A 119,387-nucleotide genomic window follows, 5' to 3' on the forward strand; every position below is an offset into this window, starting at 1 on the left:
TCCATGGTCATGTGGCCGGCATGACTAAACGCCAAAGGCACATGGAACGCTGTTATCTTCCCATCAAAGGTGGTCCCTATTTTTTCTACTTGCATTTTTTACGTGCTTTCGAACTGCTAGGTTGGGAGAAGCTGGGACAAGTAACGGGAGCTCACCCCGTTACACCGGACTAGGGATTCGAACCGTTGAACTGCCGACCTTTTGATCGACAAGCTCAGTGTCTTAGCCACTGAGACATCGTGTCCCTTTACCAAGTTATATTGAGGCAAAACACAGTTGGTTTGTTAATTGATTAATTGAAATGTTGACTAAACAGTGGGTTTATGGAGTCATCTTTGTCCTCAGGTTTATAGTCTAAATTTATTTATTTTATTTATTTATTTAGTATATGGCTGGTCACACACTAAAGTTGCAACACAACTGCATAGTCATTGGGATCAGGTGCCATAAACTGTACATTTCATAAACAATATTAACATACACAAAAAAAGAGTTAGAAAACCCAGATACCATTTATTTCTTAGGCTTCTCTCAAAGGTCAGCTATGAGGGGGTAAAGGGGAATTCCATATGACATTGCATCCCACTCAGAACCAGGAGGGAGAAAAAAGATAGCCAAAAAGGCAAATTTTTCATTGTGGGCTGCTGCTTCTCTTTCTCCTTGGGCAACTCACCAACTAACCACATCTGAATTGATTCTAATGGTTCTGAGGGTCTAACATAATGAATAGGGGAGGCACTGTTGCCATGAAGCAAAAATACCAAGTGTTCTTTTTGGTACTTCCAAATCCCTTTGGGTATATCAGCCACCCTTCCTTGACTCCACTCCCTTAGCAACTGCCTTCTTGCAGGCATGCATTGGAGAAGAGCTACCAATTTTGTTAAAGGCCACCAGCTAAGGGCATCTAAAGACCCTTGAAGTGGTAGTTCTGCAGGGCCACCATTTATGTTTTTGAGATTGTGCAAAGGTCTTACATGAGTTGCAATTGTGGTCAAAAATTCTGAGTGACACCATCCACTGCAGTGTTTGTTCTTCCTCCCTTCCTTCCTCCCTCCCTCCCTTCCTTCCTCATTCTCTCCCTCTCTTTCTTTCTTTCTTTCTTTCTTTCTTTCTTTCTTTCTTTCTTTCTTTCTTTCTTTCTTTCTTCTTCCTTCCTTCCTTTCTTTCTCTCTCTCTCTTTCCTTCTTTCCTTCCTTCCTTCCTTCCTTCCATCCTTCTTTTTCTTTCTTTCTCTTTTTTGTTCCTTACAATCAGAATGTTATTTTCAAATGTGCATTATTTGGGGATAAAATTGTTTTCCTTTCAGATGAATTCATTATTTTTCCAATTGTATTCTGCAAAAGGCAGAACAAAATCATATTCAACACTACATTGCTTAACCCAGGATTGCGATTGCATAGCGGCTTAAAAGGAGAGCTGAACAACCGCAATTAACATGTTAAAAAAGGAACAATAAACACAATATGAGGTTTTTGTTTTAAAAAAGCAAACTTCAGAAACATGTGTTTGAAAAAATTATAACACTATGTCCAAGAATTCCCAGCATTTGAAAAATGCTGTTTTAAAAGTGTTTTAAAGAAATGTCTTCATTCTTCATGAGTTCATAAATAGAATTTTGTCTTACATGCCTTTTCTGGAAACAATTACATGATTAAAGTTGTAAACAATGCAGAAAAAAATATGAGTCTCTGTAAAGACAACTACCACGAAAACTAAGATTCTTTTGATAAACTGGCCAAGGTGAATACTGCTATGAATTCTTGGAGCATAATTTTCTAGATAGCCATTCAGAACTAAATGGAAGTGTAATTAGTCCCTCTGCAGATTCAGCAACAATGTCCATACCAGTCAAGATGATGATGGTGATGATGATAATGATGATGAATATGGTGGTGACAATGATGATTGTTGGTGTTAAAGGAAAGTTCCACCTTGTTGGAATCCATATGCAGATGAATTCCTGAGTGGAGCAATAATGACTGGATGAGAAATATTGAGAGTACCAGAAATGCTACTTGTTAGCAGCTTCTTATGAGTTATGATTCAAGGCCATCAGGATACCTGATCCATCAGGATACCTGCTCCACAGGCATCTTGACCAGCTAAACAGATATTCATACACAAAGATTATGTTGTGAATAACTGACTTCAGTGCCCAGATTATGGTTTTGCAAAGCCTTCAAAAATCATGCTTGAAAGGAAAAAAAGAACTAAGTAAGTGGTTTGTGTGCCTACAGGTATGAAGACCATTTGGAGTAGATCATGGAAAATTCTTGACTGGAAAAAGACACTGCTGCTTTTTGAAGAAAGATGTTTCATACCTGTGGGCATGCTTTGTAAAGTTCTTGTTTCAAAATATTTGCATAACCCTAGTACAAACTTCAGAAAAGGAAGGTGGCCCAAGGATTTAACTTCAAGTGTGATGCCAGGAAAATGTTTTTGTTTTGCTTTGTTTCAATAAGCAGTATATGAATTAGTCATGATTCAGATATATATATATATATATGCTATTTAATAGTCTAATCTTCCATGAATCTGTCCAATTTCCTTGAGCAAATTCCAGTTTAACTATGAACTATGGGGAAAGGATATCCTTCTCTTGATCTTGAATCTTTCTGTATTCAGCTTCAGTTGATGACTTCAGGTTCTAACATTGTTGAGAGATAGAGAAAAACTTCCCTTTGTTGACTTTATCTATGCCATATGTGATCTTGCAACCTCTGATTGATGTCAGAATGGGACAACTTGCCATGGCCAATTTGCTGTGGTTAACTCATCCCTCACTATTCGACAACTCGCCGTGGCCAACTTGCCACAGGCCAACTTGCTAAGGGACAATTCTACAACTCTATTTAATTATTTAAAATAATTAAACAGCATTTTAATTTTTGTCATTCACATTTCACCTTGTAGCTCCTTTTGCCTCCTTTCTTTAATGATTCCATTCGTATATTTCTTCGATATCAATATAACTCTTGTTCCTTGACAGGTTGTCCTGCAGCGAGTTGGCCGTGGCAAACTGTCCTGTGGCGAGTTAACCATGGTGAGTTGCCATGGCAAGTTGGCAACTGTTAGCTGGCTGTGGCGATGTAGTCTTTCTTCAGAAGACAGCTGCTCTACTCAGCTAATAATGTTGATGTAACTTTTCTAACTGTATAATATCATTCTTAGATATTTAGAGATTGCCCTTGACTGAAAAGCAGATAGACATTGTGGCCAGGTTATTTTTTGTCCATCTTCAGCTGGTGTGCTAACTGTGGCCCTCCTTTGAACAGGGGGCAATGAAGATGGTTACTGCTGTGACCTAGGCTTACTGAGTCATTACAAGACACAATTAGTCCCAAATAAACCTATTTTATTGTAACAGCTGAGAATTACATTCATTCCCAGCTGAGTCCCAATTAGTTGCAAAACAAGTCCTTTGGAAGAAGTCCTTCGGGATAATCAACCTTTATCTTCTTTGATACCCTGCCAAAAGCCTTACTTGGCAAAGCCCCACAAAGTTCAGAAACAAACAAGTGACGCCGACTGGAAACAGAGTTAGCAATGTTGCTTTCCTGCAAAAAGGCCCAAGTGGCTTTGTTTCTCTTTAAAGCCTTATGGGAGGGGCCAATCATCTCCTGGCCTTACTCCCGAGTCATCCCTTTTGTTTTAGCTGCTCTTGCCTTCTGGCAGCTCTGCGCATGTGTGCACTAGGAACAGGCTCCTCCTGTTCCTCTGCCTCTCTGCTGTCCGACTCTGGGGGCTCTGGAGTCCGCGCATCACTCCCAGATGGTCCTGGCCCCATCTCTGCCTCCGATGCAGAGCCCTCATCCAGGCCTTCCCCAGACTTCAGGACTGGGCCATGTTCCTCCCCAGCCTCCTCACTGTCTGACTCCGCTGCCAGCTCCGCAGGCTGCTGGTGGACCACAACAGTTACTCACTTATTTAAAATATTCTATATGAATTACTGTACTGTATTTTGTTTTACATATGACTGCCTATTCAGAAGCTTCAAATGGCACAAAATGCATAAGCACACAGGCTTATAAGATAATCTTGTTATACATGTAACAACTATACAGCCGGAACTGCACTGGTCCTCAATTTGTTTCTGAATGCAATTTGAGGTGCTGGTTATTACCTATACCAGTGATGCCTTTTTGCCATTGCATGCCAAAAGTGGGGGGCGTGGGGGGGGGGGTTGTGCATGCATGTGCCCACACCCATAATTCAATGTGTCCCTGCCCCCGCGCATTCGCACGTGACCCCCTGCGCTCCCCCCACTTTTGGCACGCGATGGCATGGTGGGCCTGGTAGGCCCATTTTTCAGCCTCCCCAGGCTCCAGAGGCTTTCTAGGAGCCTGGGGAGGTCGAAAACGGCCTCCCCCCCCCCGGAGGCCTCCAGAGGCCAGAAGCAGCCTATTTCCCGACTTCTGATGGCCCAGAAGACCCGAAAATCAGCTGGGCAGTGTGCGCATGTGCACTGGAGCTGAGCTAGGGCAACACTCATGTGCCCACAGATATGGCTCCAAGTGCCACCTGTGGCACGCATGCCATAGGTTCGCCATCACTGACCTATACAGTCCTATGTGGTTCAGGGCCTGGGTGCAGGTAGTGCTTGATTTACAACCAATCATTTGGTCACCTTTCAAAGTTACAACAGCACTGAAAAAAATTGATTTATGACCGTCTTTTACATGTTCGATGTTGCAGCATTCCCCATGGTCACGTGATCAAAATTCAGATGATTCATGATTGCAGTCATGAATGATGTGATATGGTTAGCTCTATAAATTATTTAAATTTTAAAAAATGACCTGTAAGTTGTTTAAAACCATGGCTGTTCTGCATGTAGTATGATGGGGAATCATCAATCATCTATGTAGAAGTATAATGGCTGATTGTATTACTTAATGTAATTTATATATATATAATTTTTTTATCTCATCTTTATTATTTTTTATAAATAACTCGTGATGATGAACATACTTAATACTCCTTCCTCCTCCTATAGCTATAACAATCCTTTGAGGTGAGTTGGGCTAAGAGACAATGACTGACACAAAGTTATCCAATCAGCTTTCATGCCTAACATGGGACTAGAATTCAGTCTTCCAGTTTCTATTTATCTTCTACATTGGCTTCACACTATTGCTCTTTGCACCTTGTTTAGAATCTTTTTTCGAGGGGGTTTAGTACATAAATAAATAACTATGTCAAATTATTATATCAGCAATTATTTTTTCAGTTTCCTTCTTAATGACTCTAATTATGAAACCTGCCTCTTTTTTTTTTACAACAACGGCACACACGGTTTACACTTTACATTGTTTTCAGTCTTTCCACCTAGACTTCAAGATCCTTTTCTTGGGTAGTTACTGCCAGCAAAAATCCAATTAACATAGAGAAGAAGTTTGAATGATGATAATGATAGTGATAGTGGTGATAATTTTGTATCAATATGCATCACTGTACACTTATTTCTACTCAACTGCATTTATCTTTTGGATCCTTTTACAATCCTTTTTTTCTGATATCACCACTCTAATAGTTTGGTATCATAAGTAATATGGCTACATTGGTTAACCCTGTCAGAAATATTCAACCTGCAGCTCAGACGTACATACCCTCCCCTTTTTTTTTAAATGTAGCACAGTGACTCTCAAACCGACACTGTCTAGATTTCTTTACAGTATTCGTTCTGAATCCCACAGATATTCTAATCGTTTCTATTTGGAATAGCTCCAGTTAGCACTGACAAATGCAATTTTTGACTACAAGCATGCATTTAACAAAGAACATCAGTTGGGTTCAGAAAAGCGATGCATAATTTTGTTTTAGGTTGCAAAAAGCTTATACAAAACCACTTTGCAAGACCTCCTGAAACTTTTTAGCAAGTTCTTATTTGAAATAAGCACTATTAATTACTAGTTCCAAATCCTGCACACTTAAGCACATTCATGAAATAGCTCACAGAGATGTTTACTCTGCTGTTATCTGTTGTAACTATGGACTCTGTGGTACACAGGATTTCTAAGATTAATGTTTAGTGTGCAGGTTGGGAGATAATAAAATACAATTTAAGCGTCTTGGGTATAGCTGGTAGTTATTTTGATGCAGAGCTACCAGCTAGTTCTTCCCTTCTGAAAGAAAAGGTTAATAATGTGGGTTCCTGTAACATCAGCCCAAAAAGCAACTGAAGCTATTTGTCAAAGGACTGAGACAAGACTTGGGTCTAACGGTCTGGCCTAATTTCAAACCCACTCAAATGGCAGAGATGTGAAAGTTTGACTCAAAACTGGTAACGCTTTTGAGTTTGCATTGAGTGAGATTTTGAGGTCAGAAGAAGAATGTACAAAAACTACCATACCCAGGCCAGGTTGCTGAGAGGCATAATCTAGATAGATGATTAAAGGGGGAAAAGTCACAAGGGGAGGGAGGGTAGATAGATTATGAAAGACACGTTCACATTCCAGTTTAGATACTGGATCATCAGATCTGAGGTACCATTGCTCCTTTCTCTTCTCTCTTATGAGTCTTATTCATCCACTAGATTTGGTACTGACAAAGATGAACTAAAGTAAAATAAGAACTGTATTGTGTATCTGTGTAAAGTCGGAAATCCCCAGTTCAGATAATTTATATTCACTAGATCCTCTGACCAGAACAATGAAGCATACAAGATGAGTGGTGTAGCTTTTTATAAGCAAAACAGGCAAAGATAAAGTCCACTTTGAGTCAAGCTCCACTCTTCATGGACATACGGTAAATATATAGTTTTCTTGGCAACATTATAGAAGTGGATAGATACTGTCTTTTTTCTCAGGATTTTTTTTAACTTCCCGGTTTAAGCCTTAGGACTGCTATTTTCCAAGTGATTTCCTAATGAAGTACTAACATACATTTAATTTTTTGAGATAGGTGCTGTTAGATGTATCAGCAATATTAAAAGCTTTCATCAAAATGACAGAAGCAGATTGTGTCACCACAGCCCAAGCCCTGCCCTTTTGTAACAACATGCAATGTCACAATGCACATATAAAAGAGGCAGAGCTTGCATCACAACAGGGGTAGAGTTTGCGTTGTAATAGTGAAGTATTGTTTATCATTTACCTCCCTTGACCTTACCCTACCCCCCATGGATACTGCAAAATGGATAAACCTGAATCACATAAGCTCTCTTCAGCTTTCACTAGATTCCCTGGAGTCAGGAAGTGGATTGGAGCTAATGAGATGGTTCTCAGATTATTCAGATTAACAGAGTTGGAAGGGACCTTATAGGTCATCTAGTCCACACACCCCCACCGCTCAAGCAGGAGACCCTACACCATTTCTGACAAATGGCAGCCCAATCTTTTCTTGAAAGTCTCAAGTGATGAAGCTCCCACAACTTCCGAAGGCAATCTGTTCCATAGGTTGATTGTTCAGGATGATTCTTGAAAGCTCAACTTTGACTGGGTTTCTAAACAGAAGTCAAACTATAACCTGCATCAAGTTATTTAGAAGAGATGTGAGAATTCAGAAAGAAAATGAAGAGAAGGTGAAGGAGAGGGGGATGCAATTTTACAATTAACACTTTATCTCAAATCCTAGTTCTAACTTCTGGACATACCGTTTATAGTATGTTTCAATATCTTTGTGCGCATATCTTTTGCTGTAAATTTAAGAGAGAGAAAAAGAAATCCCAATAGTAACGTTCTATGGTAATTTAATCAGGAGATTAAAAAAATATCCTTTGCTGAGGCTAAAAAGCTTCAACATCTGAACATTCTGATATATTTTTATTGTCCTGCCCATTGCAGTCTGGCAAAATTTAAATGAGGACAGATATATATTTGCATCTTACTATTCTTTTCCAAACTACCTTATTTTACTTTAATACATGAAAATATCAAGGAAAGCTGAAACCCTGAGAACCCTTCAGATCTTTGGTAATTCTTCTTCTTTCCACCCTTCCTCAGTTACATCATATTCCCTTTGAAGGTTTACAGACTGGTTTTGGGTGCTGATTCTTGGAAGAGGGGAAGGAGAAGAAAAAAAAGCAAAGACAGTACCAACAGTAATAGGCTCCTTGAGTGCCATCCCAAAACAAGTGGACCACTTGAATACCATCAGCCTTGACAAAAATACCATCAATTAATTGCAAAAGGCAGTTTTACCTGGATTAGCTTACATACAGTATGACAATACCTTTAATGCCATCAAGCAACACTATCTCTCTATTCCAAGTCCTTGTAAAGGATTTGATAGGAGGATAAAAATCACAAATGCAGTCTAAACATCTGGCTGACAGTGCAACCAACTATAATAATTCAGAGTTCTGGTTAATAATTCAAAGTTCATAATTCAGAGGCACCAGAAGCCAGCCTGACCCCTCATCCCTCTCAAGTATCATCCTGGGATCAATGCTATTTATTATTAGTAATAATATTTATTATTTTTATTATTATTATATTATTATTATATTATTATTAATAATTATTATTATTATTATTATTATTCCTGGAAAAAAACTATGTGGTCACTAGGAGTAAAAATGATTTCATGGCACATAATCAATAAATCATTTATTATTATAGCTTATTTTGGTAGCTTTCATTGGATAACTTTTCTTTGGAGAAAGCAATCTAAGATAGATCAGAACTATAATTTTATCCTTCTTTTTCCCCCTGCTTTTGGTTTTAGGAATAATCCATTGAAAGTTACAAAGTAAAGTATAAGACCAGAGCCCAAAGTTGATACTTCTGGCACCTCCTTTCTTCTCTTTCCCTTTCATTTTCTGGTCTGTCACCCATTTTCTTTTACCTACATCTCAAGTTATACAATGCTAGGGAAAGGACAAAGTGGTCTGAATAATATTTGAAGGCCACATACATGGGACATAAAACCATTTTCTCTAGAAAGTTCTTAATCATTACAGTGGATTGTCATGGAAATGCAGTGGTTAGAATGTAGTATTGCATGCTGACTGCCAGCAATTCAATTCTCACTGGTTCAAGGTTGACTCAGCCTTCCATCTTCTAAGGTCGGTAAAATGAGGACCCAGATTGTTGGGGGCAGTATGCTGACTCTGTAAAACTGCTTTCAGAGGCCTGTAAAGTACTATGAAGCAGTATATAAGTCTAAGTGCTATTGCTTTTGCTATTGCATTTCTGGACCAAAGCTAAATGCTATCTGTTCTGTTACACAGTCACCAACATTGGTCAGCCATTTGCATCTGGGAAGGTGACACGCAGAACATTCACAGATTGTGACTACCTTTATTTGCCTCAGGCAGTGACTAATGAGAAGTACCGTATATTGTTTACGGCGTGGAGTTCGAACTTTTGCACATAAACATTATATGGTGTAAACAAACTAGCTATGTGCTTTAATTATTTTGGAAGAAACGTTTTCACCCATGGAACTAACCTATGAGCATACTTCTGTCTTTAGAGTCTACTGTAGGAAGTTGCTCACCTTAATTTCAATGGAATGTTAATAACCACACAGAGAATATTGACACAATGCCACAACAACTGCTTTGGAAAGACTTTTCTTTCATTAAACCAGTGTCTACCTTAAACTAATCAAGCTGAACTTTAATTAAGTGAGTGTTTAATTAAGCATTTCCTTATGCTGATAGGCAAGACACTTTCTATTCCACCTTTTTTTAAAAAAAACTGTTGGTGAGGCAGTTTTATTGACTCTGTCAGTGATAATTAAAACAACAACCTTAGAGAGGTTAAGGACATCTGATGATACAGTTGACCTGTGGACAAAGAAAAAATGATCCTCCTCAACTTCCTTTGTACTGTAGTTTATTCACATTTTTCTTTCCAATACATCTTTGAAAATATGTTCTTCATTCAGTTTTATTTTATTGGGAAAAATTGCCCAATTTCAATATTCTTAGCTGAATAATTCATTCGTACTGTTATTTTACAATACCATAAGGCAAGGCAAGGCATGGAACTGGATCTGATCCTGGAATTCTCATCTACCCAACATTACAGGTACTTGAAGGAGGCAAGCCACAGCTTTCAAGTAGTTAAAGGAGGCAAGCCACAGCTTTCAGGCAAAGCTCCACTCTGTAACATCCTGGATATTATCCCTACTTCCAGTCTCTTTCTATATTGGTTTATTCCTTGTGATGCCATGTGCATCTGCAGCAGCATAGGGGAAGGATTAGGCCAACTCAAGAGTTTTCCCAGAAAGAGACCCAGAACAAGAGATTGCCCACTCCCAAATTGGATAAAAGGGAGGGGAAGAGATTCAGTGTACTCAAACCCAAGAATTTCTCAGGATATATTTAGTAGCTTAGAAAGTTATAGCTTTAGTTTGGCAAGATTTTGTCTACTGGGTGAAAGCAAATAAAGAATTGGACCTGATTCCTCACTGCCTCATCTCTGGCCTTAGGCCTGATATTCTATGCAGGATAAGTTAAGTCATCCTGTAATTTAATCAGAAATTTGTGCAAGGCATTAGTAGCATTTTAATGTTCTGTTATTCGTATTTTGTATCTTTCATTTGTCATAAATATCACAAAGCGGTAAAACAGAAATTGTGCTCCTAATTGGTTTGAATGTTTTGTTACTACATTCCTACTACTCAGTAATCATTATCCTGTTGGCAAGTGTTCAAAAAACAAAAATATTCACAATAGCCTGATAAACTGCCTCCTGAACAATTTTGTTCAATTGTCAATACCCTCTCAAACATACACAAAGATATTGCACATATCTGCAAGGCAATTGGATATTTGTTTGTTTGTTTGTTTGTTTTTGTTTGTTTGTTTATTGAGGTAAACGTACCTAATATTCGTTCTGCCTTCTATTTGTTCCAGCTTTCTTGGCTAAGATGAGACTAGAACTCATAGTCAACCTCTAGACCAAATTTCTTGCTTATGGGAAGCCAGTGGTTTTCAACCTTTTCCCCTGTATATAACTATGCTGTACATGACATCACCCTCACATCTTGTGACATGTAAGCTAGGTGGTGGTATGCCTCTTTTATGAATTTGTGACTGAAAACCAGCAATTGGCAGTTCAAATATAACATGCAATGTGTGCTTCTCTAACCAAAGAGCTCTAAGTAAGCAGTGATTTTGATACAGACAGTCCTTGAATTACAGTAGCAACAGAGACTCTTCCCATCCTGCTTACAATCTTTTTGGACTGTTGCCTTCTGGCAGAAGATACAGAACAATTAAAACTCTGACCACACATTTTCTGAATAGTTTTTAATCCCAGAGCTATTAATTGCACTCAACAATGAACTAAAGGGCCACCATCAGCATTACTTGTCTGTTGTGTGGATGTTTGGGTGGTTTAGGGGTGAAGAATTGTGGTGGGTGAGAGTGTGTTTGGGGATTGTTATGTGTGTTGGACCTGGTCTTTGGGTGTTAAGTGAATTTCATTGTATGGGTATACTGTGTATACACGTACAATGACAATAAAGTTATTTATTTATTTATTTTACTGGGACCGAAATTGCTATCACTAAACAACACAGTCATAAAGTGTGATGTCATGTGACTCTATTGCTTAGCAATGGCAATTCTGGCAGTCCTGTTAAGCAAGAACTGTGCAGGAAATTAAGCGAGGACCTCACTTGACTGAGACTTCTGACTTCCTGCCAGCTTCCCCACTGACCTTGCAAGGAATGTCAAAGATTGTGATTACATTACCATGGCTCACTGTAACATAATTGTGAGCTGGGCACCAAGTGACCATGGGAACTTTGTGATAGACAGGATTGCAGGGACTGATCATAAGTCCCCCTCGTTTAGCATCTTCACAAGTTTGAATGGTTGCTGAATGAGTGGTCATAATATTCTTACTATTATTCTGAGAAAAGAGTTGAAAAACCCCAAAGTGACATGGCTGAGCAGCTGTTATCCTGGAACATCTACAGGATAAATTAATATCAGGAAGTATAGTTACAAAATGTAAATAGTAACAAAAAACAAAGCAACAAAAAACGAGGCACTGAGGAAGAAAAAGAATGGGGGAAAATATGCAGATATGTTAATCAAATACCTCCAAAGATTTTTTATTTTTTTATTATTCTGTTCTATTCTATTCTATTCTATTCTATTCTATTCTATTCTATTCTATTCTATTTTGCCTTCACGTCAGCATTGACTCTTGGCAACTGCCTAGAATAGTGCCTGCAGCTTTCTTGGCAATGTATTCAGAAGTAATTTGCCTTTACCTCCTTCCCAGGACTGAGGGAGAGTGACTGATCCAAGGTCATCCAGCTGGCTACGTGCTTAAGGCAGGACTAGAACTCACAGTGTCCTGGTTTCTAGCCTGGTGGTTTAACCACTATATCATATTTGTTTTCAAAGAAATGGTCTAAGGCAAATTTTGACTGTGCTTCTGGCATTTTCCATGCTAGTGACGCAAATTTCATGGTGAAGAAAAAGGCATATTGGACTCTGTTCTCAGGAAAGACTGAAATAATAGAATATGCAGCAGATATATATGAACGTAGGCTTAATTCTATGTCCCTGTCTATATAATAATGAGAGTTCCAAGCATTGATTCTTACTCATTTCGGAAGTATCAGACTTAAGGGGTTTATATCTCCTGGATTCTGTATGTGCTGATCTAAGAGCTATTTTGAAAACATCTGCAGCAAGCAAAAATGAATGTACCTTAGAGACACTTTACATCAAATGTAATGCTTTGCTAAAGAGCTGTTCATCTAGCACTGATAGTGTCCTGAGTAGTTTGCAATCAATTAAGTGTAGATGAAGCAAAGATAAATGCTTCCTGTTGAGAAATGTCACAGCATTCTTTCTGCTTCACTTCCTTGAGGCCTGGTGCATAAAGAACCTTAATCAGATTACATGGCAGCAATGAAACTTGTGAAACATGTGACCACTTGACTTTGGCATCATCAAAATAACAAACAAGGGTGTTTTTTTTCCTTCACCTCTGCAAATAATTGTCTAACAGGGCTTGTCACGTATTTGCTTTTGGGCCCAGTAGCACTTAGTACAGTGGACAGCTTGATAAGTTATGTCCTCCCTTTCCTAAAAGCAGAAGGAAATCTAAACAATGGCATGGAGGCCTATGCAATTTAACACTAAATGGTACCTGCCACTTGCTCTCCTGACCATCTCTTTTCTTGTATACAGATACAAATGTGAGCAAACTCTGCAGCTGAACTATAAGTAATCTATCACTCCCATTGTTCCCAGGGAGACTGGGGGCTTAATGGAGCTGTGAAAAGCTTAAAATGTTTATGTTGAATCCAATGCTTACAATGTCCTAGTGGATAAACAACCCCTGATAATCCAAGTATGGCAAGTTATAATTACAGCAAAGTCTTTCATTATAGTAGTGGTGTTAAATCCCTCCCAAGGAAAATCCAGAGCAGTCTGTTGCATATAACTTCCAAAGGTATGTTTATCTGTATATGGCATTCCAACTCTATAGCCTGTGATATTAAACACAGAGGGATGTTTAACATTTGATTAGAAAGATGGGAAGCTGAATTAGGGCAAGTCAGACTGGCAACAACTCTCTAGGAATTAAGTTAAGTATCTGACAGCATTACTAGGGAAAACAAAGTGCATGCACTTCAAATGCACTTATGGCCTTCTCTAAGACTGTCATCACTACACATATCACTGGAAATGAAAGCACTTTCTCATTCAAGTCTTGCTGTGTGAAGACTGCATAGCTGTATCTTTTATAGTTAAAAAGAAAACACTGAGCTATTTTCATTTCATTTCATTTTAATTTAGACTTGCAATCATTTACAAGGCAGTCCAATATGTTGGATCCAGAACAATGTTGGATTCATGGACCTGACCATATGTGTTGCTAAAAATAGCCAAACAGCAATTTTAGGGTACTTGTTTCTTAAAAACACACATACTGTATCAAGGCCCATCCTATTTAGGATTTTTTTGGCAAAAGCTCTCTGCAGTATTTAGAATTAATCTGAGTGTCTTTAAACAGAATCATAAATTCTGTTTGGCAAGGATAGCCTGGTGGAGTCAGCTAGCCTTTCTCAAATGCAGCCTTTAGATGCGGAAGGGAACTGTTTTAACTCAACATCAGGCATGTAACATCTTAGCTGGACCTGTTACGCTCCTTGCTTGATAGAAATCATGCAAGCATCTGCTAATTAAATGCATGGTGCTGAAGTCTGCATGTTATCCAGACTTCCTTTCTTCATCATAAGCCACACTGAAGTCAGTGAAAGTGGTTTATGTGTCTCTGGTATTCTAAGTAGAAGAAATCAAAAGGTAGATCTGGATCTGCTGGTAGATATCTGGATGTTTTGTCAAGGGTTATGCCAGCAACCAATAGTCTACCGGAAAATTACAAAGCTGAAAAAGTATGCTTGAGAGGGTGGGGGAAACCAAGAATAATAAGAATTATGTGAGGAAAGGAATTTGGTTTTAGTAAACTGAGTACTGAAACAGCATGGGTCACATATCTGGTAAGACTGGGATGGGAACGTGCAATTTTCCTAGTCCAATTTGATCTTTCAGCACTATTCAGTGCTGGATCATATTTCCTGCTGGACTGTCTTAAGGGTTAGAATGGGATCACTGTGTTACAATCATTCTCCCCTTTGTGGGTTAGATTCCAATTAGTGCTGGTAGACAGGGAGCGATTGAGTCCCAAAGATCTTGCTACACAAGTTTTCACTCAAATCTAATGTCTCTTTGAGACTGTGGGATGAATATCTGCTGGTGCACATTGAGGTGTCATTAAAATGAAGATGTTCCCCAGTGATACATCTTGATCCCCGTCAATTAGATGATGATGTTGAGGTTCCATCCCAGTTCCTGTAGGATATTACAGTATGTATAGGGAAAGAGTAGGGTTAGGTTAGTAATAATAACTTTATAACTTTATTGTCATTGTACGTGTATACACAGTATACCCATACAACGAAATTCACTTAACACCCAAAGACCAGGTCCAACACACATAACAATCCCCAAACACACCCTCACCCACCACAAATTCCCCACCCCTAAACCACCCAAACATCCACATAACAGACCAAGTAATGCTACCATAGTAGGACTAAGTGGCTGCAGATTCAAAGATATTCTGTTTCCTTGGATTTGCCATCTTTAGTTTTCAATAGCTGCACTTCCTAGGCAGGATGGGTGAGTAATTTTGAAGTTCTATATTCGTAGCCCTTGCTGAAGGAGCAAATGGCAGCCATGGGCAGATACAGAATCTATGCACAGATTCATCTGGCATACCAATTATGCTCCTTCAGGGATCAGGAGGGTCTTCTCTCTATCACTCATGCCTTAGCCCCCTTTAGTCTGGATTATGTCAGATTATGCCAGACTTGGAGTGACTAGTTTTATATGGGGCTATCCTTGAAACTTTCCTATGGTCAGCAATGTCCGATGGAGTAAAACAGAGACTCCTTTACCTCCTTGAAAATGACTTGGTCCAGCTGATCCAGAATATCGTAGCATAAAGAGATATGGGTACACCCCCATTTTGTGATGTGCAGCTTGCAAGTGCAGTTGAAGGTGCTGGTTCAGGGTCCAGGTTCTGGTCCAGTTCAGACCAGATGCCCGATCCGGTAGCGATGGAGGCGGGTGGTTTGGAGAACTGATAGCAAAAATTCCTGGCCCCGCCTCTCCATTGCCTCTCTCATGCCCCGCCTCTGAGCCGCGCAATCATCAGAGGCTTTTTCTTTTTTAAAGCATTATTTCTACAACCTCTTTGGCCGAAAAAATGCTTTTAAAAGTTAAAAAAAAGCTTCTGATGATCACAAAGTTCAGCTGGGATCATCAGAGGCTTTTAAAAGCATTTTTTCTACAACCTCTTCGACTGAAGAGGTTATAGAAAAAATGTTTTTAAAAGGAAAAAAAGCCTCTGCCGATCAGGCAAGTCAGCTGGGATCGTCAGAGGCTTTAAAAGCATTTTTTTTACAACCTCTTCAGCCGAAGAGGTTGTAGAAAAAATGGATTTAAAAGTAAAAAAAAAAAAAAAAAGTTGGCCACACCCACTCAGTCATATTACCACCACCAAACCACGCCCACAGAACCGGTAGTAACAAATTTTACATTTCACCACTGTGCTGGTTGAAATCTGTAAAGCCATGTATGGCTCAGGGCCTGTTACTTATGGAGCTCCGTTTCTCTTACTGTCTCTCCCCATTCTGTAAAATCTGGCAGATAAACATAACTGAGTATCCTCATCTACCGTCTTATTGCTTTCTTACAGGAAAGATTAGAAGGATATGGGCTTACATGAAATATTACAAACCATGATTGGAGAGAGAGTATTTTTGAATACTCAGTGCCTCATTTATCCATGAACTCATTCGTTGACTTTGGCCTTTGAGATTCTGTCTTACTAAATCCATTACACAGGACAGTTGTAAAGATAAGAGAAGGGGGCGGGGGAGAAAAAGATGAATATTGTTCACTGACTTGAACTTTTTGAAGGTCAGGATATTTTATTTTATATGTAAATTTTAAAAATATACTGTATTTCCTGTGGCCTTTTTATGAATTTCTTTCTATTCCTGTTATCAAATGAGTTTGTTGCATTTTTGATGCCACAATGAAGGACTATATCAGAATGGTAAAGTAATTACATGTCTTCACATCAATTTCATTAATAATATAATATCCAACCAGAGAAGAAGCTTTTACATTGCAATGAAAAATCAGTTTGTGCAGTTGGAAATAAATATTTGAAAGGTCAGAAGTGCACCAAAACTGAACATAGTAATATTCTATTTTAATATCTGCCTTGGCAGGCAAGTATAATAGTCTTTGTTACACAATATGCTTCCAAATTAGAAGGAAGTGGGTCATAAATAGATTATCCAGGAAGTTCACGAAGTGAGGAAGGGTTATGAGAATTGGAATCAGTTGGTTTATAAGATAATGATGTTTATTATTTTGTAGGTGATTAAAGCCAGATTATGATAGATATTTGTGATTTTGTGAAATATTCAATCTCTCTGATGGATGAATGGTCAATCTCCTTACTTTGTTTTCCACTATTCTGAATTTTTTTGTAAGCACAAGCACATTCTGCCTCATTTCTGAATTGGCCTGCATGCTTTCTGTTTTGTTTTGCTTTATATGCATTTCTCTTAATGTACTCATTCTATTCAAGTTTCACTAATGAAGATACATTCTACAAACAATTTCCTTGAATTTTTCCTAATGTGTGCATTTTTCTATGTATTTTTTTCTGATGAAAAATTGTTGACCAAAATTTAGAAGGCTGTAAAACTCAAAAGGTAAGTTTTTATTGTATTGCTTTGTATTGAAGTTGCTTTGTGGTGATCTGTGACATAAGCATCTTCTCTATCCTGAACATATTCAAATCAAATCACAGTTTATGACCATTGCTAATATCATCATAGCTGAACATACTTCTTTAGGTACTTACAAGTAAAAATAGATGGGGTTGCTCTGATAATTACTGAAAAGGGATTTTCTTCCTATTTTCACAGGATCATTTCATCGACAATTTCCTCTGAAAATAGGGCTGGCCTTTGAGTGTGGTTCGTTTTGTCCATATCCCCAGAGTGGATGGGGAAAGAGATACTGGAGTCTTTCTGGTGATGGCAGGAAAAGCAAAGAAAAAGAGAAAGAAAGACGATGAAGGATATGCACCAGAGACAGAATGGAGCAAAAGACAGGATGGGGAGACCAGCCTAAAGAGATGAAGGAACCTGAAAATGACAGAGATGGGTCTGATAGGCATAGAAGAGGCCACAAGATTGACCTTTAGCCCTACTCATTTTACATCAACTGTCAATCCAAAACAACTTCTTCCACCAAGGGACTGATTTGTAAAATGCATCTGATATGTTATTACCAATCAAATTTGGAGCTAAAAAAACAAATTGAAAAATGTTTCCCATGCCACATGCTTACACCATTCTGTCCTTATTGGTGTCCTGAGGCTCTCTGCTATCTGAGGCCTGCATTTCAAAGCCAATATTTGACACCATTTGTGTCAAATGGAGGAAATAATTTCCTACAGGAGCCCCAGTCTAAATAGAGAGATGTGGGGAAATCACCAAAGAATTATTGCTGCCTATATTTTCACACTTTACCCAGCTTGGTTGGGCAAAAGGAAAGTGTTTTCCTTTTTTTTTTTCATTTTTAGTAGGAAAATGGAAAATTTGTCCTGCAGGGACATCCATCACCGCTACCCTATAAAAACTCCTCATATGTCTAACATGAGGTCACTGAGCCTTGCTAAGGTCACATAAAATGCAGTAATTCAGAAAAACAAAAAACATAACCTAAATTGAAACATCACATTTATCAGCTGTTAAAATTATGAAAATAAGTTGTTATATTTCTAAGTGGAAATTCATCAATATTAAGATCTATACGCAGGAGTGTGAAGGGGTGTGTCTCATTGGTAGGCACAAGCTTGAGATGTACTTTCAGTATTATTTTTTGGGTGGGGTAGAAGGGGGAACCGTGAAAAAGTTTAAAAAGTAGTGCTTTGCTTTAGCAGAAGTGGAAATGAGAGAAGTAAGACTATTTCTATGCCTTTAATACCTTTATTGTAAAAAGAAATCCAGCAAGAAATAATCCCTGAAAAAAATATTGCATGCTAGATTTCTGCTTGTTATGAGGCTATAAAGACAGGATAAGTCTCAATAGTGAAAAACAAGTTAAGAGCATTTTCCAGAAAATTCTTTCCTTAATGCCAGTAACAGAGACTTGTGTCAAACTAGGTGCACTGCAGTCCTCCAGGTTCATTAAAGAATTGGCCTAAATTCCAGCTTACAAAACAACCAACTTTTCTGCAGTTTGTTTTTCTTGTAACTCCCCTTAGCTGGGGATGCAGATTTAGAAGTGCACCATTGGGCATTCCTGACATAGGGACAATTTTTCCGATATGATTTCTAACCTATTCTTTGGTGGAATTGGATGTTCAAGTTATGAGGTTCTATTTAGAGTTAAAGCCCTATGAGATCTGTAACATTCTGGTAGACAGTCTCTTCCAGTATCCAATTATCATAATTTATGTTATGTTATTCTGAAGCCATCTACTGTACTGTAGAAGATGATCTATCAAGGAAATATTAAGATTAAACAACCTTACACAATTGTTGCTGTAGTCTGCTTCAAACCTCTCTCTCTCTCTGTCCTTCCTCCCTTGCTCCCTCCTTCTCTCTCTCTCTCTCTCTCTCTCTCTCTCTCTCTCTCTCTCTCTCTCTCTCCCTCCCTCTCTCTGTAAAAGACTACGGACTGCTACTGAAAGATCTGAGCTGGATTCATTTACACTGGCCTCATTCCAAGCACTATAATTCAACTAATTTCTGGATCAAAGCCAATGAGAGAAAGTGGGTCACTTTTAATAGTAGCTGTAGAATTGTCACTGGAGGAGAAAAAAGTACATAATGATGTAGGAAGATAATGATTTATTATCATACATTATGTGCATAAGATAACATTTTCAAAAGGCAGTGAAACTTTTCTAGGCAGTAAAGCTAACAATTCTCCTCAGCATGGAACTGAATGATGGTTATAAGATGGTAATGTAAACTTTTCAGAAGCCTTTTAAAATATTTGATCTCGTTCACTGCAGTTCCTCTATTATGTTTACAATGGGTCCCCTTTCCCCATTACTGAAGGAATATATATAGTTTCCACTTCATTTCTTGACTGCATAGTTTTCACCAATATACATCTGACCATTTTAATTGTTAGCATTCTGACAACAGTATTTTGTCCTTGTGCACAATACTGTTTTGCAAAAATAGCTGCTAAATATGAACATGCCGTCACAAGGCATTAAAAAATGGGTGGCTTTTGGAAGTGTGTGTTGGGGTCAGTTGTCTTGCTAGCTACCTAACCTGCAATTACTAGTTTCAGAAAAATTGTTGTTTGGATCTTAAGCGGAAAAGGTGGAAACTCTGCTTTGTGGGTCCCGTATTTCAAAAATAGTTGGAGCTTAGTATGACTTTCTGTGGCTTGTGGGAAAACTATGAGCATTGACAGTTGTGCTTTGTGCACCAGTAGTTATGCTTTGACAACTTATGTGAATCATTTTATGACACTGCAAGTGTAGGAAAGTACAGTTAAGGAAGTATTGTGGAAAGATTTTTTTTTTAAGAAAGTGTTTCAGTATATTGTTAAACCCGCAAGCAGAGCCTGGTTCATGTAATGTATGAAGATGTAAGCAAGAAAACAAAATTGTATAGATTGGATCAGGAAGTTGTTAATTTTATCTGAGTTGAATACAGTTATAAATGCAACTCCGTATTTATGGTGAATATAAACATAAGGCCCTTTCATGTTAATCTTATGTTGCTGAAAAAGGAGCACATTGATTCATTAAAAATATTAGCTATTTCATTACATGGCAAAGTCAGTATCACTGTTTATATTAATTTATCTGCATTGAAATAGATAATTCAGATACATTAATTTTTTAAAAAAAGAAGTTATACCTTTAATATCATTTTTCCTCCACCACCACCCTTTCAGAAGTATGAAGAGAAGTCAATTCCTGTTGCCATGCATTGATTTTTTTTTATTGATGAATACACCCTCATATACTGACTAAAATTCTGTGAAAGGAATCCCAATATGTTAAATACAGATGTGCCTTCTGTTTGTTTGAGGGCACTTTGATCAACCTCCTGCATCGGAACTGTCTTCTGAGCTACCTGATAAGGTATAGACTCCCGGTCACTCTGTTTTGTGAGAGTAAGACAGGTTAATTGGGCCTGATGATACTGATGACCCTTTCAAGTCAGGTAAAATGAGACCGTAAGGCTTATCACAGGTAGCTAACCATTAATATTCCTTGTACAGTCCTACGGGAAGAGAAAGGGAGTTGTTTGTTTTAAGTGTTCCCAAAGGTATCCAACAAAGGACACAATGAGGAAACCATCTGCACTTAGAGGACAGAGCAGCCATACAAATAGTTTACATGGAATGAAAAGACAGCTTCCTCCTCTTCTAACTGATCATTTGGATGAAAGATTGGGAATTGGCACCTTGCTTTACAATAGGATGCAACTGTTCCACTGATGCACAATGGGAAGTTTTTTTTTAAAAAAAAATAGAGAACTTTGTAGTCCATTTCCTGCAAGAGGGTCTCCTTGGGGAAAAAGAAAAGATAAAAGTTCCTTTCTGCTGACTCACAGGCTTTATTTAGTCAAGGACTCCAAACTGGAACTGATGTGATATATTACCATTATATTAAGATTTTTTTCTTCAGTTAATCCCAAGTATGAAGGGAAAAAAATGGCAACTAAAACTATTTAGGATATTCCTATTATTATATTGCATTTCTTTTTTATATAAATCCAAAGAAATATTCTTGTCTAAGTATAGAAGACAAGTAGGGGATATCAACACTTTCAAACCAAAATTGCCAATATCATTTTAACAGAGCAAACAGAATGCGAATCTGTAATGCAAATATGCTGCGTTAGCAATCTGCCCTTGCTAATTCTCGATTCTTGAATAGCTTCCCTGTTACACTATTAGGTAATCCGCAACCTTCCAGATATTTTAGAAAACAACTCTCACAATCCCTTCATGTGTATTGTGATACTTGAGCACTCATCAGAATTGGGCACTAAACCATCTAGGGCAGCGGTTACAACTTGGCGGCCCAGCGGGGGAGAGAGAGGGGAACCATGTGTGCATACTTGTTCATCACTCGCGCAAGTCAAGTTGCACACACGTGCACTGGCCACTCATGTGTCCCGGTTCCAACAGGCCACGGCCCGATAGTGGGCCACGGCCCGGGAGTTGGGGACCCCCGATCTAGGGTATGTCAGTTTGCCCAGTCCTGTACTTTTATGTGATAAATATTTTCTTATTACTTTATTTATAAGATTAGTATGGCTGCTCGTATTAACATAAAGCAACTCTGAGCAGCTATCAACATATAAACAAATCAAAATACCAAAAAATTAAAAACTGCCATGCTACCAAATGTCATAACAGCCCAATCCCAAAACTACAACTGCAGGCCTCACCCTTTTGCTTGAGCCAATGCCTGGTGGAAAAGACAGGTTTTAACAGACTTCTTCAAAGCAAGGAAGATAAGAGCAACAAAGATGATTAGAGGACTGGAGGCTAAAACATATGAAGAATGGCTGCAGGAACTGGGTATATCTAGTTTAATGAAAAGAAGGACATGGGGAGACATGATAGTAGTGTTCCAATATCTCAGAGGCTGCCACAAAGAAGAGGGAGTCAAGCTATTCTCCAAAGCATCTGAAGGCAGGATAAGAAGAAATGGATGGAAACTAATCAAGGAGAGAAGCAACTTAGAACTAAGGAGAAATTTCCTGACAGTTAGAACAATTAATCCGTGGAACAACTTACCAACAGAAGTTGTGAATGCTCCAACACTGGAAGTTTTAAAGAAGATGTTGGATAACCATTTGTCTGAAGTGGTGTAGGGTTTCCTGCTTAAGCAGGGGGTTGGACTAGAAGACTTCCAAGGTCCCTTCCAACTCTGTTATTCTATTCTATTCTATAGTTGGATAAGTGCCTTCCAATGTCATAATGGGTGTTTTGAAATACACAGATAGATTGTGAAAATAGAACAAGAAAAGAAAAAAAAATCAAATGTGAGAAAATATTTTGCATGCTCTAGAAGAAAAGCTTTTGCACAGCCGATCCAGTGATCCCATTCACTAGAAAAAGTTTTAGACAGTTAAATTGATACATAAATTACAGCAGGCTGATTTATGAGAATCCTAACCACATATTTAACAAGAAAGGCAAATTTGCTATGTTCTGGTCAACAAATTATACCCAATGTATTCTCCGATACCCTATCACACAAGATAATTTCTTCCATGAATATCACTTATGGGTAAGAAAACCACATATATATCGTAACATGACAAATGTGCATTGTCTTCTTACTTAACACATTTGTGGTTGGAAGCCACAATTAGCGGTGGGTTTGGTTGCTGTAATTCTCCCGCTATCTGTTCCATCCCTTAATGCTCAACTTCTCGGCAATTTTTTTTAACATATTATTTCCTACTGAAGAATTAGAAAGTGTATACAGGTAGTGCTCAACTTACAACCGTTCATTTAATGATCATTGAAAGTTACAACAGCACTGAAAAAAAGTGGCTTATGACCAGTTCTCACACTTACAAATGCTGCAGCATCAGACAGTCATATGATCAAACTTCTAATGCTTGGCAACCAATATGTATTTATGATGGTTGCAGCATTATGATGGTTGTCATTTGCAAACTTCCTAGGGAGCTTCTGACAAGCAAAGTCAATGGAATAAGCCAAATTCGCTTAACGACTGCATGATTCACTTAATAACTGTAGCAATTCACTTTTTAACAACCATGACAAAAAAGGTTGTAAAATGGGAACAACTGACTTAATAACTGCCTTGCTTAGCTACAGAAATGTTGGGCTTAGCTGTTGTTGTAAACTACAATATACAAATAGTCGATGACTATTTGTATATTGTAAATGTTTTTTTTTTTAATAAGAGAGAGAATTGTTCCAGGGCTAATTCTGTACTTTTAAACCAACATGTAAACTGAAATGATAGTTGTCTTTCAAAACCTGTACTTCTCTGGGTGTTTATTGAACATGCACAAAGATATTACATTAGGAGAAATCTGCCTGAAATAAAAAAAAAAACATTAAAAATATTGTACACCACCCTTAGTCAAGGTGGTATACAAAATAAATAATGTTGGAGGAAAACATTCAAGTCAGTATGAAGGGGTTTGGGGCAGTGGTGAAATCCAATTTTTTTTGTACTACCGGTTCTGTGGGCATGGCTTGGTGGCCATAGCAGGGGAAGGATACTGCAAAATCTCCATTCCCACCCCCACTCCAGGGGGAAGGATATCGCAAAATCTCCATTCCCACCCCACTCTGGAGCCAGCCAGAGGTAGTATTTGCCAGTTCTCTGAACTATTCAAAATTTCCGCTACCGGTTCTCCAGAACCTGTCAGAACCTGCTGGATTTCACCTCTGGTTTGGGGTGAACTTTTAAAAGTGATTAAACTGATGCATACTGAATATTAATACAGGATATTGGAAAATTAAAAGCAGAGAAATCAGAATTGGTGCATTCATCTCTATTTTACAATGTAGGCCTGTGCAAAGCATCTCAGCTTCACTTTGATGAGGCATTTTGCTCTAAGGAGGCATAATAATGACATGATTTACCTCCCCAAGCCTTCTCTGGCTTATACTAGTTCTGAGCAGAAATTTCTTCTGGTTAATGCACATATTGGAAAATAAAAACTTCAGATGCAATATGAACCATAGCAATCAGAAATGTAGGATGAAAATAGATTGTTTCATGAAATGGTTTCAAAAGGCCATTCCAAAGCATCGGCAAAACAAAGCATACCTTTGAACTTTGCATATCTCTATGTATGCTCTTCTTTAGCAGAATATAAAACATTCAGTAGAAGTGTTATATTTTAACAACATGTAAACATGTAAGGTTTAATATTTGGAATGTTTAATGCTATCTTAATTTGATATTATTGGAAGGCCCCTGAGTGCCATGAGCTGGGTGAAGAGGGTCCAGATTTAAATTCAAGCAATTAGAGAATATATGGGATGAAAGAGGTATAAACTAGTAACTTTCCCTTCAGCCCCCTTTTGAACCAGAAAGAAAATAGCTGCAATGTATTCTGCTTTGATTGTCGAAAATAAGGATAAGCAATAGCATAATCCAAGTATCTAATGGGAATTGGGGAGAGTGGGATGAACAAGCCATCTTTAAAAGTTTCCTAAAGTCTTATTTCCTAAACTTCTTATTCTTTCAAACTTTAAACTTTTTAAGACTGTTATAGGTTGCATCTTACCATATTTAATACTCTACTCTGTTATGATTGTGGGCATATTGCTGCATCCTGGCGAATATCCAACTTTGACATTCTTGGGAGATAGACTTGCAAATTACAATCCATTGCAAGCATTATAAAACAGCACTTGACACGTGCTTGACTGCTACCATGCTACCTGGGTGAATATTTGAGTCACACAAATCAAGGTTTGGGCTTTTTTTAGCCTTTGTAGTCATAAAGGGCAAAGGTTTAAGAGATAGATGATCAGGTGCCTTTCAGGCTGCCTGTCTCATCTGATTTTTAAAATTCATTTTAAAGCTTACAACAGGAAGCTGAGACCTCTTTATTTACTGGAAAGCTTCTGAGATCACATGCATCTTGGTGACATTTTTCGAAAATGAAAAGCTGTAGCCCAATGTTTTATTAAGAGGCTGATGAGCCAGAGAAGTACAGAGCAACCTGCTATGCAAAAGGAAAGTACAGGAAGTGAATTGTTTAGTATTGCGTATGGACATTCCTTATCTAATTTGGGCCACCAGATGTAGCAACATTTAGTCTTTCTTGTGATCAGTGGGCAGCCATTTTGTTTAAGAACAAAAGTACTTATAATGGCTCTCAAAAAACCTACAGTGTTCCCTCTTTCAAAAACAAGGCATGATTCTGGTTTAGGAGTATCTATAGTGAAATAAATTTCTCCTCCAACACTGCTGAAGATATGGAAAATTCTCTTGGATAACACTCTCCTGAAGAAAAGGATATTAATATAAGGCGAGTGTCTCTTAAGCAAAAGCTGGATGTGGTGGTGAACAGACTCAGAATCAACAATGAGCAGTAAATACAGGTGGTCCTCGACTTACAACAGTTCATTTAGTGACCGAAGTTACAATAGTATTGAAAAAAGTGACATACGATGATTTTTCACACTTATGACCATGGCAGCATTCCCATGGTCACATGATTTACATTCGGATGCTTGACAACTGGTTCATATTTATGACGGTTGCAGCGTCCTGGAGTCATTTGATCACCTTTTGCGACCATCTGACAAACAAAGTCAATGGGGAAGCCAGATTCACTTAACCGTGTTACTAATATAACAACTGCGGTGATTCAGTTAACAAATGTTGCAAGAAAAGTCGTAAAAAGGAACAAAACTCACTTAACAAATTTCTCATTTAGCAACATAAATTCTGTGCTCAGATGTGGTCATAAGTTGAGGACTACCTGTAATATAGAACAAATGTCCAAAAAACTGGGACAGCTGCATAGGAAATAATTTGCTATTATGTCTGCATGGATACTATGTGATAGAAGATTTGTAGATTAGTGGGGAAAAAGTAGAAGAGAGCAAGCAGTGTCAATTAGAATGTTTCCACTGTTTGCAAAAAGATAAGAAGTCTGTGGTCAGAGTCAAATGCTCTTGATTTCAACAGATTTTTCTTTTTTCTTAGTTTTTGTAATATCAGGTTGTGAACTCTTGATGGGGAAAGAATGTCCCATTTTCTCCCTAATCTTTCAAGGCATCCAAGGAGGTGTAAAATGATCTAGACGAAGCGCTCAAGACTGAAGCAACAGGAAGAAATTTCAAAATCTAATTGCTTCTTTTATCTCTGGATTTCTGCCAGGCCTTTACTCGTGTGGATCTTACTGCTGCTAATATTAGGCCTGTGAAACCATTGTAGGTTTTGTAAGGCTCGCACAGCTGCTTTGAGGGTTTCAAGGTTTTTCATATGCCTGATCCAAAGGTTTGGTTTTCCTTGCCTGTTTCCAGAGCTGCCAGATTTCTAGAAGTTCAACTGTGTACACAGTAAAAATTACTTTGTTGCTGTTGTTTTTGCTCCTGGCTTCTGGTTATCAAGGAGCAGGAATTTGACATATATTCTTCTTGATCCCACTAAAAAATTTCCCTGGCTGCAGAGGTGGGTTTCAGCAGGTTCTGACCAGTTCTGGAGAACCGGTAGCGGAAATTTTGAGTAGTTCGGAGAACCAGTAAATAACACCTCTGACTAGCCCTGCCCCCATCTATTGTCTGCCTCCTGAGTACCAGCTGATCGGGAGGAAATGGGGATTTTGCAGTAACCTTCCCCTGGAGTGGGGAGGGAATGGGGATTTTGCAGTAACTTTCCCCTGGAGTGGGGAGGGAATGGAGATTTTACAGTATCCTTCCCCTGCCATGCCCACCAAGCCATGCCACATCCACTAAGCCACACCTGGTAGTAAAAGAACTGGTAGTAAAAAATTTTGAAACCCACCACTGCCTGGCTGCATTTCTTTTCAAGGTAGTTGTCAATCACACATCATTTCTGGTGGCAGAGATAGATATGAGTGACACCTCATTAGGAAGCAATGAATGCTGGGACAAGAACAAGAAACAACAACCCTCAAACTACCAATCAAAATGGAGGACATTTCTGTGGCTTCCATTTAGTCACTCCTCCCACAGGGTGGCCAACATAACTACCATATTAGGTTCATTACACAGTTGTAACTCAGTCACCGTGCCGTATTCTTCTTCTGACTGCTTTGTTAGACTGCTAATGCAACCAATCTGACCACACACTTCCCTTGACTTAGCTTGCCATGTTTTATCAAGTGTGATTTAAGGCTTAATATAATGTGTGAACCAACATATTAGGACTTATTCAACAATCTAAGGTTAAAACAAAATGCATCCTGGCATTTTGTGTAAGTTTAGCCATGTTTGCCATAGCAGAATAAACCAGATAGCTCAATGAAAGCAGAAAAGGAGCCTGTATGTGGTTAAAAAAAAAAATACCCTGTGAATTGTACAGGATGTCAGATTGCTAAAATTAAGGGAGAGGAAGATTGTCCATATGGGATTTTTTTTTTCTGAAATGGAAAAACACTGGAGAGATGTTTATCAAATGTAAAAGATAAAAATACTCTTGTTTACTTTGAAGTAAATCTCATGGCAATAGCCAGGGCCACTTTAAATTAAAATGAGTTCAAGATACATACTCTCACTACGTATTCTTACTAGGGCTACCAGATGCAGGCTGAACAAATATAGATGACTGGCAACAAAGAAATAGGACTCACCTGCAAGTCTTTGCTGCAGTCTAGTGGTTGTCCAGTTTTGGCATCTCACATCTAATTGAACCATACTTTTTTTTTTTTGAAGTGGCAAAGCTTTATCAGTTAAAATGAACAACACAGCCTCTACAACGGTCGTGTCGGTCATGTCACACAGTCCACAAAAATGTAAAATGATTCAAATTAAAACTGGCTAATGACACATATTGCAACCAGAGTTGGGGGCAAGGATTATCCCTTTTGAATAGCTTCCATTTATATAGCACTTCTCAGTGTAATTCATTGTTATCAGTGATGTTAAGAATGAGTAATAACCAGAAACCTAGGCTGTAGTTGAAAACATGTTCACACTTGTTTGTTCTATTGTATAGTATTTGCATCTGCTCCAATACCAACCCAAAGCTGCGTACTTATACAAAAATTCCCATATAACGAAATAAAATTCTTTTCTTTATGTAGTTTATGTCTGACAAGATTGTAATTTATCTTTAGCTAAACTAGACTTTTTGACAGATCACCTGATACAATAAACAACCATTAGGCTGCTTAAATAAAATTTTGAAAACTTTGCAAGAGGTAAAAACAGGTAAAAATAAGACTAAAAAACAAAGTAATCATCAAGATGTTCTGATCTTGATCAAAACCCTACAAACCAACATTTACACAAGCACAGAAGTCCCCTTGACTACTGAGAGACTGATTCACAATCAGAAAGCAAACTATGTATGAATACTTAATATTTATTGCCAAAATAGGGAAATGAAAAGATTATTATCCACTGGATCATGTTGCTGTATAAAAGTGTCTGCGTCTATCCTTGAGCTTCCCTGAATAGGACTTCAGTCCTGGAAATAAATGACTACCTTTCCCTTTCCCTTTTGGGTGTGGAGCTCATAACCCTGTGGTTGTGAAAAGCAAAAAGATAGCTCTTTGCACAGCAGGTATTAACATACAATATTGTGTTTTATTAAAAGTGCTCTGATGGTTTTACATCCTAATAAAATAAAAATTATATTATATTAGGTAATCCAGGCATTCTACACTATCATAAAGTGAGAATACGAATTTTTAAAAAAAATAGATGGGAAAAGCCCATGCAATGAAAATGCTTTGATTGCCTTTGGTGAAATGAAACATGAATGTGATTTTGCTGCCATCTATTGATACATTTGAGCAGCACAGATTTCAATCTTTTAAAATAATAAAGCAGCATAAGATGAAGAAATGAGAAAATGGTTAAAAGAACATTTCTACCTGGTGCCATATTAAAAAAAAAAAATCAGATGAAAGAGAAATATTGCCTTCATGTGTTATGCTAAGCTATGGTTTCCTTTATCTTGGTCGAAGATGCTAAGATACAAATCAAAACAATATTATGAATTGCCATTTTAGATTATTATACCAATGACAGCTCTCTTTTAGTACTTCTGTAATGAAACATGTAACATTAATTCTATGATTATATTTTTACAGGATACAAACATTTTTCCTCCTGGTCCCCATATATATTTAATTTAAAAGGTTACAAGAAGCATGATAATAGAATTACTATGACTATGCATTGTATCCCAATATGAAGAGGAAAAGTTCTTCTTTTGTTGAGTTGCACATCATGCCTATTGGAATCTTCTAAAATTCAATAAGCAACTGTGGCGCAGTGGTTAGAGTGCAGTACGTCAGGCTACTTCTGCTGACTGCTGGCTGACTGCAATTTGACAATTCAAATCTCACCAGCTCAAGGTTGACTTAGCCTTCCATCCTTCCAAGTTGGGTAAAATGAGGACCCAAATTGTTGGGGGCAAAATTACAACTCTGTAAACCGCTTAGAGAGGGCTGTAAAGCACTGTGAAGCAATATATAAGTCTAAGTGCTATTGCTATTCAACCCAACTTTCTTCTTCCTGATATCTTGTAGCAGCAACTGTTTAAATAAAAAGCACATCTATATGCTTCAAATCATTCTTTCCCTTTAAAGTTGGATTGCTGCACAATCATATTGATGCAAAACATCTTTGCAGGATTTTTTTTAAAAAATAAGAGTATGCTATGGGATAAAACAAAGCAACCTAATTCTAGATCTGGCTATTATTAAACAAGTAAGGGGGGGAAGTGAGAGTTACTTCTAAACTTTTAAATAGAGTAGGCAAGAAAAGGGACCCCAAGAACACTGAATGTAGCATAAATATAACTTGTATTTCATATATTAGCTAGAATTCTTTTGTAATGGCTTCCCAACTCCTTTACAACAAAGGAAATTTTTGTATTCCAGTGGGTGCCTGTTTAGAAGTTCCACTCCAGTTTGGTAGAGAAAAGCCTGATAGGTTGAGAAAAGCAATGCTAATGCATCAGCCTAAGGCAGAAGTTGACTGTATACCAACCATACACTATCTAATACAGAGCTAGTCCTACCATTAGGCACGGTGAAGCAATCAACTTAGGCAGCTCACCCACAAGTCTCCAATGAAGATAGTGGCCCATGACCAATGTTAAAATTAGATTCAACTGTCAATCTCGGTTGCCTTTTTTGGGTGGGATTTCAGGAAGGGACAATCTTATCCTTCATCTGAGGCAGCAAATATCTTGGGCTGGCCCTGGTCCAAGTGAAATAACTAAACTGTGGTTAAAAGATAAAAGTGGTTGTTTCCTTTCCCCTCCTTCCAAATGTAAATTGGTATAATCTTTTGCTAGGTACTGAAAAGGAAGTAAATAACAATTTGCTTAATTTGACCCAAGGTTCAACAATGCCTCCCAGGAAACTGCTGTCATTATAATTATTTTTATTACCAACCCCAGGAATACAATACTATTGTTTTTCTGCTATGAAGAAATTGTATGGGTATGGGTATTATTCCACATGCTGTTTACATCTGCATTTAACTCTAATTTCAGTCTATTGTACACCTAGGAAAGATTTAAAAAAACCTATAACTGAAAGAATCAAAACCTCTTCTTCCATATGTTTCAGCAATAACAAAACAGACCTCTGCTTTGTGCATACGCAAAAAAAAAATCCATTTAGTACCCACCCATCCATCCTGCTTCCCTACCAAACAATGCCATTTCACTATTGTTGTATTTACTGTCAGCTTTATTTAAAAAGGAAAAATAAGTTACAGGCAGGTCAAAATAAAATTTATTTGTTCGTACATACAGACACAGCCCTACACAGTTATGGAAAATTAAAAATATTTCTGTAGCATAATGAATGTAAGTTTATTTATGGCATGAGCTCTCTTGGGCATCATCAAATGAATAGGTTGGTGAAAGAAAAATAAATTACATAAGCAGTTGTTGGTTGACTCAGTTACACTCATAATTCTACAAAGAAAAAATTTGCGTCATTTTGACCACATAGACCAGAGGTAGGTAATCTGATAATGTTCTGGATTTTACTTCCATATTTTCCACTGCCATGCTGTAACTCATGCAAGTTGATGTTGAAAAAAAAATATTGATGGCATCACGTCAACATTCTCAGTTATAAACCTTTGGAGGTTTAATTAATTTATTAGTAAGGTTTATAGACTGCTGCAATCATTGTGGACACAGCACATCAGATATTGATGGATAACAGTAATCATATTAGAAACTACCATTTGAAAATACTGCAGGCATGTCAGGTCTTCTACAAAGTTAAAAAAAAATCATACATGTGAGGGGCAACCTATTCTCAGGGAGGTTGGGAACGGATTCTACAGGTCCATAAAAGAAAGGACACTGCAAGACTTCTCTTCCTGATCTTAACTGATAGACCAAAATCACTTGGAGAAGGAAGTTCTGAAGATCCCTACCTCCTAAACAGGGTTATCTTAACACATGGGCCTGATGGGCTCCACGAGCATAGAGGCCCCATACTAATCTGTGTATATTAACCCTTCAATGCACCTTGTATCATATAAATACAGCAAAATATTTATTACACTTTACTGCATTTTTTAATTAATACTAACATGCAAATATATGTTTAATTTTACCGACCATTTACATTTTTATTCCTGTGAGTAGTTGTCATAGGGGCCCCAGTACACTGCTTTGCCCAGGGTCCATAATACTGTTAAAACAGCCCTGCTCCTAAACCATGACCAGCTTTGAAAGACAATCAGCTTCTTGAATTAAACTTGGAAACCAGCGGCCAACAAGTACAACAGTTTTAGCAGTGGTAAACTGACTGGTACCCATACCTGTCCAAATCCCAGCATTCTGGGTTAGGTGATGTTTATGTGTGATCTTCATCAGCAGAAAGCATAGTTCTAATTGAAATGAAAGATAGGCTCATACTAATCCAAGGCATGAGTGACATTAGGCAGTGCTTCCCAAATCCAGGAAAGGTAGCCTCTGGTGCAAGATGGACCTGGGCCGAGGATCTCCTTAGCTATACCTGCAAAGGCTCAACAAGGAGGACATAAAACAGTGTTTCTCAACTTTAAGATTTGTGCACTTCAATTTCATGCTGGCTGGGCAATTCTGGGAATCAAAATCTTAAATTTGCTAAAGTTGAGAAACACTGCTCTAGGAGGACCCCTAGCTTATAAACTGATTCTTCCTGAGGAAGCAGATTCTGTCCAGAATTAAAGCTAGAATAGTGTATCTTTATGTTGATGTTAAATGGGAAGGAAAAAAGAAGTGAAACTTATTCTCTAATCTCTTCTCCTCTCTGACTGGAATCACCTATTCAGGAAGCGGGAAAATCAATGAAGTGGGAATCTACCAATAACTGATTGCTGCTGGCCACAAGACCTCGCAACACAGTAGAGTTTACACAGTATAGCTGAATGTTGAATTGCACTGGAACATCTATTATTTTCCCCTATGAGAAGTACGGTCAAACAACCTCCCAAATGATTTACAATGCACCCTTTAAAAGGGTGTCGCCTGACCACAATAAAAAATTTAATAAAAAACAAAACAGAATTAAAATTATCCCCAAACTGGTATAAAATCAATATACATTATACCATACTACATAGTAAAAAAATGACACTTTATACAATTATGACATCCTGAACCAGGCCAACCTCCTGTTTAAGAAGGAATATTTGAGGCTGACATAGCCTAACACCATTTGATCTATTCTAGCACCAGATTAGACACTAGGAGACTGTGAATTCCAGTTCTGCCTTGGGCATGAAAGGCGATTGGGTGACTTTGGGCCAGTCGCTCTGTCAGTCCATGAAGCAGTCGGTCAATTCTTGAGCCAAACACTAAATCAACACTTGGTTGATGGTTGAAAAATGAATGACCCTGTCTGCCCTTGTGACTGAAGTGGCCAAAAAACCCCACAACAACAATAATTTGGGGTTGAAGCAGCATTTCCCTGCAAGTGTGGAAACCAAGCCCGACTTCAAGGTTAATGACAGTTTATTTTGCTAACCCAATTTTCTGGCATTGCTAGTCACACCAAAGCTTAAACCACAAGGGCTGGCTTGTGTAACACGCTCAGCTAACCTGTGGCAAAGTACTAGGTAGGTGGATCAGGTATGGTGCGAACCCAGCCTCGATGCAAACCACGCATACGGCGAAGCGTCACCCGGCGCAACCGGTCCAAACAGCTTCCTTCGCTTTTGGGCCGGTTGCGGAGCTCTCAATTCGCCCTTGGCTGGGCAAATCCTTCCCCGGCCGGGGCGGAGACAAGAGGCCAGCCTGGCTCCGGTGGCTTACTGTAGGGGGAGCCATGCGGCGGCTTGAGTCGCCTCGCCTCGATTCTCTTGCCTTTTGCCGGAGGTGGAAACTCCTCGTTGGGGATGGGAGGGTCTAGCCGCTTGTGGAGAGCTTGCACGCCCGTCTCCGGCTGAAGAAGGGCGGCGCTTTCCTCTGCCCTGATCTGCCTGGGTCCACCTCTTCCTTCTTCCCGCCCCTTTGCTATCCGCACCGCCGAGGTACTTGTCGGCTTCTCCTGCTTTTCCCTCACCAGCATGCAGGTTTTCCAGTACCCCGAGGTGTTTCGCGACGAGACCTCCGTGAGTATCGGCGTCTCTGCCCCGCCGCTGTCTTTCTTTTTACTCCCATGCGAGCCTCTCTCCAGCTCCCGGCTTCCTGCTCTTAACGCCTTAGCGTGGCTCTCTCTCTGTCTCTCAAGATACATTACTATTGTACAGGTAGTCCTCAATTTACGACCACAATTGAGCCCAAAATATATGTTGCTAAGTGAGACATTTATTAAGTGAATATTGCCCCATTTTACGACTTTTGTTAAGCGAATCGCTTACCATTTGTTAAGTGAATGAGTGTAGTTGTTAAATTATTAAGGCAGTTGTCAAGTGAATCTGTTTCCCCCTTTGATCCTGCTTTCTCAGAAGGTTGCAAAGAGGGATCACATGACCCTGGGGACACCGCAAGCATCATAAATGTGAATCAGTTGTCAGGTGTCCGAATGTAAATCACGTGAGCATTGGGGATGCTGCAATGGTCATAAGTGTGAAGAAGGATCATAAGTCACTTTTTTTCAGTGCCATTGTAACTTCGAATGATCACTAAGTGAACTGTTGTAAGTTGAGGACTACCTGTTGTTCAAAACCATCTTCCCCTCCGTATTTGGATACTTGAGATCTTAAAAGAACAATTGCATTTGACAAACACCTGAACTAGTTGTGCACTTCAACAAGCACCTAGATCAGTTGTGCATTTGAATGAATACCTACAGCAGTGGTGCAATCCTCTGAGGGTTTCTAACACTGAATTTTGGGGGACAGGAAGAGATCCAGCTGGTGGGTCCCTGTATTCTCTGGCCACACCAATTACTGAAAGCAGAGACATTCCCATTAGTACTTACTTTGATCTGGTTGCTCATTCATGGTACCTTGGAGGCCGCTTATATGGGGGGAGGGGAATTCTGTGCCTGATCTTGGAAGTTTAGTGTTGCCACATCTTCACCATACCCAAGCCTAAAATTAACACAAAACCTGTTGTTCAAGAAGAGAAACATTTGTCTGCCAAATCAGATGGCAACTATAACCATGGGCTTGTTAATAGTAGGTAGGTTGATATGCTTGAGGCTGTTCCTCAGGTACTTTTTCTGCAACATGTTAATTCTCTACATCATGACGTACCAAGTGACAGTGAAGATGGATGACATTGTTTTCCAGCAGAGAGACAAATCTACACTATCTTTTATTTCCTCCTCACAACAGGTGTATTCAAGGTTGATCCCTGTGGGCACTTCTGTGTAGATTTCATGGGCGAATTCTTAATTGTAGAAGCTGAAAAAATTATATTTGAGAATGGGGAAAAATAGGCAGCATTTCACACCTTAGCAGCTCTACTGCTCTGCTGTCTGTATTTCTGAGCAGATCCCTAACATCTGTAATGTGTCAAAAGAAATTCTGCATGAGTACATACCCCAGACATTAAATAAACTCTATTCTGATAAAGTAATTGAAATGCATTTGGAGCTTCCTCTTTCTGCTATGTTGTGAAACTGTAATTTTTTTCTTCTGCTTTTTATACCCTCTGACACTGAAGTAAATCTATTCATACTGTAAAAATCAATCTTACATCTTCATTTTATTAACTAATAATTGGCAAAACTTCAACTATTGGTCTTGGTTGACTCTCTCATTCATTCATTCATCCATACATCCATCCTATGTGTCAGCACCTGAATTCAAATCCATACAATATTCAGATCTATGTAATATCAGGCCTATAATCAGGCCTTCCTTTAGCATTTACAAATGATTTGAAATAGCTGTTGATACCCCAATGATTTTAGAGATATGCAAGTTTGACATCATAAGGAAAGTCACCAGTTTCTTGAATGTATCCTCATCAGCACTTCCCTTTTCCAATTTATCTAATTTGCTTTGCTTATTTTCTGGGAGAAAGTTCTGACTCTTTTATATGTTTAATATCTTCTCTGGTGCCAATTGTATTTTTGAAGAGGGGGATGATTGTGCTAAATGTAGAATGGGATGGCATATTAAGTGCCATGTAAGGTAAGTTTGAAGAAGTCTGTTAGAACCAGAACTTGGCTTAGCATTTACATCTGGTTTCCGACAAAAAAAAAAAAAAACCTTGCCCCTTGTGGACAATGAGTTCATTTAATTACTGCGGATGTGCCTAGTGACCATGGTGATTTGCTTGTTGTTTTCTGCAAAAAATGTTGTAAAAAGAGGTCAGTCATGTGATGACCTACTTAATGACCAACATGACTTACAACCCTAATTCTGGACTTAATTACAGTCGTAAGTCAATGCTACCTGTATGATCATAGGTTCTCAAGATGAGAGCAGAAATCTTGATAGGCTTTTTTGTTAATACGTTAGTATTAACCTCACAAATCAATTAATAAACAACGTTGGATCTCTGTTAATGCTTTTCTTCCTGTGTATATGTGAGTGTGTGTCTGTGTATAGATATACTCTGTGTCTGCAATTCAGTGTTGACTAATGTAACTGTATTTTCCATGGAACTTACATATGCTTCCTTTCTGAATAAAATTGCTCTAAATTGAGTAGAAAGACTGCAGTTTTGTGTACCCATTGCCAGGAGACCAGCAGGTTATCTTTGATAAAGAAATAATAAGCAGAGAAAGGATAGCAATCTGAAGCATGTTATCAGTGGTTCTACTGATGTCATGGAAATGAATTCCAAGTCTTTGTAATCATTCTCTGGTCAAACAATTACTTTCGCTGAGAGATTATCTTGATAAAGATATCTGAGTTCTATTGCTGAATATGCGCTAATCCTGTTTTTCTTCTTTTGGGATTACTATGAAGGATGGCAGATTCAGTCCTTCAGAAGGATATAAGTGACTGACATAGGGTAACTGTAAATGCAAGCCAGCTAACCTGCCAGCCAGCGATCTACTATATTAAACTGGACTTTAGAGTACCTATTTATTGAGTGCATATGTATTCATTGTACCATTTTCTTTTGAAGGAAATAATGTGATGGGGAAACACAAAAAAGGAGTTAAAATTGTAAGCTCTTCAAAAAAAAAAAAATAGGGATAAAATAAAGGGATAAAAAAGAAAACCAAAGAAGCAAAGCTAAAACTACATCATCTCCTTTCATGTTACCACTTCAGGTCTTTCAATGGTTGCAAGCAATCCTTACGTACACTGTGTTCATGCACTGCTTCATACATTACTTCTCACCAGTCTCTTTTTTAGAATCTCATCAAAGCAGCCAACCATGATATTCTTTGATGTCTTCTTGATCCAGTCACTCTTTCTTCATATGTTTGTTTCTCAATTTGGTATTTATTCGCTGTATATGACCAGGCCATTCAATATACAGTGCATTCAGAAAGTATCCAGACCCCTTTTACTATTGTCAATTTTGTTATGTTGCAGCCTGATTCTAATATCACTCAGTATCGCATAATGACAGTGAAAACAGAGTTTTAGAAATGTTTGTAAATTTATTAAAAAGAAAAAACTGAAATAACTTTGTTATGGGGTACTGAGTGTAGATTAATGAGAAAAAAATGAATTTCAATAACTTAGAAACAGGCTGCAGTATAACAAAATTTATAAAAGTGAAGGGGTCTGAATACTGTCTAAATGCACTGTACTTCCTTCATTTTGGTGATTCATTTTGTATTCAGTTCATATTTGTTTAGCACTGATTCATTCTTGAATCTATCTCTTTTTGATTTCCAATTTCAAACTGTTTTACTATGCTTGTCTTTATTTATTCATTTATTTATTTTTATTATGGCTGCCTACTCCAAGAGATTTTACTTATTTTGTTTCCCTCAGCCAAACACTTCTCACTTCCATATAAGGAAGCATGCATTTTTCGACATGCAGATTTACTTTTTTGACAAACATTAGCTGCAGAAAACTACATACAACTCATATTACTTTTGTCACTTATTTTACCATTTAAAATTTATCTGACCATTTTTCAGCAATATACTGGTAATCTTGTTTTAGTCTTTTGCCATTTTCCCTATGAAATACAGCTATCTGCATTAGTGTATTAGGTTCCAGTTCATAATCCTTGTTGCATTATACAGTTTATCTAGCTCTTGGTGCAAATGATTTGGGTTTTCATCCAATACAGTACCATAAAATAAAAGTAAATTCATATCTCCAAGCAACATACTTCTAATAACATTGCAAGCATTCCTTATTCATTCATCCATAAATAGACCAAGCAATAAAGGGAAAATCACACATCCTTGATTTTCTTCCTGTTCAATATTGAATCATTAGTTAAGGATTCTATTTTTTGTTATGCGTGCTTTGCTTCCATCATATAATATTCTTGCCACTTTCAGCAACCAACCTTGGACTCGGAATTTGTATAAAATATATATATTTCAAAATGACTGAATTTATTATACACTTTTTCTAAATCAACAAATGTATAATAAACTACTTTCTTGCATTTGTCTGGTTCTTATGACTTGCTGAAGAGCAAAAATCAAGTCCAGACACTCTCTGACTAGCATTAACCTGCAGCAAATTTTGTTCGTTGTCATATTTCATTCCCTTCTGATTCAAATTCTGTCAATAATTTCCCAGATATATCTAACACCTTGTAGTTTTTGCACACTCCCTTGTTACTTTTCCACTTGAAAGAATGTTGTCGTAAGTTGTCTGTATAGTATGGCACAGTTGATGTCTTCAGACATATCTAAGGCCTTCCATCACTTCCTAGATGAACCACATCTATATTTTAATATATCCATAGCTGAGTAAAAATATGTTGCCATATTCCAACATTGTCATAGCGTTTATGACTTCCTTTTCATTTTTTTCTGGGTCACTTACATTGTGAACAGTTTCAATTCAATGTAAGTTGATTAGTTGAATAGATAGGATTGCAATCTAAATGTCATATCTGTGTGGAACCAGTGTTTTATCTGGTGATGGATTTCTTTAATTCTTCGTTGTAGAAAACATGAGGTCTATCTGGTCTCAGCGACTTGCCAGCTTCAGCACTGTTACATACCTTGATTAAATCATACCTTTAATCATACCTTGATTAAAAAGGGAATGCGAATGGGAAACATGCATTTACTCTCCATTTTTTTAGAAATATGCAATTTTGTGACACTACAGATCCATTATAAAAAATACCTTACAGTAAAAATGCTTTATTGTGAAAATTGGGGTGAGAGATTATTTCTACTAAAAGAAACTATCCACTCTACACTAGTATATGAGTCTGTAGTTACTCTCTTGTAATGAAGTTGTAGCTTTTTATTGAAAAGTCTGTCTTGAAATATTACATAGAATAAGTTATATAAATGGAATTCCTGCTACAATTTATGCAACATTATTAGAACATTAGTAGCTTTTTGGTTTCTATGTGTGTAAACTGATGTTGATCCTGTGAAAAATTGATTATTTTCCTGACCATAGAAATCAGTAAAATAATTTAAGAAACTTAAATTATAGAATCATCCAATTAAAATAATAAATAAAACAATTCTCTCTTTTGATAATATGTATGTTGGCATGTCCCAAAGTCAATGTGTCATATGGAGAACATCGTGGCTGATAGGCGGGGGAGAAAGAAGTCCTCTACATGTAGCCATGTTACTGAATGTAGGAATTGTAAAAGACATATCTTCGGTAACAAAATATAGTGATCTGTATTTTTGGATTATTTTAGTCCACTCTCCATCCTGTATGTCTTTTTTTCCTATCAGTGTTCAGTTGAGACAAATGGCATTATATCCACAGACTTCTGTGATAGGATCACAAATGGCTACATTCAATGCTTACTATTGGAGCTCAAGTTATAAACAATTAATTAAACAATTATTTGGAAGAATTTGCTCTGCAATCAGACAGATGGATAAAATTATTTACCTTCTCTACCTGCATTATCTACTTTCCAAAAAAAATAACTTTTTAAATTCCATATAACAAATTCTAATATTAGAGAACTGTAGAGTATTTTTTTACCCATCTCTGTTTCTTTTTTTCCCCTAAAGGTAGATGACTATCATGGCTGCAAAATATGTGACCCTTATAATTGGCTTGAAGATCCTGACAGTGAACAAACAAAAGTAAGCATGAACAATAACTTTGGACATCTGGAACTTCTATATAAACCTTTGTGAATTTTCTATATCAAAAGCCATTTAAAAAGGTACATGAGAAGGATTTGAGGTTCAACCCTGGCATTTCTAGGCAGGACTAAATAGAAAAATTGTGGAAAGTCATTGCAAATCACCATACACAATTATGAACATAAATGGGCCAGTAGTTTAGTCCTTTTGATTTCAGGTATAAAAAACTAAAAAAAAAATAAAAATTGAAGGATTGCTGCTAGTTAAATGATAAACCAGTACTTGGTTTCCATAATTATTGGACTGAGGAATTCTATACTTTCATTAGAGTTGTACAGCAATTGCTGTATTGCCTTGGATTTATGGAATAAGAAAAGCAGTAGCATAGTAAAAGGCACTGGGCCCCAAATTCGATTCAATTCAATTCTGAATAGAGCTAGAAGGGACCATGGAGGTCTTCAACTCCAACCACCTGCTCAAGAAGGAGACCCTATACCATTTCAGACAAGTGGCTATCCAGTCTCTTCTTAAAAACCTCCAGTGATGAAGTATCAACAACTTCTGAAGGCAATCTTTTCCACTGATTAATTGTTCTCACTGTTAGGAAGTTTCTCCTTAATTCCAGATTGCTTCTCTCCTGGATTAAATCTCCAATTTATTATATGAAGGACTTCCCCTGTCAGGAATTGAAGACTAATAAGAAAATGAGAAGAACAAGCGAAATAGTATATTGTTTTGAGAGATTCCTACAAAGCCCAACCAATATGATCAGTGGAAGGAATGGTAGAAATAGAATCCAAAATATATGGAAGTCACTGAATTGCCTAATTGTTGGTTTTGGTTCCTTTTCTCTTTCTAGTATTTGGTGAAATAACAAAAGAAGGAAGATTTCAATTTTACACTTGCCTTTTCTTCCCCAGTTGGCTGCTTTTCATTAAAGAAGCACCAAGCAGTGTCTCTTTTCCCATATACGTGTCTATTTTCACCTTTAAACTAGCATCCAGCACAAATTCATTTGTTACTAGGCCCTTTTAAACTCAGTGAGTCTTCTCAGTAAATATTCATAGGGCTCTGCTGGAAACTCCATTGAATGCAACAAAACTTACTTTGAAATGAATTAGGCTGTCCAAAATTAATACATGGTTTTGTTCTCATCGTCTTCTGTTTTTTCTCTCTATAAAGAACACCTGGGTGAGATGATGCATGAAGCTGTATAAATTATACACCTTTTCACCAAAGCAGTAATTAATTTTTGCATTCTACTTTGCAATTAAAGTGGATTAAATTTATCTTCTTACACAAATATGCTTAACATAGGTTAAGTACGTTGTAGCTGTTACAGTTCAATTTTTTTAAAAAATTACAATAAAGCTACTTGAACTCATATTTGTATTATCTCCTGTTCCAGGTTAGACATAACGTATGCAGAGAGAAAAGTAGTTTGCAAAAAGCTTTACATAAGATTAAACAAATACAAACAGCAGTAAGCAGTGGGTGTGTACAAGTGCACACATGATACAGATACCTGGAGAGTTTGCATGCAGTTCCTTTCAAGTGGCCAGAATCAAATGCAGTGGGTGAAAGTATAATCAGGTTATACTCCTAAGGTCTAAGTGCCATAGGTAGATTGGCAGCTGGTCCACAATCGGAACTGCAGAGTTTCAGGATACCAAAGGATTATAGTTTCAAGTGCATAGAGTCAAGATACAAGTGAGACTTGTGATGGCTCTTTATGTACACATAATCCTCACTTCATTATTGTAATCAGGGCTGGAATTTCCACTGCTAAGTGATGCATTCACTATCGCTCCAACAACAACAAGACAGGTAGCATATAGATTTAATAAATAAATAAAAATGAAGTGTGACATCATGTGACATCACCCTACTCCGCAACAGAAATTCCAGGCTTCCCGTTGCTTTTATTAAGTGAAATAGTCACAAATTCTTAAGTGAGGATATCACATAGACACCATTTGTGACCTCGTACTGGCTTCCCATAAAGTTAATTTGTTAGAACCAGCAAAGATCACAACTGTGGGATGCTGCAGTGTTATAATTGCAAATGGGGCACTGGTGCGCATTGCAACTGATGTAAATATGAAGATTATAGCAATAGCAATACTTAGATTTATATATTGCTTCACAGTGCTTTATAGGTTTACAGAGTCAGCATATTGCCCCCAACAACCTGGGTCCTCATTTTACCGATCTCAGAAGGATGGAAGGCTGAATCAACCTTGAGCCTGGTGAGATTTGAACTGCCAAATTGCAGGCAGCCAGCAGGCAGCAGAAGTAGCATTCTAACCACTGAGCCACCACAGCTCTTATCACTACTTATTGGAAGTTCAAAAGATTGCCAAAGAGTAATTGTTAAGTGGGGACCACCTCTAGAGACAACCCAGTGAAGGCTAAGAATGCTCTTGCATTGTTGTTCATTGCAGCACATGGCACATTCACACCTGGGTGGATACTCAGCTCCTGTTCTTCATCCTCTGATTGCAGGTGCGGCTGCTACTGATGGCTGCTAGTCATATAATCAGATGCTTGAATGCTCACAACTTCCTTAGCTAAACCTGTCTGGCACTCCCAAAGCAGGCTCTTTGGTGTCAGAATTTTCTGAGTCAGGGCTGACTTCAGTGTATTAAGTTAATAATACCACTTTACACTAGTTTGCTCATTCTGGGCGTGTTGATCAGCACACCCAGAAAATATAAAGTAAATATATAAATGTAAAAAGATAGTTTCAAAAAATATGCTTGGAGTCCTTTCATTGAGTTCCTTGATGTTTAAGAAAGTTGTATGGTGTGGCACTTGAAAAAAGCCAAAATATAGAGTTGTCAGTGAAAAATGATGGCCTATTTTTTTGGAAAAGTCTATTCATCTTACAGCAAAAAACCGTGCCACCTTATTTTTGCACTGAAAAAAAGCATGATAGATAATTAGAAAACTGGATAGGTTGTTCCGGTGTCCAGAAAATTAGGTGACCAATTTAGCTGGATTTTTTTAAAAAAAATATTAAGTTTACAATTCAGTTTAGTTTGGATACTATTAGGCTTTATGCCTAGTGGAAAATTTTTGCTTTTTGATAATGTGAAATACAATCTTCCTCAAATAATGGATGAGTTGCATTTTATTCTAATTTTGAGGTGAAATTATACACAATCAGCACATAACTTTTCTTTCACTATTCAAATCAACATATATGTTTGTCTAATTGGATATATTGTGTTATTTTTTCCTTAGGCATTTGTAGAAGCCCAAAATAAAATAACCGTGCCCTTCCTTGAACAATGCAGTGTTCGGGGACTATTTAAAGAGCGAATGACTGAACTATATGACTATCCCAAGTATAGTTGCCATTTCAAGAAAGGGAAAAGGTATGTCAAGGCTTTGCACATGTCAGCAAACAATTGATTTGATTCATAGACAGAATTGTTGCTGGTAATGCTCAGGATTGTTATTGATGTGCCATATGTTCACTGAGTCTCAATACAGTAATAGTTACTATATGTCTATGGTGTGTTTGCCTTTATGATTATTTACTGGGGTAATGTTGGTATCTAGATTTGGCTTTACTTAAAATTAATAACAGCATCACACATGTCTTCTAGGTATTTTCACTTTTATAATTCTGGACTTCAGAACCAACGAGTATTATATGTGCAAGATTCATTGGATACTGATGGCAGAGTATTTCTTGATCCTAATAAGCTTTCAGATGATGGCACTGTGGCTTTACGAGGTCAGTATAACAGGTTTCCTTTGAGTTATGAATAAAGATGTCACAAATCACAACACATGCATATGTGCACATTCTAAAAAATTTAACTCCTGTGCATCTAAAGAACATCCAGGTTTGAGAAGTTTTATCTTTTGCTTATGTAGTAAAGAAATAGTGTAGCTTTTAACTATGATTGTTAAGAATTCTGAGACTTGTATTACCAACACATCTGGAGAGACACCAACTTCAAAAAATTGAAACAGAACAATGATCTAAAAGAAAATATCACTAATATGATTTGTAAATAACCTGCAGGTTTTGCATTCAGTGAAGATGGTGAATATTTTGCATATGGCTTGAGTTCCAGTGGATCAGATTGGGTAACGATTAAATTTATGAAGGTGGACGGTGCTGAAGACCTTCCAGACACATTGGAAATGGTAAAATTCAGTTGTATGGCTTGGACGCATGATGGCAGAGGCATGTTCTACAATTCCTACCCCAAAAGCGATGGCAAAAGTGATGGTGAGTGGCAGGCAATAGGAATCTAACTTAACCTATCAACAACTTTTTATTAACAATCTTAACAATCCTATATTAATATTATATTATAATATTAATATTATATTAATATTAATAATATTAACAATCCTGGACATAAATTGTTTCAAGTTCTATCCTCAAAATGATGCTATAGAGCATTGCACACCAGAACAACTAGACACAAGGACAGTTTTTCCCCGAATGTCATCACTCTACTTAACAATTAATTCCCATAACACTGTCAAATAATTTACTAAGTCTGTATTACTATTCTTCTCTTCCTTACTAGTATCTATCTCTTTCCACTTATTACTATAACCATGTTTCTTGTATCTTTAAATTTATATTGTTTTTATCTTTTTATTCTTGATGAATGTATTTTATTCTTCTTATGTACACTGAGAGCATATACACCAAAGACAAATTCTTGTGTGCCGAATCACACTTGGCCAATATAGAATTCTATTCTATTTTAACCTTCAGCATCTGGGTCCTGTATCTCAGGGCTCCCCAGACCCTGGGCCTGGACTGGTTAGGAACCGGGCCTCACAGCTGGAGGTGAGCGATGGGCAAACAAGTGAAGCTTCATATGTACCTGCAATTGCTCCCCAGTGCTACAATCACTGCCTCAGCTCCACCTCAGATCATCAGGCATTAGATTCTCAGAGGAGCATGAATACTTCTGTAAACTGCACATGTATGGATCTAGGTTGTACACTCATCCTCCCTCTCACACACAGTCTCTGAAAAAATAGTCTTCCATGAAACCGGTTTGGGGACCTCTACTGTATCTAGTTCAAGACAGGTTTCTGAACTTCAAGGGTAACTCAGAAAGTCTGCTTGCCTGCTGCCTCCCTCCCTCCCTGGGCTGTCTTCTCTTCCAGTGCTTTAGCTTCCTTGATTCCTATAGTTTTTCATTCTACCTGACCATCTTTAGTAACGCATCTTGATTTCCTGAAATCACTGAGGTTTTAAGTTACAGCCAAAATGATGTTTCACTTCCCTAACAAATAAATAAGTAAGTAAAAGAAATATGGCAGCTTACTTTTAAATAAAAGCAATAATGTAGAGATACTATACTTAAGTAGTGATGTAATTATCCCTGTAGACAAGAGAAAACCTTTTGGCAAGTAGGGCTGGTATTTCTATGAATTACATAATTTGCTACCTTTCAAGTTGAACAACTTTTACTCTGTAGGAGCTGCAAATTCTTATCATTGATGTTTTTGAACTACAACTTGCATACATGTAATCAAATATGCTGTTTCTCCCACAGGCACTGAAACAGCAACCAATTTGCACCAGAAACTCTACTATCATGTCTTGGGAACTGACCAGTCAAAAGATGTTTTATGTGCCGAATTTCCTCATGAGCCAAAATGGATGGGTGGAGTTGAGGTATGACGTAGTCTTTGAACAATCAACTTAGAATATTGGTAGATGATAAAGTAAAATAAACTGTGTTTAGAGACCCAGCTGTTGTTTGGCAAATACATTGGCTCTGTTTCTTGTTTCCTTTGCATTAGTCAAATATGATGTGAATAATTCTTTGTTCTTCCCAAAATTGTACATGTTAACCTTTTATTCTTGCTATACACCAATGATGCAAGAATTCCTGGTGGCCTTAACTGACTCCTCCGATGTTTAGTGCAATATAGGACAGTAGTGGCGAACCTATGGCACATGTGCCAGAGGTGGCACGCAGAGTCCTCTCTGTGGGCACACGAGCTGTTGGCCCAGCTCAGCTCCACCACACATGTGCACATGCCTCCCTCCAGCCAGCTGGTCTTCGGCTCTCTGTCGCACAAGCACAGTGGACAGGACAGGGGTAAAATGCTCCCCGTTCGGACCGGATCGCCCGATCCAGTAGCAATGGAGGTGAGTGGTTCGGAGAACTGGTAGCAAAAAATCCCTGCCCCCCCCCCATGCCCAGCTGAGCCGCGCGATCATCAGAGGCTTTTTTTCTTTTAAATGGTTCTGACGATCCAAGCTGAGTTGCCTGATCAGCAGAGGGTTTTTTAAAAACCCTCTGACGATCAGGCAACTCAGCTGGGATCCTCAGAGCCTTTTGAAAGCATTTTTTTTACAACCTCTTCACTGAAGAAGTTGTAGAAAAAATATTTTTAAAAGTAAAAAAAAAATTGGCCATGCCCACCCAGTCACATTACACCCCCCCACCAAGCCACGCCCACAGAACCGGTAGTAACAAATTTTAGATTTCACCACTGGGGCAGGGCGCATGTGGGAGTGTGTGTGCATGCACGGAGGCTCATGTTCAGGGGCCACACGCACATTGCATTTTTTGGGGTTCACACACACACGCTTTGGGCACTCGGTCTGGAAAAGGTTAACCATCACTGTTATGGGATAAATGAGTGGTTAGTTTCAAAAGACTAAAGTGATGGCTTGGCCAAAAAAAAAAAACCTAGTAAGATGAGTAGAGTGAGAGGCACAGGAGACTGAATATATGAGGAGTTTTAAGTATCTTGGTGTAATATTCCAGGTTATATGCTCATCAATAGAACACATAGTTCTACATGATTTTAGAAGTTCTTGACAGATTTAAAAACTCTTCTGTGTAATTCTGCCATGTTGAAATTTGTCAGAGCTCTACTTCAGGTAATCTGTGATTGATAAATGGACTACCCCAATTACATATAACTGTTAGCCTATGGTCCTTGAAAATCTCTAAACCATAACCAAAATTATGTTTGGGGGCCTACACAGAGGTTTATTGCTTTTAGAGCAATTTTGTTGGCTGAGAAATGTGTACTTACAAGTATAGTTTTAATATAGTTTTAAGCATTTTTAAGTCAAATGTAAATTCAGTGGGATTTACTGTCTGAGAGAATGGGAATATCTTTAGTGTCTTCTGGTTAGATCTTCAGTTCCAAAATATTATCCTGTTTCCCCCAAAATAAGACATCCCCTGATAATAAACCCAATCGGGTTTTTGAGCACATGACAATAAGGCCAAGCACTTATTTCAGGGTTCAAAAAAATATAACACAGGGTCTTATTTTCGGGGAAACATGGTATCAATGAAAAAATTATTGAAGAATGATGTCTCATTTTGCTAAATTTATTAAATTTGATGTAATAACAGGAGCTTGCACAGCAAAGGTATATATTTATGTGAAGGAATTAATAACTTTTGATTATATAGCTGCAGGTGGTTCCTACGCTTGCAGCCTTAGCTGTTAATTAAAGACACTTGCTTTGTCGTTCTGTCAAACCTGATTATTTGTTCTCTTCCTGACACATTTTGACTATTAATATTGCAAAAATGGTTGCTAATTCCACATAAGGTGTGTGATGTTAAGTACACTCTTAGGATGTTTGAAAACCTTTGCATACTGTGAACCAGATGAGAATAAAAATTGAAATGGATGCCCATATTAATTGAAGTAAAAAAAAAAAATTGTCCCAAGAGCTCCTATTTTATTGGTTAAGTTGAATAACATACTAGATGTAAAAGGGTAAATAAACAAAACTATGGATAAATGTTATGAATTTAATAAACTTCGGAAAGAGTTAAGAAAATGAATCACCTACAATTACTTTCAAAGCCAGTTTGATATAATTTTTAATGCATCAGGCCAGAAACCTGGAATCTGTAAATTTTACTCCCATCTTGATCTAGACATTTTGTCTTAGCCTTAGTGAGTAGATAGTGGCAAACCATTTCTGAAAAACCCAGCCAAGAAAACTGTAGGGACTTGCCCAGATAGTCTTGAAATCAGGCTCATGTGAAAAGAGGAGGAAAAAATACATTGCATTTCAGTAATCTCTCCTTCCTTCCAATCTGTGCCTTTTTAGATTTCCATGAAATGTAATGTTTTCATATGTAAAATGAAAGTTTTAAAGCCATTGTCATTATTGAATGACCCTGTGACTTTCATTGGCTTATGTATCAGCCAGGGCCACATTTTGGCTTAGCATGCTTTAACTTTAACTTTTATTAGACTTCTATACCGCCCTTCTCCCGAAAGACTCAGGGCGGTGTACAGCCATATTAAAACACATAAAATTTACAAAATTTAAAAACCATTAAAATCAAATATACAAAAATTTGGCCCACAAATTAAAAAACTAAAATACACCCATTAAAATTCATATTCACGTTTGTTTCAACAAGCCAGCCCGGGCGCGGCGAAAGGTGCTCAGGTCGAGGATCATATGCACATCAAGGGGCAGCTCGTTCCAGAGGGTGCCCCCACAGAGAAGGCTCTTCCCCTGGGCGCCGCCAGTCAACATTGTTTGGCCGATGGCACTCTGAGGAGCCCCTCTCTGTGGGAGAGTATTGGCCGGTGGGAGGCTGTCGGCGGCAGAAAGCGGTCTCGTATATACCCCGGTCCTAAGTCATGGAGCGCTTTAAAGGTGGTGAGCAACACCTTGAATCGCACCCGGAAGACCACTGGGAGCCAGTGCAGGTCGCGCAGGAGAGGTATTACGTGGGTGCAACGAGTCGCCCCCATAATCACCCACGCAGCCACATTCTGGACCAGTTGGAGCCTCCGAGTGCTCTTCAAGGGGAGCCCCATGTAGAGAGCATTACAGTAGTCCAGACGGGATGTGATGAGGGCATGAGTGACCGTGTGCAGAGCATCCCGGTCCAGAAAGGGACGCAACTGGCATATCAGGCGAACCTGATAAAAAGCTCCCCTGGCCACGGCCGTCATATGATCTTCCAAAGACAGCCGTGTATTCAGGAGAACACCCAAGTTGCGCGCCCTCTCCATGATGCTAACCATCATCTCTGAGTTTAGTCTAATTCACAGGATTGTTATAGGAGAAAAATAAATTATGGTTAAGAAATAGCTACATTCACTGTCTTGATTTCCTTGTAGGAAAGAATAAAATAGCCTAACAATTACCTTTTGTAATAATGCCTTTCTCTTTTTAAAAGTTTACAAATAAGGGCAAAGGTTCCTAAACAGCTGTTGCTCAGCAGCTGGCAACACCAGAACACCAGAGCCAGTCAGAACTTGAATGGAGGACTACCATATTGGGATTCCAAAAGACTGATTAGATTGGAAAGTTGAAAAGAACATCCTGGAACAAAACTTTGTCAAAATATTTATGGTGCAGTCAGCAACACTAAGATTATATGTTCATGAAGATCAGCCCAGCTCAACTTGGTTTTACACTTTTAACTGATCTCTGCTCCTCCGTATCTTTTCCTCAACTGTATCAGTTCTAGCTGGAAGCAAGTATATTTGATTGGAAATAGAAATGAGTTTGAAATACGTCCCAGAAGGTGGCGCTAGTAAATGGTATGATTCAGGTGAAGCAAAAAGCCATGGTGATTTTAAATGGACTTGTCTTATACTTGCTATTGTTATAGAGAAGTTCAACTTATTGGACAAATATAATATATAAAATTGGAGTGATTAGATTACTCTATAAATATTTCTTCTTCTATCCTGGTCCCTCTTCAAGTAACTCAAGAAAAGCATCCAACTTTCAATGAGTGTGCTTTTCTTAAATGTTTTTATTATAAAAGCCTTATTTCTGTATCTAGAAGCATTTGTCGTAAAGGACAAAGGAATAGTTTAGGTGAAACTTTTCAATAAAATAGTGCAGATAGAGCTAATGTAATGAGATTATAAAGCACTTAAGAACAGTAGTGGTTGAAATCTCAGGGATGGGATTGTACAGTAACAGGAGACGTGATGCATTAGATTTTCATTAATGTTTTGAATTCTGGAGAGTTAAAAACAGACAGACTGGTTATCTCTTCAGGCAATCTTCCAGAAGAGGAAATAGAACAGTTGTGCTGGAACGTAAAATCTCACACATGCGTTCTTGGACCAATTGAATTGTAGCACTGTTGAGATAACAGGATGGATGAGAAATCAGCCTAAAGAAGGCATGGAAGCTAGACAGGGTAACAGCAGATAAAGGAAGCAGTCAGGATCAGTGAACTAAAATCCTTGGAAAGAAACCAAGTATTGGGAAAATTAAGACTTGAGGAAAACAAGATATGGAACATGTATTTATAGGCTAACCCTTGAGTCTCTAGGTAGAGAGATTGAAACCAACATAATATTACATTAAAAAAAACTAAATAGCAGATCAAAATCCTCATTCTGGACTTAAGGTCCACTAAAGAAGAATGGTCTTAAGCCCCTTCCAAAATGCCAGAAGATCAGGTGCCATGTATATTTTTGAGGGGAAGATGTTTCATGGAACAATGGCTATGACAAAAAAAATCCTGATCTACATTTTGGGCTGGAATCTTTAACAAGCCCTCTTTAGATGATTGAGTAAACAGAATCATATTTAGTAGGACTCCACACACAGGGCTAGAAAACTTATAAAAATTTTGTTTTGGATCTTATTGTGGAATAGGCTCAAAGAAAATGGGACAGTACTAATCTGACTTTGGTTGATCTCAAAACAATGCTAAGCAGGATTAGTCGTAGTTAGGATTTTGATGGAAAATCAATAGAAAAACCCCAGTGTCCTATTTTTTCCCCTCAGTGTTTTTAATTTAAAAAAATCTTATTTTCTAGAATAGGCTTAGTTTTTTCCTTCCAAATGGAAGACCAGTTTGAAAACTTGAATCTGTCCTGGAAGGGTGGGGGGAGGCATTTTAATGAAAATAACCTGCATATCAACAGAATAATTTTGCCTTTTGATAGTTCCTGTTCATTTAAACCCAGAGGCTTTTATGTACAGAACACTCAGCTGCTATCCTCTCTACCTGCAGTTCAGAATATTTATGGGGCTGTACTTGGATGATGGAATATACCTTGAGGTTCATTTTTGAGCCTGTACCTTATCATCACAGATTTTGCAAAACTATTTGCTAATTATCTTTGCTTCCTATTGGCATTCAGTGGCGCTTAAAAGTTTTGAAAATTAATTTTAAATAATTCTGTATAAATATGATCTAAAGCATAATCTCCTCTCTCAAATCCTAAAAGATAAACCCATTAGAGTCATTCTATGAGGGAGATGGGCCAGGGGTGAAATCCAGCAGGTTCTGACAGGTTCTGGAGAACTGATAGCAGAAATTTTGAGCAGTTTGGGGAACTGGCAGTGGAAAGTTTGAGAAGTTCTGAAAACCAGCAAATACCACCTCTGACTGGCCCCAGAGTGGGGTGGGAATGGAGATTGTGCAATATCCTTCTCCCAGGAGTGGGGAGGGAATGGAGATTTTGCAGTATCCTTCCCCTGCCTCGCCCACCAAGCCACGCTCACCAAGCCACGCCCACAGAACCGGTAGTAAAAAAAATTGGATTTCACCACTGAGATGGGCCACTTCTAAATATGATATGTTAAATAAATAAATAGAACCAAAGGAGTTACAAATATTACACAATAAATAAATAAAACCCATTAAACAAATGAGTCATAAATATTACATATATTTATTTATTTGCTGGTGGATATGATCTAAATTCAAAGGGGTTCACAAACTTTTAAGTAACACTAGAGGTACATTGATGACAATAAAAATGAACTTCATTAAAAATGTATCTGGTTATAAATTTTATAACTTTGGCAGAATATATGTACCAAGTTAGAAATAGGGAGCCTTTTATTTTCCATTTAAAATTTGGCTCTGAAGACTGAATGTCCTGATTATGTCCTGACTAAATAATGACCTGATATTACTGGTGAGGCAGGCTGAAAATTTCAGTCCATTTTTATTGCATCTCTTTTTTCTTTAATAAAAGAAAAAAAAACCCTGTGCGGCTGGAAATTGATACAGGTAGTCCTCAATTTATGATCACAATTGAGCCCTAAATTTCTGTTGCTAAGCGAGATAGTTGTTAAGTGAGTTTTGCCCCATTTTACAATCTGTCTTGCCACAATCCTTAAGCGAATCGCTGCAGCTGTTAAATTAGAAACACGGTTGTAATGTGAATCTGGCTTTCTCATTGACCTTGCTTGTCAGAAGGTCGCAAAAGGTGATCACATGATCCCAGGATGCTACAATTGTCATAAATATGACCCCAGTTGCCAAGCGTCTGAATGGCTCATGTGACCAAGGGAATGCTGCAGTGGTTATATGTGTGAAAAATGGTCATAACTCACTTTTTTCAGTGCCTTTGTAACTTCGAATGGTCACTAAATGAAAGATTGTAAGTCAAGGACTACTTGTAATGTGCAGGCAAGTTTTGGCAATGCATCCTTGGGAGGACCTCAAAAATTCATCCCATGTGAAAGTTTTCCCAACCCATAGTAAGGCAATGCAAAAATGTGGGACAAATGCCATTGCTTCTCACTATTCAAACAAGTGAGGTGGAGGGAAGTGTCTGCGAAAGCATATATGCATAAGGGCCAATAATGCCCATTCTTTGTTTATCTTGCATAAAAATATCTGCAGATGGGTTTTTCCACATAGAGTCAACAATGTTTTCTCTTGATACTCTTAAATTCCTTCGTGCTCTCAAATGAATTGATGAAAAGATGTAGCAATAAAGAGACTTAATTGTCATTCCGCCTGAATTTCTACATTGTAGAATTACATTAAGAGTGTGTTTTGGGAATCTCACTAAGCAAAGTGTTATCCACTCTTCCCCAGTTTAGCAGGGAACAGTGAGGAATGCGCAATGGGGATTCTTGAACAAAAGTGAAATGTTTTCAAAGACCAATTTTGCTTTGATAAACTGAAAGCATTGTGAGCTTAGAATTAATATTCAGTATGAACTTTACCTTGGGGATATTAGATGCTTTCAGCACTTTTAAAACTACTTGCAGAAGGTTCCAAATTCAGATAAGAAATTCTGGAGAGCCCAAGACCACACAGGGACTGGGATGACATACTGTATTACACATGATTAAGTTGCTGAAGAAATAGCAATTGAGCACACCAACACAAATTCAGATAAACCACGTTATGGCTTAATGTCACATGTGGACCCAGCCAGTCGATTATGCTAGATTAGCTGAAATAATGGTCTTAGTATATTTCTTCTAGCTCTCAGTAGAATCTATTTGCTACTTTGAGTCATGATTTTATTCAGAGAGATAGAGTCTTATGTGGCACTGACTTCTTCTGCAAATTAAATTGGATGTTGCCAGTTCTAATATCCCATTGCAAGTGACATTTGTTTGTCCCAGGGCTTCAGTAAATGTTGTAACCTTCTGACACAATGTTACCAAAGACAAGTATCGTGTTTTGACTTTTTCTGTGTCTGAAACAAGCTAGTGCTCCCAGACCTTTTTCTTGTTGTTAATATAGCTATCATCTATCTATCTATCTATCTATCTATGATTATTATATATATATATGATGATTATTATCTCTTTTATTCATTAAACATGAAACTCAGTTTGACTGGTGCTAATGACTAGTGCTAATGGTTGATGCAAGTTGCTGCAAATCCTAGGTATCAACCAAGTACCTTCTTAAAATATATGATGTTCCGAGTAACAGTTTTTTGCAGTTCCACTGGTGTTATTGCAGGAAGCTGCAATTTGTTGAAGTGTTTTGTAAAATTCTTGGACATGGTACCAAGTGTCCCGATGACAATGGGTATCACTGTTACATGTTTCATCCATAGCCGGTAAGTTTTGATGGCCAGGTTGCAATATTGTTGTTTTTGTTGTTGTTGTTATTATTTGCTGGTGGTATTTTTTTTTCTCTTATTGACATTGCTTTAATTTTGGTGATGCTTAGGTATCTGATGACGGGCAATATGCTTTGCTTTCTATACGGGAGGGATGTGATCCAGTGAACAGATTGTGGTACTGTAAACTACAGAAGGAATCAAGTAATATAACAGGTAAGATCACTCCTTTTTAGATTTGCCAAACCTTTGCTTAGTTGCTTGCAGGGTGGATTTGATTTAAATCGTGTCAATTTAAATCATGATTTAAATCACTAGTAAAAAGACGATTTAAATCAATTCGATTTAAATCATAATTTTTAAAGAGCAACTGTCATCTCTGCTACTCCTTTGACCCGCTGTTGACTCACCGATAGTCCCAGTGTTGCAGAATATACAGCCTTGTGCTACATAACTAAGCTCCATTTCATGCTGAATAAACTAAATTATTTATGTATCTTAAATAGAAAATTATCTTACGATAGATTTTTACCCCAAAAGTTTTTTATTAAAATAAATTCAATAAAAAAAAAAATCTGATTTAAATAAAAAAAATCCGATTTAAATCAAATAAGATTTGATTTGGATAGCTCTGCAGACAAGGCATTGTAATTTAACACCAGCTGTCTGCAATTAAGGTAAATTCAAATCTCACCAGGCTCAAGGTTGACTCAGCCTTCCATCCTTTCTAAGGTAGGTAAAATGAGGACCCAGTTTGTGGGGGCAATAAGCTGACTTTGTATAAAATATACAAAAGTATGAAGGCTATTGCTTAACGCACTGTAAGCCACCCTGAGTCTCCGGAGAAGGGCGGCATATAAATCAAATTTAAAAAAAATCGATTTTTTTGATTTTTTTAAAAAAAATCATTGATTTTTATCCACCCTAGTTGCTTGCTTGATTTCAATGCTTGAATCAGTACAAATGTAACTGACCTATAGCAACCATTTATTATATTGCAAATCGGCATTCAAAACATATAAATAACTGGAAAAATATCTTAATAACATAATTATATCTTCATCTTTGATGTAGTAGAAATTGGAAGTAATAGACGAAGTCCATTTACTGTTTAACTCATACATAATGCAATGTTATATACTGTATGCAAAAGATCCTATTCATGTTGAATGGACATTCAGATCTAATCTCTTCCTCCCTAGTCTATTAAATTGGATTTCCTGTATAGGTCCACAACTGAGCCCCAAATTTATGGTTGCTAAGTGAGAAATTTGTTAAGTGAGTTTTGCCCCATTTTATGACTTTTCTTGCCACATTTGTTAAGTGAACTACTGTAGTTCTTAAATTTGTAACCTGGTTGTTAAATGAATCTGATTTCCCAAGATCCTCCTTTCCTTCCAAAGGAGATCACATGACTCCAGGACACTGCAATGGTCATAAATGTGAGTCAGTTGTCAAGCATCCTAATGTAAATCACGTGACTGTGGGGATGCTGCAATGGTCATAAGTGTGAAAAATGGTCATAAGTCACTTTTTTTCAGTGCCGTTGTAATATTGAACAATCACTAAATGAACTGTTGAGGACTGCCTGAATAGCCTTTATGCTCAAAATTTAAGAAACAGTATATCTCTTATTTCTTTTTCTATCAGAAATAAGCTATGTTCTTGAAAATGGGCTAGCAGTGGAGAATTTCCTTTGTTATACATGTCCCGCAAAATCAAGACTGATGTGATGCCTGGGAATATGAAAGGGGAAAAAACTTTCTTAATGGACTACAACTGTACAGGATTCACACATCTATAGTCATATTACTTTCATTGAACTACAGCACTGCGATTGTTATATAAATGAGTTATGATTCCAAAATTGAATTTTAATCTGGATTTAAAATATAAATATATTTACTTTCTCTTCATAGAAATTACCTGTGCTCTGTTCATGGTGGTAACATATAGAATAGCTTTTCCCATGATGACCTTCAAATATCTGTTGGAATACAGCTTCCTTTTTCAGGCAGCATGTGGCTAGAGATAATGGAAGAATGGCATCATAATTATTATTGCATTGTACTCTGCTATTTCATCTTGTGAACTTAGTTACATTCCTTATTGAACTGATAAAACCACATGGCGAAAAGTGCACTTGCAGACTAAATTGAAAAGACACTCACAGTCTGTTGGTGCATGATGTGTGATATATAACCACCGAGCCTTAATTACATACTAGCGGTTCTGGAAGATTAATTTGCTTTCATTCCGAGTACAGTTCCAACCTTAACAAATGGACTTCATAAGGGAAACATGCGGGAAGAGGATGTAGCCTAATATTCTTGTCATTTCTCAAGCTGTCTGTTTTTGAAATAGGGCTTCAAAACTCAGAATAAAATAAGGTTCATTTCTATATGTCATGCACTTGACTGCTTGCTAGGAAAACTGGCTCTCAAGTTTTAATGTATTTGTCCTCTTTACAGTTTCCCTCTCTGGTGCGATAAGCTTTTATTCTCAAGATTCTGAAAATCTTAGTCTTGCCTGTTGTGCATGCAAGCTGTTGTAGGGTGCCTCTTTTTTTCTTGTGGGTTTTTCAAATTAAAAGTATAATCTTAATAGGAAGTCACATGGCTTGGTGGACTGTGGCATAGTCATCTTTTTGTAATAGTTGAATAAAGAATCAAATTAACTTATTATGTCTGATTTAAAAAGTTAGAAATAGGTCCCCTTAAGGTTACAGTTTAGATGAACTTCTATTAGCTCTTTACAGCAGTCACTCAAAATGTTTATTACAGTCAAAGACCAGTGCAATTAAAAATATTCAAAGAGTTGAGAGTTTTGAATATTCAAAAATATTCAAATATACAACTCAAGTTAAAAGTAAAGTTCTAGAATAGAGTAATAACAAATAACAAAAAAAAAACTATGTTAAAATCATAATTTGGTAGCCTATCTGTCAGTTGCATGTACACAAGAATATAGCCTAAGCTAGGAGTGTCAAACTGGCGGCCCGCAGGCCATGCCAACCCTACCTTCACAAATGGGGAAAACATCGTGAAATGTCACGTGACAGCAACATGACGCCGCGAGTTTGACACCTGTGGTCTAAGCTATATAATATATTAGTCCTGAAATTGTGAATGCCTATAGTCATTAGGTACTAAAATGCAACCAAATGATATCAAAATATTTGGTGAATTAATTATGTAAAATAGCTATAATGGTTTATTCATCAGGTTCCAACTAATTCTTGGTGCTGCTGTACAGAATCTAGTTACCTGCGCTATGACTATGATCCATTCGTCTTTAAGCAGCCACTGAAGATAAATGGTGTCGGAATGGCCAGGATACCTATTAATTACTAGGAAAGCTCTTAAAGCAAAATTAATAACTTACAGCATATAACCTATGTTTTATATTTATATAACTTAATAACTTAAATTTTACAAATGCAATTACATGCAAGTAATTGCATGTTACTAAGACTGTCTTCCATGGCAATAAATACCTGTCAAAAACCTAACTTTAAGAAAATTTTAAGATTTTCTTAAATTAGGTTTTAAGAAACCTAATTTTAAGAAAAGAGACTTTTCTTAGAGCATTATTTCAAAAAATTATATCAGCTGAAGTGAAAAGCCTGACAGGTAAATACAAGGAATGTTTGGGGGCATATTGGTGCCCATATTGCTGCCTGTAAAGTATATCAAACAGCATCTGCTCAAGTTTTTAAAAAATGGATATCAAGGAGAAAGGATTGTATCAGCGGCAGCTTGGAATAATATAGCTGCACAAACAGTTGAACTAATTTTAGGCATTCTGTAAATGCCCTTTTCTACTTCCTCTGAACAAATCTGATAGCTGTATCTTTACTGTTTTTATGATATATTTTTAGCAATAGTTGCTATTCCTAGATGGGCAATTTCTACACCTTGGTGTTCATGTTGTATGTTGGGTAATACAATACAAGCTGTTTTCCCTCTTGTTATCCTTCCAGTGAATGCTCATTCTGTTTGATTACTGACAGTCTCTTGGATTTCTATTCAGTTTCTATTGACACATTGATAGTGTCTTGGTTTCTTTATCACTACATTGAAACAGTATTTTGGCAAATTTTGATGTTACCTGGGAAACCATTTCTGCTGTTTAATAATGCGCTCTCTCTGCTTAATTCTGTGAAAGATTGTCCTTCTCTTTCTCCAAGATTCCCCACTGTGTTCCTTTTTGCTTAGCAGAAGCAGAAATGTGTAATGCTGATACATTCTAGTACACAGTCGAAGTAGCAGCACTTATGGCTACCTACTTAACTCAAATAGAGAAGCAACTTACAGCTAAGGAGAAATTTCCTGACAGTGAGAACAATTAACCAGTGGAATAGCTTGCCTTCAGAAGTTCTGGGTGCTCCATCACTGTGTCAGTGTATAAGAAATTATGAGCTGGGATAGCCATAACAACAAGTCAACCAATGGGAACTGTTTGGTGACTAAGAAACAGGATCTGTTGTGAGCCATGGGAGAATATTGCTTCTGTGATTTCTGGTTCTGGATTCTGCTTCTTGTCCTTGTATTTGCTACCACGTTACAAGAGCTGCATGGGCTGTATTGTATACATGCATCATGTTTTATATTTTGTATACAGGTATAAACAGGTTTCTTCTATAAATGAATCCTGCTGAATTATTTTCTTGTATGCTGGTTGGATTGCCGCAAACTCAAACACACTGGAAGTTTTTAAGAAGAGATTGGTCAGCCAATTGTCTGAAATGGTATAAGTTCTCTTGCTTGGATGGCAGATTGGATTGGAGGACCTCCGGAGTCCTTCCAACTCTATTCTGTTCTGTTATTCTTTTATTCTTTCTGTGATCACGTATATCCATCCCATCAAGCCCAATGAAAGTCCCAAATGGTATAGGATCTTCTGCCATGGTCAATAGAAGATCTCTGAAGTCCCTTCTAACCTATTATTCTATGTTCTATATTCTATGGATAGCCTTGGAAAAGGTACAGTTTCATTAAGGAACATTGAAAAGATGGAAATCCTATAGATCTCATTTGCTGACCCGTTTGAGGAAGCTTCACCACTAGGCCACCATTTGCTCAATATACATTCAATATATAGGTTGAATAAATAAGGAAAGCCTATACAGCTTTGTCTTACTGCTTTGCCAGCCTGGAGCCAGGCTGTTTCTCCATTTTCTGCATATACTATGGTTTCCTCACTTGCATATAGGCTTCTCATGAGCACAGTTAGATGTTCCATTTTTTAAAACAGATGCCACAATTTGTTGTGATCACAATCACAAGCCTTTCCGTAATCAGAGAAACTTTTTTCATACTCTGTGATTTTCTGAATTAGCAGCGCGTATCAGAAATAATGTCTCATGTTCCTCAGTTTTTCTAAAGCCAACTTGAACATCTCACATCTTTTTTTCCATGTAGGGCTCCAATCTGTGTTGGATGATCTTAAGCATTATTTTTCTGGCATATGAAATTAAGGTTATTGGACAATAATTTGCGCACTCTCTTAAATCTCCTTTTTTTTTATATTGGAATGTAGATTGACCTCTTCCAATCTGTTTGCCACTGTGTTGTTTTCCAGATTTGCTGGCATAGCTTAGTTAGACTTTTTACTGATTCTTTTTCTGTAGCTTCCAATACTTCTGTAGGTTTTCCATCAGTTCCTATAGGCTTCCTGTAATGACCAGAGCACCAATCTAATTTCATCTTCTAGAACTAAGTACAAACTTCTTGAAAGTAAGGATCTAAGATATTGGATGTTGACATTTCTACTATACAGTGTTTCAGTATATTCCTTCTTTCTGTGATTGGTCACTAACACTCATGGCATCTTTTAGCATACCAGTTCAAAGTTGGAATTTCTATCTGAGTTCAGATATACAATATGATAAACAGGGAGAAGAATATAAAGATTTCCTTAATCTTCCCAAATACAAACAATTTTAAAGATATTTAACTCTGTAGATCTATTCTGATAAACTTTGAAATTGAAACACAAGATTTTAACATAGCTGGGATTGGACCAAGAGTCTGCAATGAATGCTTTTGAAATAGCTCTACCATCATAGTGCAATCCATTATTTCCATATTGCTGTTGTTGTAATTGAATGTCCTGATCATTACAATATACTGTAGTTCACTTCAACTATTTCAGGTTATTAACATAAGGACATTCTACTTCATCAGTCTAGTAATTTATTTAGGCTAGGGTTTTATTTCTATAGAGGGCAGCTAGTCAAAAGCCAATATAGAAAACCTTACTAGATCAGATGATTGTCCCATCTAGTTCATTATTTTAAGTTATACAGAGGTTAATCTCTTCAGGTAAGAAAAGATGTGTAAAATATGGATAGGAGAGTGATGATATCCTATAAAATATGTTCCTTAACAATTGGCATATTGCTATATTCTTCATGACTTGTCCTCTGTAAAGACTGTCCAAGTCATGGCAACTTGTGTGATTGACTTCCCTAGTTTAGCAGTATGCTATGTGAGGAAATACTTTTAAATGTTCTGAATCTTACATTGTTCAGTTACATTAAATTATGTTGGATTTAACACTGGAAGAGACAATAGAAATGGTGACATCTGAAGCCATTGCTTGAGACAATGAATTATTTCAATTAGCAAAATTTAGTAAGATTTTAAAGAAGCAAATAAAATGTACTGATATTAGACATGTTGGAAATCTATCTACAGCCGAATAACTGCATATTGTCTTGGTGTAAATTGAAATTGTATTATGGGCTGCGCTGGAAGAGTTTGGTAATGTACATAAATGTGAAAATAATGATTCTTGAGTGTAGAAGAATGAAAGAGATAATAAACAAGCATATACTCATTTCTGCTTCACAACATCATTTTTTGGATGATCATCTGAGTGGAATCATAATTCTCCAGTTTAAACATTGGCTTTCTTATCCAAGCAGTTTGAAATAATTAAGGAATTTGCTGTCATGCATGTCTTGATGAGTTTTGTAAAAGGCTGATTGACAGTTTTAAACTGATGATTGCTTTGACATATTTGCATGTATTTGTACTAATTTACATGTTCCATATTTATTAATTTGCAGTGGAATATTGGGTGATGGATGGTTTAGCTTTGCTGGGCTTATTCTATCTTTCATACATGTTTAGGCTTGCATATGTCTGGCTGAGGGGATGTGGTGGCTCAGTGACTAAGATGCTTAGCTTGTCAATCAGAAAGGTCGGCAGTTTGGTGGTTCAAATCCCTAGCGCCGCGTAACAGTGTGAGCTCCCGTTATTTGCCCCAGCTTCTGCCAACCTAGCAGTTCAAAAGCATGTAAAAATGCAAGTATAAAAATAGGGACCACCTTGGTGGGAAGGTAACAGCATTCCGTGCACCTTCGGTGTTTAGTCATGCCGGCCACATGACCACGGAATTGTCATCAGACAGTGCTGGCTCTTCGGTTTAGAAATGGAGATGAGCACCGTCCCCTAGAGTCGGGAACGACTAGCACGTATGTGCGAGGGGAACCTTTACCTTTACCTTCTATCCGGCTGATTGTAACATTTGCCACACAAGTGAACGATGCAATATAATTTTATAGATATCTGAGCAAATGTAAATAAATTTTACAGTATGAGAACTTGTGTTAATTAGAATGTTCAGAGATTTCAATACTTTGCTCAACATTACAGTTCAAGGAATTAGAGAAGTTTTAAGTAGGATTGAAGAAATAAAATTCATCAAGAATATTTGAAGCCTCAGATGGACCCAAAACAGTTCTTCAAACTGTGATTTGATATTCATTTTGGGAATAACAAGTATTGATCATAATGTGGCTTACCCTATTTAAATCTAGGTGTAAGACTTAAGACTTGCTATAATCATCTTAAAAAATTGAATTGAAAAGAAAACCTGCCTATCCAAAGTGACGTCATTTGAAACAATGAGATGTTTTTCTCTTGACCTTGCTCTGATATTAATACTGTACATTTAACCATTCTGCTATGAATATGGAATCCTGATTTCATAATCAATAAAATCTTCATAATTCAATTGTACCTTTCCTCAGGAATAACTTGCAGTTATGGCACTTGTAAATAACTTCATATGGGGTGTAAAAGACATTTTATATGGTAATTTACCAACTTTGCATATATCTCTTAGAGTAAATTTCTTCATTATCTTAATGTAGGTCTTTTGCAATGGGTGAAACTGATAGACAACTTTGATGCAGAATATGAGTATGTCACCAATGAGGGAACAATATTCACCTTCAAGACAAACCGACATGCTCCAAACTATCGATTAATTAACATTGATTTTACTGAACCTGAGGAATCCAAATGGAAAGTGCTGATTCCTGAGCATGGAAAAGATGTTCTAGGTAAGATTATTTAAGTTATATATTTCAACAACAACAACAACAGAATATAATCCATGATAGAAGAAGATAGCACTATTATAATTGTGGAGAGCTGTACATTATTCATATTAGTTAAAGCAAAGCTCTGAACTTAAGAAACTTTTGAGAGGCAAATATCATAATTGTACATTTACATTTTTATGAAGCTGTGATTGCTGTATGACTCACAAATGAGTAATACACAATGATAGTATTCTCCCCCGTTGTTGTTTTTTTAAATAATAGCTGAGTCTGTTTGAAGGATGTGATGGTTTTAAAATGTATCCTTGCAATGAAATAGTTCAGGAAGATCTATTTGAATAAGTATATTCTAAACATGGTGATAGGTGTTTATCATGATACCTATTGATATTTTTAAACGTAGAAGTTAACTCTTCTAAATACAATGGGACAATGTCCATTCAGTTATTTTTAAACATACGTTAAACATGTACTGTAGCCATGTACTAGCCCCATTAAAAATATGATATAACTTCAAAATTAATCATTGTAATAATAAAACATTTCATCATGTTTGAGAAATCTTCTTACTTAATAAGGAAATTGTCTTGATACTGAAAGGCCAACCTGCTACTGTGTTACAATACTTTAACCCATTTAGTCACTTACAAAATTTGATTTGAGAATATATAATTATAGCTGAAAGCAGTTAATAATGTATTGCTGTAAAATCTTCGCAGTTAAGTGAATTTTTGATTCTGCCTGATATAACAATGACATAGTAATGAAATGCTTTATACAAAAACAAGTTATGTGACAGAAAGGTTAAATGATCACTTAGCATAAGTGACTCATTGCTCTGGTAACAAAAATGGGCTTACACTCAAATTTCTGATAATATTATAATTCACATTTACTATTCTTAATCCATCATAAACTTTAGAAGTGATTTACTCATAAAGGATTGTACTAAACCCCCTACATTACATCCTAAGTTGTTCCAAAAGGTTCCAAAGCAGGATAGATAGGAGGGTTTCACCTTGAATCCAAAGTCACAGCTATTAAATATGGGACTTTCTTACTGAAAACAAAGTGCTCTGACACTGATGGATGTTGTATTTTGCTACAGTCACGTGTCCACTTTTCCATTACAAGTATTGGTATATGTATGATTGGGTTTTTGGTGTTTTGTGGGCTTTTTTTCTTTTTTCTCTTCCTGCAAAATGTTGCTGCCAGGCTATATAACAAAATATGCACAATAATGATGCTGTTTAGCCTGGCAATAAAAGACTGCTGGGAGACCGCCAACAATACCCAACAATTCAACCCTGAATTACATAAGTTCTCTATTATTAGCATCTATGATTTCCTGGATTTTAAGAGATACAGTCCCAATCTCATCCTCTATCTCTGTGTACATAAGGATATTTTGGAAGTGCCTTCCAAATGACTTCTGTGGATCAATCCAGTATAAAAGTTGATTTGATGTTAAGTCCACCTCCCTTCTTTGTATACTATTACTTGGCTGCTCAGCAGGTATCATATCAGAAATCAAGAGTGATCCTTGAGTTGAGTTATAAAGACTTAGTGCTGAGATATGTTTGTGACTCAGTTCTGTGACTTTCAGTAACAGTAAACCAAAAATCTATAGCAATGGTGTCAAACTCGCGGTGTCACATCGTCATGTGACGTATCACAACTTTTTTTCCCTTTGCTAAACCGGGGGTGGGGGTGGCCAGCACGTGATACATCCAGCCCGCTGGCCGCAAGTTTGACATCCCTAGTCTATAGGGCAAAAATCCCAAGACAATAACAGTTAGCAAGGGTCAAAATGTCATTTCTTTTAAAGATGGCTTGTTGATTTTTTACTTTTTTTAAAAAAAAGAAGTCAAGGTAGAGCAATTTGTCCCTTTGAGAGCTATAATGGTTTCTGCTACTTGGGGGTATTGAGTGCCTTATAAGCAAAAAGGCAGTTTTTACTCATAGAAATAAAAGAAATAACTCCTGTTGCCTAATTCCCTGTTTAATAGACATTTGGGGCTCTTTAAAGCATGCCCCCTTTTCATCACCTCAGTAGAGTTTGCCAGATAAAAATCAAAGTGTATAAAAGTAATATAAGAATCAGGCCATAGAAATTTGAAATACTTAAAATGGAAAGTATTGGGGAGGGGGAGTAAGGCAGAAGGATAGCAAATAGAATTGAATAAGAAATAACATAGGGAAGCCATTAAATTGCAAAGAATGGGTCCATCAGATAGAGAGAGAGAGAGAGAGAGAGAGAGAGAGAGAGAGAGAGAGAGAGAGAGAGAAATTGACATAAGACTTTTCTTTTCTTCCTTGAATTCCCAACTACCAATTCCAATTGTCACAAGAATATCGTCCCTCCCATGCCTTCTCTGATTTAATCAAGGAGGGGGGCTTCCCTCCTGGCAGTTGTCATTTTTGAGATGATCTTGTTATAGAAGGAAAGAAGGGCATATATACTAACCTGCTCACTTGTTGCAATAAGTGTAAGAATGCAGTAGAAGCAGCATTTCCTTCTCTAATTTCCCTTCCCAGCTATTTTCTTTAATTCTGTCCATTAAAACAGCTACCGGTAGGAAGAATTCATCTGTGGTTAACATCGAGAAGCAGGTTGGAGGCCCATGATGGGCCTTGATTGGATAGTTTTGTTAAGAACAACATAGAGGTCCAATTTTCCATATATTGGCTTGAAAGCAAACACTAAGCAAATTCTTAAATGTGCTTGCTGGCATAAAGCTGAAATATATTTAGGAATCTGATAATCTTTTAGGCTCCTAATGACATACAGAGGAAACTTAAGTTCTTTCTATGAAAGATATTAAACTCAGATTTTTCTTTAAAAATTAAACATTTTCTTGTAATCACATACTGAAAATACAGTAGCTGTTTTTCCTTCATATTTACAGAATGGGTGGCATGTGTTAGATCCAACTTCCTAGTCTTGTGTTATCTGCATGATGTGAAGAATGTCCTGCAACTTCATGACCTGGCAACTGGTGCCCATCTCAAGACACTTCCATTAGATGTTGGCAGCATTGTTGGATATAGTGGACAAAAGAAGGATAGCGAAATATTTTATCAATTTACTTCCTTCTTATCACCAGGTAAGTGTGGCTTCTTTTGCATATTGCTTGTTTTCTTTGCACAGGTATGAATGACTATAAAGTAATAGTACACCTATAAACTACTGTGATTAGTGTTTTTATATTTTGCAACATTACATTGTTTGGAAAGAATTTTCAAAAATAGATTTTTCATAGTGTATATCCACACACACACACTACACACACACACATATATATTATTGTATACATACTGCGTGTGTGTGTGTGTGTGTGTGTGTGTGTGTGTGTGTGTGTAAAAAGTTAAAATCTCGGGGTTTTTCCCGTGTCATAAGTTTGTTAGTTAAAATGTTTAAAATCTTGACTAAGATCCTAGCTCAGAATCCTTTAAATTCCCAAACAAAAACCCTTTGTAAGGTCTTTCAAAAACTCTGGCTGAATTATACTAGCTGCAGCCTGAATGCGTGTTAACGGTCCAGTTTTCTCTGGTTCCCTATTACCAACAGTCAACTGCAAAGAGGTAAGGGTTCTTGCATGCATTACAACACCACTGGTTGCCTGTTGAAATCTCTGCCTATCCTCTGATGTTAAAATTCGAGTTTCCCTTAGTGCAGGTTTCCAAATACTTGATAACCTAGAGGCGTCATCTCATCTATTCATATTTAAGAAGACATATATATATATAAAATCTGTAGCATGTCATGGAGAAGCATTTCCCCTGATTTACTAATCAAATGTGCTGTAGAAATAAGTGAATTAGTATTTCCTCACTGTCTTCTACATGAGAAGCAAGTGTAAATTTGCATAGGATGGCAATTACCATGTTCTTAGCTACATAATAAGCAGAAAGATAATATGGATCGAGCTTTTATGACAGTTTTTTTTTGAAAGCCCAGTAGTTACCGATTACTACAACTACAGCAGGATTACTGAGTTTACTTTATTCCTTTACTTTATAATTTGCAGATTAATTATTATGTTGAACAAGTTATGATGAACTCACAGCATGAAAATTACATCCCTGCCTGTTTTTGTGTAGCAGTTGGACAATAAATTTGTTTCCTGTTGATAGCCTTCAGCTCTACCTTCCTTCTTGTCTGCATAAATGACAGAAAAGGATGGCAGAAAACTGTATTTAGCTGAATATGGTAGGGCTGGCAATATTTTAAATGTAGAATTTCCTTCCTTCCCCACGGCTAAGTATTGCACTGTTCCATTTCAGCACTTGAAGAAGGAAGTTATTACAGAATATTTTCTGTTAGGGAATTAAGGTTTATGCTTCTATTCCTGCATTTTAAAAAACTGAGTTATATTTATGAAGGATTTTACTCGAGAGATCCTTCTTTTTACAGTCTGGTTTTCTTGATAGAAAGGGAGGATTATTAACTTCATTGACTGCTTGATTATGTGCCATCAAGTCGTTTTCAAATCCTAGCAATACCACAGATAGTCTCTGTGTCTAACCTGTTTTTCCATTTCTTCCAATGGTGCACTCATCACCTCTGTAACAGAGTTTATTCGCCTTACTTCTGGTCATCCTTTTCCTTTCTTTCCCTCTATTTTTCCCAGCATTGGTCTTTTCCAGAGAACTGGGTCTTTGCATAATGTGTCCAAAGCATGTTAATTTAAGCCTGGTCTGAGACTGACTGAGCTGAGAAAGAATGACTGGCCGAAAATCATCCAGCTGGCTTTCCTGGCTAAGTGAGACTTAAACGCACAGTCGCCTGCCTTTTAGCCTGGTGCCTTAACCATTAGACCAGATTGGTTTTCCCAGACGGGAACAAAGGAAGAACTTGAAGTTGTGACCTCCATTGTGTATAATTCAATAATGAGAAACACATCCTCAATAAGAATGGATTCTCCTACAAGTAAGGTTAAAAATCAAAAAGAAGCTGGTAGCACCTTTTCTAATTAACAATTTTATTAAGACCTAAGCCAGGTGTTGGCAATCTTAAACACTCAAAGAGCCACAAAGGTCCTAACCGGAAGCCCCCGTTCAATTCTGGAGCCAATAGGAAGTCCAGTTCCCCCATCATAGTCTCCTCCTAGGGCTCTTTTTCCTCTGCTGACCGGAAGTCCGGTTCCCCCACCATAGAGTCTCCTCCTAGCGCGGCATCCTTTTTCCTCCACCTATCCTAACCGAAAGCCCTATCACTTGTGGAGCCTACCAGCAACAGGGAGCCGCAGCAGAGGGATGAAAGACCCACATGCGGCTCCAGAGCCATGGGTTGCTGACCCCTGACCTAAGCTTTTGTTAGCTGAAAAACATTTCCTCATATTCATAGAAATCTTCATATTCATCAACAGCCACAAAATTAATCTGTCTTTACCTCCCAATTTAAATCTTACCTTAGACTAGGTCTAGGAATTCTATGCAGCTACATTGGAAAAGGTATTACTAGCCTCCTCCTAATTTTTTGCTATCATAAACTAACATGGTTCCGCTCTTAGAATATCTGGTATAGTTATTGTTCTTGTTTTTATAATTCACAGTCACCCTTCTTCTTTGCTCATTCCTTCTTGCCAATTCTTTTACATTGCTATTTGCCCTCGTGGTTAAAGATCAATGTGAAGCTATAATTAACAAAATCTACTTTCCTTAAGTGTAGACTTAGATTCTCCTAAAATGTCATAGACTCTTTTTTTTTAAAATCTGCATTTTGTGGCCTCCATCATGTAACATTATTCATTGGAGGGGATCTTTTTTTTCTGTAATAATGTCTAAAAGAACAAGCTTTACAGAAACTACTATTTTATAAATTATGAGAAAAAAAGAGTAATGTATTTCTTCTTGCAGAAAAAATATCTGAAGTCCTATATAATATGGAGGCAGCCCAAGTTCAAATCTGAGTAAGGGTATGGCTAGCTGATGAGAGCTAAATAGCTTGAAACAGATCTATACTAGTCTCCCTTTATTTCTTTATCAGCAAATATACATTTGATATATATATCAAATTGTTTGTTTTATATATATATATATATATATATATATATATATATATATATATATATATATATATATACTTTATGAATATGCTTTATCTTGGTCCAATTATTTTATACAGAATTAGCTTTGTACTGAAAGAAAATAAAGAAGTTTCCCTGAGCCCTGGAAAGCTCTATGCTGTTCTTTAGTCTGACTTTATTATATCCTGAAAAACAACATACCAATTTTTGCTAATTGTGGCAATTAAGCTAACCAATCTGAAGCCTTGTTAAGTCGCAGTGATTATCAGAGGGGAAATTAACATATATCTACATTGCTGAATCGGAATTAAAATTGTTTTTGTTTGGACGGTATAAACTATAATAAAACTGTATAATTTATGTCAGCATTTCAATAATAACTGAAAGGAAGTACTGTTAGAATAATTCTGTTTCTTCTTTCTGACCTAGAAAGTAGATTTTTTTTATTGTACTATAGGAACATAGCATGTGACTGTCTTCTTAAATTTTGTACCCTCCCTTCTGTTCTCAGCTAGGTAGGTGTCCAACTGCAGGCCTGAAATTACATTTCAAAACAGGACAAACCATAAAACATATTTATCAAGTTTTCCTATTTTGCTTTTTCAAGTTCATAGCAGCAAAGGGGAAGAAACTAAGTTAAGAGGGCAAGATAATCCACATTTTTCAGGTTTAGCCTACAGATCTAGGACAACTTGCCATGCCAACTTGCTATGGCCAGCTCACCATGGGACAACTCGATGCAGGACAAGAGTTACACTTGTTGTTCTACAAGTTACTCTTGTTGAAGAAATGGTGGAATAGAATCATTTTTAAAAAGGATGAAAAAGGACGGATAAAATGAAATATGAATAACAAAAATTAAAATATTTTTAAAAATGATTTTAAATAATTAAATTGAATTGTCCCGTGGGAAGTTGTCTTGCAGCAAGGTGGCCGTGGCAAGTTGGTCCTAGCAAGTTGGCAGCGGTAAATTGGCCATTCTGTCTCATACCAATCATATTCCAGTGTAGTTTTAAAATAACTAAATACAGCAGAAAGCAAAAAGGCAATTAGCAAAACATTACATCCAAAAATTTATACTCAGAAGAAAGGAAGTTGGATTTGTTCCACCTCTGTAGACATAATTCACCATAAGGGAATTCTACTGTTTTTGTTACAGTTATTTTTAATGCAAAATTAAAGAAAATGTAACTTATGTATCTTATAGAATCTAATCTAAATATGATAGGAGCAACAGAGAACAAAAATGTGGCATTTAATTCCTAAAACACTCATGTCATTCGGTAGTTTTAAAAAAAGCAAAATGCAAGACTGTATTAAAATTTATAAAATATTAGTGCTGATATACCTCCATTGAGTTCAGACTGTGAGCTCATTTTTTTCACATTGACATTAAACACCTATATTAAGATGGCATGGGTAATGCATACTTAAAGTAGTACTGGTAACAGAAAATAAAGTCTCCCAAACGCTTAACCTTGAAGCAATGATTCACTACTTAAAAATTCCAAAATATTTAGCAGATTCAACTTCTATAGATGACTGTAGAGATTCTCAGTCATCCAGGTCATGGTTGTCCCAAAGGTACTTTTTCTGGAGGCAACTGGATTTCTTCTTTTTTTTCTTTGAAGACTTTTCACTTCTCATCGAAGACGCTTCTTCAGCTCTGACAGGATAGTGGGGGAATGGAAAGATTGATATTCCTTGCAGACAGCTGGTAATTTTCATCCTTTTAGAGGGTCGTTGAAGTACTTGGAGGTTTATCTGTGTCCTCAGGGTCACCTGAGTAGTGCTCCTGATTCTTGTAGTCTGCAATTTTTTTTCCCACTGGAAATCCATCCCTATTCCCACACCATTTAAAGGGTGTTCATCCCAAATTGTATGCCTCAAATTCTGTAAAGATTCTCGGTCATCCAAGTCATGGTTGTCCCAAAGGTGCTTTTTCTGGAGGCAACTGGACTTTATACTTCAACACAAATGTAAACTTCTATAGCTGTTTATGTCTGTGTTTTGCCTCCGTCGTCTTCTCTTTCACTGACTTTCTAATTGATCAATAAGATCTTGGATAAACAACACCACATCTTGCTTTTCATATTTGCTCAATGGTCATCTTATTTCAGTTTGCTTTGCTTCCTCTTACTGATAACTAGTGCGTTTTTTTAAAAGAAATCCATTACTGGCATATTTTATACTTCCTAATTTGTACATAAATTATTTGTTTGGAAACATACTGTTGGAGCTGTTTTGCTTATAATGTGGAATATCATTAACAATTTTTCCTTACAGTATAAAGACAAAAATATTGTGCCATCTAACTTCATTGAATCAATAGGATTTAAGAAAATGTAAGTTTATGATGAGGGCAGGTCCATTCTAAAAAAATTTGTATCCCTTCTATGCCACCACCAACCTCTCCAGGTACAAATGCTTCCTTGGATTATCATCTTGGATTGTTCAATTTAAATGCAGTAATAGCAGTGCAATGATAATAATTTAATTTAGTTTTTTTATTTGTTCTGTCCAAAAGAAAGTGGAGATTAGCTCCATAATTTGGAGGGACTAAGGGGACAATCAGATATAAATAATGAGAGGGAAGCTCCAGACTGGTCTAAAAGAGAATTACCTGGAAATAGCGATTGTTTTCTCAATATGTCTTTAAGGGAAGTAAGAAAAGATATTGCTACAGTGCAAAAAGAGGTCATCTGTAAGTGGAAGCAGTATACATTAATGGTGAATATGTCAACACATGTAATTTCATTTGAAATGTTTGGGTCCATTTTTATCCAGGACATTCCATATGAAACATTGTATATAAATAAGATCATAGATGTAAAGTCCCGCTGTGATTCTAGTTGTTATTAAAGGAAAAGTGGCTACAAATATTGTCTATGTCTCATTTTAATGGGGAAAAATATTAAAATTAATATTTAAAAAATATTAATTACAGCAGGCTTGAAAATTCATCAAGTGTATCATGGTGAAGAGGTTTTAGATGACTAAATTTCTTGATCAATTACTGTTTTGTTATTTTGTATTTTCTAAGCTTTCTACATATTTAACTTACTAAGCACTATTGAATAGGGTTTTGGGGGTATGCAGTTTTTGTTAAGAGGTGTTTTTTTTAGTCTTGTTTCTTTGGGATAAAAGATATTTACTTGTGTGCTTTTGGCAATAAAAACATATTAAATTAACCAATTAACATCTTTGAATTGTATGTTTAGGTATTATTTACCATTGTGATCTGACCAAAGAAGAATTAGAGCCAAGAGTTTTCCGAGAAATTAGCGTAAAAGGATTTGATCCTTCAGCTTATCAAACTGTGCAGGTAAGTAAAGGAAAAAGAAATTGTCCTTAGTAAATGTTTATGTTCTTGTATAAAGGTTAACAAAAATTATACTAATTCAAATCATTCCATATTGGTATCTTGTTCAATTCAACAACATAAAAACTAGAATTTTAAAATGAAATTTATTTTAGTAAAATAAATTAGCCCTAAACTTTAGTAACAATTCCTATAAACTTTAGGGCCTTCTTTTGCCAAGATGAAAATCTGCAGATATAACTAGTAGCTGGCATTTGCTATTGGTCATGTCCTATAATTATCAGATTCTACTTTCAGGTGTCTCTGACCAGTTTTACTCACAACAAGGAGAGGTGATCATATCATTACAGGCCAAGCAATTACAAGTTTTGTCACTTAATTTATTTTTGGTATCAAAACAATAGATTTGTTCTTGTGCTTTAATAACGTTAAAAGTTGTAACAGAGAACAGAGAATTATTTTTGCTGGGTGTACGTGTGTGTGTGTGTGTGTGTACACATATATTACATATACATACAAACATACACATGTGCACATGTTATGCCATGTTATGAAAAATCTATAAAACTCATGTCAGTGGAAACAAGTCAGGATGTCCAAAATATACAAGCAGAAAAACCATATTTATAATATTCCAATATTTGGTTTCAACATTCTCTTGTTGATTTTCATGTTTGGTTTAGATTGTCATTTCACAATCTACTTCTTACTTACTTATCTTACTTCTTTCTTATCATATTTGTGATAGAGCAAAATGTCTGTACATTTTAGAAGTGAAAGAAAACTCAAAGCCATTATTAAATATTAGCAGGACTGCTGGTAAACTAAAGTTAAAATGACTCAGGTTAATATAATTGGCAGGTTTACAGGATAAATCATTTTAAAACCTCTTCCCCTGCTATTATTGATCTTGCTATTGTGAGCAACAAATACACCAAAAGCTTTTTTTAAGATTCTACTAAAGTGTATTACTTCCTAAGTAATCAGGTGTATTAATCACCTAAAACAAGCAGGTGAATCAGATGATACTGTTAAAAGAGAGACTAATCAAGATTATTGTTTCTCATATTTTCTCAAGTGTAGTTCAGTGAGCTTCTGGTGATGACACTTAATATTACTGGCTTTATCATTCACTAAAGATTATCTCCCTTAATGTCATTCAAAGGGTTCATTCTTCTTGCTCATTTTTTGAGAAAATAAAAAGAAATGCTTAAAAGTAAGTAAACATTGTTTAGCTTACTTCTTTAAAAGTCAAATGCTCTGGTTTATTTTAGAGCTTCTCCAGTTCTGGTGAGACCGAGACCTTTTGTGCAATGGTGAAATCTAAAATTTGTTACTACTGGTTCTGTGGGCGTGGCTTGGGGGGGGGAGGTAATGTGACTGGGTGGGCATGACCATTTTTTTTTTTTACTTTTGAAACCATTTTTTCTACAACCTCTTCGGCGAAGAAGTTGTTAAAAAATGCTTTCAAAAGGTTCTGACGATCCCAGCTGAGTTGCCTGATCGGCAGAGGCTTTTTTTCTTTTAAAAGCCTCTGCTAATCAGGCAACTCAGCTTGGATCATCAGAGGCATTTAAAAGAAAAAAAGCCTCTGCTAATCAGGCAACTCAGCTTGGATCGTCAGAGGCATTTAAAAGAAAAAAAGCCTCTGCTAATCAGGCAACTCAGCTTGGATCGTCAGAGGCATTTAAAAGAAAAAAAGTCTCTGCTGATCAGGCAACTCAGCTTGGATCGTCAGAGGCATTTAAAAGAAAAAAAGCCTCTGCCCATCAGGCAACTCAGCTGGGATCATTAGAGGCTTTTAAAAGCATTTGATGATCCCAGCTGAGCCGCGCGATCATCAGAGGCTTTTTTTTTACTTTTGAAAGCATTTTTTCAGCCAAAGAGGTTGTAGAAAAAATGCTTTTAAAAATTAAAAAAAAAAGCCTCTGATGATTGTGCGGCTCAGCTGGGCATGGGGGGGGGGGGCAGAGATTTTTGCTACCGGTTCTCCGAACCACCTGCCTCCATCGCTACCGGAGCGGGCGATCCGGTCCGAACCGGAAGCATTTCACCCCTGCTTTTGTGTCTTTATCCTGAAGAATATTATAATTGCACTGACATGGCTTTCTTTTGAGAATACCACTGTTTATCCTTCCAGCTGCTTTTTAAAAACATTTTCTTTAATCCCATTATTGCTGCTTTCTCCCTTGGTGATTTCGATAAATTATCCTATTCATCCATGATTATTCAATGAAGAGAGTGTTACCTGTCTCATGTAGCACATCTGATTCAGGTATTTTCTGAGAGTCGGCTATCTCTCTGAAGCAGTCATATTTTCTGAAAGATGTCCCTACAGATATTTAGAAGAAACTTTTTTATATAAAGAATTGAATTAGGTTCAGCTCAGTTCTTTCCTTACTTATTTCTTAATGGCTGCAATTCAATCTCATTTTCATCTTCTATTTAGCCTTGGTAAATACAATTGGCCTTCTAAAGAAGTTTTATACCTTATCTTTGGATAGCAAAATTTAAATAATATTAAATAAATTTAATAATAAAACTACCTTATTTCCCAATGTATTATTGGTCTGAGGACAGCAAATAAGCATTGTGTGGGAGATAACAGTTGAGCAAACCCAATGTTTCTTAAATTACTTTCTCATCCTTTGCTTCCTTTTGAATTAATGCTTGTAACTATAGCTCGACTGATGAGTTCTGATGTAATTTTAATTTCTCATATTAAGGATTCATATATCTTCAAAATCACTTTTATTCCATTTACTCACTATATTTTTAGATTATATAGAAATAAACTTCTTCAGTTGACTGTGAAATTAAATATCACCATGTCCCAGCACAGTATAAATGAGATACTTCAAATCTCATGTCCCTTTCCCCTCCCATTATGCAGGCAAGTTAAAAGCTTTGCTATGTATAATTAGTTAAACCTCCAGTCTGAAACTCCTTCTTCCTGGAGGTTTGCCAGTTAAGGAATGTGGTCTTCAGAACTGAAAAAGATTCCTCTTAGTTTATTGTGTAATTCAAAGGTGGCTGCTACTGATATCTTAAAACAAATCCTAATGGAACATTTGTATGAAATACAGGCTAAATGCCTTATTCTTGCAGTTTTCCTCATTGCAACAAGACAAGCTTTATTTGTTTATAGTTGTAGCTAACAAAATGAGATTAATATTATGTTAATTTTAGATACTCCTTATATGTGCAAAATGTCATCCATAGTTCAAATAGAGTTTTCTAAGAAATATTCACCGAGAAAAAATATATTTCCAGTGGAAAGTTTCAATGATGCTGATAGATACTAACATTAAAATTCAAGGCTTCTTTCCAAATGTGAATTCAGATGCTTTTATTAACAGAGAGTTTTGAATGATAGTAGATGTTCTAATCCATAAACCATTGATTTGACTGCACCCAAATTGTTTATAATATAGAAAATGGAAAAGGTACAAGGCACTGAAAAGATATTCAGTGGCAATTTAAAAGAAAGCTTGCTAATCTTTAAAAAACTGCATTACATTGAATAATAATTACTTTAAATTTTACCGTAAGTCATTGAGGTCATTTTGACTCAAGGCAACAATGAAGTCTATTCTCAGTTCTCTGAAATAGAACATTAGAAAAGAGTTTATAGAACCATAATTATATAGTAGTACAGTTTGGTCTACTTTTTTCCTGACTATCTTGGTAGTATTAAGCAGCACAGTAGACAGGACCTCTGTAAAAATTATTTATTTGAATACCATCTTTATTATTTTTACAAATCTTTTTGTAAAAAAAGATATTTTTTGTAAAAAAAAAAACATATCCTGCACACCTCCCCCCTCCTATTTTCCCAGCAATAACCCTGTGAAATAGGTTGAGCTGAGAAAGAGTGACTGACTGACTCAGCTGGCTCTCTTGCCTAAGCCAGGACTTGAATTCAAGATTTTCTGCTTGCTAGCTTGGTGCCTTAACCACTAAAGTGACTCAAAATGTTTCGGTAGTAATCTTGGCTTAGCTACAGAGAATGATAGATGAGGATCACTGTATTTAGTGAGGTCTTCTTCTATTGCTTTCTCCAGTGATGTTGATGTAGCTGATATCAAGTCATTCCCTCAAGACAAACTGAAATGGCCATAAAGGAAAAAGAGTATTGATCAGAGAGATGAGGATGTACCTGCCACAGCTGAAAGAAGCAATCTAGAAATGATACAGTCACTGCTGAAGTGGTACAAATGGTGTCTATGTTGGGAGATATTATTTCCACATGAAAATGGGGTTGAGTGGAAGGTTCTTAAGCAGGATATTATAATGCTTAAGGCACATTTTTAGCCACCACATCACTGAATTTGGTACAGTAAGAGAGTGATTTGGGGGCCAGAAAAACACGAGCTATTTGCATTCCTAAGGCACTAGGTTGCTACTGCTGCAAATGTGGACCCATCTAGATGAAACTAGTGGGATCTTTGGGAGGGAAAAGGCATAGATATTCAGAACAAATCACATTTCTCAAACCCGTTCTTTAAGTTCATAAAGAAGTAATACATCTTTAATATTCTCAGCATTAACATTTTTCCATTGCTAGAATGAACGATCACCAGTCATGGATGGTCTCCATTGTCTTAAACAGTGTTCCATTGTTCTAGTTGGCAGCAGATACTTTAAAATTTGCTAAATAGACTGACAAGACACCACTTCTCAGGGAAGAGCAACCAAACATGAATTAGTTTTTGAAAGTAAGAAAGACAGGTTTAAAGAAATTCATGGAAAGCTTAATTGCTTCCATGTGCATATCAAAGAGTTTCTAAAATTGCATGACAAATCTAACCACTGATCTAAAACTCAGTTCAGCATTGCTATGGAAGCTTTTTGCTAGGTACAAAAAAAAAAATGTATGTGGGCCCAGGGCCTAAAATGGGCATTAATGGCTCCCCCACCCCCACCCTTTTTTTTTTTTTTTTTTTGAGATTCTTTACTCTTTCTCAATCTTCAGGGAAGGGATGGTTAGCTCTGACCCAAGGTCTGACGTGATTTCACATATAGTTTTGAAATTAAAGATGGACCAATTGTGACCCAAGGGTTACAAATATATTGTCAGAAGTTCATTTTAGGAACCTGAACATGCATTTCAATTGAATTTTACTCTATTTTGGTATGTTGAGACTTCCAAATAGAAGGTATGAATCAGTGGGATCATTTTATGGGTAAAATAGCATCTGTGAATCAGAGGTGGTATTCAGCAGTTCTGACCAGTTCTGGAGAACCAATAGCAGAAATTTTGAGTAATTTGGAGAACCGGTAAACCTGGTACTGGGCCCTGCCCAGTAGTGGGTTTCAAATCCCTGCACTACCAGTTCGCTATTGGGAGCGTGCAGGCTTGCTTTGTGAGCGTGCAGCGCTTCTGCACATATGCAGAAGGTTCTGTGCATGCGCAGAGCATTTTTGATGACGTCTGGGTGAGTGGGTGGAGCCTCCTGCCACCGCTGCTACTGATTCGCCTGAACCGGGGTGAACTGGTAGCAACCCACCACTGGCCCCAGCCCCATCTATTCTCTGCCTCCCGAGTCCCAGCTGATCAGAAGGAAATGGGGATTTTGCAGTAACCTTCCCCTGGAGTGGGGAAGGAATGGAGATTTTACAGTATTCTTCCCCTGCCGCGTCCACCAAGCCACACCCACCAAGCCATACCACGCCCACCAAGCCACACCCACAGGACCAGTAATAAAAAAATTTGAATCCCACTGCTGCTGTGAATGCAATATATTCTTTCTCTTACACCCACATACCAAAGTTGCAATAGATTGATTTTTATTTATTTATTAAATTTATATGCTGCCCAACTTGCAGTTCGAAGCGACTCTGAACGGCTTACAGTGTAATAACGCATATAGTCATAAAAAACAGTTATAAATATAAAAACAGATTGAAATTACAAAAGATTAAAGCAAACTAAAAAATTGTGAGTTTTTGCTGTTTATTTTAAATTCTTTAAATTCTTAAGATTATAATTAATTTTCCAGTGTTCAGAGTTGAAGTTTAACTTATTTGGTGACTTTTCAAACTTGTTAGCTAATTGGAAATTTCCAAAAGTGAGGTTTGCAATGTTAGTAGCCTTTAAAAGGCTCCAGAACAGTTGTGATCAAGATGGCTAATCCCTCCATCTCCCAACCTCTAACCCACAGAAGGCTTCAGTCCTGTGGAGCACATGTGGGCAATCTCCTGTCCTCTCTTTATCCAAGCAGTTTTGAAGAAGAAGCCTACTCACCAGTTCTTTGACCAGTTCTTTGACAGATGTTGCTGTAGTCAATGGTTCTGCTTTCTCAGGAGTATGTCCAGTTCACCATCCCTCCTCTGGAAGTCCCCATGCACAATTGTTAATAATGCCACCTGTTCAGAAGTCAGTCCATTATTGCCATTTCATCTGATTCCAAACTAGGATTTGAAGCTGTATAAGAATCAACTAATAAGTTTAAGAACTGGCTATATTTAGAGTGGACGTTGGGAATCCGTGAGTGGCACCTAAGTACCTAAGAGAACTTCTAAAGATGGTTCTCAGAAAAAAGCGTTTATTGCTGAGATAATCCTGGGAGAAATGAGCTTTCTTTGGATGTAGGAGTTGTTGATAATCAATGGCAAAAGAGACTTATTCTGCAATACCATTTATTTTTTATTTATTTAGTTAGTTAGTTAGTTTGTTTGTCAAACATGTATGAGATAACAGATATAAGGATAAACATGGACACGAGCACATCAATGAGTACAAATAAATAGGGACAGTAGGACAGGGACGGTAGGCACGCTGGTGCGCTTATGCACGCTACCTTACAGACCTCTTAGGAATGGTGTGAGGCCCACGGTAGACATTTTAAGGTTAAAGCTATGGGGGTTTGAGGAAGTAACAATGGAGTCAAGTAGAGCATTCCAGGCATTGACCACTTACTGTTACTAGGATGACTGTATGTCAAATATGAGAAAACATTGAGATAAAGCAAACATTGAAGTAGAAGAAGAAAAAAATTGGGACTACATGCTCCAGTTCCAATTATGTCAATTTTTTAATATTGCAAAGACTCTTATGTTGGTTTTATTTCTTCTCTCTAACTTTAGTTTCTCTATTGACTGTCATTTCAATAATTGTTAGGAGCACTAATAACTGCCTTAATAAAAGCAAAATAAAATTTTGTTTTAGTAATATCTTAAATGATAGAGAATACTGCTTTATTTTATATGAAATAGTCTTTTAACTTTCATATATAAGTAGAATTAAGTGACCTCAAAATTGATCTGTTTTATATCAAACTTGTTTTTACATTTAATATTTTTTCAGGGTGAATAAAACTATTTCTTCAGCTTGGTCAAGTAAGGAGAATAAGAATACTAATACAAGCTCACTAATCCTTTACCCTCGCTGCTGGATTTCTGTTTGAACTTTTTTTTTGAAAATTGTCCTTGCTCTTTCATTTCTCTTCTTTTTTTCCCCCCTTCTGCCACCTGGTGAGCTTATTTGCTGCCAGGCTGCCAAATTCACTAACGAGGTATTTTTCTAAATGACTATCTTCTGGCACTTGGCCTTGATCAGCATGACACTGCTTCTTGTCCCATGAATGGGAAATAGAAAAATGAACTTTTCTGAAGGGCTTCCTTGATTATTTATCCTGAGTCTTCTATCTTTCATAACAGCCTTGTTGGCATATCTATGATAGGACCCTTCATTATATTACTCTGAAAGTTTAACAAGCCTGACATCATTAGTATACCCAGCCTCTCTTTTACTCAAAACAAATCAGCCCCGGACCACCATGGGGATTCAGAGAAAAATTAGTTGGCACCCAATCTACATCTGAGTCTTAAAGGCATTGGTTTATGCTGAACTTCCATTTTTCCTCAAAAAAAAAATCCCTTCATCAAGTCAAATTAATCAGTATATGTTCTTTGAAGAATTCATTATTTTGATTTGTTAGCATTCTCTTCTTACAATTTGAGGTGTGTTATCTGCTCCTAGATACTTGTGATTTTCTAAAACGTTCAATGCTATAGTATTGAAGAATAATTAACAGGTTGCTTAAAAAAATAGGATCACATTATCCAGGGGTTACTTTTTCACAGCTGAGAACCTTTGGCTACTCTACTGGGGCCACAGTCCAGAAAGTAGTTTTACAGCCAAGACAAAAGCTAAAAGGGTCATCTGTGTTTAAAGGTAATTATGAATTAAGGATATATAGTAATATAAAACATTATTTAAGCTTTAAACAGTTTATCCCATTTTGTAACATTAAAAGTTACAATTTTAAAATTGTTGGGAGATTTCTGAGAGCTACAGTCAAGACACATGAGGCCCTAGGGCAGTGTTTCTCAACCATAGTAACTTTAAGACATTGTAGACTTCAACTCACAGAATTCCCCAGCCAGGATGAGTGGAATTAATATCTAGTTTCAAAAATAACTGTTGCCTCATTTCATTGCTTTATTCCAGGGAAGGTGCCTTCAGTTTCTTTAGAGAATATTTTTTTCTTACTTATTTAAAAAAAATCAGGGTAAACATTCTATGATTTTTAAAGCTTTAAATCATCAATCATCATCATGCACTGTTTGCCCTCATATTACTAGGGCTATAATTCCTTGAATTCCTACTCAGGTTATCCATTGACTATGCTGGCTGGGAATTCTAGAAGAGGTAATCCCAACACTTCTGGAGGTTGTCTAGTTGGGGAAAATTCTCCATATGTGGGACCTCTATGTCACTAGATATGTCCTGATTATGTCCTAGATACTAAGTCTACATAAAGTAATGCCTCAGAAATGTGGAGCACGTTCTTCACTGGGTAAAATAGAACATTATACCTAGAGAAAGCTATTTGTGTAAACCAGTGATTAATTTCAGAATGCAGCCAAGGATTCTTGCCCAAGAATTATATAGGACATCTTTCCTCAATTTGAAACTCATGATATATGAATTCAGTCACCAGAATTCATATGACAATTCTAGGACTTGGAAGTTCACATCTGGAAATTACCTCATTTAGGGAAGAAATCTTATTGTAGCACTGGAAATTAATGCTTCTCATTCATTAATTCCTTCTATTGATCTTTATATACATCTTTTTGACTATTCTGACTAAATTCAGGAATTCTGCTAAAAGCCTTACAATGTAAAATTATTTTTAAAGGGGACTATGAAGTAGTTGGGAAGAAAAGACAAAATCAATCTGAAACTAAACTGTTCTAGTATTCAAAATGGCAGCAAAATCAGAAATGGCAAATAAACCTGTTCTCTGCAGTTTTAACATCTGGCAAGATATCAAAAAGATTTAGGAAGAGCCAGAATTATTAATTTATGATTAGTCCATTATCGAACATAAACACCCTTTAACATTTTGACTGTCTTTATGCTTGATGTTATAAATTTCCTTTGGGTTCTGTTTTATTTTTTTTCTATACATCCATTGTTAATTAAGCCTTAGCTTTATGAATATCTGTATCAAAACCTTGTGTTATTTTTTAAACATATATTATGTGAGTCAGCAATTTTCTAGGCATCTTAACAGCAACAATCTTTATAGTGATTGATTCTGTCTTCTTGGGACTTCTTCCTTTTCACCTCCATGAATGCATTTGATGTAAACATTGTTTTGTTTCCAAATTATCTATAAATATTACAAAAGCCTTGCTGCATCAGCTAAGAGATGTTGAGTTCAGTACTCAATACTAGTAAAATGCCAATCAGATACTTTCAAGAAGGCCCCAAATCACCTTTTCCTTTGCATTTCCCAGCAAATAGTATTTAAATGATTCAGGAGGTAGTATAAAGTCAGTAAGCTCTTTATAAACTGATTTTTCATGAATTTGTTCGTTTCCGTTTCAAGATGTTATCAATTCATTGTCCATTGTCACATTTTATGCAATATATTTCATATTTATACTCACGATATGTGATTATAAAAAATAAATTATTGCCTGGATAATGTACATAATTCATTGTAGACCAGGCCTGAATAGCTGTGGATTTTCAGATGTTGTTGAACTACAATTCCCAGCAGTTTTAAGTTACATGGCCAATACTAAAATATGCTGGTATTTTTAATCTGTAACATCCAGAGAGCCACAGGTTCTCACCTATCTTCTAGGGTTATGGTATTACCAAAATGTATTAGCAGCATATAAAACACCTTTTTGGGATGCTTATCACAAATAAGGATAATTGGCAACTTCAATGCTGATTTAGAATTTCTATAGACATTTAAATTTCTGTTCGATTAAAATTCCTTCTTGTCTAGGAAGGAAATTATTATTATTAAGTATCCCAGCAAAATTTTCTTCATTCCCCCTTCTGTTTTGTTCAGGTAAAAGAGTATCTGTGACTAATATGACTATAAGAATACTCCCAAGTATTCTCATCATTCAGTTTTATTTTCCCTTTCCTTTTTGTGTCAGGTTTTTTACCCAAGCAAAGATGGTACAAAGATACCAATGTTTATTATCCACAAAAAAGGAATCAAATTGGATGGGTCTCATCCTGCCTTCCTTTATGGTTATGGTGGCTTCAACATATCTATCACACCAAGCTATAGGTAAGTAGAAAGATGGGAGTTTGTGAAAAAATTGAAACCTGAAAATAGGAATGCAACTGTTGTACCAGCTGAAGCTGAGCAAAGTTTCGTAGCTATGGCTTTCACCTGCTGATCAACTAGGAGCCATGACTTTAGAATGACCCCAAATCATGGATCTGCCCCTTCAGAAGCAGCGCAGTCTTCTCCGGAGACAAAACATGGGGATATAGAGCATCACTGATACATAAATAATCTTGTATCTTGCTACAATTTAGTTTAGGTAGCATTGATCACGCTCTTGGAAGACATGAAGGTGAATGGAGATAATGCATTCTTTCTTGCTCTTCTTGATCTCCTAACAGCTTTCGATACCATAGATCAGGGGTGTCAAACTCAAGGCCCTGAGGGTGGATCTGGCCCGCGGGGTACTTAGATCTGGCCTGCAGGGCTGCCCTGGAAACAGCAAATGACCGGCCCGTGGTGCCTCTGCCAGCAAAAACAGAGCCGGGGGGTGGGGGGGGAGCTCTCTTGAGCTCTATTTTCACTAGCAGAGGGTTGCAGGAGGCCATTACAGCCGAAAACAAAGCTCAGGAGCCCATTTTTGCTGGCAGAGTGCTCGGGCCACAAGTGCCCTTGACATGCCCATCCTGGCAACACCCACCCTGGCCCCCCGAAGTCAAACACAACCCTGATGCGGCCCTCAATGCAATTGAGTTTGACACTCCTGCCTTAGATCATGGTATCCTTCTGGGCTGGCTTTGGGAGTTGGGGGTGTGTAGCACTGTGTTAGGCTGGTTTTCCTCTTTCTTCCAGAGTCAGATCCAATCAGTGTTGATGAGCCAAGAATTCCTTTCTCCTCTCTTATTTAACATCAGCATGAAGCATCTCTGTGAGGTAGTCCATTTGAGGTCAGGGTTAGGGTTTATACCCCGCTCTATATCTCCTACCCCCCTTCACAGTGGTATTCCCCCTCAGAGGACTGCCTGAGTCTAAGTAAGACTGAATGGCTTTGTATGTTTAGGATTGGGCCTTCTAATGTTAAGGTTTTTCCACGTCTGATCCTAGATGAGGTGACACTGCCTGAGTGTCGGTGTACTCGGTGTGCAATCTGAGGATACACTTGGACACAAGGCTCCTGCTGAAAAAGCAAGTAGTAACCGTCGCTAAGGGGACCTTTACACACTTTTGTGTTGTACATCCATTCTGGACTAAGGCGCCTCTATTTACTGTCACTTCTTTTTAAGTCTCCCTGTTACCCAGTAAAAATCTGTTTGGGGGGATGAGGAAGAGCTGCATCACACCCATTCTGTTATCTTTTGCAAAAGGTATTATTCAAACGTTTTTCCACACATTTTCAAACAAACGTTTTCATTTCATCTCCACACAGCATTTCTCTCCCCTAGTTGTAGAGTCTCTTACAGATTCTTAATTCCACTGTAGACTATGTGGTTTGCTTATATTTTAGTTCCTTTTATAAAGCAGAACTTCTTTGATATAAACCATATAGATTGTAGGGAGGAAGAAGGGAGGGGGGAAGGAAGGAAGGGAAGGGAAGGGAAGGAAGGAAGGAAGGAAGGAAGTTCCCCGTATATACAATTCCAGAACAGATTACCTGGAAAATACTTATATTCCACCAGCATTCCATGTGTATACTTTCTACATGATGTCTGTCCTCATTTTTTTCTTGTTGTTCTATGTCTCTTATACGGTACTAATCACTCAACCAGAAATATATAGATACAGCCTGACAGTAAACACTAAATAAATGAGTCATACACCCAGAAGCAAGGAACAAGTTTTTTGTTCTAGGTGGACTTCAAAACATTTTTATAATCTTCAAGCTCCAGATCTTTCAAACCTTCAAACTCTGAGCTCAGCAGGAAGATGTATTTTTTTGTGTCAGTTTATTATGTATTATATAAAGCATATAGAATATGTCACATCAGTATACATACCCTGATGTCTGAAGGTTCTTTCTCTAATCGCTCTGTTCTACTTCAGGCATGCATAAGAGGAATATTGGCTCTGTAGAGAATCATTGCCTTGAACAGAGAACTAATTAGAATAAAAGAATAGTCAAGTAAAATAGATCACATATATAAAATGTCTAAGGTAGGAATGGTAGAAGTAGATACAGTATGTACTGTATCATAATTTGACATATAAATCACCTCTGAATGGCAGCTGGCTTTCTGTATAAAGTGGTATGTAAATAATATTATTTGGGGAAAATGTGGAATATTTTCCAGGATGATTTGTATTTTTCTAGTATATTATTTTTACTCTCTCAACATTAGACTCCATTAGTTTTCAATAGCGTTTGACAGCAGGCTTTTTTCCTATCCTTTTTCCTTTTGTGATCACTAATTGTAACATGGTTAATAGTATTTAGGCTTGATTAATGACTCTGACATCTTTGTAATTAGTTGCAGTTCTCTTGCTTTATGCGCCAACGTTAAGAGAGTGTGAGCTTTCTCTCCACATTCAGAGGTAATAGATTTGCTGCAGGGGTATTTATGCAGATATCCCAAGACCCCATTAGAATGCTTCAAATTATAAACATGCAAACACAGTCCTTTCTTTGAAATGGAGAATAATCTAAAAATAAATAATCACTTATGCCAAGTCAGCAAAGCTTTGGAAATGACAGGTCATCCACAGTTCATGTCCCACCTAGCCCCCTATTCAATCCACTTAAAAGTGCTCCCAAAATCATTAATAGATTTCATTCACAGATAAAACCAAAAAAACATGCTACTGTCAAAACCAGCTAATATAAACACCCAGGTTGACAAAGCGGTAAGGAGAAGAGAAGGATTTTTTAAAAATCTGATTAATTAATTCTCATACAGAGAGATGGCATTAACTATTATTTCAAAGATGCTTTTTTGCACATTTTCTAAAAGCTGCATTCCTTTTATGCTTGATATGTCTAATTTATTTTTATTATCTGACGGATTCTTTTTTTAAAAGTTAAGCTTCCATTTGTGGCATTCCAAGCTGTAAAATAAGCTGTCCTAGGCAGCTTTTGTCCACATTTGCTCAGGAAATGTGCCTTCAAAATGGTTATACAGATATAAAAATGGAATTCAGATTGCTAGGCTGGGATATCTAAATATATTCCAAGTCAGAATGTCTAAATGTTCCTTAGGACTACTAAATTATAGTAAATATTGCAAGAGTAGTAGTATGGATTCTCCCTGTCTAGCATTGTTACAAAGATATGAATTATGTAATACTGAAGTGAACTTTAATACAGTTGAATTAACTCAGAATAAGCAGATAGATAAGTAGGTAGGTAGGTAGGTAGGTAGGTAGGTAGCTAGATAGATAGATAGATAGATAGATAGATAGATAGATAGATGCTTCTCCTAAATTGAACATATCAAGATACTTCTCCCTTCTAACATCTAAGCTTCAAGAGTAAAGTTGTATAAATGAATTACAGGTAGTCTTTGACTTACAATCATTTAACAACCATTATAACAGCGGTGAAAAAAGTGATTTAGTTCCTCTCATGGCTGTGAAGCGTCCCTGCTGTTACATGACCCGAATTCAGCTGCTGACATGTGTTTACAATGGTTGCAGCATCCCAGGGTCACATGATCGTCACCTGTAACCTTCCTAGTAAGCTTCCAATAAGCAAAATCAGTGAAGGAAGCCACATTTGCTTAGTGACTACATGATTTGTTAAAAACTATGGCAAAAATGTCAGGCACAACCTAACGATCGCCTTGCTTAGTGATGATAATTCTGGTTGCAATTGTGATTAGAAGTCAAGGACTATCTGTATTTCCATACATGAAATATAAAGTTGGAAAAATTTGAATAAGCTACTGTGGATTTTTCATTGACTTTATTTCTTTCATTGACTTTAGAGGTCACTGCTATGAAAGGCAGAATTGAAATACATTTTTGGTCAGTGAGTTAGGTTTGCTGAATGAACCACAGAAAGATTTTTCACTATAATATGTATGGTATCAGTAAAATATTTTATTTGTGGTAATTCATCAGGAAAATCAATGTTCTTGCTACTGCTATATTTTAGCTCCAGCTGATTCCAAAGGCCATAACTTACACATATTTAGCTATTAATTGAGGCTGCTTTTATTATTTTGCAGTGTATCAAGGCTTATTTTTATAAGGCATCTAGGCGGTATTCTAGCTGTGGCTAATATCAGAGGAGGTGGCGAATATGGCGAGACCTGGCACAAAGGTAAGATTTCATATTGCAATAACAATGTTGGTCAACTGAAAGCTGATTTTGATTTCAGCTTGAATTTGTTTGCCTTACTATTCATTACTCATCTTTATGCTCTGGATAAAGGTACAAACCCTAAACATTAACATAAAACATCACAGTCATAAATTTATTAAAATCTCTCACACTTCTTAATTCTTAAAAAAAAAAGTTATTCTCAATTGCATTTTTTTCAAAAGCTCTTTCAAACAACGTTTCAAAAATATCCACGTTTCCCTCTTACTTTTATGCATTTTAGCATTTTATGACTTTTTAGTATTCACTGTTTCCCTAATTTAAAGAGTTTACCAATAATTCGGAAAAGAAACACAATGGTTTCAGGAAATATAAAGCACTCTTGGCAGCATTTTAATACCCCAGGCGAAGTATTTGGCAATAACTGGAAACCAGCTGAAGAGCTTTAATGTGAATTTTAATAACAGTCACATTGTCCTGAATGGTCTTTATTTCCACATTTCCTGGCATAATAGGCATTGCAGACTGCATATTGGTAGTAACTAGAGATCTGTTTGTATATTTTAGTGCAGCGGGTCTTAGATTGCATGGAAAGATAGGTTTGTTTTTGTTTTATGGTTAATATGACTTTTACATTGTTTTAATTCTTAATTGAGAGATGTCCAACATTTGGTATAAGATGGGTGACTATACAAATGCAATAAGTGAGTAAGTAGAGAGAGAAAGTTGCACTACTGAAGGAGGACAGGATTTCTCTTCTACTCACTTTAGTTTTCCATGGTGTATTCAGAGCCAAAGGCTATGGATGTGACCATGTTGAGGGGTTTTGGGCATCAGTATAGGTGTGGTTGGCAATTGTCCTTTCCCAGGATATTTTCTTAGACCTTCCAATCTAGGTACAACTTTGGGATTTCGAGATGAACTTCTGTTCAAATATTAGCCAGGTCCAATCCTGTTTATTCACTTTTTTTGAGTTCACTCAAGATAATCTAGGCTCTGCTATAGCTTTTTCAAAGCTATATGTATTATATGTTCCTTTCAACCTTGGTTGCATTTAATTTTGAATGTTTCATATATTCCTATATGATGGCAAGGGTACTTCTAGTTATTTTTTTGCATTCACCAAGGTTTTGAAATGCTATAAAGGATACACTGAAATGGTTAAAGAATTTGAAAAGGGTCACCTTTTATTTATGGTCGCTCAGATTTTATATGATCAATAAGTTTTGTGCAAGCCAAAAATGGTAGCACCTTAAAAAGAAACTTTATACAACTTAATTCTAAATATTATGCCCAAGGACTTGAACCTAAATAGTCTTGTGCAAATAGAATGCATTTCATTCACAAAAAGGATCTGATCCTTCCCTCCACTATATATTCAATCGTGCACCAGTAATAAATCTATCTTCACCCCTGATTTAATCTTGGTTGATAGAGCAAACCTAGTGCGTGTCATTTTGATCTGAATGGGAAAATAGTAGAGAGTTTCTCTCATGGAAATGAACCCATCTGGGTTTGAAGTGTCATAGCAATCACAACCCCAAAATGGGAGGTAGAGTGATAATTGTCATTCAGGAGTCTCTGCAAGTGACCAGAAGCACAGTAGCAATAGCACATAGACTTATATACTGCTTCACAGTAATTTAGCCTTCTCTAAATGGTTTAGAGTCAAGCATATTGCCCCCAACAATCTGGGTCCTCATTTTACTGACTTTGGAAAGATGGAAGGCTGAGTCAACCTTAAGAATCAAACTCCTGGCAATTGGCAGAATTAGTTTGCAATACTGCATTCTAACCATTGTGCCACACTGGCTCATCACAGTATCACAGATATAAACGAATGTGAGCCACTATTTGTAAGGTTAGGCTTAAGAGACAAGTCACATTGGCCTCCTTGCTGGACAGCTGAATTAATTAGTACTTGATTGCATTATATTTTGTTCATTTTAGTTCTTTTGAGTTGATTACTGAGATAGAAGTCTAGTGGTTAAGGCACCAGGCTAGAAAGCGGGAGACCCTGAATTCAAGTCCCACCTTAGCCATGAAAGCCAGCTGGGTGACTTAGGGGCCAGTCACTCAGCCCAACCAATCTCACAGGTTGTGGGGAAAATAGAAGGAGGAAGATGTGTTAGATACGTTCGTCCCCTTGAATTATTTGTAAAAATATTAAAGGCAGGATACAAATAAATAAAATAAAAATAGCTGGCCTCATAACGAAGATCCATGTGTTTGATACCAGGTTTCATGCTTGTTTTTAAAAATTCTCATTCTCATCTGCTTTCATACAGTTATGCATTTTAAAATGCTGTGGAAAAAAAAGGAAGATTATAGTTTCCATTAAAAATCTAGGTAACTTTTTTCAGGGCTACTCATAGTCATATTGCTCCATGTAAGGCTTTTAGATGGGATGCGTTATTAGGAACATTACCTAAAATAGTAGTGGAGTTTTTATTTTGTACTTTCCAGTCTTCAGCATTTTTATGCATTATTCAAAGCTTTTGAAAGCATTAAAGTTATTGGCAGAACCATCTTCTGATTCTTTTGTTGAAAGAGATCGCTATTGTCTTTTGTATTCCCAACTTCATAAATTATTTAAAATACTCATGGAGTTGAAAAGTCATCCCAAAATGTGATTTTTGTACCTCCCTGCATTATGCTAGGATCCAAAGTCTGTATGAGTTCTGAAGGAGTTAATTGGTTTTTCTCCGTTCTTAGGTGGAATCTTGGCCAATAAACAAAACTGCTTTGATGACTTCCAGTCTGCAGCTGAGTATCTTGCCCAAGAGGGTTATACATCTCCGAAAAAGCTGACTATTAATGGAGGTTCAAATGGAGGCCTCTTAGTTGGTAAGATCAGAGGCTGTATATTTCTGTTATTTGATTACCTTGGATGGAATGCAAAAGCAACTTGGGGATATGCAAAGGAGAGGTCTTCAAAGTCCATTTTTAAAAAATTCACCAACACATTTGTTAACAGACTCACAAAAATTTGCTCCATATCTAGACATCATAGAGATATCTAAAGTGCCCATTAGCACATCTGTCTGTATAGAAGCTATATGCATAATGTGTTGGCTAGGACTATCTACACAAAAAATTCAGTACATAAAAAGATGGTTTTCAAACCTGGTTTTCTCCAACTATGTTAAACTCTAAAATCTTAATCTTTCCAGGCAGGGACTGCCTAAGGATAATGAGTTCTATAGCCCAGGACATCTAGAGGACACCAAGCTGAAAAATATTCTACTGGGAAAACACAATTCATATTTGTATCCAACTTAAGTGATTAGTAAACGTTCACTTCTGCCCATTTTTAATTGCCAGTTACTATTTTTGCTCCATGTTGCCCTTCTTGTGTACCTACTAATTGATGATCCAGAGGTTGACTTTTTTTTTTTTTTTTTGTGGCTGGAAATTTAACTTACAGTGTTCTAGAAAAATAAACATCTGTAATAGGTGGAATAATGGTATAAATTGGGTTGTAGATGCATAATGTATAAAGTGGGATTTGCGGAGGAGTCCCCAATTTTTATTTTTATTTTTTGAGTGCGTGGAGTGCTTTCTTCAAAATTTGAGAAGCTATTTGGTCTTGCCTAGGCCTCGAAAGAGGGAGAAAATGATACAGACATTTTATCAGAAAGGGCTTAAGGAGTACAAGCTGCCTACCTGTGTTCAAAACATAGAGCTTTGTTTTTGTAGTTATATTAAACATTAGACACAACATGTTTTAATCTCATGGTAGAAGTGTTCCAGTATCATCTACTGTTAGTTTTTAAAGAAAAGGACTGCTTAACAGAATAACCAGAATTGGAAGGGACCTTGGAGGACTTCTAGTCCAATTCCTTGCTCAAACAGGAAACCCTACACCCGTGATGGCAAACCTATGGCACGTGTGCCACAGGTGGCACGTGGAGCCATATCTGTGGGCACGCGAGCGTTGCCCTAGTTAACCCCCATGCACATGCATACGCTGGCCAGCTGATTTTCGGGCCTTCCAGGCCCACCGGAAGTCAGGAAATGTGCAGTTTCCTGAGGGCCTCCGGGGTGGGTGGGGAAGGCTGTTTTCACCCTCCCCAGGCTCCAAAAAACAGGCCTGCTGGGTCCACCGATAACCTTTTTGCCGTCACGTGCCAAAAGCGGGGAGAGCGCGGGTGGGGCATTGAATTATGGATATGGGCACGCACACACGCGACACACCCCTGCTCCCCCTGCTTTTGGCACACGACAGCAAAAAGGTTAGCCATCACTGCCCTACACCATTTCAGACAAATGGTTGTCCAATCTCTTCTTATGAACCTCCAGTGTTGGAGCACCAACAACTTCTGGAGGTAAATCGTTCCTCTGTTTTATTATTCTCTCAGGAAATTTCTTCTTAGTTCTAGGTTGGTTCTTTCCTCTGCTTTGATGTTGAAGTAACATTTGGTACCTCCTTAAGTTTTCAAACATACTAGCTCTTATTCGCTGTATTTGAAAACATTCTATAGTAGGTATTCGTCAGTGCTAATAGGTGAGTATCGTTCCAACTTTTTCAGCTGCCTGTGCCAACCAGCGCCCAGATCTATTTGCCTGTGCGATTGCTCAGGTTGGAGTGATGGACATGCTAAAGTTCCACAAATTCACCATTGGTCATGCGTGGACTACAGATTTTGGATGCTCGGATTATAAAGAACAATTTGATTGGCTGCTCAAGTAAGTAAAGAATATCTCCCTGTTTACATACAGCATACTCTACTAGACTGCTGAATAACAATAATAAAAATGCTGTTTATTTTTCTATTTTGTTGCACAAAAGCTGAGAAATATAAAGGGTTTTTTAATGTGGTTTAGTAGTATAAATTAAATGCGGATGTATTCCACAAATTAATAAAGGACTAGACCAGCCTTCCCCCACCACGTGTCCTAATCTCCCCAAAATGCAAGCCTTATTTGGAAATAACATCTTCTAACATATGTGGAAGTTGCCAGATTGGCAAATGCTTGTCACTGCATAAATATGTTTTCTGTATTTCCATTTTAGAAACTTCTCTTATGAACTCCGAAGCCCTATATTTTTCTGGATGTTCCAATAGTATATTGATAGTTTGATTTGATTGTATTTTCTTCAGATGCATAACATTTTTTTAAGATTTGGTGACCAGAACTATGTAGTATTCCACAACAGAAAGAAAATCTTATAGAGAATTGTATCAAGCAGTTAAGATTATTTTTGATCTATATCCTAATAACCTCTAGCACTGAATTTGCTATTTTTAACCTTTGTTGATCATACCGTGGTAGCGTAGTGGTTAGAATGCAGTATTGCAGGCTAATTCTGCCAACTGCCAGCAGTTCGATTCTCACCGGCTCAAGGCTGACTCAGCCTTCCATCCTTCCAAGGTCAGTAAAATGAGGACCCAGATTGTTGAGAACAATATGCTGACTGTAAACTGCTTAGAGAAGGCTGTAAAGGGCTATAAAGCACTGTAAAGCGGTACATAAGTCTAAGGGCTATTGCTATTGTTTACCAAGCTATCTGCAAGTGAAGTAAGTTTTCCAGCTTTGTTCAGGCTTCAAATCCATGCTGGAAGATTGAAATAACACAGGAAATAATGCAAGTATGGGATTCAGTGGGAATAATTTTTCAGGAGCAGATGTCTGTTTCCATGACATGGATTGTGCTGTATTACATATTATGGACATATCCAATTGTTTTTTCAGCTGCAACTATCCTGCTCCTCCTCCATTCCCTAGAACTTTTATTTATTTATTTTATTTATTTAGAAAATGTGTATTGCCGCCTATTCGCACATGGAGGCTCAAGGCAGCTTACAGGGATATAAAAACACCATATATAAAAAATAAAACTAATAAAAGAAAATCATCAAATAATAAATTAATAAAACAATAATCTTTTGAAGTAGAAGGCAGTATTGTTTGTCCAAGATTGACTCAGCCTTCCATCCTTCCGAGGTGGGTAAAAGGACCGCCCAAATTGTTGGGGACAATATGTTGACTCTGTAAAACCACTTAGAGAGGGCTGTAAAGCACCGTGAAGCAGTGCTGTTGCTATTTATCTGGCTATTGAAGGCCAATAAGTGTTCACAAAGTACAAATGCATGTATCTCTTCTGCAGATATTCTCCTCTTCATAATATCAAAATACCAGAAGGTGATGGAATCCAATATCCTGCAGTCCTACTTCTAACAGCTGATCATGATGACCGAGTGGTGCCTCTTCATTCCTTGAAGTTCATTGCTTCTCTGCAACATATTGTAGGTCGAAGCCCCAAACAAATCAATCCATTACTAATTCATGTTGACACCAAAGCTGGTCATGGTGCAGGCAAGCCAACAGCCAAAGTCATAGAGGAAGCATCTGACATGTATGCCTTTATAGCAAGATGCCTAAATCTTGAATGGATAGAATAGATCATTACTGTTTCAGTTAGAAATCAAGGGCTTTAACAACATTTTAAAACAAACACTACACTCGGTGTAGTACTTACATTTAAGGACTGCCACTCCCGGCTTCCCATGAACTTGATAATCCATTCTGCTTCTGTTTGGTGTTTACTTTGCCTCTTCATTTTAGTTTCAGTCGTACATTTTAAATAGCATGTTCTGATAAATAGACAGATTGCAGATGATGCTGTTACGTGGATTCTCAAAATGTTGGTGATGAATATTCATACACAATGGTTTTAATGTATTTTTTCTCCTTGTCAACATATCTGGCTCACTTGTAATTAAATGTAAGTACTGTTCCAGTATACGCTGTCAAGTTGAATTTTCTTTGCAAACCTGGTAATCCCAAACATTGAGATTACTGGCAGTGTTCCACCATTAAAACAGTTGTACTACAAACACTGAATACTTTTAGGTTTTGTGTGGGTTCTCTTTTGATTAGCACATAGTAAAGAAATATTTTGTAGATATTATCTCATGCATATATGCACATACATTCCTTGACTCTTAGTACACATTGTTTATTTATGTTATGCAGATATAATTCACAAAATAGTTAATTTTTTTTAAGAGACTAAACAAAAGACTAATAATAGAAACTGAAAAAGAAATGGGAAAAAAATCTACCATTTATTTTATATTTACCAATAGTTACTGGTTTACTAATGAATACATTAATATAATAATGATCATATAAAATATTATTGTAAAATACCACAAATTTTGCCGTAGTAATAAATATTGCTATTTCCTTTGGGAGAAAATGTTGTCTTTTCCAAAATAAAGAGATCACATATTTCTGACAGCTATTCTTTTGACATCTGGAATAATATCAATTTTAAATTTCTCAATTTCATTATTTTAGCCACCCCCATTCTTTATACAATCATAATTCCTGATAGAAAGTCAAATTCAAATCTGTATATAGTTTAACATTATATTCGAGCTGAGGTGGTGCAGTGGTTAGAATGCAGTACTGTGGGCTACTTCTGCTGACTGCCTGTTGCCAGCAGTTTGGCAGTTCAAATCTCACCAGGCTCAAGGTTGACTCAGCCTTCCATCATTCCAAGGTAGGTAAAATGAGGGCCCAGCTTAGAGAGGGCTGGAAAATCTAAGTGCTACTGCTAGTGCTATTAACTTATTCAACATTTAAACATTCTACCATAAATCTGCTTATATACTATCCCAAAAAGTTACCAATAATCATATCATATGAGTCAAAGAATCCTCAAATTCTTTATACCTCTAGCATATAAAATCCAATATCCATTCTTTTAAATGCATTCTTTGGGATGTCCAATATATCCTAAATATGACTCTTTGATGAATCAACTTATCCAAAGATTGTATTTTTCAGTTGAGAACTTTGATCTGAATATAGTTTCTTACACACACACACACACCCCTCTTTATCATTTTGGTCACTAGGTGTTTTAGCTTCTCTGGAATATCTAATTACTTGCTGATTCTTAGGCCTTACAATTCAGTGACAAAGAGCTATGCAGTATATTGATACGGACATAATATGGAAAGTCATAATAATAAGGGAAACAATGCAGTAGTTGATTCTGTACTGCTAGCAAAATTGTTTGGGGCCAGAACTAAAATTATGCGAAACCATGAGTGAATGACTTAATTTAACAGAGATTTAATCAAATTAAGCAGGTCCATTTAGCCATGAATCTATTGAAAGTGTTTGAACATTTATCATTTTATGGCCTTTCAGGATCTCAAACAACTTTTCTGCCATATATGAAAAAACTGAAGTAAGAGGCTGAATGCTACGATGGGCATTATGAGATTGATAGAGGTACCTGCCTCAAAACATTACAATAGGTGCAAATGTAGCTCACTGGAATGTTTGGCAAAGTGTTGTTCATTATTATTGTTTATTATTCTTATTTTACACTTCTGCCAGAATTTGTTCAGGCATGTTCATTTGGGAGGGGAGAGAAAGAAAGAAGACTTATTCACTTTAAATGGGATTGTGTATTTGCTATTACACTATTGTATAGGTATGGAGTATTTTTTTTTTAATCACTGTAATGCTTCCAATACTTTCCAGATTTTTTTTAAAAAAAATTGTTGCACTGTCAGTATATAATGAATTACAGGTAGTCCTCAACTTACAACCACAATTGAGCCCAACATTTCTGTTGTTAAGTGAGACATTTGTTCAGTGAATTTTGCAACATTTTACGACCTTCTTGTCTATGCTGAAGCTGAAAGGAGCTGTTTTTTCTTGCTGTTTGCTTGCAAGGAGGTAACTGCTGCGAGGCACAGGCCAAAGGGTGGGGGCCAGTGGGTGGGCAGGGCTACATTCGGTGTATAAGACGCACCTAAATTTTCACCCCCTTTTAGGGGGGAAAAAGTGCGTCTTATACTCCGAAAAATATGGTATATTATCCAAGTTTTCCTTTTTCCTGTTTTTGAAAAAATATATTCTTAAAAAGTAGAAAACAAAAAGATTGTTCCTTTGGTTTCTGCATCTAAATATCTGAATGCCCAATTCTGTAAACAGAATATGTTGGAGAAACATATTATCGGTTATTCTGATTTGAATATATAAAATTTAAAAAATTAATTCAAGAAACGGCAATGCAGCCCTTACCTCTGAATCTTTGGGCTACAGAGACTAAGAGAGGATAGAACTAATTTTTTTCTCTGAACAGATAGATGTTCTGAGACTGAGCGTATCTATGGCTTTACAAATGTGGATGATTCACCATCACTTTCTCCCCACCACACATAAGATTGTTTTACTGATTCACTATTGAATGCATTCCGAGCAACCATATTTTTCAACCCAGCTGCCTGAAGATTTTGTTCAAAGAAAACCTAATTACTGTATAGAATGCAAATGGCAAAGAATTGTTAAGACTGTCATACCATTTATCTGTTTCCTGATGAATGACCCAGGAGATCAGATTGTAAGTTGATGTTCCTAAAAGTACTCAAAACTACACTATAGTCTTGCATATTTTCTAACTGTTTAAGCACCTCAGTTTTTATTTAATGTTGTGTCTCACATTCTCTCATTAACCTTGCCTGATTGCTCACGGTGACCTGTAGGAAAACAACTGACAAGTGCATTGTTGTATGCTATTTTGAGCTTGACAAATTGCCGTCTTTTTCTCATTCGTTTTAACCATGTCACCTTCTCCAATTTTCTGCCCATTATAGTAGCTCTTTTGCTGTTTTCATTTTGTCCATACCATGAATTATTTGGCTCATTAGCACCCGGAATTTTAGAATACCTAATACGTTCAGAGATAAACTAGCTGCCTTCATAAATTTATAGTCTATTTATCAGCCTTTCTTCTTCTAGTCATAATCATAAACCATGCATTTTTATGACAGTTTTATAAGAGGAAGGCCATATCCAGTATCTACTTCTAATATTCCTTTGGTGGGTTCATATGATTTAGGATTCACACTTTATATCACATAATTTATCAGGTAACCATTTTGTTTTTTTTTTGTCTCTCCTATAGCTTTAAGTACAGATGATGCTTATTGACTAGGTTCAAAAGTGCCTTTATGTTAACAGAAGACCCTTAGCTATCGGTGGCAGGCCATTTTGTTAACAGTGCAAGATTTTTGTGTGACAAAAAAAAAAGTGAAATGGAAAGATGACTTCCACATGTCTGACATGTTGTAGAGTCTCTTGTACAAATTAAGCTTTCACAGTTTTACACATGATCTCAAGATGACATCTTGCATAGGGTCACACCAACTGATGTCATTGTCAGAATTTTTTTCTAACACAGCACTTCTGGATCCAGTCCAGTGTAGAAAAAGAGTTTGAAAGCATCATTACAGTAAAAACACTTAATTTTGAACGTTATCTTGAACTTGAACAAAGTCTGATCTACATAGGGAGTAAATAAACAGGTATTTCATTAATTGATTAAATAAAATTACTGGCTAATATTTTTCATAAGATTCAGATACGTTTTCTTCATATGCTTAATTAAAATTTGCTGGACTATACAATCATCTAATATTTATGAGCAGTGAGTTCACTGAACTTCACCCTGGCTTGTTTTATTCTCTTGCTCATTAGGTTGGAATGGAAACTGTTTTAACTTCCTCAACTTGCCACTGTAATTATTTTGGTCCTAGTGGAATCCAGCCTACCTTATTAACGCCATTGTTGCACTATCAGGATTTATTACTTATTTATTTATTTAAAGATTTATATGGCCGCCCATCTCTGGACGGCTCATAAAACAACAATAAAACCAATAAATAACAAAGCAAGAACCATAAAGCAGTGAAAACAGTGAAACAATAAAATAAAATGCCTGTGCCATACTACGGTATAACTTGAGCTTTGATTTATTCTCCCTAACAATCAATTTATCTTGATTTTGTTCCAGAGGTGTGCGGTTTCTATAGTCTTATTGTGCATTTCTCCATCTTTCTCTCTAGACTTCATTATCACTTCCTTTACAGCTGCAAAATAGAATCAGTTGGTCTGATTTGTCTGTTCTTCTCCTCCATCCCCCCAAAGTGGATCTTTTGATCATCATATAAAATTTTGTCAGTTAAACCAAAAGTCATACTGTATTGCCAGCCAATCGCTAGGAAAAAAATGATTACACATTATACTTACAGTAAGGAAACAAATGCTAGCCGACAGCTGCTGGTAAAGACTACTTAGCAAATCCAAATGAACGTTTCAGCATTGCAGAGTTACTGAATCATTGGCCCTAAAACTGGCAGTACTTTTGAAAAGCAGTTTTGATCCCTGCTAGATGGCAAACTGATGGGAGCAGGTGGAAAGATAGAATACAGCAAACAAACCTGGACTAGTTTAGAGGTTACCCTATCAGTAAGCAGAGAGGTAGCTACTGAAACTAGATTTATTCATTTATTTATTTAGAGAACTTATATAGCCACCTATTTGCTCACAGTGACTCTAGGTGACTCACAAGCAATAAAAGCACAGTATAGGAAAAAAAAACAATAACCATCACTCCCCTGGCGACAATACAGAGTCAAAAAAGCCATTTGATTGGCTCCATCCCCCGCTGACAAAACTAAGTCTTACAAAAGAATAGCAAAGTGGGGGGTCAGTCTAATTTCTGAAGGATGATATTGTAAGTAGGCAATCCCTACTCACAGTCACTCATGCCTTAATCGCTTCCCTTCTTGACTATTATAACATGCTCTACATGGGGCTGCCCTTGAAGAGCATCCAGAAGCTCCAGTTAGTGCAAAATGCAGCAGCCCACACGGTTTTGTGCAGACCCCGGTGTGCACATGTTCACCTCTCCTGAGGGAGCTGCATTGCTTGTTGGTTGTCACCTTTAAAGCCCTTCATGGTTTGGGACCAGGTTATCTGAGGGACCATCTTGTGCCGGTCACATCTACCCAACCCATTAGAGTGGGGAGGCAGGGAATGCTGTGGGTCCCATCCCCGAGGGAGATATACCTGGTGGGACCCAGAAGAAGGGCCTTCTCCATGGTGGCTCCCTCTCTCTGGAACATCATTCCCCCAAAGTTTAGAACGGCCTTCACTCTAATTCTCTTCTGGAAGGCACTGAAGACCTGGTTCTGCCAGCAGGTCTGGGGAACCCAGAGTGGGATGGAGCCCATTAAATGGCTCATGTGATTGGATGTCGCTGAGGCAGGAGGTGGGGTGGGGGTGGGGATTTTATTACATTAATTTATTTGATTTTTTATTAATTTTTACTGTTTTTAAATGTGGTTTTTATATTCTGTAAGCCGCCTTGAATTGCCATGGGCGAATAGGTGGCAATATAAATTTAATAAATGAATAAATAAATATTCCAAAGGGAGAGAGTCACACGGATAAGGCTTTTCTTCTAGTCCCGCCAGATGTACCTCCTTAGGGACCCGCAACATTCCTTGCATCCCTGCTTTAGTGGGTTGGGTGGATGTGACCGGCAAGAGATGGTCCCTCAAATAATCTGGTCCCTAAGCAATGATCCAAAAGGACGTGGTGGCTCAGTGGCTAAGATGCTGAGCTTGTCAATTGAAAGGTTGGCAGTTCAGTGGTTCAAATCCCTAGTGCCGTGTAACGGGGTGAGCTCCCATTACTTGTCCCAGCTTCTGCCAACTTAGCAGTTTGAAAGCACATAAAAAATGCAAGTAGAAAAATAGGGACCACCTTTGGTGGGAAGGTAACAGCACTCTGTAAGCCTTTGGCATTTAGTCATGCCGGCCACATGACCACGGAGACGTCTTCAGACAGCGCTGGCTCTTCGGCTTTGAAATGGAGATGAGCACCTCCCTCTAGAGTTGGGAACGACTAGCACATATGTGCAAGGGGAACCTTTACCTTTACCTTTAAGCAATGGTTTGATTATCAAAAAGTGGCAGCAAGTTGTTTACCTTACTGTTGTGTTATTCTTATTCCATGGGGTTGGGGGAGATACTGAAGAGCTCATTGGCTAACTAGCTACACTGTGTGCTGTTTGAGTGAATGAAGTCATCAGTTGCTGCAAATCCCAGTTTGCAGATTCCAGTTGCCTTGGAATTATTGGTGGCATCTTTTCTGAAAGCTGCTTTTTTGAGGGTGGGGACGAGTCTCTAATGGGAATTATGGAAGATGTAACGGATCTGTAGTGGACGTACACTTTGGGTACAAAAGAATTAGCTGCAGTTAAAACTCCTTTAGGAGAAAGAGAAGTATGTAAAACCTCAGAAGTGCTTCTTGATCCTAAGTTGGTTCACATTCCTAAATCAGTCAAGTTTGGTGATGGTTATCAATATTATGATCATGTTCCATCTTGACTATTACAAAACACTGTATGTGGCATTATTTTTGAAACTCATCTAGATGTTACATTTGATGCAAAATACAGCATTGGGCTGGCCTGCTGATCAGTGTAAGACAAGTATAATATGCCTCCTGTAGTGAAAGATCAGCACTGATTTCCAGACTGTATTTCTAGATTGGTATTAACTTTTAAATCCCTAATCAGTTTAGAGCTTGACTGTCTGACAGCAAGCCGGTCCCGTTTTAGACTGTTGAAATTTACAGGATAGGCCTTGCTATCAGTTGTATTTCCTTGGCTCAAGGGAGATGAGGCCACAGGGTTTTGCTCCTTCTCTATGTTCAGAAACATCTGTAAACCCATGTATCTTTCAACATAGTATCAAAAGAAAATGAATCATAGAATTGGATTGGGCCAACGGTCAGCTGAATCTTTCTCACTAGGAAGCAAGACCTTATTTTGCCTTTCCTTTCTCCGTTATGGCAAAGCAGTCAAGATAAAATTGCTGGGTGTTTGGTCTGAACTCAGAACACTATAAATGGAAATGAGCTTGGAATTCTCTGCAGTACATTAAGAGCCCATTTTTAGATAAAGCTTTTCAATTTGTTTCCTAAACCAAGTCTTTTTCCACTATTGTTCCATGCCAGAAGTGAGCAATGTTTGGAGGATAGGGTTTGCACTGAAGTTTGAATTCCTGACCTTCAAGAGAGCCTCTTGAAACTATCTAGTAATGCTATGATCTTGCCATAATGAGTGTGATGAGGAGGGGCAGTCAAAATGGGAATGGGAGGAAAGCTACTTCCATTCTTGTCTTTTTTTAAAAAAATCAAACTCTCCCCCCTCTACCAAATTTGGCCACATTGCCACTGAATTTTGGTGATGCAACTTGGAATCCTGGAAAGTTGCAAATACACTGCTGTGGGGATTGCAGAGAGTCTCTGAGCAGCCAATTGCCCATACCATAAGAAATATTAATTGCAGCAATAACACAATAGACCCATTAGATTCACCAATTACTCATACTTCATCCATCTAGCCCAGCTTTGATTGTTGTGGGTGCCGATGTCCTCATATCTAAAGATATCTTATTGTGATAACTATAGATACGCAATAGTTTAACCTAGATGTTTATAAGGATAAGTGATTTATTCTTATGATCTGAATGATTGTTCCACATATTTAATCAATGAGCTTTAGAATTTGAGCATTTCAGACTTTCGAGTGTGTGTGAGATCATCATTACTATAGAATGTTTTATAAGGATAAGTGATTTATTCTTATGATCTGAATGATTGTTCCACATATTTAATCAATGAGCTTTAGAATTTGAGCATTTCAGATTTTCGAGTGTGTGTGAGATCATCATTATTATAGAATGTTTTATAAGGATAAGTGATTTATTCTTATGATCTGAATGATTGTTCCACATATTTAATCAATGCCACTTAAAAGTTTCTTACCAGAACTTTTTTCATTGAAGATGGAAGACATTCTCCTAAACTTCATCCATAATAAATGAAAGTCCATTAACAAGGAAAGTAAGATGGCAGATTTGGAGATAGGAGACTTTCCCATCCAGCTATCTTGAATTCAACTATCACTCTTATGAATACCTGAAACAAAGGACAATCAGAAAATTCAGGACCTTCAACTTTATAAAACCATAAACTTTAAATAAAAGAATCATAAGTATCATCTAATTCTGCTTGTGTCATTTCAAAATGGCTGATGCTCAAATTCCCTTCTTAACTGTGTAATAGTTATTGCTCCCTGCATACTTGACTCTCCATGGATGGAGATGTATATTTAGATTTAGGCTTCTATTGACATAGAAGCATAGAAATTCAAAGTATGGAGTTCAAAGCATTGTGGCCAAAATATATATTTCTACTTAAGCTAGCAAAACAATGCTAACATCAATAATTATAAAAAAATGTTCCTTATACTGCTCAGAGCACCCATCACAAATACGTTAACTTGCTCATTGTAAGCATTCAAAAGTAAGACGTACATTAAAAAGGCCTCCTGAGTTTGCAGGAATATAAATTAAAGCACCTATGACTGATGGCCGTCTTATCTTCACTTAAACCCATACAGCAAAAGGGAGCTCACCTTTGGGTAATTAAATGATATCAGATATCTTAATTTAGGATTTTCCCCCTAACATTCAATCAGAATCTGCCTTCTTGCAATTAGTTGCATTAATTTGGGTCCTGCAGTTCTGAATAATGGAATTTGGTCATAGGCTGCTTCTCTCTGATATCCTCTTAGAGTTGTTAAGAGTGCAATCATATCCACCTCAGCTTTCTCAAAGATAAACATTTCTAAGTCCTCCAATCTCTCTTAGTAGGACTTAGTTTCTAATCATGAATATCTTCCCTGCTCTTATCTGGCCAATTTGTGTCAATCTAAAAAGTATGAAGCCTAAAAGAATGATCCATTGCTGAATCTTACCAGCATAGAATGAATTCATGATTTTGAACTTTTGATATGGTCTACTCTTGCATTATCCTTTTTTGCAGCTATTTCATAGTTATTGAACCATGTGTCCACTACCCTAACTTCTGTTTCCTAAATGAAGAATTTTGCATTTTTCAGGTTCAGCTCATTTTTCTAATGGTTAGTCTGGCAAAACCTGATGTTACCACTTACTTATTTTACTTATTACTTATTTTACAAATAACTCAAGGCAGTAAACATATCTAGCATACCTTCCTCTTCCTCTTTTCCCACAAAAATAACCCTGTGAATTGGGCTGAGGAGAATGACTGACCCAAGATCATCCAGCTTTCATGGCTAAAGTGGAACTAGGAGAGGTAGGGAGGGGGAGGGGGAGAGGGTAGGGAAGGAGGGAGGGAGGAAGAGAGAAACACACACACACACACACACACACACAGAGGGAGGGAGGGAGGGAGGGAGGGGGAGAGAGAGAGAGAGAGAGAGAAATGAAGATGCAAGATTAATCCTGATGGTCTCTATGATATTGCCAAATTATTGGATTTCTGAGCAAGAATAAATATTTTTAGCATGCAGTGTATTTCCTTCTCCAATTATATTGCTTCTAGAAGTTGCTTTTTAAAAAAGTATCATTTCATTGTTATAATCCTATCAAGGCAGTCACCCCCCCCCCCACCAGCTCATTTATACTTATTATACCATAATTGCTTTCTCTGTTAAGAGTTGTCACATATCCCATATTCTGAGAATATGTATATAGAAAACAAAAACTATAAACTTTATGAGTCAGTTTTCTTTGTGATTTCTCATATAATGGTTTAATAGTCCCACTATAGCAAGATATCCACATCCTTCTACAATAGGTAAGACTTTACCTCATAACCTAAAGCAATCTTCCTAGTTTCATTGATTGCCTCCCATCAGAATTCCCCGTCTACAATATATTGTATATACATCAATAGTTTTCCATGTGGGATTTTTATTACTAGCCAAATTAGGGACTTGAAAATCTTACCATCTCAGTTTCCTTAGACTTTCTGCCAAATTGCAGTTGAGACTGATTTTTGAATTTAGTAACCTTGAATTGATACAATCTAACAAGAACTAGATAATCCAACAATTAGCAGAAGGTCATTTTTGCCACTTTCTCTTTTCTCTGCCCCCCCTTCCCCCTCCCCCCCAATTATTCAAAAATCACTTCCACATACTGGAACTTTGAAAGACTCTCTGGAATTGTATGAGAAAAGGAAACACAGATTGCAAGAGTGAGAACCAGCAAAATTAAACACATTTCCTTCTATTTTGAATTAATTTTCATTTCTGCCTGGTCATCATGATCTAGCAATAATTTCCTGCTTAACATTGCCTGGATCTTAAAAAAACCAACACACAACAACAAAAAACAAAGAAGGAAAACCCCCTGATTTTCCTTGATGCTCCGAGAATTAAAAGAGATCATCATGGAGAGGAGATGATTCATCCTTACTAGGTAACAGCAACTTTCTTATTTAAAAAGGTGGGGGTAGGATAGAAGAACTGAAAAGTCAGCCTAGAAAAGATAGACGTCCATGGAAAATGAAGTTTTAATTCCCTCCTTTGTTTGGTTGAAAAAGTCACCTAAAATGTTTCTACCTGATTTATAAACTGTCCTTCTCATCACAAAGAATTGTCATGTATTAGTACAGAATAGGAATAGACTGACAAGCCTGTAAATTATACTTGTACAGTCTGAAATGTACTGCTCTAAAATCTTTTGTAAGAAAGTATTGTGCAATCTCTCCTATCTGTGTGTTTGTGTTCTGTAGTAGTCCTCTATTACTTGCAGTATCTTTCATGATGCAGAAATCCACACATTCTACAATATTATATGCTGATCTGACTTAAAGATGTCAGGCTAATCTCCTCATTAAACAATGTCTCGCTTTCATATATAAAGATTTGTTCACATAATATTGAGAGAAAAATGCATGGGAAGGGAGCTGTTCTTAACTATATAGTTTCTTACAAATGGTAAAAAAAGCCATTCTTTTGTTTCAGTTCCTGTCTGACATGTTCCTTTAGCTTTTTTTCCAATGAACCTGGGATATTATTGGGGGTGGGGGTGGGGGTGGGGGTGAGGGTGAGGGTGGGGGAAATAATGATTTATAATAGTCTTTTTTTAATTACCACAATGTCAGAAGCAGCTGAAGAAGAAATAAATTTGTTTGAAACAAATTCTCTCATATATATAACCCACACAAGGCATTTTGTTTGAAATCTATTAACATATTCATATACTTTTGCATTTCTAGGTAATTTAGAGAGTTAAAGAGAGCTTCTTGATGGGTGAGTTAGTAGCTATGAAAAATTGTTCTTCTTTTAAGGTTTTTCCATGTTGCTTTCACTGATGTCCTTAACAGATTCAGTAAAGATGATTTGTTATTTCCGAGCATAATGTCTTATCAGCTATATATAGTTGGGATTGAGGGCTATTTCCCTATATTCATTTTTTTTCTACAACCATTGTCCTACAAGTATTAACATGCCAATATATTTATGTTCCATACATTTTACAGCACTGACTTACCATGAATATAAATTAAAATGTTTGTTGTTCAACTACCTCCTTATGCCTCCAGATGCTCACACATAGATAATGATCATGCAGCTTGATACAGTTTATGGCAAGATAAAATTACATTGGTAATTTTTTTAAAAATAAACTTGGCAAAGATCTAGCAAAACAGTGTGATAATGAGCAGATGGTAAATATAGATATAGGTAGATATACAGACATTTCAAATCACCAATAATAGAGTTTTTAGAGAATAGGAAATAGGAAATCTCTTTGAATAACAGTGCAAGCTTGCTTGAGATTTTTATGAATGGGTCTATTATTGGTTTTGCTTAAAATGATGCTTGATTTCATTCAAAATATGATCCCCAAAAACTTAATGCATGATTCCCAAATTTGTAACTTCACTGTAGTATATTACTACAGAGGTCTCAGGCAAGCTTGGGAGTAGTTTGAGGGGGCGGGGGAGGGAAACTGTGCAGTCTGGTTAGAAACAAACTAGGGTTTTCACTAACTGCAACAATGGATGTTATACTGACATACATTACTTTAAACAATTCCCGAGGACAAGTTGGACTGCAATCATATGGAGAAATATTATTTAATCCTGTATGTGTTTCTTTCACACACAAACTGTCAAAGGAAACAAATGGCTTACCCCTCTCTAGCTAACTGCACTAACACTGCAGTTATTTACCATGGGCAATTGTGGGAGGGGAGATTCTCCCCTCACTCTTGATTACTTTTAGCGAAACAGCAACTCATCAGAATCTCCAACATCAAATTTAATTTCACTGTGAGATATTAGGGTCTTAGCAAGCTCGGCAATGAACTCATGTAGCCCGACTGGTCAGGAGAAGGGGGGGCACCTTGTTATTTCAAGTATCTACAATACATCAGCATGTTCTCTGGGAATCAAATTCAGTCTCTTCTGTCTGCTTAAAGCACTCAATTTGCCAATACCATTATTCACTTACATATTTCGGAGAAGGTAAAATCAACCAGCAACTATTAAAAAGAGACTATAAACCTCTAATGATCTCTAATTACAAGGAATCTGAAATCTGGACTTCATTCATAGAATTTCACATTATTTGAGGATGTAGATAGATATACCATATCCCTGATAATTATTAGGATTACTCTCTATTCACTATCTCTTGGTCATTTTTGTATCAAATTGTATTTGTAAGATGTTGCAGTATTTAGCATATGAACATTATCCTAATTTTTCAGTATTTTGATTGTGATGCTGCTATTACATTCCTGAGATTATATTTTTGTTCTCTTCAGTTCTCTTTGTCCTTTGAAAATGTAGTTTGGATCATTAATAACAGTAGATAAAAAGATAAGGGCAATAGATCATATTTTATTTCTTCTCTCCAACTTTCCATTATGGAAAATATTCTGCTTCATTGAGTTCTGATCGTCCCATAGACTCTTCCCATAGATTGCAACACACATACTAGTTTATTTTTTAAAAAAAATACGGTCACCTAACTCTGTTACTCTAGACTGCTTATAACAATAAAAACCCAATATTAAAACAATAAAAACCGATAACTCCTTCACTTGATTGTTGGTGGTAACAGTCAAATTTAAGTTGTATTATATTGTTTTATTAGAAATCCTAGATTTTGTGTTGGCCTACAACTTGAGTTCCTTCCTTTCGACCATATTCTAATAATCTAAATGTTTATTTTAAGCACTGTTTCTATCTCATCTTCCTAATACTTTTTCCTTATTTTATTTGTCAATATTTGGCTCTAATCTGTCCTATTTCTCAAATTTTATTCAAAGACTGTTAGAAACAGAATAATAATCTACATCAATGTTTTTCAACCGTGGCAACTTTAAGATGTGTGGACTTCAACTCCCATAATTCTGGGAGCTGAAGCTGGTCTATATTATACCAACTGAGCTGTTTTTCACCTGTACAATCTATATGTGTTATATAAAACTATAAGGAACAATTATTTTAACTGATTATTCTCGGGATTAAAAATGGCTAATCCAATTTTGTTGTAATATACATTGGCGGTGGATATATATTGATTGTGTACATGTACATTTCATTTTTAACAAGAGTTCCTGCATACATCACTGAGCATGAGTTTAAATAAACATGGCAATAGACAACTTGCAGTAAATTGAGATTATTATTATTAGACAACTCCGAACCGATTTGTGTTTTAATGACTCTAAATGTCTATGTACACCAATCAATAAAGCAACGGCATGAATCTCTAGCTCATGCCATTGGAATGAATCTCCTCCACACAGAAAAATCTAATACAAGTCAACTCCTCATATTCTTAGGAAGCTTTCATAATCTAAATACAAAGGCTTAGTTTTCCTCAAATATATCATCTCTTACCTGAGCATAGGATGGAACAAGGGAATTTGCTTTCATGATTCTGTAGAATTTTCATTAGCACCTGAATATCATCTAATCATTTAAACTCATCCTGAGAATTTCTGCATTCAGAAAATGTGGTCTATTATGGTCCACAAAAGACATATGATCTTTTCTTTTTCTTATCATTATCATCATTTTTCTTATCATTCCTGATATATGAAGATTTTATAGACTCTGTTGAGATAAAATTAAAGGTTTTCCAACTGTTGTTCATATTCTACCTACCATGTAATTGGATAATAGGACCCTATGGCACACTAACCCTTGGATTTGCACAATGGAGTGTGCAAATTATACTGCATATAAATTATCGAAAAAGCTATTTGTACATAGCTCAGCTCTTGGAATATACCTCTCTCCCCAATTTTGAGTATGTATCAAATTAATGTTATAGCATGACAAATGTTATTAGGCCATTGTACTATATGGCAACTTTATAGCATTCTAATTTTTGTATTTGTCTCAGAGGGTCAGAATGTGTGAATCATAGATAGTGTCAACATTTTCCAACACTATAGCATGGGCTACTTCATTATAACATAACTCAGTAAGGCTGTCTGTTGGGTTCTTCCAACGAAAACATTTTTATCTTGTCTCTCAGAAAGAAAGCAAAGCAGAAAATTAATCAGAAACATAATGGCTCTTTGTCTAAAAGCGATTCATTAGAAAGCAACTTCAAAGACCTTCATTGTTTGATGTTAATCAATTGTATCTTTCATTAGCAACATAACAATCCTAGTCGGGTTCTTAAATGGGTTGTGTTCCTATTTTCACATCATTAAATTAAATGTAACAATGCCAATGCTACCTATGGCTGTTTCTAAACAAATTTGGGAAGTGAGTTGAAATGAGTATACATTGAAATGATGGAGGATGTCATTAACATTTGCAGCAATGGTGCCATATTCATACATTCCAACCAAGTATAGAAAATTGAAAAGAAAGCACATAAATAGATGCTACAATTTCAGTTCTCAATAATGAATCTTTGACTCACCTACTTACTGCTTTTGTGCAACTGGATGCAAATAAAAAGCTTTTAATAATTCCATTGCCTGAAATTGGGGATATGCAGAAGAAAACTTCCACATGAATAAAAACAGTAACACAAAATACAGCAGCTTTCCAGAATCACCAATTAACACAGCCTCTCCAAGGCATCAATGAGGGTACTTGTGTGTATTAACTGCATTTTACATTCATACTGAAAGACAACTTCTAAAATACTGATATCAAGCAGATTGGAATTGAAACCTTAAAAAAAAAACGGTATTATTTCAGTGAAAAAATTCTCCTTTTATAGCAATTTTACCAAGTATTACAATAAAAAAAAAACACTAAATGCAAACTAAAAAAGAAAAACGAAGAAAAATAGAAAGTGTAGAAAAGAAAAACTAGGAAGAAAAGTAGAAAGAAAAAGAATATAGAAAAGAAAAGAAAAAGAAATACAGTTTGGGGTATAAACAGATCCCTAAAGCCTTGTTGTACAGTTCTGATCAGCAAATGTCCATTAACGGTTGCGAGAGGTGATAACACGCCTGTTTTAACCTTGATCAAATCCTGGAATTTGATTTCTTTTCGTTTTTGTCTCTTCTCACAAAATTCTTCCAAGCTTTAACAAGTCTCTTTTGTATGACTTGTTGAATGTTATCTAGGTCACTTTAAAAGGGATCACTATATATCCCTTTTAATTATTAAGACATCAACTGGTTTCATTTGTATGTTGCCCCCCCCACCTTAATCACATGGCCACATTTTGGGCTCTCAGCAACTAGCCCACATTTACAGCTGTTTGCAATGCCCCATGGTCAGCAAAGAACTTTGAATATAATATATTTCTTGAACAATGGGAGAATATGTGGACGAACAGTCTAAAATTCACATTAAATTAGAATTTAAAAGAAAACTTTTATAAGATGATATACCATTGGTATCTAACACTGGCCAAATTGTCAAGAATGTGTAAAGGCATTTCATATGAATGTGGGAAATGTGAATGTAAAGAAGGAACTTTTTATCATTTATGGTGGACATGTGACAAAGCAAAGAAATATTATTATTATTATTATTATTAATTTAATTTGTATACCGCCCTTCTCCCAGAAGGGACTCAGGGCGGTGAACAGCCAAAATTAAAAAACATACAAATGCAAAAGTTAAGATAATTAAAAGAATTAAATCATTGGCTACCCAAATTTAAAACCCCAAATCCATAAAATTTAAAATCCCAATTAAAAAACCATTTAGGCTAGGCCGGCTTGATGAAATAAAAACGTCTTCAGGGCTTTACGGAAGGTCCGGAGGTCCGGGATCAATCGTATTCCAGGAGGCAGCTCATTCCACAGGGCGGGTGCCCCCACAGAGAAGGCTCACCCCCTGGGGGCCGCCAGCCGACATTGCCTGACCGACGGCACCCCGAGGAGGCCCTCTCTGTGAGAGCGTATTGGCCGGTGGGAGGTTATCGGTAGCAGCAGGCGGTCTCGCAAATACCCTGGCCCTAAGCCATGGAGCGCTTTAAAGATGAGAACCAACACCTTAAAGCGCACCCGGAAGACCACCGGGAGCCAATGCAGCTCGCGCAGGAGAGGTGTTACGTGGGAGCGCCACGTCGCTCCCATAATCACCCGCGCGGCCGCATTCTGCACCAGCTGGAGCCTCCAGGTGCTCCTCAGGGGGAGCCCCATGTAGAGAGCGTTACAGTAGTCCAGGCGTGACGTAACCAAGGCATGAGTGACTGTGCACAAGGAGTCCCGATCCAGAAAGGGGCGCAACTGGCGTATCAGGCGAACCTGATAAAAAGCCCCCCTGGCCACGGCCATCATATGCTCTTCTAAAGACAGCCGTGTGTCCAGGAGGACGCCCAAGTTGCAAGCCCCCTCTGTGGGGGTCAGTGACTCGCCCCCAATAGCCAGAGATGGCACCAGCTGGCTATACCGGGACGCCGGCATCCACAGCCACTCGGTCTTGGAAGGGTTAAGCCGAAGCCTGTTCCTCCCCATCCAGATCCGCACGGCCTCCAGACACTGGGACATCACTTCGAGGGCATCATTGGGGTGGTCTGGGGTGGAAATGTACAGCTGAGTGTCATCAGCGTACAGATGGCATCGCACCCCAAAACCACGGATGATCTCACCCAGCGGCTTCACATAAATGTTGAACAGGAGCGGCGAGAGGACCGACCCTTGCGGCACCCCGCAAGCAAGGCGCCTCGAGGTCGACCTCTGCCCCCCTGCCAACACAGACTGCGACCGGTCAGAGAGATAGGAGGAGAACCACCGCAACACGGTGCCTCCCACCCCCAGTCCCTCCAGCCGGCGCAGCATGATACCATGGTCGATGGTATCAAAAGCCGCTGAGAGGTCTAACAGGACCAGAACAGAGGAACAACCCCTGTCCCGAGCCCTCCAGAGATCATCCACCAATGCGACCAATGCCGTCTCCGTGCTGTACCCAGGCCTGAAGCCGGACTGGCACGGATCTAGATAGACGGTTTCATCCAGGAACTGTGGGAGCTGTCGCGCAACCACACTCTCCACAACCTTCGCAACAAAGCGAAGGTTGGAGACCGGACGATAGTTTGCCAAAACGGCCGGGTCCAGAGAAGGCTTCTTGAGGAGGGGCCTCACCACCGCCTCTTTCAAGGCGGGAGGCAAGAAACCCTCTCTCAGAGAAGCATTTATAATCCTCTGGAGCCAGCCACGTGTTACCTCCCGGGTGGCCAGTACCAGCCAGGAGGGGCACGGGTCCAATAAACATGTGGTTGCGTTTAACCTCCCCAGGATCCTGTCCACGTCCTCAGGAGTCACAGGGTCGAACTCATCCCAGGTAACATTCTCAAGACCAGCCTCAGTCACCCCGCCGGGCTCTACCCAGTCAGAGTCCAAGCCTTCCCGAATCTGAGCGATTTTATCGTGCAGATACTGTGCAAAATCCTCAGCCTGCCCTTGCAAGGGGTCTTCCCGCGCTCCCTGATATAGGAGGGAGCGGGTCACCCTAAACAAGGCGGCTGGGTGGTTATCTGCCGATGCAATAAGAGCGGAAAAGTGGTTACGCTTTGCCGCTTTTATCGCCACTAGATAGGTCTTAATATGAGACCTAACTAGTGTTCGGTCGGATTCGGAGCGACTAGCCCTCCAACCACTCTCTAGGCGTCTTTTCCGGCGCTTCATCTCCCTCAGCTCCTCGGAGAACCAAGGGGCCGGGCAGGTTCGGCGTCGGGTCAGAGGCCGCAAAGGCACGACTCGGTCCAGAGCACCGGCGGCTGTCCTATCCCAGGCAGCCACCAGATCTTCAGCCGAGTCGTGAGCCAGAGTTTCAGGAACTGGCCCAAGCTCCCTCTGGAACCTATCAGGATCCATCAGGCGCCTGGGGCGGAACCACCTGGTCGGTTCTGCCTCCCTGCAGTGGGGTGCAGCGGTCAAAAGGTCCAGTCTCAGGAGAGAATGGTCCGACCATGACAGGGGTTCAATAACTATATCCCCTATATCCAGACCACTCCGCCACTGACCAGAGATAAAAACCAAGTCCAGAGTGTGTCCTCCCACGTGAGTGGGGCCATGAATTAATTGTGTCAGGTCCATGGCTGTCATGGAAGCCATAAACTCCCGAGCCATCCCAGACGCCCCACCGGTAGATGGCAGGTTGAAATCCCCCATGACCAAAAGTCTGGGGGTATCAACCGCCACCCCCGGCAATAACGTTGAGAAGCTCGGGCAGGGCCGCTGTCACGTGGCAGGGAGCCAGGTACGCGATCAGCAGGCCCACCTGCATCCCATGGCCCCACTTCACCAGGAGAGACTCACATCACAATCCTATTGGAGTAGGATTCGCATCTCAATACAGAAGATATGTACAGAAGTACATATAAAGATAAAACCAAAGAATTTTCTTTTAGGATGAATAGATAAAGAACTTGAAAAGATTGGAATGTTGATGTTATGTATGTTGTCAGCAACAAGATTACTTCATGCACAAAAATGGAAAGATACTTTGATTCTCACAATGGACGAATAGCTGATAGATTTAGCAGAGATGGCTAAATTGACTGCTTTGATTAAAGAAAAAAAAAACGTAATTACTTCTGTTTCTACTTGGAAACCACTTCTGAACTTTGTGCTTGAGGGGGAAAAAAATAAAACTTTCATTTTGGGTTTTTCTGATTACATAGGTTTGTTGTTATAGAAATAGCTAGTATATATTATCATATAAAAGTAAAAAATTGAGGTTTTATGTTATTCTACTACACCAAAAGAAATCAGAAGTCAATGCTTTTCTTTTTCTCCTTTACACTTTTTTCTCTTCTCCTTTTCCTTCCTTATTTTCACATTATCTTCATTTTTCTTTGTATTTCTGTATTTATATTTTGATAAACTAATAAAATATTTGAATCCTGCAATGCTCCATGGTCACATAACTACAATTTATTACAATCATTTTTTTGCCAGAAAACTGTATTTATTTCTAGTTTCTGGCAAAAAACTGTCCATAGCAAACAATGGGTTTGTTTAACAACCACTGCATTCACTTAACGTCCTCCAGAAAAAAGTCATCAAATCAAGTTCAGTCATGTAGTGACCCGCTTTGTATCTGTCATAACTTATGACCATAATAATTGCCAGGCTCAGTTACAGTTTTAACTCAACTGTATGTGAACCCTTTGGAAGGTGTTGAATGGAGGTTGAGCAAAAAAGATTGTTATTCCTTAATTCCTCAGAGATGTAAACCTACTGGGAACTGCTTTCTTGCAGCATCCTTGCAAGGAGCAACTCCATGAACCACTTATGGGCAATCTCAATTCCTCTCTTTGTTCAGAAAGGAATTATGAAGAGTTGGTCTACTTGCTGATTCTTCATTCCAACAAAGTCATCAGTTCCACTTTTATCTGTCTTCAATTCAACATTTCTTCTGTTTCTTTCCTAAGGGGTTTGCAAAAATGGAGTCTAACCATACTTGCAGTACTGTCTGGCCACAATATCTCAAAAGGCTAGGAAACCAAAAACAAAAACCAGAGTGATGGAGGAATGGAATCCCCCTTGAAAAAGACAGGCTAAAATATTTGGCAGTTTCTAGTTTCTGGAACATTTTAAAATGATTCTTGGAAGAAGTTTAGAAAACTTCTGATTTTAGGAACGATAGATAGGGGGAATCTTTTCTCTTTCTCTCTTAGAATTCTAGAATTCTGCATTGTTCATGAAACTAATTGAAAGAAATCTAGGTAGACAAAAAAAAAGTTCTTTTTCCTATAACATGAATTTCCCTGAGTGCCAAATGCTGCTGAATAACAGAATGAAAAGGCTATTGCCTTCATGTGCTGCCTGCAGGTTTTCCAAAGGTATCTGATTGGCCAGTGTGCTTCATTCACACAACAGGCTGGCCCACAGTTAACAATGCTTCATTCAATTCAATTGTCTAAGTGTGCTTGTTAGCGTGAGTTAAAGTACACATTGGGTTCTTACAACGCAGTAAGCTAAGGTGTATTTGATCAGTTTTGGATTGGTATATAACAAAAGCCCAGTTTAAGGGAAATAAGATGCTGGGCTAGATATTTTCTTTGATTTTTATCCAGAAGAGCCTTTTCTTTCTGTTTAAAAGTTGCTAAGATGCTTCAGTCTCTGAAATCCCTTACTGTGAGTACTTCAAACTGGTTGAAAAATTCTTTCCTTAATGCTGATAGTAGAAACTGAAAGCTTTTTCAAAATGCCTTTGTTAAAGATCTGCAGAGACCTAACAGCCAAGCACCTGAGCCTATTCTGTATATTTTTCAAGGATAAAAAGTACCATTACAATGGATGATGTAGACACCAATAATCCACACTATTGCCTTAAGAAATATTTTCATTCTACATGAAAGCTGGCATTCAGCTTTCTGTCTCCAAAATCAGATTTCCCAAGCCATGGGGGGGGGGGAGGTGTTTTCAAACGGCAAAGAGATTTTTGTTTGTTTGTAAAATAAAAATGCTTTTCAAAAGCAAAATAAAAAAATGTCTACTGGAAGAGAATGATGCGTCTAAAGTGAACGGGAACTTGAGGAGCAGAGAGAGAAAAAAAAAGAAGAGTTTGGCTTTCTTTAAGTTAGGAAAAAGGAAGGGCGATTCTAAATGTTTGCCAAGGTTATGCCTACTTAAATAAACATATTTAATTCAGCTAAATTCATCCGCTGGTCCAAGTATGCCTGACTACGCGCAGCAGGGAACTAAAACACGGCAATAAATACAGCAGCATTCTGCACATGCCTAAAGTTATTCTCGCCCCGCATTTTTCACATACATCCCAAAGCAGAATCCGGACCCGAAAATAGCCTTCGAGGCCCCGAGTGAAAAGACTCCAAGGGAAGCCCCGGATCCTTCCCAAGCTCAGATAAACCCCAGCGGCCGCAACCTCCTCCCCTCTTGAGTTTGCAGCCATTTCGTTTCCACAATAATGAGCAGGAGCAGCTGCTGGATTAAATGTAATTCGGGGGCGCTAGACACAGGCGCGAAAGGGGCTGTGTGCGGCTGCAAGGCAATACCTGCCACAAATGCAAATATTCTGAGTTTAAAAACCGGGGCAGCGAAGCAGCAAACGTTTCAGCGGCGGGCTCGCTGTACCCCCCCCCTCCCGGGACCGCGCCTCAGGCACAGCTTTGCGGGCGCTCGCACCACCACCATCCCCGGGATCAGAACCGCCCAACTTTGCGGCCTTGAGGGCAACGGCGGCCAAGTTGCTAGGGGGCGCCTGCGCGCTGGGGGTCGCCCTTCTCCACCCCGCCTGTGCCGCGCCGTTGACCCCGAAGCTGACGCCGCCCGCAGTTGCCTTACTCCCTATTTTTAGGAAAAGCTGCGGAGGCGGGGAGACTACAGCGCCTCCCCGGTATTCGGGCTGGCAAACTTCGCGCAAGGGAGGCTGGCGAAGGTAAGAGGAGCGGGGGTGGGGAAAAGCCGAGTGGCTCTTCTTATTTTTCTTTCGGGGCTGTCGTGCAGAATTAACTTCAGTGGGGGAGCGCGCCGTCACTGCTGAGTTGCCCCTTTTCTCTCTCCGGGGACCCTGCTCAGCTTCGTGCTTCAGAAGGCAGCCGAGGCGCGAGCCTCTTTAGAAAGCCCCCTCCTTCTTAAACTTTGCAAGGATAAGCCCGACGGCTCGATGCGATGTATTTCATGGTGAGGAAAAAGAAAAGAAAAAAAAAAAACTCGGGGTGACAGGCTTGGTCCGGGACCGAAGGCGAGGGGCGATGTACCTCCCGCGCCCCACATCTTTTCTGCTCCGCCGCTTCGGGTTTTTTTCTTCGAGCCACTTGGAAAACCGCTCTGAATAGCCCGTGCACCAATATCCCCGGTCCTCTGCTGCCACGGCGCAGGAATGAGACTGGGGTAGTAGGAAATTGCTCGCGGTTCCTTCCGTCTGTTGAGAGAGATAGAAAGAGCTTGGTGGTACAAGGAAAGAAACGGAACTGTGGCATGAAACCGAACAAACGAGTGAATCTTAGTGGCTGGGCTTTTTTTTTAATGCACAGAGTAGCTAATAAACATAATTTTAATAGTTTTCTAAAAGAAGCGTTTATATAGGTTAGCTGGCCTTGACTAATCTTGAAAAGTCAATGACTCTGTGTGTGTGTGTGTGTGTGTGTGTATTTATGTGTGTGTGTGTATATATATACACACACACGTATACACACGTGTGTGTTAATGTATATATGTGGTGTGTTTTGTTTTGTTTTGTTTTTGGATGGGAGACCACCAAGAATTTTCAGAACTATTAGCTTACTAGGAAACTAACACCATTCCAGAAAAAGGCAATGCCAAACTTCTTAGGTATTGTTCTCAAGAAAACCAGTCACCAGTGGAGGAGCTTCACCAGAAGATATCTTTACCTTATAGGGGAAAAGTAGTTCAGATTCATAAACATGTTATTAATATTTGAGTTAACACAGAATCATCTCCTTTTAGTCTGTTCAAAGGAAAAGTTTGAAATAGGGCATCCAACTTGGTCTTTGAATCACATCTCATGGTCTCTTTCTATGTGCTTTAAAGTTTCTGTTTAATAATCTTTTGGTCTAAAATCTGTATTTTACTACTTTGTTTACTTTTCTCTTTACAAATTTCAGGGGTATCACTGTGAAGACTCCAGGTTTAAAAAAAGGAGACATAGTTGGCAAATTTAAGAAACGGAACATAGACAATTTGCCCTGAGAGATATTTTTCAAAATGAACTGTTCTTTGATAATTGCATCATTCATTCTATGCAATAACTCTTGTAAATATTTAATTTTAGAACCAGCTTAAAATCTGGAATCCCATGATTCTTAACAATTTGTTTGTTAGATATGAGGTAACTTGGGTAAAAACTGGAGGGGTGCTATCTTCTGGTCTTGTGGTTCTATGTTTAAATACCATGTCAGTCTTTAATAAGATTGTTTTCATCCATTATTAATTAAAAATGAGAGGGCCAACAAGGTATGTATTTGTTGATATTTTGATGGAATAGACTTAGTGGAGTTGATTCCAACAGTACAATTGACCTGGCTTTTTGGTCCAGCACCAGTCTAGACTCAGGAGGTGGAGAGGATAATGTCATATTTAGAGATTTAATTGTCTTTGCAAGGAAACCTTTCTGCTTTGGCACTGGGTTTTGAGGACATGTACAATTCTCTGAAAACATATTTCTTCCCTTTCAATCTTCCAATTTTTTGCATATTTTGGCTACTGAATGTTTACCAGAGCTTCATGCAGGTCCCACTGATATATAAATGGAGTTTTCTTGGCAGTATTATGAAAGTCATCTGCCATTGCCTCCTGGGATGCTTTTTTTTCATTTCCTGATCTGGCCAATAGCCCTGGGATTTCCAAGTGGATTTCCATCCAAGCATTTCACCATAGTCAATAAAGATGTGTACAATTTGATCATCCAGGAATAGATCATATGGGAAAACTGATAAGCCTTGTGAAAGTCAAACTGGTGTAATGGTTAAGGCACTAGGCTAGAAATGGGGACACCATGTAGCACAAAGCCAGCAGGATGACCATCGGCCTGTCATTCATTTTGAGCCGTAGGAAGAAGGCAATGGCAAGCCAGTTGCCAAGAAAATTAAAAGGACTTGTCCAGTAATCAACACTGAGTCTAAGGCACACACAAAAATAACATAAGCCCCGTAAACCATGTTATTTTCATTACTGTTCTTTTGTACATTAATTTAGAAGGACATGCTGAGCTGGAAGGCAGGGTTAAACATGTCATTAGTTTGGAATCATTGCATTGCCACAAGAGACCCAAGTCCAGAATTCTGTTGACCTTTATCTAGTGCCAATTGAGCTTTAACCATTAGTTGACTAGATTCTAGTGTATTCTATTATTGTAGCAATAATAAACTCTTTGAATTTAATGAATGTTCCTGGTTATTTGCATCTGACAAGTAGATACATAGTAAGACCGTGTAAACTAGCCTTGCTTCAGAAGATGGCAGAAGTTAGCCAATTTTGGCTTGTACCAGTAACTATGCATAGTCAGTTCACTGATATGGGAATAGTAGAACCCTGGATGGTTCATTTCTGTCTGTAACATGCCATTTTGATAGGGTTCAATTTTCTGAATTGAATATTTCAGCTTCAAATAGGCCTCTTTCATCTCTACTTACATCTGATTTGGAGAAATCATTTCTAGAAACCTAGCCAAGCACTATCTAGTTATGACCCTGCTTAAGATTTTCTAAGATTAGCTGAGGTCTCCTTGGTGCTATCACCTCATGTGACTTTCATTAATAATTTTAGTTTGTTTTACAGATTTGTATTTATGCATGTATATACATGTATGGAAAAACAAGGGTTAACTAATTGCTAGCTGCCTTATCTGCCTGCAAGAAAAGAAGGAAGGTAGGGATTTAATAAATAATAAATATTAAAACTATGCATTAACTTGGTTAATATGAAGGGCAAATCTGACAGTTGCTATGATAAAAAGAGGGGGTTTAAAAAGGTCTGTTGGAATAAATATGACTTACTGACTTTTTCTTTCAAATCCTGTCAAATGCTGTTTTTTTTTCTGTATACAATCTAGCATTAGAATCCAGATTGGGTGAGAAGACACTTCATAAATGTGGATTTTCATTTTTTCCCATCTGCTAGTAGGGTTAAACCAACCTACCAATTAATCTGCCTTTTAAATATTTCCTTTTGGTATTACAGAGCATTGTACTGTATTTTTCCTCAAAGGCCTAGTTTGACCTCCTGATGCCAATAAGTAACATAGTAAGTAATATACACTGCTCAAAAAAATAAAGGGAACACAAGCAGAAGACATCCTAGATCTTAATGAATGAAATAGCCTTATTAAATACTTTGTTTGTTACATACAGTAGTTTGTGTTCCCTTTAGTTGTTTGAGCAGTGTATAAACTACTGTATGTAAAGAACAAAGTATTTAATAAGGCTATTTCATTCATTCAGATCTCGGATGTCCTCTGCTTGTGTTCCCTTTATTTTTTTGAGCAGTATATTTTAGATCCAGATTATGTTAAATTTACAGTCCTGTAATGTCCTTCTTCACATTATGTTCTGCTACTGTATAGATTGCAGTATAGGGATTGCAGTTGAACATTTCTAGACTGGTTCTTCATGATGGGATCTTTCTAGATATAGCAAAGACCCTGAAAAGAAAATTGTTAAGTAAAGTGTATACACATTACAAACTGACCAGGAGACAAAATATTTGTAATTTCATAAGCAGATATTTTTGTTCCACTTGTTCACAGGATAGGAACTTTGTACAGTTAAACAGTTAAATAACTGTTCCTTTCTAGAAATCTTTGAATAATCTGGTTTTTGCAGACATTGGAATTGGAATTACTACCCTCCAGGAGTGGGTTCTACTTACCTTTACTACCGGTTCACAATGGGAGTGTGTGCGCCTGTGCAGATCGTCAATTATGATGTGCAGGTGGGTGGGTGGAGCCTCTCACCTCTTTTACTACTGGTTCTAAAGAACCAGACTGAACCTGGAGCAACCCACCACTGCTACCCTCCCAATTGGAATAAAAATAAGAGTAAAATAACACTGAACATATGAGATAATGCACAGATATCTGCCCAGTATCTATGGTTTAGCATAAGTAAGAGAAAGACCTGTGGGAAATGCCTCCCCTCTTACATACACATTTTAAAACATGTATCCATTCACTGTATTTCTTTGGATTATGTGCTTAATGCAAAGTTTTACCCACCTTGCAAATTTTTAATATGGCTTATGGAAACATTTGTATAAAGTAAGGTTTGTTTAAGTCTTGCATAACCTATGGAACGTCTCTTTAACAAAAAAGAGTACTTGGAGATTTTCCTAAATTGAGAAGCAACAATACAGTTTAGGTCAGATGTTCTGCTTATCTTTAAATACCCATTGAAAATTAATTTCACCTACATTCCATTATTGATTACTATATAAATTGTTCTATTTCTACTAGCTTAATATATTGTACCTCAACTTCCTTTCATAGCTTTGGCTATATATTTTGTGTATTTACTGGTTGCAATTTCTTCCAAAGATTGAGAATTTAAGTACAGAAGAAAAGCTATATTACATCAGACCAGAGTCCAGTCAGGTCCCTCATATCTTTCCTACAATTGCTGACCAGGTGTCTTGGAATGACACAAGCAGGACAGTTCTTAGGTATGGCTTGGCCACCTCATATCTGGATTACAGCAGTGTGAACAGCCATGGAAGAAACCTTGGAAGTGTCTCCTGATCCAAAATATAGTATCCTA

General features: G+C 37.5%; 1 protein-coding gene across 1 annotated transcript; it reads left to right on the plus strand.

Annotated features, from left to right (window-relative positions):
• Positions 1-33,671: 33,671 nt before the first annotated feature.
• Positions 33,672-92,883, plus strand: PREP (prolyl endopeptidase). Its single transcript, XM_070953717.1, has 15 exons — positions 33,672-33,778; positions 39,715-39,789; positions 43,039-43,172; positions 43,407-43,537; positions 43,832-44,041; positions 45,336-45,457; positions 53,697-53,802; positions 61,751-61,942; positions 64,852-65,049; positions 71,196-71,299; positions 81,710-81,846; positions 85,947-86,041; positions 88,757-88,888; positions 90,574-90,730; positions 92,154-92,883. The coding sequence occupies exons 1-15, from the start codon at positions 33,734-33,736 to the stop codon at positions 92,446-92,448; spliced, it is 2,133 nt and encodes a 710-aa protein (XP_070809818.1). The 5' UTR covers positions 33,672-33,733; the 3' UTR covers positions 92,449-92,883.
• Positions 92,884-119,387: the final 26,504 nt, after the last annotated feature.

Source organism: Pituophis catenifer, unplaced genomic scaffold (assembly GCF_029215685.1).
Source record: "Pituophis catenifer annectens isolate HBS135680 unplaced genomic scaffold, rPitCat1.0.hap2 SCAF_1, whole genome shotgun sequence".
Taxonomy (NCBI): Eukaryota; Metazoa; Chordata; class Lepidosauria; order Squamata; family Colubridae; genus Pituophis; species Pituophis catenifer.

Coding starts and splice junctions, on each gene's coding strand:
- PREP (XM_070953717.1), top strand. CDS start 33,734: ATGCAGGTTTTCCAGTACCCCGAGGTGTTTCGCGACGAGACCTCC. Junction 71,300..81,709: donor CAGCTTATCAAACTGTGCAG/GTAAGTAAAGGA, acceptor TTTTTGTGTCAG/GTTTTTTACCCAAGCAAAGA. Junction 86,042..88,756: donor TGGCGAGACCTGGCACAAAG/GTAAGATTTCAT, acceptor CTCCGTTCTTAG/GTGGAATCTTGGCCAATAAA.